General features: G+C 39.0%; 1 protein-coding gene across 2 annotated transcripts; it reads left to right on the top strand.

The window, feature by feature from the left end:
- Positions 1 to 946: 946 nt before the first annotated feature.
- Positions 947 to 96,798, top strand: SMAD2 (SMAD family member 2). 2 transcript variants are annotated; one of them, XM_061170345.1, is made up of 12 exons: positions 948 to 1,334; positions 1,606 to 1,689; positions 28,065 to 28,353; positions 59,880 to 59,969; positions 61,022 to 61,215; positions 62,016 to 62,150; positions 64,531 to 64,605; positions 88,288 to 88,341; positions 89,542 to 89,754; positions 92,519 to 92,656; positions 92,840 to 92,984; positions 96,232 to 96,798. In XM_061170345.1, exons 3-12 carry the CDS (start codon positions 28,118 to 28,120, stop codon positions 96,353 to 96,355), a joined length of 1,404 nt encoding a protein of 467 aa, XP_061026328.1. In that variant the 5' UTR covers positions 948 to 1,334; positions 1,606 to 1,689; positions 28,065 to 28,117; the 3' UTR covers positions 96,356 to 96,798. The 2 variants fall into 2 exon arrangements, with proteins under 2 accessions (XP_061026329.1, XP_061026328.1); XM_061170346.1 differs by lacking the exon at positions 59,880 to 59,969 and having other exon boundaries at positions 947 to 1,334.
- The last annotated feature ends 47,381 nt before the right edge of the window (positions 96,799 to 144,179 follow it).

A 144,179-nucleotide genomic window follows, 5' to 3' on the forward strand; every position in this document is an offset into this window, starting at 1 on the left:
ATGTGATTGGTTGGGTTCAATATTTCGGCAGAGGCTCGGGTGTCTGTAAGGTAAAAGTGACAAAGTTACCCGATTGAGGTTATGACTCCACCAGCTTTGGGAAGCCACCGGCTTAGCGGCTTGTCGTGCAGACGAGCGAGGATGGGGCCTAAGAACAGCGCCTGAACAGTGCAGAAATGCAGGGGAAGGGAAGATAACTCAGCGATTGAGGGGCATCGTGCCAGGCACTTATGTTCTAGATTTCACAAGACCATTTAGAGCATGCATTATTAGCACCATTTTTAACGAAGACAGAACGACGGTTCCGGTTAAAGAAAAATACCTGGCATCCCCTTTCCCTGGCCCTACATCCCAGAAAAGATCTCAGCCCTGGGCTTATTTACATCTCGGACCCCGCCCCCGTTTACCACCACGAGGGCCCCGCCCACTCATTCGCAGAAGGGCGCGCCCAGTGTGGGTCCGGTACCCGAGCTTCTGCAGAACCCTCTTCTGCCCGTGGCTCGTCCCGTCCTCTGGGCATCCCCGGGGATGAGCACGTATCCACTCCCGGCTTGACTACTGAAGGTGGGCCAGGCGGCCCCCGACAGGCCCCACCCAGTGGCGCTGGCGAGAGACCGGGAGGGAGATCAGGGCCATGGTAGTGAGGGACGGGTGGTCGCTAGCGCAGCAGGTTACGTGCCTTCCCCTCCCCTTCCCAGAGCCTCTCGTGGGACCGCGCAGGAGACGAAGCCAACCCAAACCGCGGGCATCACACCCTGCCTACTCCTTCACCGCCCCGCCGCCCGCCGGCCACGCCTCGCCTCACGTTCTACGGGGGAGGCGGGACCAATCAGCGAGCGACGTCTCCCTTCCGATTCGAGGCCCCCGACGCGCGGCTCACACCCCGAGCACCCCGTGCGCTGATTGGCTGCACGCGCCGCCGGTCCGGCCGGGAGGGCGGGGCGGCCGAAGGGAAAGGAGGTGGGGAGGTAGTGGCCCGCGACTCTCTGAGCTCCGCTCGTGCCCCGGCCTTTCCCGGGCGCTCGGCCTCCTTCTTTCCCTCCTCCGTTCTCCTCGTCTTCCGTACGCGCCGAGCGCTGCGCTCGGCCGGCGTGCCTCGCGCCCTAACGGGCGGCCGGGGGCGCCAATCAGCGGGCGGCAGGGTGCCAGCCCCGGGGCTGCGCCGGCGAATCGGCGGGGCTCGCGGCCCGGGGTGGGAGGCGGGTCTACCGCTCGGCCGCGGCGGCGGAGGAGCAGCTCCCAGCCAGCAGCCAGCGAGCGCCGAGCGAGCCGCCCGGAGGTGGGTGCGCCGCGCCGCTGCGGCCGGCAGCGGAGGGCGCAGGGCGGAAGCGGAGGTGGGCCGGCGGGCGCAGCGGGGGAGGGCTCGGCCGTCCAGGCCGCCCGGGGTGGGGGCGAGGCGGGCGCGCGCCCGAGGGGAGGAGGGGCGGTGGCGGGACGCGCGTCCCCACCCCCTCCTTCCCGCGGGCGGCGGCCGGGCCCGCGCCCCCTCCTCGCGCGCTGGGGTCGACTGCCGGGCTCCGGCTGGGGGGCGGGGCGGGTGGCCTGGCGGCCGCGAGAGTGTTTTCAGTTCCGCCTCCAATCGCCCATTCCCCTCTCCCCTCCCAGCCCCTCATCCCATTCGGAAGAGGAAGGAACAAAAGGTCCCGGACCCCCGGCTCTGACGGGGCGGGACCCGGAGCCTCGGTCCAGGTAACGCCGCGGCGCCCGGCGGGCCCACGGGGCTGGGGTGTGTCAATGTGGGGCTCGGGTCGGTGAGGCTCGCCGCGTCACCTGGCCTCGGGGGCCGGGGGCTGGGGTGTGGCGAGGTCGGGGCCGCGGGGCGCCGGGCCCTCGGGGTGCGGGAGCGCAGGGCGGGGCAGCCGGAGGGACGGGGTTGGCAGCCGGAGGGACGGGGTCGGCAGATGGAGGGAAGGGGTCGGCAGCTGGAGGGAAGGGGTTGGCGCCCGGAGCTGCTGCCAGCCCGCGGCCCGGGGCGGGGGCCGGCTGTGGCCCGTCCCCTGCACCGCGAATACACTCGGTAGTTTGTGGTTGTGATTTGCAAAGCCCGGAGAGACAGAGCTCTGGTTTCGGGAGTTGTTGAGAAGCCGAGTTAGGAGCGTGCGATACTTTGCTTCCACTTTTTTTTTTTTTTTTTTTTTTGGTGCTGTAACCTTTGTTAACCATTCTGGTCTCGGGGTTCAGAGTCGCTTGAGTGTGCTCTCACACAAACACGCACACGGCTGATACTCTGTCCAGATCCTTCTCTACTCGCTTGTGAAAGTTGCTCTGTGAGCGGAGCCTATTTGTTTTTATCACACGCCTTTAGAGAGCACGCTGATTGATTTCACGTATTTCAAACTTGGTTTTCAAATCTGCAACTTTGTTTTGTTCTCTCCTGGGGGATACTGCCCTTGGGTTGAGTACTTTTGTCTTTTACTTACTTAACCCTTTTGTGGTTATGGTTTCCTTTTGATCCTAAACAAAAGAAAGACAGTACTTAGGTTGGTTTTGTTATTTCTGCCTCCTGACCCTTTAAAAGCTAAATGCTACCGGTTTGTTGTCAACTAAACCTTTATTTAAAAAGAAAAAAATTACCAGGTAAAACGAAAATGAAGTAGCATTTTCCATCTAAGTCCTGGCATGTTTGTTACAGTTTGGAGTATCCTAAATTTTGGTGTTTTAAACTTTTAAAACGACGCAGGTAAAGTAATTGTCAATAAATAAGTGATCACGCAAACTCCATTTTTCCAAAAATGATCCCTGAAATTTGAATTAATTTCCAGAATTCTGAATGATTGTTCCTTTTCTTCTGATTTCATGTGAATTGAACCTTCACCACTGAGTGTAAGGGTGCTTTCCTTGAGACTAATAAGATAATACATTTTCTATTATTCTGAAAATACATTAGCTATTTTTCTAGTTTTGATCCCCTTTAAAAAAAAAGTTTTCGTCACATACATGTGTAAGGTAAATAGTTAAATTAAATTTGGGAAGTTCTGATGTGAATAAGTGAAGCAAATATACACAGAGATGGGAGAAATAATGTAAAATGGATTTCATAAATGTATCATGGTTGGAGGATTTTTTTTTCATTTGCCTTAAAAAAAACCATACGGGGTATTGATAGAATTTTCTCCACCAAAAGGTCATTTAGAAAACATTTATATTAAATTTAGGAAGTAACACTGATTTTATTTTTAAAGTTCCTTAGTTTGTTTTTTTTTTGCCATAAAATTAGCTGTGGTAGTAAGTAAGAGTCGTTCAAGTCTATGGGCATACTAAGGTGATTACCCACTTACACTCTTAATGTTAAAATTGAGTTTAAAGTAGTTCATTGGTCTGTTTTAATTAATGTAATGTGATTGGTAACATCCATTTCTGGACTTGTTTTAGTAAGAAATTGCTGTTAGAACTTGGTTTTTATACTTTGTAGTTATACCTTGTACAGTGATTTCACATTATAGGTGTTCAACAAAGTTTGGTTTTTCAAGGTTGTAAGTTAACCTGTGCCTAGTCATAAATGGTCAGATCTCTACACACACAATCTGTAAGGTTCATGAAATAAGAATCTTGTAAGAAACTGTGCAGAGTAATTTCCTGTTGTTTGTGGCTTGTCAGGCTTGGTGTGTGCTTTAACTCTTGAGTAGGAATTTGGGGATAGTTTTGTATATTTCAGCAGAAATTCTCTTTAGTAAGAACAAAGGTTGTTTCTACTTCAAGATGGCAAAAGGTCCCCTTTTCATTTTCATATTGTAAATATTACAAACATGTTGCTAAAATTTTGTTACCTCACATTGGGGGAAAATCCGTGAGTGAAAAATAGTTTAGTTATGTAACCTGCTGATCAAAGACCTATTGAATTTTTACATTTTGCAAATATTTTCAGCTTTGGCTTTTCTAAAGGTGTGAAAGCACTCCTTATTCTTGTTTGGTTTTGATTTTGTTGGTTTTGTACTTTAGGACTTCTAAGGCCTCGTTTTGTAGCAGCTTTTTTATACAGGTGTTTTTGTAATGCATATAAAAGTCGTATTTAGTGCAGTCTGGCAGATGGAGTCTCATTCTTATTCTTGGGACAAGAGTCATTTTTAGATGATGGTGAGGGGCATGTCTTTTGATGGGAGTAGAGGAGCCGTTTTTATCTGTAAGAGGAAAGATGTTTTCCACTAAGTATTGTAAAGGTATGTCAGAAAATGTGAAATAAAAAGATTTCAAAACCAGTTCAGGAGAGGTTATGCATTTATTCAACAACTAACTTGTATTTATTGAACAGGTAACATTTATTTATTAAACAGTAAAACAGCCTTTTGCTGTGTGTCAGGCCCTGAACTAGGCAGTGAAGTAACAGGGAACAAGTGTATCCCTGTTCCTTAATGGGATTAGAAAAGTGGAAAATCTTCATATCTCCTTGTCCTGTCCTCCAGTGTTTAGAGTAGGAAAATCATGTTAATGTACAAATTCAGGACTGAGCCAATTCCTAAAGTATGCTTGCACGGCTTTCTTTTGAGTGTAGAGGACAGCACTAGGGAAGGTGTCACGTGTTAACTCATATTGTCACCGGGAACAGGTAGTGTATTTTTGGGGGGTGGGGGATCTTGTCACCATTTTTGCACAATCTCTACAAATTGAAGATATGACTAGTCTTTCAGAAATATATTTGTTGCTGAGCAGGTGAACACTTGTAGAGCTAAGCCTAATTTGGCCTTAGTTTGATTATCCATTGCCTTTTATAGAAACTGGTCAGGGAAAGAAAGCAAACCTGAATCGGTCAGGTTCTAATGAAAGTATCAGAAATAAAGTATAAAAGCAATTAGCTAAACCGAGAAAAAGGATTGGGCTGCAATCTTGTGTAGTGGAAAGGCCCTGGGTTTTGGCGTCAGAGAGACCTAGGCGTACAGTCAGTTTCTCAGTCACTGTATTGGGCAAATTACTTAACTCCTGAGCCTTGGTTTTCTGATTGAAAATGGAGGTAATAACACCTACCTCTTAAGGTTATTACATACAAAGAGTAAATGATTGTGATGAAGGTACCTAAGAACAGTGCCTCAGACTAAGGGTCTTCTCAGAAGATCTTTGTTCTCTTCTGGTTGTAGCTTTCACTTGTTTTCTAATTCAGATGATTTTCCTACACTCTTCTCCTTGATCTATTATAAAATACATTTGAGAAACAGACACTTAGCGAAAAGGCCTAAGGTAGGCAAATTGTCCAAGTCCATACCTTTCAGTTCTAGTCATAGGAGAGCCATTGTGACCCTTAATTAGAACCTGTTGGCATTTATTTCAAATGTTTCTAACAAGCAAAGTTATCTTGCTTCTAAACCCACAGTAGATTAGAGACAAGTAGATTGTGGGTCATGTGGGAGGTTGAGGGGAGTCTAGTGGGGGGTGGGGTAGGAGGATGGGGAACTGTTAGCCTACTGTCTATTTTAAGGAAACACAGATAACAGTCTGGTGAGGATAATGGAGATAATCTACAAGACACAAAAACGAATACTCAGAGCCTAACTAGCATGTCTGGAACCATTCAGTGCAGGACCAGACCTGAAAACATAGTAATGAAAGTTCATCAATTAGATTAAATCATATTTGGGAAAATCTATTTAAAGAGAGCGGTAATCTCCATAAAATACTTTAGATTGTCATTCAGGATGATTAACAAATGTTCTTAAAGGGGTAGAGCATGGTTCTAATGACTTATTTTATGACAGATCCAAAGTACCTGCTCTGACCAAGGTGCTTTTCATTTGTTTTGCCATTCAGAGTGCCGTGATTCCAGACTGAAAAATCTTTCATGCTAGGCCAGTAGTAAAGAAAGGTGATCTAAATGGTGTCGCACCCCAGGCCACACCTTTTCTTCGGAGTAAGTCAGTTTTTTGTCAGTCTGCAGGGGTGTCGTGTACAACTTTTCACTCAGGTTTTAGGATAAAGTATGCTAGAGATTTCTAGGACTGAACAAGTGTGGACAGTTGGCTAGTCTGTCTGTTGAGGGCTTCGTGCTTCTTATATGTGACTTCTATCCAATATTAGCCTTGGTAATTTTTTTGGATCCTCCTCTTTCCTATCTCAGGGTTACTTTCTAAACCATCTACTCCATCAAATATTAATTGGTCACCTTGTAATTTATAGCCTTAACTATTTGGAAAAAAAAAAAAGGGACTTTTTTTTTTTTAAACCAGTAGTACAAAAGTTATCCATCCTTTTTTGTTTAAAAATGCACAGTTTGAGGCTTATTGCTTATCTCTGATCAATTTTTTAAATTTATTTATTTCATTTTATTTATTTTTGGCTGTGTTGGGTCTTCTTTGCTGCGCACGGGCTTTCTCACGGGTTTAGTTGCTCCGCAGCATGTGGGAACTTCCCAGACCAGGGCTTGAACTTCACCGTGTTCCCTGCATTGGCAGGTGGATTCTTAACCATTGCCCCACCAGGGAAGCCCTCTCTGATCAATTTTGATCATTACTCCAGGTTGATATAATTGTGATGTGTTCAATTAGGACATATTTCAATGCTGATTATAGGTAAACATCTCAAGGATAGCTCTGAGCTTCAATTTCAGTAATTTCATGTAGGGAGAATGTAATTTTGCCAAGCCAGATGGATTTAGACCCTGCCTCTGGTTTGGCTAGTTAGCCAAAAATATTAAGGTAGTTAAGGTAATTGTGGCTCACATATGTGCCTTACATTCTAGAGTGTGTACGCGTTCCTCTTAGATATGTGAGCCACACTGACAGGACAGATGCCTGGTAATTTAGATCTTTAAGTTTGTGCTTTTAAGAAAACAGAAATCCTGAAGTGATTCATTCTCATTAAAATTTGTGAGTTTACTGTCAACTTGTCACGAATTCTTCCAGATAGTTCTGTAATTTTCAAAATCTCAGAATTACTTTGGCCTCAAGACTAGAACAGTGGAAAGTGAGTGCAGACTTTAGTTTTGATCTGTTCAGTACACATGTCCAGTTTGCATCTGAAAACCTGTAGTGCCCTACTGTGACCTCCCTTCTCTTTTGGCGGGAGGGCATAGCTTCAGGTTTAATGTATTCAGCTTGTGAGGAAGAATAACTGGGAGGAGCCACTGGAAGTTCATCAGATTTATTACCTTGAGTCTTTCAGTTCAAAAACTCGATCTGAGGAAGTAGCATAGTAAATCTGTGATCTTGTAGTTTGCCCATTGAAGATAAAGTACATTTGCATATGCTGCTTCAGCTTTTCCAAAAATTCTATAAAGAGATAATGGTTATGGACTTGTAAATATTAAGGTAATGCTCCGTCTTAATCATCTTTCATTATAAAATGTGGGGCGGTGAATCTGGTTTTCAAAGTTCACAGAATAAACTCCTGATAAATGGTGCAACAGAAGCTGGGCCCATGGGCTTTCTTCCTTGATTTGAATGAACTATGAAACTTTTTTGTTGACTAGAGGCGCTCTATCTATGGCAGTGAATGCAAATTTTTCATGTTTAGACCAACCTTTTACTTTGTAGACAGGTGGTTAGGCTGTAGTTCATGTAAGCCGGCCAATTAAACTTTTCTTTATAAAATGTTTTAAGTATCAGGAGGGTTCCCCTTTGGCCTGAGGTTTGTGCATTGGCCATTTTTGCTCTACACCCGTTTTCAAACAATGCACACACATACCTGTATGCACACAGCAGCAGCCAGAGAGAAGGCTCCTACCAGCAACAGCAACAGCATTATGCAGAATCTCAAAATGTAAGGAAAGTGACAGTTGCTGAAGCCCTGCCTGCTCAGTTTTCCTCTCATTCTTTGGCCCCCAGGAAGCCTTTGAAGCTCTAGAGGAGTAATAGATCGTAGAGAAGAAACTTTCTGTAGACCCACACCATTCAATATAGTAGACACCAGCCACATGTGGCTATTTAGCACTTGAAATATGGCTTCTGTGACTGAGGAAATGAATGTTGAATTTAATTTTAATTAATTTTAATTTAATAGAAAGTTGTGTTGGGCAGTGCTACTCTAGCCTTTGCTGTAATTGCACTTTTACACACTGAGGACTTGTACCCAATTGATGGTGTAAGTTGTTGCTTTAGCAGAAGGTCAATACAGACTCTGGGAGTTTGAAGAGAAATTGGAGTACTGAATATTTGTGCTGATTTGAGTCTGGGCTTGTGTAGTCTCTTAATAGTTGGATCCTTTTTCACAGTCCAGGGATGATAAACTAGTATGTAATTTTATGTTTACAAGCTGAATATAGACTTATGGATTCCACACAACTCATTAAAGGTGAAAGGAATGTAACTCAAGTAAAGAACAGATAGACTCTCTTTATACAGCAGTCCCCATATAATGGGGACTTTCACTGAAGTAATGACCTGCTTTTAGGGTTAAATTCAAGCTCTAACATTACGTTTTAACAGTCCATAAAACTGAACACATGAATGTTTTCTCTTTGCTTTTAAAAGGGACATTACCCATCGCTCTCCATGGGGCCAACTTAGGTTTCCAATTGGCAGTCTTTCCTTACTAGCGTACAACTTTGGAAAAAAAGCATAGTTACAGTGAGAATTGAGAAATCTGGGTTTTTTTTGGTTGTTGTTCTTAAAACTAGTTTTTACTTTTTTTTTTTTTTTTTTTAATGCTTTCTATTGTCCGAGTTTCTTTGACTAAAACAATTGTAAAAATCCAGGTCATTAGTAAACGTGTGATACATGTTTGAATGTGGATTGCCAAAAATCTAATAGTGATTTTATACTATTTCAGCAGGAACTTAGGTGTTCTTTATGAGGCAGCACCATCACATTTCAAGTATTTTATGTTGAAATATCTAACTTGATTTTCTTTTGAAATAAATATTTATATAGGTATTTGGAGGATATTTTGTATTTGCAATTTGAAGATATTTGAAATTTACATTTACTTTCTATACTTAATGACTTCCTTTGTTCTAAACTTGAACCTTGTGAAGTGTTTTTTGCCACTCTTTTTCATATTCGCCTTCCTGCTGCCCTTTTAGAAGTCATCACTGAATTCTGAACTGCCAAGTTTAGCAGTCTTTTCTCCATTATCATACTACTTTCTTCAGTGTTTGAATCATTGACTATACTCTTTATCTAGATTTCTAAAAAATCACACAAAGAGACATAGATTAGGCCCATTCCTCCTGCTACAAATGTTGGATAAAATGTAAAACATTTTTGGTCATATATATATATATAGCTGATCTAGAGAGGGAGGGGTGGGAGGGAGAGAAAAGTCCCCAGGTACCAGAAACTTAGAAAATCAGTTAGTGTCAAGGAAAAGCTGGCCTTGGGGAATTTATTAGATAATTCAGTAGCTGGGGCTGGGGTTGTAATGCCATTTGGGGAAAGGAGATAAAATTCTGGGAACTGTATACTAAAATATATATATCTATATCTCTGTTCCGATATCATTGAAACTTCTGTGGCCTCTGAGAAAAACAAGCCTCAAGCTTCTCTATGGAAAAACTAGAAAAACACTAGTTTGTAGTGTTTTTGTAGAGGGACTTAAATATCACATGAAGGCCAAGCAGGGTAAATAAAAAGCAGACACTAGCTAGATGTAGAATAGTGGGTTTTTTAAATAGGTAATACATTATTGTATTCAAATTCAAAATTCAAAATTCAAAAGATACAAAAGGATGTACAGTGAAAAGTCTCTTTGCCAGCCTGTCCCTGCCACCCAGTTGCCTTTCCAAAGGCAAGTAGCATTACTAGGTTTTCTTGTATTGCTCCAGAGATTTTATGCATATGTGAGCAACTTTGTGCATATATTACCTTTTAGTACAAAAACTGGTCCTGTATTTTGCTTAATAATGCATCTTGTAGATTATTCCGTGTCAGTACATCATGAATACTTTTTAACTTTTTCTTTTGGTTGCACAGTATTCTTCTGTATGGGTGTCTATATTTCATCAGTCCTCTGTTGATGGACATTTATTTCCAGTCTTGTGGTATTAAAAATAGTGCTGTAATAAATAACTTTGTTTATACATCATTATACACATACATAGGATAGATTTCTAGAAGTAGGTCAGAGGATATCTACATTTGTATTATTTATTTTAGGGAATGTACTTTATTCATTTTTTGAATAGGTAGTAAGAGCACATGGCAAGATTCAAAAGGGACAAAATAGTAAATAATGAAAGTAACTCTCCCTCAGATCTCTTAACTCCTGCTACCCAGTTCCATATCCTTCTAGAGCTGCTCTGTTCAATAGATAGCCACTAGCCACATGTGGCTCTTGAACACTTGAGCTGTAGCTAGTCCAAATTGAGATGGGCTGCATTTGTAAAATACACACTAGATTTTTAATACTTAGTTAAAAAATAGAGTGTAAAATATTTCCATTTTTAATACTGATTACACATTGAAATAATATTTTAGAGATATAGTAGGGTATATTAATACAATTATTAAATTATTAAAATGATTACTTTTAACTATTTTTACTTTTTTAATGTAGCTAATAGAAAATTTACAATTACATGTGTGGTTTGCATTCTATTTCCATTGAATGGCTCTGGCTTAAAGAAATTCCATATATATATAAGCAAGTCTGAATGCATGAGAATTCCTATCAGGCCGGGTTTTTTTTCCTTTGCATTATAATCTGTAGCATCAGAAATCTCGAAGTTGGTTAAAACATACCAGGCGGTTCTTTCCTGTCACATTTACTCTCAACATTTACCATGATCATAGTGGGTCTCATCAGTGAAAGTCATGCTTCCATTGACTTTTACGATGTTTGTCTACTTTAGAGAGAAGGCTGATATTACTTTTTTTTTTTTAATTAATTAACTTATTTATCTTTGGCTGCGTTGGGTCTTCGTTGCTGTGCGTGGGCTTTCTCTAGTTGCGGCGAGCGGGGACTACTCTTTGCGGTGCGCGGACTTCTCTTGTTACGGAACACGGGCTCTAGGCGCGCGGGCTTCAGTAGTTGCAGCGTGTGGGCTCATTAGTTGTGGCTCGCAGGCTCTAGAGTGCAGGCTCAGTAGTTGTGGAGCACGGGCTTAGTTGCTCCGCGGCATGTGGGATCTTCCCGGAACAGGGATTGAACCCATGTCCCCTGCATTGGCAGGCAGATTCTTAACCACTGTGCCACCAGGGAAGTCCTCTGATATTACTTTTGCTACATGTTTTTGAACCTGCTCCAGTCTGCACTGGTTGCCTACACCTAGTACACAGCAGTTGTCCTCGGATCCCCCTTCACTGTCATTTTATGGGGTTCACTGTCATGGGGTTCACTGTCATTTTATGGGGTTCCTTAGCCTTTCTCCTTTGTTAGATCTCCTATTCTTTTGCTCTCCTTTCTTTTGATGAAACATATCCTTCAGGACTTCCTTTGAGAGAGAGTGTGTGTGGAAAATATTTGGAGATGTTACATGTCTGAAAATACCTTTATTCGATCCTGGGTGGGTAATAGAATTCTAGGTTAAAAATAATTGTTTTTCAGAATCATGAGGGCATTGCTCTGTTGACTTCAGTTAGTGTTACTGTTGCGAAAATCAAATCCATTCTGATTCTTTTCTGTATGACCTTTCAAAAACTTTATCCCTGGAGACTTTTGGCTCTTCTTAGCATTCAGAAGTTTCATAGCCACCAACCTTGATGTGAATGTGTTTCATCCATTGTCTTGGGGTCTTGATGGGCCTTTTCAATCTGGAAACTCCCATCGAAAGATTTTCTTGATTTATTTGATATATTTCTTGATTTCTTTGACTGATAACCCCCTCCCCCCCCAATCATCTCTGATGTCTTTCTGGAAGTTCTGTTTGGACATTGGACCTCCTGAACTGGTCTTCTAATTTTCTTCATTTTTCTCCACTATTTTTCATCTTTCTTCTTATTCTGCTTTCTGGGAGATTTCCTATACTGTATCTTCCCACACTTCTGTTGTCCCCCTGCCGCCCCCCCCCCTCCGTTTCTGCCATCAAGTCATCCAAGAGCTCTTCTTTTACACTTTGAATGTTCCCTTTGTAAAGTATGTTTCCTTTGTAAAACATGCTGCTCTTGCTTCAGGGTTGCTATATCCTCTCTTGTTTTTCTGGGTATAATGACGATTTTGACGATGTTTTCTTTCTCTGTATAGTCTCAAACTTCTTGAAAGTTGCATTTTTCTGTTTCTGCTTGCATTTTTCCTCACATAAAGCAAGTAATCGTCGATTAAGAAGGTGGGGTCTAAAAAGCCGATTGGAAACTAAGCATGTGGGTCTTCTTTCAGTTTCACTGTAGAGTGATCTGAGTGGACCGTTTGTTGGTAAACTCTCAATATTAGTATCTGTATGTTTTTCCTCCTGGGTTGGTCAGGTAACCTGGAGAGGAGTCTTGATCTGACTAAATGGGTAAAGGTCTGGCTGCTAGTATCTTGGGAGCCAGAACTCAGTGGAGGAAGGGGTTGGGGAGTGTCTGCTTTTGGCATGCTTATGTTCATTTACTCCCTCTCTTCTCCTAATGGGACCCAGGCCATCTCCTAGTACAGGCAGACTGTTTTACTCTCTGCCAAGAATAAACGTTTAGTCTTCTGGAGAGGGAGAGGAGCAGTTACCCAGTGGCATAGAGTGGGGAAGTGGAGCTAAGTATCTGATTGCTTCTCAAATATCCCTCACCCAGTCCTGCCTATTTTATCTCCTTCCTCCTTCTGGCCCTCAGTTCCTGCTATGACTGGTGGTGTCTGCTACTTAGCCTTTTGAGAATTCTGCTGTGTAGATCAGGATGTTTCTCCACAGGTAGCCTAGAGTTAGTAAGTAGTCTCTGATCTGTTCACAGTTATTACTCATCCATCCATTTTCCAGTTATCAAAATTTTGCTTGTTTTTGTCTTACTCTTCTCCCTATCTTCATGAAATTGTCTTTTCTTTTTTATTTTTAAATTCCTTTATTGTGTGTTGAGTTTGTTTTTGTTTGCTGTCTTCACCTGCAACCCACTAATTAAAGTTTTCCATTAAAAATTTTTAAGGATAACCCTCTGAAAGAATTGGATTAGAATGTATAACTCCAAATCAGTGGGGATGAGGTGGTGGAAATAAAGAATATGTGATCATTCAACTAGAAGGCAGGAAAGGAGAAAAAAGAAGCAAAGAAATTGCTTAGGAATTAGAAAACAAAATAAGATGATAGAAAATAAGCTTAAATGTCTCCATAAACCAATACATAATTTCAGATTAAGCTTGCTGGTTAATGGAGAATGAAAAATTAAAAATTAACTAAATGCTTTTTATTAGTAGATACACTTGAAACTATGATGACGCAGTTTTAAAGTAAAGGAAAAAGATGCAAAAAGATGCACTAGGCATAAACTCCATTTGGGCTGCTGTAACAGAATTCCATAGACCGGGTGCCTTATAAACAATAGAAATCTATTTCTCACAATTCTGGAGGCTGGGAATTCCAAGTTCAAGGTGCCAGTAGATTTGGTGTCTGGTGAGGGCTCACTTCCTACTTCATAGACAGCTGTCTTTGCTGTAACCTCATATGGCAGAAGGGGGCAAGGGAATTCCCTGGGGTCTCTTTTATAAGGGCATTAATCCCATTCATGAGGGCTCCACTCTCATGACCTAATCACTTCCCAAAGGCCCCACCCCCAGATATGATCACATTGGGAATTAGGTTTCAACATGTGAATTTGGGTGCAGGGCAGGGCAGGTGTGGTAGGGACAGTCTATAGCAGTCTATACAGTAACATTAGCAGAATTACAAGGATAAGTCAACAAATGTGTAATAATCATTGTAGGAGATTTTAACATACCTCACAGTAATTTAAGAAAAGATAGGTAAAAAATAAGGTTATACAGCACTGGAAATGTGCAATTAGCAAGCATGCAACAATTACAATTATACTCTTTTCCGGTACACATGGAATTATACAAAACTTGGTTATGTACTAGACCTCAGAGCAAATGTTGACAAATTCCTAAGAGTTTGTACCTTAAAAATCACGTCCTTGGACCCTAGTGCAGTTAAGTTAGAAACATAACAGGAGGATAGCAACAACAGCTCCCAAATCCATAGTTGTATGCTGAAAAAACATACTTCTAAATTTAAGAGCAACTCATAAAAATTAGAAAATGTTTAGGATGATGAAAATACTGTCAAAACTGGGATACAACAAAAGTTCATTTGTCTATCTGGGAAACTTACAACCTTAAATGTGTATTAAAGAATTAAGAATGTTTACTTAGTAAAGAAAAATAAGTTAACTATACAATGTAATGAGTTAGAAAAAGGAAGGAAATAAAGTTGAGAAATATTAATAGGGGAAAAATAGATGTAACTGGAACAACTAAACCTAAGGTGCTAAGTTGAAAAGACTAAGTTTGATAGAGGAGGAAAAGAAGGCACAAATGTGTTAGAAATGAAAAAGGGTTAGGACTGCGGCCAAATTGAGATTTCAAAACTAAGAACACTGAGCAGCTTTTTGCTTTCAGATTGGAAAACAGGTAGAATGGAAATTTCTAGCAAAGTAAATTACCAAAATTGGCTTAAGAATAAGAAACTTGATTAAACTTGATTAGATTATAATGTTAAAATTTAAATTCATAGTTAGATATTACACCAAAATGAAATTAAATAAAAATCCCCAAACAAAAAACCCAAACCCCAAGTGAAAATTCCAGATGGGCAAGTTCTATAAAACTTATGAAGAACCAGTAATTCCAGTGTTATACAAAATGTCATAGAAAAAATCATTTTGCTAGGCAACTGTAATCTTGATACCCTCCCAGCCATTGAGACAAGTGTAGTACCAGAAGGGAAACATGTAGGCTACATCTCACTAATGAACATGGCAATAAAATTTTAGGTAAAAATGTTAGTATTTGCTCAAAACAAAAAAAACGCTGTGACTATTTAGGGTTTGTCTCAGGAATGTAAAAATGATTAAACATTAGAAAACCTGTAAATGAAATTCATCACATTAACACATCAAAAGAGAAAAGCCGTATGATAATCTCAGTGGGTGAAGGAAAGCATATGATAAAATTCAGTACTTATTCTTGACAAAAATTCTTAGAAAATTAGGAATTAGGGAACTTGCCTAATTTGAGTAAATGGTGTTGGTTTAAAAAATAGAAGTGTACCTATGGCGTGATTCCAACTATATGAATTTCCAGAACAGGTAAAATTACTTTGATAGAAATCATGGGTGTGAAGGGTAGATTGACTCAAAAGGGACCCAAGGAATCTTTTTGAGATGATGAAAATATTCTGTATCTTGACTGGGATGGTGGTTATATGGAGGTTTATATTTACCAGGACTCACTGAATTATATGTTTAACATCTGTGCATTTTATTGTATGTAAGCTGTGCCTCAATAAAGTTGACTTTAAAAAGAATACAGTTGACTCTTGAACTGCATGGGTTTGAACTGTCTGTGCCAGTCCACTTCTATGTGGATTTTTTTTTTTCAATAACTATGTACTACACTATTCATGGTTGGTTGAATCTTCACGTGCAGAACTGATACAGAGGGCTAACTGTAAAGTTATATGCGAATTTTTGACTGCATGGGGGGGTCAGCACCTCGAACCTCCTCATTGTTCAAGGGTCAACTGTATATAAAAACCAGTGCATTACTATATGCCAGCAAGAAACAAAATCTAAATTTTAAAAAGCCACCCTTTAAAATGGCAACACAAACTACAAAATACCTAGGAAAAAATAAAAACACGTGGGACCTTAATGGAAAAAATTATAAGACCCATATAATATTCAATTATAAGAAGATATACTTGTGTTTATGAATAGAAGACAGTATCGTGTCAGTTTTCCTCCACTTATTTATAAATTGTGTCATTCCAATTAAAATCACAGGTGAAAGAGAATTCACTTTATCAGATTTCAAGACATATTGTATAGCTTTAATGGTTAAGACATGATGGTATTTGTCTCAGATATAGACTAATGGAAGGAAAGAAAAAAAGCCTAGAAACACAGATAGCATTTGTAATCACTAGGGAAAAGATTCCGTATATGGTGCTGGTGTACTTGATTATTTCTGTTGAGAAGGGGAAGATGCCTACCTCACACCATACACACAAAAAAATTACAAGTGTGAAAAGCAAAACTTTACACTTTGACTTTTAAAAGGTGACAGCATATGGAAGGATCTTTAAGAAGGTACAAATATATACATATGATTTAAAATACTGATAAATTTGAGCACATTAAAGTGAGCTACTTAAGTATAAAAAAGGCCATCAAAAGTCACTTGCTAGGTGAAGATACATGTGACATGTGTAATTAACAAAAGATGATTATCCAGAATATATAAATAATTCCTGTGAATTAAGAAAAAGATGGTGAATGTGAACAAATGATTCAAAGGAATAGGATCCTGAAAAGTCAGTAAATATGAAAATATTCTCAAACTTCTTAGTAGTTGGGGAAGTGCTAAACATCGACAGCCCTCTGTGTTGCACCCCATCCTTTTGACAAAAGTTTGAGGGACCAAATAATGTGTTAGTGATACTGGGTAAAATAGGAACTCATATTTCCGTGGTGGGAATGACAATTAGTGTAACCATGTTGATAGTATTTGGTAAAGTTGTATATGTGCATGTCCTACTATGCAGCATTCCAACTCCTTGGTATCCTAAGGCAGTGGTTTTCATATGTTTTTTTACAAACCTATGGTGGGAAATATGTTTTACATGAGACACAGACTGAATTAAAATTTTTGAAATAATTGAATATGCTCTGTTTTCTACTGTATTCTGTTTTCTATTTTTTTTTCTTTTCTGTTCTTCTAAAAAAGATATTTCTCAGGATCAACTAAGTTGATTCATATTCATTAATGGTTCTCAACCCTCAATTTAGAGAAATGGCAGAGGATAACATATGGTAAAATGTCTCTTTTAAGAGTGTATGTGTGTGTGTATGTGTGAGGTTGCAGTGTAAAATTGTATTTCTCGCTGTGGGGCTTCTTTTTTGATCAAGAAGTTCAGAAGTTTCTGTCCTTAAAGAGCTCTCATATACGAATGAGAAGATATATGCCAGACTACTCATGGCAGCTTGTGAGAGTGGAAAATTGGAAACTAAAAGGAGACTAGACAGTGAACTGTGATAGAGTCATATAATGGAGTGGTATATGACAGCTTAATGAATGCATTAGAGTTGAGGATTATATACTTATAATATATGCTGTATTATAACTATCAGCATGGATAGTTATAATACTGAGTGAAAACAAAGTTACATGAGCAGTGTTTAAAAGTTTGACACAAATTTATAAAATGTGCAAAACTTTATTGTATGGATACCATATGTATCAAAACCCTTTAATGACCATGGGGGAAAGTCAAGATAGTGACTCTCTCTGAGAAACAAGAGGGAGGAGAGGGGGATCATAAAGGTGTTCATAGGGGACTTCAGCTATATCCATCTATCATGTCTTATTTCTTATATCTGATCAAATACTGCAAAATGCTGAGAGTTGACAGAGCTGGATGGGAGATCCAAGGGTGTTTCAATATATTGATTTTTTTGTATGACTGAAATATTTATTTTTTTTTAAATAAACGTTCCAGCCACGATAAAACCCAAGATGGAGGAATAAGCAAATTTAATGAGATGTGCAGAAAATTAGACAACTTATTGATGGGTATTAAGTCCAAAATAAATGCAAATATCTCATTTTCATACATAGGAATACTCAATATCATAAATTAATATAAATTCATCGCACTTCCAAAGTGCTATAAGGTTTTGGTGGAATTTGACAAGCTCAGATTAAAATAACTAACATAAATTTGAAAAATGAGGGAGGGCTCACCTTGTAGGTATCAAAACTTGCTTGAAAGCAGTAGTAGTAATAATAGTGTAGATATGAACAAGCATACCAATGAACAGAATATAAAGTCCACAATCAGACATTTATTATAGGGATTTGGTATGTGACAGGAGTGGCATTTTGAATTAGTAAAGAAAAGATAAGCTGTTTAATAAATGGTGCTGATAAAATAGGCTGTCCTTACAGGAGATATTTAGATTGCCATCTCAACCCTTAAAAAGAAATTCCTGATAAGTTAGACACCTAAATGTGAAAGGCAAATCTAAAATATCTACAAGAATATCTAGAGGGGGCAATATCTTTATAAAATCAGGGTATTTCTTTGTGTCTCAGATTCCTTACTGGTAAATAATAGTACCTACTCCACTGGATTCTTATGAGAATTTAATAAGTTAATGCTTACCAGACTATTACACTAACATGTCATTGAGTAAGCACTCAATAAATATTTCCTACTGTATTTGGGTGCAGAAAGGGATTTTTTTAAAAAGAAGCAAAGTTGTGTCATAAAAGATTTTAGATTAAAATATAAATTTGTATATACTAAAAGACAGTGTAAGAAAATGAAAACATTCTAAGGATTTGGAGTTTTTTTTGTAATACATATTCAGTGATAGGGTTTATATCAGAATAAAAACAGTACGCAAAGAACAGCAAGTTGAAGACTCTGCAAAGAAAATGAACCGTAGTTTAATAAGACATGTAGAGAATGCTATTTGCAAAACTATTTTACAATTATTAATAACTTGAAGGTTTTATTTGCTAGTTCAGGATAATCAGGCCTCTTACTTAACTGAAACTTTCCGGTGAGTAATCTTGGAATCCCAATTTTACTAAGGTATCACTTGATAAGCTTTCTTACTTAGCTGTAAAGATAGTCTTCCTATTCTGTTGAAAGTTGCATTGTGTAAGTATCAGTTATAGCTGGAATTACGAACAGAGTTAGTATCTGAACTTATTTTTCAATTCTTGCAGATGTTGGGAAAACATTTCTAACTTTAGTAGAGAGCTTGCTGCCACACTATTGAAGGAAATCTGTATATTATGTAAATGACTCACATCTTGATAACTTGATCATAAATCTAATTTTCTTATTTTCTTACTCCATTTTGTCTTCAACTTGGAACATGGAGAAATTGATACCTTGTAAAAAACCTAAACTCAGTCTGTTTACATTTCAAAACTATTGGCTAAATATGATACCTTAGCTATTTAAAATGCTCAACTAATTAAAGTGTATTATCAGCATTACTGAAAAGTATTTTATTGCATAATTGAAAAATTCTCCAGGGATAATTAGCCAGGAGTCAGCCAGCCATGATTACTAAAACATGACAAGTTAAGGCTGGTAACTTTAAATGAACACATAGTTCCAAAGTGGTCATAACTGCTCTTCTAAGACATGGGACACTGAAATCATGTGGCAATACTAGGTCATGAGGTTATTCAGATGACCCAGAATAGGCGTAAACTTTTCATGTTTTCATTTCCATGAAGAAAAAAATTTTTAAGATTTTATAGAAAGTTTTCAGATCCCCAAGAATACATCTTAACTCACAAGAAACATTTCTCCTAACAGAAGTCTAACAGAGAACCTGTTTACTCAGATTCTTCCTAACACTGGGAATCCCTTTCATTTTTGCTGCATATATAAAAGTTTAATTTTTATTCATTTTCCTAGGCTGAATTCTCATGGGTGGATTAATTAAACTAAAGTTATAGGCACTTTTAGATAGAGTCTTGTTATATTTGCTTGTTTTGTCAGTTTTTCGTAAGGAACAGGGATCCCTCGTGTAACGCAGGAAGAGTTTTGTTTTAAGGATAAAATCGGTGTGGGGCTGAAACAGTGCCCGGTGGAGCCCTCAGAATCCAAGCCTTCTCCGCAGGACTAGCTCTGCCTTGCTTGGGCGTGCTCTCTTGCCCTGACTACCCTCTCTCCTGAGCCTCTGCTGTATTTTCTGCTGCACCCTGGTTATGTGATGAACACAGTTACTTACGTAAAGCCATGTATTAATAGTGACCCTGTAACCTTAGCCTTCAGATTTGCTTCTGTTTCTGTGTTCTGAATAGGGATTAGTGCATCATTCCACACTGCTTAGTTACATTGGTTAGTGGCTGTTATCCTCGAATCCTCCTTTTCCCTAAACTGTCCACATCCACTTGGCCAATAACATACGTGAATTGTTTCTGAAATCACTGAAGTAATACTAACATTAGCACTAACTTGTCTTCAGTTTTTTAAACTGGGCTGCCTCACTCTCCCCTCTCTCCTACCACGTTGCTTCCTTGTACTCTGAGTTCTTGTAATACCTACATTTTTTTTGATAACTCCTAAAACGTTTCCTGTCTCTTGAAAACCTGCTGAACTTTCTGCCTGGTATTCTCTCTCTCTCTCTCTCTCTATTCGCACTTCTGCTGTGTGTTGCTTTTGTGATACCTCTCCCTTCCAAAGGTTGAATTAATAAGCATGTTCTCTGTGCTTGGATAAGACTGTCACATGGTATTGAGGTTTATATAGCTGGCTCCACTAGAGCGTGCTTTGTGACACAGAGTAGGAATTCAGCAGAGGTCAAAGGTAGCCAAATACACCTTTTGCTGCCTGGTAGTTGCAAATGTCTACTTTGGTGGATTATTAGATGTGTTTGATGTAGTTTTGTGTGTTTGCTTTATTTTGTCAAGTTGTAGTTTCATATACTATAGTATTTTTAAATTATAGTATTCACTATAGTGTACTATAACATGTGGCATTTTTATATATACTTATTTATGTGTGTTATTGTAGCATCTCCCACTCTAGACAGCTTAATGGTGCTACCTACTGTCAAGTTCTCGTTGCTGTTCTTTACTTACCTTACAGTTCCTAACTGGGCAAACCTCACTTTCCCACCATTTCCGCTGTATTGCTAAAGAAAGTCACATAATCCTGCTTTTTGGCTCCTTTCAGATTTTTAGCATCTAAACCACAGTTGGGCTATCAGGGGTGCCAGGGCAGCATTGTTATGTGGAATTCCAGAGATGTCCCTATAAAAGGGTTACCGTGGCCAAATAAATTTGTGAAATTTGGCATGCTGTATTACCTCTTGTGGGAGACCCTTGGGACAGTCTCCTGAATTGAGGTTGGGACCTGTTAATTGTTTTTCCCTTTTGAGGGGAATGAATATGATTATTAATTAGGTTGTGACCATTATTTTCTAGCAAACTGTACCAAGGCCTAAGTATCTTCAGTTTGGAAGACCATTTTTGAGAATGGTCTTTTGAGAATTCAAAGTCCTTTTTTGAGAATTACACGAACTTTTTTTTTTTTATGTAAATGTATACCTCTATTGCAGCAACCTTGCCACGGCTGCCCCAGATAAGTTTGTGATTGGATGTCATTTGGGCTCTCACTGTTTGTTCTCAAATAATAAAAAAATCCCTCCCACATCCCCGGCCCTGTTCCCCAACATATACCTAGATGTGCTTGCAGAGGCTCACCTCCAAGTTGTGGGCAGACCCTTGTTGGCGTACTTAACATCTTTGGTCAATTGCCACCTCCTCCCTTCTGAAACTTACAGTATGCGTTGGCATATTGAAGGTCTGATAAGTTCTTAAATAAAGAAGTCCATTTAACTTTGCTTGTTTGAAACTTCTTAGTGTATTTGTTTAGATCCTTTTTAATTTTTTTGAATTGTAATTTACATTGATAAATGCCCAAACTTTAAATTTTCAGTTCTGTGAGTTTTGATAATTGTGTACTCACATGTAATTACTTCTCAAAATAAGATAGAAAACAGTCTTATCACCCCAGAAAGGTATTTGTGCCTTGGACCAAGCATTTCTCTGTGTGTCCCTCCCCTTTCCTGAGACAGTCATTTGACTTCTGTCACTGTATTAGTTTCCCCAGTTGTTGCAAGTCATAAGTGGAATCAGTATATATTTTGAGTGTCTTTTTCCCAGCATGATTTTTTTTTTTAACATCTTTATTGGAGTATAATTGCTTTACAATGGTGCGTTAGTTTCTGCTGTATAACAAAGTGAATCAGCCATACCTATACATATATCCCCATATCTCCTCCCTCTTGGCGTCTCCCTCCCTCCCACCCTCCCTATCCCACCCCTCTAGGTGGTCACAAAGCACCGACCAGCATGATACTTTTGAGATTCGTCCATGTTGTGAAGTGTATAAGTAGCTCACTCAGTTTTGTTCCTGAGCAGTATTCCATTGTATGAATATACCACAGTTGTTTGTTTTATTTTTTTCAGTTTTCCTGAGATTTGGGCTCTTTCCAGTTTGGGACCATTATGAGTATGGCTACTATGAACATTCTTGTATAAGTCTTTTTTTGTGAACTTAAGTTTTCATTTTTCTTGAATATGTCTAGGAGTGGAATTGTGATATAGGGTAGATGTATGTTTAACTTTTTAGGAACTTGCCTATTTTCCAAAGGCACTGTACCATTCATTTTACACTCACATCAACAGGGTATGAGCATTTCCAGTTGCTACATATGTCAGGCTGAATAATGGTCCCCAAAGACATCCAGGTCCTAGTCCCCAGAACCAGTGAATATTATTTATATGGCAAAAGGGACTTTCCAGATGTGGTTAAGGATCTTGAGATGGGGAGATTATTGTGTAATATCTGGGTGAGCCCAAAATGTAATCACAAGTGTCCTTATAAGAGGGCAGATAGAGGGAGGTTTGACCTGAGATGGAGAAGGCAGTATGACAATGCAAGCAGAGATTGGAGTGATGTGCTTTGAAGATGGAGGAATGGGGCATAAGCCAAGGAATATGGGAGGCCACTAAAAGCTGAAAAAGGCAAGGAAGCAAATTCTCCCATCAGACCCTCTGGAAGGAAACAGTCCTGAGTATACTTTGACTTTCTTTAATTCATTGAAACTCATTTTGGTAAATCTGTGGTGGTTTAAAGCACTGAGTTTGTGATAATTTGTTACAACAGCAATAGGAAACTAATATATTCTACATCTTCACCAACATTTGACAGTGTCAGAATATTTTTAAACCATTCTAGATGGTGTGAAATGCATTGTGGTTTTAATTTGCATTTTCCTGAAGATTGTTGATATTAAACACCTCCTAATGTGCTTATTGGCCATTCCTGTATCCTCTTTCATGCAATATCTGTAATTTGTCTTTTGCCTATTTTTTAAAAAATGGAGTTCACTTTTTTCTTTGACTTGCAGTTCTTTATGTATTCTATATAGTAGCCCTTTATCTCAAATATTTATAGCAAATATTTTTTCTCTAGTCTGTGACTTACTCGTTCTTTAATGGTGTCTTTTGGTAAGCAGGCATTTAAGTTTTGATGAGGTTTGTGTTATTTATATTTCTTTTGTGGTTAGTGCTTTTTATGTCTTAAGGACATAAAAGTATTTTGAGTTTTCCGCTAAGAGTTAAGATTTTGCTTTCCTATTGAGGATGGTATAAGATAGTGCTTGAGGCTTACTATTTTCCATATTTTTGAAAAGCTGTTGAAAAAATGTTGAAAATAGATTGACTTGGCACCTTGGTAGAAAATGAGTTGACTGTATATGTATGGGTCTATTTCTGGACACTTTTCTATTTCACTATCTTTATTTTTCTTATGCCCACTCTATACTCTTGATTACTAAGGCTTTTTCAGTTGAGTCTTGAAATAAGGTGGTATAAGTCCTCAAAAATCCTTTTTCTTTTTTCAAGATTGGTTTTATTATTCTAGATCTCTTTTGTTTCCATAGGAATTTTAGCATCAGCATATCAGTTTCTTTTTAAAAAATCCTGCTGGAATTTCAACAGGGATTACATTTATATATCAAACTGGGAAGAATGGACATTTAAATAATATTGAGTCTTCCAGTCTGTGAACATGGTCTCTCTTCATTTCAGTCTTCTTTCATTTACCCTAGCAGTATTTTGCAGTTCTTAGTATAGAGGTCTTGAGTATCTTTCTTTAGATTGACCTATAGGTTTTTTTGTTGTTGTTGCAGTTTTAACTGGTATTTCTTTAAATTTCATTTTCCATTTGTTCTTTGCTTGTATGTAGAGATACACTTAATTTTGTATGTTGACCTTCTATCATGAAACCTTGCGAAATTCACTTCCTAATTTTACTAGTGTTTTTGTAGGTTCTGTGCGGTTTCCAATGGAGACAGTCATACCACCAGAGAATATACTTCTTTCTTTCCAATCTTTATGCCTTTTATTTCTTTCTTGCCTTATTGTGCTGGCTGGAACATTCAGTGCGTTATTGAATAGAAGTGGTGACAGTGGACATCCTTGTCTTATCCTCACTTATAAGGGAAAGGGACTTAATGTTTCATCATTAGATATGTTGCTAGCTTTAGGTTTTTCATAGATGTCGTTTTCCAGAATGAAGAACTTTTTCCCCTTTTCTATTTCTAGTTTTCTGAGAGTTTTTAATCGTGGATAGATACTAAATTAACATTGTCAAATGCTTTTTTTTTTTCCTGCATCAGTTAAGAGAATCATAAGGATTTTCTCCTGTATACTGTAAATGAGGTGCTTGATTTTTTTTTTTTTTTTTTAACTGTTAAACCAGTTTTGCTCCTTGGGATAAACCCCACTTGGTGATGATGTATTATTTTTTCTATATATGTTACTGGGTGTGATTTGCTAATATTTTGTTAAGGATTTTTCCTTCTAGTAGTTAGCAGACCTTTGCTTTGTATTAGTGCAGAATCTTGGGCCAAAGACAGTTTCTTGCTCCTGGCCCATTGTCATATCGATAGCTTTGCTTTCTATTCATTCCTTAGCATCAGGGTATGTTTGTCTGCCACTGGTGGTGGCAGTGTTTCCTGCCTTCCTCTAGGGGTAGACTGTGGTTATGTTACATGGTGAAAGGCTTGTTTGTATGTGGGAGTGGGGCAAATAGGTTCTGCTCCCCCCACCCTCCCAAATAGTACACAACTTTTGCTTTACTCTTCCCTTTCAGGCAGGGAAACTTTCCTTGGGCCCTGGGTGTGGGAGGCTTTCCTGCATCTCCCCTCCTGGTTGAAGGCTTTTGCTTCATGTTAGGTGCCACTTAAAGGGGAGGAGCTCTCTCCCTTCTCTTGCCCCACGCCATTCTTTTTCAAGAGAACTCATTTGAGAGCCTTTGAAAAGAGCTTGTGAATGAGTGCAGATTCCCCTTTTGTCTGGGTTTTCCAGGGATTCTTAACTGCCATCCTAGCTGACACTCAGCCATTATCTTTATTTTTATCTTTAATATTCAGCAGATTGACTACTGTATGTTTCCTTTCCATCTGTGGGTTGATATCGGCCATCATTTTTGAAATGTTTTTGGCCATTATCTCTTCTTAAGCTTTTTCTGCCCCATTCTCTCTTTCATCTCCTTCTGGGACCCCAATTACACTCCACTTAAACCCCAATTGACATTTGGTCTTGGATGTTCTGGTATTTTTTCCACACTTTTTTTTTCCTCTTCATGTTTCAATCTGGGCATTTTAATTTGGCCTGTCTTCACATTCACAGCTTATTTCTGTCTGTTTTTAAATCCATCTAAAGAAACCTTTAATTTCTGATATTGTATTTTTCATTTTTAATGTTTCCCTGTGATCTTTTTTTTATAGCTTCAATGTCTGTGATTAAATTCTCCATTTCATTATTCATGTCGTCTTTCTTTTCCATCAGTTTTCATCATAGTTATTTTAAAGTATGTCTGATAATCCCCAAATCTAGGCCTTCTCTGATCTGATTATATTAATACTTTCATCTTTTGACTTTGGTTTGCTACTCTCTCTGTCTTGTAATTTTTGATTGAATGCTGAATGTTTGTGTAAAATCAGTACAGGTTGAAGTATATATTATCTACTTCCCCAAAATGGCCCATCATTTCTTGTGGGGCTAAGTCAACAAGATGTGTGCATAGTCAGCTAGTTCTGGGCTTATTTGCAACTTTATTTTGATTACTTCGAGTGTTTTGAGAGTAGGATTAAGACTTTACTTTCTGCAATATTTGTTGTCTTAGTGTAATTTCAGTTATCTCTTTATGCTTTGTATCTGAACCATCAGCTTTCTGAACCGTGGGTGATTTCTCTGCTTTACAGCCTAGCTGCTGGTTTCCTGGTCATTCTGGAGTTCTTTTTGCTCTCTAGTCTTACCCCAGGTTTTTGTGCCTAGTGAGGTCTCTCTGTACGAGTAATACCTTCCAGTGCTTTCTCTCAGCAATCCTTTCCTACCCCAGCCTTGGTAGTTCAATTTCCAGAGTATCTGCATGGAAGTTTCTGTCTCAGCTCTCTTGTCCCACCTCCGCCCTTGGCAGCTGAATGTCTGGAGTCTCTTGGATTGATTTCTCTCACATCTCACCACCCCCCCCCCTGCTCCCCCCAACCACCTCCTCAGGGCATTTGAGGAAGACCCTAAGCTTCTTAGGGTATCTCTTAGCTTTCCTGCCCTGTCTTCCAACCTTTGCCATATTTTGGCCAACTTGGTGCAGACCTGTGGGATTGAGTGGTTGAGTGGTGCAGACTTGCTCTGTGGAATCCTTGGAATTCTAATATGTCTTGTCAGCCTACATGTTACTGTTAAAATGTACTAAAATTTAGGCTGATTTCTCCTTACCTTCACTGTGGTGGGATTATTCTTCCTTAGCCACTCCACCAGGAAAGAGACCATCTGTGGGCTCCTCTTCTATCAAGACTCAACACTTTCTGGAATTTAGTTTCACTTAGGTTACTTTGCATCTTAAACTTTCTGATGGGTTCAGAAAAACCATGATTTTATAGCTTTTCTGTCTTGTTTTGTTAGGGTGAAAGTGATGGTCTATTGTGATTCTATACCTCCTGATTAGAAGTGGAACTCCTTCATGGAATACTTTCTGATATATAATCTGGCAAATACCTGATAAAGTTTGTTATTTCACTTCACCCTAGTTGATTTTCTACCATATTTCTCAGAGCTAGTTTTCGAAATGTTTTCCATTCTTCTCAAATCTGAACTCTCCAGTTCTGTCCTCAAGGGTAAATTATCTTATCTCTTACTTTGAGATTAAAGCCATTGACATTAAATTTTAATTGGGCTGGTGGAGGGTGTGGGAAGAATTTGTAGTAGGTGCTTAGAAAACTAGGCAAATGAAAAACTAACATAATTAGCTCTGGGGAAAGGAAAGAGTTGTATAAAAAGGGAAACATGATTATACAGTAGTTAACTACTAATCTCATCAGGTACAAAACTACCTGGGAGATAATTATTTTTAAGGTTGGAGGAAAGCAAGTGGTTGTGGTGTAAATCCTCATTTTCTGTAGAAAAATCGATAGGTATATCTAAACTTGCTATTTCAAGGGATACCATTACTGAGGTATAAATAGCAAGAAAATTAAAAGATTCTCTTGGTGTGAGAAGAGGAGCTATATTTGACTTTACTCTATGCATGTTGTTACTTAGATATAAATGAAAATATTTTTTAAAAGAGGTTTAATTAAAAGTCTTCTCAAGGGGTGGTAAAAGTGAACCAAATCTTTTTTTCACAGACTCTCTTTACCTTTATTTCTTTATTTTTATATTTTTTAACTTTTTTTTTTTCTTTGGCTGCGTTGGGTCTTTGTTGCTGCGCGTGGGCTTTCTCTAGTTGTGGCGAGTGGGGGCTACTCTTCGTTGCAGTGTACGGGCTTCTCAGTACGGTGGCTTCTCTTGTTGCGGAGCATGGGCTCTAGGTGCGCAAGCTTCAGTAGTTGTGGCGCACGGGTTTAGTTGCTCCGCGGCATGTGGGATCTTCCCGGACTCAGGGCTCGAACCCGTGTCCCCTGCATTTGCAGGCGGATTCTTAACCACCGCACCACCGGGGAAGTCCCTATGTCTTTATTCTTCTTGTTTACTTCACACTTCATGCCTTTTCCCTTGTTATAACTTTACATTGTACTTTATGATACTTGGTTATGAAAGTTTAAAACTTTGGGGATATTGAGCTTGTAAAGTTTTAAAAATATTTTTGTTACGTGTTTTGAGAATAGATTGAAATTCTAAAAAGTGAGGAAAACTTTCTTTTGGTGAAGATATTTTATTGATAACTATTAAAAGTTAAAAATAAAGTAGTATGGGTAGTGATAAACTTGTCCAGTGTTGATAAAGATAAAAGATTTTACTTGCAAAATTATTATATTTGTCTACTTATAACACTGTCTTGTTTTTAGAAGGATTTGTTTCCACAGTTCATTTAAATTAGTAAAGTCATTTTCAGGGGTGAAAAAGATAACTTCTGAATGTCTGTTGTGAAAGAAATAATTTGAATTTCTATTGCATTCTGTAATTTGCTTTTGATACTGTGTTGAAACAAGTAGTTGATTGTAAAGTTAGCCTCTAAATTATCCTTTCCATATCTTTTCTAGGTTAGATTAAGGAGGATATTTTCTTAGAGTGGATCGCTGCCTTTGGTAAGAACATGTCGTCCATCTTGCCATTCACTCCACCAGTTGTGAAGAGACTGCTGGGATGGAAAAAGTCAGCTGGTGGATCTGGAGGAGCAGGTGGTGGAGAGCAGAATGGACAGGAAGAAAAGTGGTGTGAGAAAGCAGTTAAAAGTTTGGTGAAGAAGCTAAAGAAAACAGGACGATTAGATGAGCTTGAGAAAGCCATCACCACTCAAAATTGTAATACTAAATGTGTTACCATACCAAGGTAAGTGTTGTTAGATCAGGAATTTGATGGCCATACTGTTGAAAATTGCTTAAAGGAATCTGAAGGGAAGTTATTGAAATTTTGTTACTTTCAAGTGACCTGTCAATAGTGATTTTTAAAATATGACAGCTATTTTTAACCTGTCATATTAATTTTGTTTGACTCGTTAAGACTTGTTTATTTTACAAAGCATTTTCTTGAACAGTGAGAAGGTTTAATCAAGCAAAATAAAATACTTAGATTGTATTTTTATCTTCACTGTCTTCATTTACCTTCATTGCCTAAATGCTTCATTGTATGTTATCCTAATTTCTGTGATTGAATGACATTTGAATAAAGATTCAAAGATTTTTCTATCACTAGTGCAGTAGTGACTGACAGTTTTCTCCTCCCTTGGTCAGAACTTCAGTAAGGAGTTAACAGAGGCTGCTAACATTGTGATGAATTTTATATAGTTTTTGCTTGAGTTGCAGCATTACTTCTAACAAAGAACAGTATGTGAGACAGCTTCCTAGGTGTCATAGGTGGTCAGAACCTGTCTTGAAGACCTACCTCTTGTATTAGAAGGACCTATTACTTAAGAGGTTGAAGTTTTATTAGTGTAAATTTAATCATTTACATATCAGTACCACTGTCAGAAATACTGTTTTTTAAAATAAAGTAGCAAGTGGTTTTTAAGTGTTGTAATGTGTACTACTATAGTTGTGCACATTACAGGGTTTGCAGGAGTGTCAGTTTATAGCATTTTCTAAAAATGATTGTTTTCGGTGTCATACATATAGGCTAGCATATGGCACGTATAAAACCATTCTACTTGACACGTTTCTAATGAGTTTTGGGAAATACACTCTGGATGCTTGTTGATAATAGATCCTAATAACACCAGCCTGTCTGCTTGCAAATACTAACAGTAGAATGTTTCCTCCCTTGTTTGGTAGGTTAATTATCCATTTCTTTTACCTCACTTGTTTCATGTATTTCTTAAATAAGGGTCACTTTTCCTGGTTTATTCTTTCGTTTTAGAAGTGTTTATGAATGCCTGCTGTGTACAAGGCACTGGTTTTAGGCACATGGGATAGATACAGTATGAACAAAACTCAAAGTTCCTGCCCTCCTCAGGGATAGATGTACACAGTAAACAAGTGGACAAATTAATTTGAGATGGTAATGAGTACAAAGAAAACGACGACTGAGGGGTAAAACTGCTTTGGATGGGATTGTGACACTTAAGCTGAGCTTTGAGAAGTAGCAGCTAGCTGAGGGAGGTCTTCTAGGCAGAGGAAGGAGTGAGTGTAAAGATGCCAAGTCAGGACATAGCTTATTGTATTGGAGGACTTACTGTATCGCAGTAGAGATGGAGTGATACAAAATGAGTACAAAACTTGGAAAGGGTCAGATCATAGAGGGCATCGTAGGGCAGTTTGAATTTTAGTGTCAGTGTAATAGAAAGCAAATAAAGATTTTTAAGTGGATTTTCAGATTTTAATCCATTTTTAAAGAATTTTTTACATTTATATTTTTACAAAGATCATTCTGGCTGCCAGACACACGTGGTTGGGGCTGGGGGTGGGTAGTGGTGTAGTGGTGTGTGTGTGCACGTGTGTGTGTAGTAGACTGGTATGGTATAGTGGTCTGCAAGCGGGGAAATCAGGAGGCTATTGAAGCAGTCCAAAATAGAGATGCCAGAGGTTGGGCTGGCATGGAGGCTGTGCTGCCACCGGAAGTGGATGGATTTGGTTGGAAGTTGAACTCAACAGGACTTGCTGACGAATTGGTTAAGAATAAGTCAAGTTTTTTGTGTTCATTTTTCATTGTATAGTGCCTGGTATTTCAGTTCAGTAAACATTTATAAACATACAGTCTTTGCTCTTGAGTTGCTTACTTCCTAGTAAGGGAGGTAAACTTTAAAAAATAAGAAAGATAATTTCATAATGTGCAGGAGGTGTTCTGAAAGATATATGCTTAGGGAGCTGTGTCCAAAGTGGGGACCCTTCCCTCCTCTGGGGCTTGTGGAAAATTTCCTCCTGGAGAAAGATTGGTGCCTGAGTTGGGTGGAGGTAAAGGAGGAATTTAGTCAGGAGAAGCTCCATTCATCCACAGTGACCCTGGGGTGTTGAGAGGACTGGTGATGGGGGTCCTGGGAGTGTCAGGTGGGAGGTGGGATATGGCAGGACTCAGAGGCTGTGTGGTAGTGAGGAAGCACCACATCGTGCGCTGGGGGGTTCACACTGAACATGAGTGTGATTGGGTGATGGGGGAGTTGTCAAAGAGTCTTAGGTAAAGAAGTGAGGAAAATGGTTGTGAGACTGTCAAGAGTGGAGGCAGGGAGACCAGTTACTATGTTGTCTCCTCATCCAAGGGAGCTGTGTGATCCAGGAAGACAGGGGGCCATGCTTTTGCACAGCTTCATCTAGGGCTCCGGTGCCAGTGCAGTGAGGTTGTTGGCAGAACAGAACTGAGAGGATAGTCATGCAGTCCTGTCTCTTAAGGAGATATAGTAGGAAGCAGCCTCATGATTGAAATGTATAGACCTTCTATTTAAACTGTGGAAGTCCCTTTAGTCGAATTTCTTTTCCTTATTTTCCAGTCTTCATTTTACAGTCTAGTTTTTAGAGATTTTTTTTTTTCATATTCTAGGGCTTTTTCATCATTTAAAGATTTTTTTCCCCGCACTTTTACCTGAGTAATGAAAGTGAAGTGGCGCTTGTCCAGTATCTTGTTTTTCACTCTTTAAAAGTTCCTTGAAGCTTAGGAACTTGCTTGTCTAATTTGGTGGTCTTTTTTTTCTAATATTTCAAGAAATGTAGATTTGTTAATATTGGCTGTTTATCAAAAAACTTAAGTTTCTTGCACTATATTCTGGAGCCATATATTTTATAAAGTTTGTTTTTAATAATAGAACAGTTATATTGTGTCAGATTATTAGTCGTCTCTTAACTACTAAATGTATTTAAACATTCAGTCAATTCTTAATTATATAGACTGTAAAAGGTGGGGAATGGGTGTGGAAAGGGTCCATTATGGAGGAATCCGAACCATAGCTTAAACAAAATTATTTAAAATGTAATACATGGTGGATTTACTGTAAGCTTATTAACTTAAAATTGCAAATAAGTTGTCAATAAAATACCTTAAGGTATTGATGTATTCATCATGTATTAATGAACATGAAACATAAATTACTTAACTTTTTAAAATGACAAATGTTTTCTGTTAAAAAAAACCTGTTTCATTGACTCTTCTTAACAGTTTCCTTTCCTCCAACCCCCATCTTCTAATGTTAGAGTGGGACTAAATTGCAGATAGAAACATAGTCCTGACTTTATGTCCCTCCCATCCCCCTCACATAATTAACTCTGCCTTCATCGCTTTGTCTCTGAAGGGATAGAAGCTACTACCCATATGTGTCACTGCTTCCTTCTTACTGTTTTATGTGGTGACACAAAGTGATTCATGGGTAGATCTTAACCTATTAAGCTACAATGAGCTGAATAGTATAAAGTTTCATGAAGCTTTTCCATCTCAATTTTTTGAGACTAACAAATGGAGGACAACTCAGTCATAAAATCAGAATGGCAATTGATATTGAGGTAATGAATCAGTCAGAAGAAGAAAAAATGACTTTCAGTGCATTTAATCTACAGTAAAGAAAAATCCAAACAGCAGTGGGGATGGAGAGCTTGTAAAGTTTAAAACAAGTGGCTGTGAGGTCTGAAATGCCAATTTGATCATATCCATTGTACATAAATGTGTAAGAATGAAGAATTTATTTTCATAAACATAAATTATAAGGGCTTTCCTAAGGTGGTACTTCGACCATATAATTACATTTTGATCTTTCATCCTAAGGAAATAATCAGGAATATAGTCCAAGATTTCTGGTGTTCATTTCAGCATTGTTTATATAGCAAAGAATTAGAGAAACCCAATCCTAACCCACAGTTTCCTTAACTCTAATAATAAAGGAAACTTACCCAACTCATTTTATACCAGAATTGAAAATGAATAGTAAAAGTAAAGTTTATATCAATCTTACTCATAAAAACAAATGCAAAAATTATAAATGAAAAAGCTTGAATTATAAAAACAAAACCACAAAATCATGACTAGGTAAGGTTTATTGCAGGAATGCTAGTATGATTCACCTACAGGAAATCCATTAATATAAGATACTCTGTATTTATATTTATGAACACTCTGATCTTGGTGGATCTAGAAAGAGCTTTCTATAAAATTCAGTATTCATGTTAACAAATTAGAAATAGGAATTTTCTTAACTTGATAAAGCAGTACTTCCAAAAATGTTAACACTTAATCTTGAAACTTTAGAGAAATACATCAAATTGTTAATAGTGATTATTTATGGATTACCTAAAAAAAGAAATGTCCTGTAATTTTTCCCTAATATTTATCTATGAAAGTATGTTTTACTTTTGCAGTCAGCATAATTAAATGTTTTTTTTTATGGTTTGTTTTACTTTATTATTTTTTTAATAATTTTTAAAAATTTATTTTTATTTATTTTTTGGCTGCGTTGGGTCTTTGTTGCTGCACGTGGGCTTTCTCTAGTTGTGGTGAGCCAGGGCTACTCTTCGTCGCGGTGTGTGGGCTTCTCATTGCGGTGGCTTCTCTTGTTGCGGGGCACGGGCTCTAGGCGTGTGGGCTTCAGTAGTTGTGGTTCACGGGCTTAGTTGCTCCGCGGCATGTGGAATCTTCCTGGACCAGGGCTCGAACCTGTGTCCCTTGCATTGGCAGGCAGATTCTTAACCACTGCACCAGCAGGGAAGCCCAATGAAATGTTTAAAAATAACTTTTGGGCAATACTTAGACTATTCTTGGCTTCGCTTTTTTTACCCTTTAAATTAAGTCAATTTTTCTGTTAAAGGGCAATTATATTTTCATTTTCTTAACATTCTAATAAATGTATTTATATTTTTTCCTTCAAAAAGTATGTTCCTTAAAACAAAGTAGTATGTGTACATGATTCCAAATTCAAACACAGATTATACAGTGGAAAAATGTGTCCCTCCCCCTCTAGTTGTCACCCGTCTCCTCACCCAGTTGTATTACTAGTGTCTTATATATCCTTACAGGATATGTTTCTTGTTAATGCTGTTGCTAACATTTGGATTTTGTTTTTCATCTTCTAAATTTTTAAATATCAGAGTAATTGAAATAAACTTTATGCAGATTTGTCAACTTTTATTTTTGATTTTGTATTACTACCCTTTTACTTCTCTGGATAACCCAGGAAGAATTAAAGAGAAGTCTTTTAAAACCAAACTATAGTATCCTTCAGTTCTTCTTAAATTAGTGCTTTTTTGTTATTTCAGAAGGGAATAATTCTCTCTCCCTCGTTCACACATAGATATAGACTGTGTGTGTGGGGGTGTATGTATATGAGATAATATATATGGAATACTATGACAGAAAGAACTCTGAAGTTTGATGACTTGTTTTTGAGTCAGCTTCTTCAGTACTGATGAATGTGAATCCTGAGGCATGTGATTATACTTTTGACTGTTTCTTCATCTGTGAAACGGGTGGTACTATTTGAGTTCTTTCACAGTACTATTTTTGGGTCCTTTGAAATAATGTTTAGTTTGTAAGCTATAAAGCACTACAGCCATGAGTATGATTTGTTTGAAATATTCACAGATATTCCATGTCTTCATTTTCCTTCCAGGTTTTCTAAAAGAACTCACATTAAATTGTATTGTCTATCTTTGCTTAGTAAACATTTCTGCCAGACAACTATCATAATTTAGTATAACATTTATTTATAAAATCAATTCATCAAAACAATGAAACATTTTATAAATGCAAACTAGAACTTTGAGATTATCAGCCTCAGCATCCAACTTATCATTTTCTTTCTATATGTTCTGTGTATAAGTTGTGAAGGCGCTTGTAATGAGCACTTCACTATGGTCCTGTGAAACACAATTTGAAAGACACTTTGCTAAGACCCTTAACCTTTATCTGGTGCCTACATTTACAGTTCTTTTTTATTGAGGGAGCTCATGCTCTAGGACCCTGGTATTCAGAGCCCTTTTGTGTATATGATATATTCTTCCGTAGGGGATTTTTATCATTTACCTGATCAGGGAAAGCATCCACCTGCCCTAGGACCTAGGTTCCTTTATAAAATTATAGGATTATTACCCAGATTAATTAATATCTATAATTTTAAATTTAACGCTCGATGCAACAAGCGTCATCCCCACTTTTCTTGTCCCATTCACGTAACGTATTGGCTGTAAAGAATTCATTTCTCAACTTAGAATCAACCTAGCTAAAATAATAAGCATTTAAAGAATTATAACCATCTTTTATTTTCTCAACATCTTTGGTCTCTTTCCAGTCTTATCTGGAACCATTCCAGCTTGCCCAGACTATGTGACTAACCACATTCTAGGAAGATCATTATTATTGGGGACAACATTGAACTATATTGTTTGCTCCTTCTCCTGCCTGTCGTGTAGTAGAGTGTTTCCAGGCCTATGTCGTCCCCGCTGGTGATACGAGTAAATGTACCACTACCATCTAAGGCAGGGGTCCCCAACCCCCGGGCCACGGACTGGTACCGGTCCATGGCCTGTTAGGAACCGGGCCGCACAGCAGGAGGTGAGTGGCGGGCGAGTGAGCGAAGCTTCATCTGTATTTACAGCTGCTCCCTGTCGCTCGTGTTACCGCCTGAGCTCCGCCTCCTGTCAGATCAGCGGCAGCATTAGATTTTCATAGGAGCGGGAACCCTACTGTGAACTGCGCCTGTAAGGTATGTAGGTTGTGTGCTCCTTATGAGAATCTAATGCCTGATGATCTGAGGTGGGGCTGAGGCGGTGCTGGGGAGCGGCTGCAAATACAAATTATCATTAGCAGAGAGGTTTGACTGCACAGAGACCATAATAAATTGCTTGCAGACTCATATCAAAACCCTATCAGTGAGTGTCAAGTGAAAACAAGCTCAGGGCTCCCACTGATTCTGCATTATGGTGAGTTGTATAATTATTTCATTTTATATTACAGTGTAACAATAATAGAAATAAAGTGCACAATAAACGTAATGCGCTTGAATCATCCTGAAAACACCTCCCCCACCCCCCCACCCCGGTCTGTGGGAAAATTGTCTTCCACACAGTGGTCCCTGGTGCCAAAAAGGTTGGGGACCACTGATCTAAGGGACCTGAAATTGACAGTACCACACATAGACTGTGAAGATGGAAACTAGTAGTAAAACACCAGTTTAGGATATTCTTCAATCTTGTGTTAAATCTTACCTGGTAATTGGACTGAAATGACTGGGTCCACATGTCTCTTATACTCTGTTCTTTACATTCTTTTTGTTTTTCCTCTTTCAGTTCGGATATTTTCTATTGACCTAAGTTTGAGATTACTGCTCCGATTTTCTGCTATGTTCAGTCTTCTGTTAAACATATTCAATAAGTTCTTAATTTAAAATACTATATTTTTCATTTTTAGTATGTTCCTTTGATATTATAGATTCTGAATCTCTATTGAAATTCTTCACCTGTTCTATTTTCCTGAATTTTCTTTAATATATTTATAGTAGTTATTTTATAGTCCCTGTCATCTCTAATATCTGGATCATCTTTAGGTCTGCTTCTGTTATTGTCTGTTCATTCTTTTGATTATCATCACATTTTCCTGCCTCTTCATGTGCTGTGTAATTTTGATTGTACGCCATATATTGCATACAAGAGAATTATAGATGCTGCAAATGATGCTTTTCCCTGTCAGGTAGATAGGCTGGATCACCTTAATCTTCTCAGGGATTGAGCTGGGTTGAGGCTTGGTTGCCATTTTAATTTGATTTAGTCTACACTGGCACGTACCTTTTCTGCAAATAAGATTCTCCTGGGATTTTGCTTAAAAGCCTGGCAGGTCTCTGTCATCCACTCCCTCAAACGCTGTGGGAGATTCACTTCTACTCTTCTTCCATAGTTTGAGTTTGGCTCTTGAGCCTCCTGATGCTTGCATTTTTAAAATCGGGCAGATGTCTTTGAGGAAGGAGAATCTTGTGATTGTCAAAAGTTTGACTGTGTTATTTTCTTCAGTAGAGTTTTTCTTCCCAGACCGAGCCTGATGCTCAGCCTGTACCTAGAATCTGCAGGTGACCCCAGGGAAGGAAATGACAGACAGTTGTCAGTTCACCAGAAAGTGTTCTCTCTTCTCGCAGTCTTTGTTCATTTGGATCTCATTACTTTAATAGCTCTCCATTGTCTTTGAATAAGTATTTTTTGTTATTTTTTTCCCCCTAGTTGTTGCAATAGGGAACATTAGCCTGCTATGACCTGCTTATGTCTTACCTGGAAGCAAAATTGTAACAGCTTTTGAAAGTAGGACTCTTCTGATATTTATTCAGAGACCCGAAATCTGAGAACAACTGATTGCAAGTAACCTACACTGAGAATTGAGGTGCTATACCATTCATGCAGGACTTGCAGAAAGGATTAGCTGAGACAAGTATTGCTACAGTTAACCCATCACTGACCTCTGAGCCATGTAAATAAAATACAAGAGTTTGTGGAAGGGATCCCATGTGAAAACTTGGGAGAGAGGAGGGTATTCTGTGGCATTTCCCCTTTCTTCATCCAAATTGAGCGGCTTCAGGGAGCTTCTCAGTTTGACATGAGGTTTGGGAGATAAATAGACTGGTACCTGACTGTCACCTGAAAAAGGCTAAAAAGTGAGAGAGCAGCTGGAGCTGCTCCCGCATCAGTAGAATGAAGGAAGGGCACTGTTGGAGTGGTCTGCACGTTCAGAGTGCAGTGCATCAAAGGTGCGAGAATTTTCCCATGGGCCAGGTGGAGTTTACTAAGGTAGTTGAAGTTGCCTTGTCTTGAAAAGATCAAGAGGCTCAACTTGGAAAGTCAGAGTGACCCAAGCCAAACAGCCAGAGAAATTCCTGCAACAGGAACTAACTACAGGGAGGAGGCTGCATTTGGGCTTCTGACCTTATAAGGCTGTTCCCTCTTCCCCTAAAACCCCCTCTTCTTGATGTTCCAGAACCTACAGGGCCTTTAAAAGTAACAGAGTCCCGGAAGAGGTGAAATTAGCAAAATTGAATGAGAGAATAAAGTTTTGATTTAGATCAGGGTAGTAAAATTTTAATTTCTGCCAAGAGGTTTATTGTGTTATATATATATATATATGTATATATATAATCTATTTGGGTGTGACTAGAACAGCCATGGGATCTTTTTGAAATTTAACGCAGAAAGGAGGAAAACAGTTTGACAGGAGCTTGCTTGAGGGTAATGATATGGGAAGACTCAACAAATCCAACTTTTTAAATAAGCTGTCTATATTCTCCTTTTGAAAACTTGGGAATCCAAATTTAGTGGTGCTGGGGACAGGTAGACTATATGGGGAGAATGGAGGACTGTTACATCTGCATGAAGTATGTAGCATTTTAACAGAACTTTTTTTCTAAACAGAAACTATCTGACCATGTACCTGTTAAATTATCCAATGATGCTTTATTTCCAAAGAGACAATTTTATTACAACTAGAGTCTTCTTCTATTACCATCACATTTTTTTCCCTTGAACTGTTTGTTTAATCTCTGTTCTCAAAATCCAACATTACTTTAGCTTTGCTTTTGGGTTATTATGGGAAGCACTGTGAAATGGTTGTCTTGAGACTCTTACGAAACTATGATCATGAATAGTGCTTAAATTAGAACTAAAGTATATAAGTTTTGATTAACTCCTGCATCCCAGACTTTTTTCTTTTATGAACTTTGCTTATCTTTATCGCTTTTTAACTTATGTAAGAAGAGGATATAGTTTTTCACTAACTTGGTTTACTCCATGTTTGCTAGGCCAGTGGGGGAGAGGAGGTTAAAGGGAGGCTATATTTGTGTTAAGGATGCTGTAAAAGTTCAGAGTCAGATACTGAACAAAAATTTATAATGAAAAGGAATTTAAGTAACTTAAAATAATTTTTCCCCGTAGTTATTATGTGATGGCTTATATAATTTGCATTAACTTTATAAAACATTTTAACTTCTTCATGTGAAAGCACATTGTCAACTTCAAAGTGCTATACAAATGTGAGTTAATTTTTATTTTGTAGGATGCTAATATTAAAATTGTCAGATTAAAAAACCTTTCCTTTATAAAGCAGAAACTAACACACCATTGTAAAGCAATTAGAGGCTTTACATCCAATAAAGCAATTTAACATCCAATAAAGATGTTAAAAAAAAAAACCTTTCTTTACAACCAACTACAACATCATAAAAATGTGTGATTAATAAGTTGAGTTTTTACAGAACTCTATTCTGTAGTGCAATCCTTGTTTTATGTTTTATGCATTTAATTTAAGAGATTGGAATGACCATGTACTTATATTTTCTCTTAGGATTTCTTTTGTCTTTTAGGATACTATTTAATTGTTAAAAACAGAGAATATATATTAAAATAAATTTAGAAAATCCATCAGCTATATTATTAAAATAAATGTTCCTGAGCCTATTTTGGTGTTAGCTTTTTTTTTTTTTCTTCTTAAGTAAAAGTTTCTGTTTTTTTGGAAGGACTTGAAATATTTTGAGCAACTGTTTTTAGAACTGATATTTAAATCTTTTCAATGATAGGGACTATTTTATTTGTGTGGGAGATATTTTGTTATTTTTCTAAGGCAGTAGAAACATCTAGCAAGATCTCAAAGTAGTGTTTTCAACATAACTTTAAAGGGAAAGGTAAAAATTTTTTCCAATCATCACTTGGTCCTTTCTTCTGCTTCTAGAAAGAGCTGTTCCAAACCAAAGAAGAAGAGTATCAGTTTTATCTTATTGGACTCCATGGAAATTTTATTGTCTCCCCCTATTTTAATTTGGGAGTGGCTCTACTAATTTCCTTGTCCAAAGAGGTTTTTTTCCTGAGAAATTATAACTCTTACAGTGAAATCTCTAGTTTTTATAATTAAGCACATTCTATAATGCTTTACTTATCAGAGATTCTATACCAAAGTTATTGTTTTAATTTTGTCTTGCTATGTTTTTATTTTTAGTAAACTATATGAGACAGAATAGTGTTGGTAATTAAGAATGCAGCCTCTCTCCCCGCCACTTGCTAGCTGTATGACCTTAGACATGTCACTTGATCTCTGTGCTTCCATTATCTCATTTGTCACATGGGGTAACTGCCTAAGTTGTGGGTTGTTGGAAGATTAAGTAATTCAATATGTGTACGGACTTAGTGCTATACTTGATATATAGTATGTGCTTAATCAGTGTGAACTATACGTGGGGTGGATCCCTCCCCAAGTTTGATTTTGATGTGAGACTGATGAAGCCAAACATATACTGAAAGGGCATGAAAAAGATTATTGCTCATATGATGAGGCTTTCTGGGGAAAGCAGGGCAGGCTCCCAAAGTGGTCCAAAAATTACTTGAGAAAGGAGTGACAGGAGACGTGGGGCTGGGGTGATAATTCCTGCACTCCTGTGTGTGCCCAAACTTGCCTGGTTTAAAATTCTCACCAGCCCCAAGGGCTTCCTTATCAGCTTGCTCAGATTTGAGGCAGAGGGGATGAGGACATGATGGGACTTGAAACTCTTAACAGTCATATATCAAGAATGGAGTCAGATTCCTCATTAAACTCAATAAGGATAAATGAAAAGTAAACCACACCTAGGTGCATCATAGTCAAATTCATGAAAGAGAACGTCTTGAAAGCAGCCAGTGAGCAATGACATGTTACATACCGGGGAATGATGATGTGAAGGACAGGTGACCTTTTGCAGAAGCGAGAGGGTCAGAAGATTATAAAATGATATCTCTGAGGAGCCATAACCATAAATGTGTATCTACTTAATAAAAAAAACTTCAGAATACATGAGTAAAACTGGATAGAATTAATGGGTCAAAATGACAAATTTGTGGTAATAGTTGGAGAGTTCAATTAGACCAAAAAAGTAAGTAAAGGCATAGAAGATCTAAATCTAAAATCAGTATAATAACATTATTTTCAAGTGCTCTTGGTAACATCACCAGGAAAGACTATTTGCAGGGCACAAGTCTCAATAAATTTTAAAGGATTGAAATCAACAGAGTATGTTCTCTGCCAACAGTAGAACAAAATTAGAAATTAATACCAGCAAGACATATTAAAAATGGAAATTATCATAATTCTTTGACCCGTGGGTCATTTAGAAGAGAACCATGAGCAGAATTAGAATATATATCCAACTGAATGATAATCAAGTTATACCATATCAAATAAGTGGGATGCAGCTAAAACAGTGCTTAAAGGGAAATTTATAGCTTTAAATAATTATACTAGAAAAGAAAAGTTATCTAAGACGTCACCTAGGGAACTAGGAAAAAAGGTCAAAGAAAATGGAAAGTAAGTAGAAGGAAGAAATAATAAGAGCAGAAAATCAATGATTAGAAAAGAGGCAACAGAGATGATAAATCCAAAAGCTGATTATTTAGAAAGGTCAATAAAATTGAATAAACTCCTATAATGCTGATGGAGAAAAAAAAGAGAGTGCCCATAACCATAAATTAGCTATGTATGAAATGAAAGAGATACTATCATGCTAGATCCTACAGGCATTAGAAGCATACTATGGATATATTTTAAACAACATTATGTCAATAATTTGTAATAGTCAAATTTCTTTAAAAACATGTTACCCTGGCTGGTGCAAGAGGAAGTGGAAGATTTGGATAGCCCTATAATCAATTTAAAAACTTGAATTCATAATCAAAATCTTTCCCACAAAAAAAAACTCCAGGTCCAGTTGGTTTTACTGGTAAATTCAAGCATTTGAGCAAGAAATAACATCATTCTCATAGAAACTCAGAAAAACAGAGTTATTTTATGAGGTCAATATAACCCTGATAGCAAAACCTGACAAAGATGGCACCAAAAGGAGAATATTTAGAGATTAATACTTGTCATGAACATAGGTTTAAAAAATTGTTAACAAAACATATACTCCAGCAATATACAAAGAGCACATCATGATCGAGTGAGATTTAGCTCAACAATGCAAGGTTAGTTTATAATATTCAAAAATTAATCAGTGTAATGCATAGCACTAACAAAGGAGAGAAACAATCTTGATCACTTTACTTGGTCAGAAGCATTTAACAAAAATTCATCCATTCATGACAAACACTCCCAGCTAATGAGAAATGTAAAGACGTTTCCTCAGTGTGATAAAGGACATTTAAGAAAAACTGACGGCTTAAGAATATACTTACTCGGGCTTCCCTGGTGGCGCAGTGGTTAAGAATCTGCCTGCCAATGCAGGGAACACGGGTTCGAGCCCTGGTCCGGGAAGATCCCACATGCCGCGGAGCAACTAAGCCTGTGAGCCACAGCTACTGAGCCTGCGCGTCTGGAGCCTGTGCTCCGGAACAGGAGAGGCCGCGACGGTAAGAGGCCCGTGCTCCGCGATGAAGAGTGGCCCCTGCTCGCTGCAACTGGAGAAAGCCCTCGCACAGAAACGAAGACCCAACACAGCCAAAAATAAATAAATAAATAAAGTTAAAAGAGACTGTCAAGCTGTTTCACAGAGTGGCTAAACCATTTAAAAAAAAAAAAAAAGAATGTACTTACAATATGTTTTCCCTAAGATCAGAAGTAGGACAAGCAAGGATGTCCATTCTTGTGTCTTCTTCAATTCATTATTTTACTAGAGGACCTAGCCAGTGCAGTGAGGCAGGAAAATGAAATATAAGAGGCATAAAGATCTGAAAGAATGGGTCAAAACTCTTGCTTTTTGTAGATGATATGATTATGTAAGAAACCTTAAGGAATCTACAAAAACAGTCACTAAAGCAAACAAGTAAATTTAGCAAGGCTTCATTTTACAAGATCAGTTGTATTTTCATAAATATTCATAAATATTAACAGCAGACAAATGGAAGTAATATTAAGAATTCTATGAATAGCACCAATAAAATTAAAATACCTAGGAATACATTTTTTTAAAGACATAAGAGCTGTACACTGAAATTTCAAAACCTTAATGAGAAAAATTAAAGAAGAGTAAACAAATGGGGAGAGAATTCTTCTCATATAGCCAGATATGCTTTTATCAGACTTAGACTCCCTCAGATAACAATTATAAACTCTGCACAAAATAAAAAGAAAAAAAATAAGGCACTAGAGAATGAACAAACAAAATAGACATTTTGAAGGAGATTTGACCCTTGGAAGAAACAAGTGACATGAGGTGAATTTTCTGTTGTTATAGCTTTTATCCATGCAGAATGTGCAGGGTAGCTACAATTTCAATATGAAACCCGCCTTTTCTGTCCTGAAGAACCAGAGATCAGAGTTTAGGACAACCACAGTTGCTGAAGAGTGAGAGGAGAATTCTGGCATGGAGAGAGCCACAGAAGGGGAGCCCCAGATTTTCCTTAAAAACTTTGCTGAAATCACTAGGCTGGTGAAAAACTAATTGGAATTGTTCAAAGACAGAGTTTGAGTGCGAACAAGTTAATTGCCTGCCAAAACAAGAACAGTTAACACTTAGAGGAATATAACAGAATCTAGCATCTCCATCATGTAATGTTCACAGTGTCCAGCATACAGACTTTAAGTTACTCAACGCATGAAGAGCAAAGAAAATGTGACCCTTTCTCAGGAGGAGACCAATGGAGACCAACCCTGAGACAACCTTCATGTTGGAACTACCATACAATAAATTGACAGACATACCATGTTTGTGAATTGGAGCACTCAGTAGTAGTAAGTTAGTTCTCTCCCAGTTTAATCTGAATCAAATCAATCTCCATCAAACCCTAAAAATATATATGTTTTTCATAGAATATACAAACTTATCCTAAAATTTAGGACCTAGAATGTCCAAAGCAATCTTGAAAAAGATCAACAAAGTTAGAAGACTTAAATTATCTGACTTCAAGACTTTCTGTGAAGCCACAGTAATCATACATTGTGTTTCTGGCATAAAAACAAACAAATAGATAAATGGGATAAAATAGAGTACCTTAAAATAGATACTTATATGGTTGTTTGATTTTTGACAGATTTGCCAAAGCAATCCAGTAGGGACAGGAAAGTCTTCAATAAATAATACTGGGAGAACTGGATTCTCCATCTGGAAGAATGAACCTTGGCCCCACCTTAAACCATTCAAAAAAATTAATTCCAAATGGATCATAGTTCTCATCTAAAAGTTAAAACTATCAAGCTTGTATAGGAGAAGACGTTTGTGACTTGGAGGTAGGCAAAGGGTTTTTAAAGGATATGGAAAGCAATAAGAGGAAGTTGTTAAGTTAGACTTCATCAATATTAAAAAGTATTTCATCAAAAACCATTAAGAAATGAATAAACAAGTCATGGAGTGGAAGAAAATATTTGCAAAATATATTTCTGACAAGAGGATTGTATCCACACTTTATAAAGAATTTCTGTAACTCAGTAATGAGAAGAGGAATAGCCTGATTTTAAAAATGGGCAAAAGATTGCCCATTTCCATCACGAAAGAAGATATAGAAAGGGCCACTGAGCAAATGGAAAGTGTGCAGTATTGTTAGTCATCAGGAAAATGCAAATTGTGAAGCAGTGAAATACCACTGCACAACCACCAGAATGTCCTATCATGGGAAAAAAAACCACATCAGTGATTGCCTTTGGGGGTGGGGGAGGGGATTACAGGGATTAACTGAGAAAGGGGTAGGAGGGAATTCTTGGCAGGACGGAGGGTTACCCAATTTATGTATTTGATAAAACTAGCAAAATGGTACCATTAAGATTTGTTTGACACTATGTAAATGTTACCTCAAAAAAAGAGTGAGCAGTGAGCTCTAGTTAACAATATATGCATTCTTTAAGGTCTAGATTTGAAGTATCTACGACTTAATTTTGAATGCATCAAAAAATAAGATGGATTGATAAATAGATATTGGGGCAAGGACAGCATGGCTCAGAGCCTTTATTGGAGTTTTCCAGGGAAGGAATGACAGTGCTGGGTAGATATGCTGAGTTAAGTTTAGGATTAGATAGTTTCAGTAATTTTGGCCAGTCTCTGGACTGTAGGGGTGGTTCCTAGTTGTCCAGTACCTAGCCCTAGGGTGATTTAGGGCAGGAAGAATATTGGCTTGGTGTGTGTCAGAGTTTGATTAAATAGCTAGGGGTGTGAGCTCTGGATCGGTTGGTTTGTGTTCAAAGGTGAGTTCTCAAGAGAGTCCCTTGCCATCTCTAGACCTGGGAGGGGTAGTCTCTCCAGGATCAAGGCTCCAAATGCCAGAGTATCAAGGATACAGAAAATAAGAAAACATAGTTAATACATGTTCCTATAAAAGTTTGAAACTACAGATTTTAAACCATCATTCTGCAGAAGTATACCTTGAAAAATTTAGGCTTTTAAGCCAGCCAGAAGTGGATGTAAATCCTGGCCGTTACCTCAATAGCTTTGTGACCTTTTGAGTTATTTAGCTGCCCATATTTATTTCTTTATATGAAAATAATGGTCATGTTAATTCACTTTGTAGGGTTGATATGAGTGTAAATTAGGTAATACTTATGAAGCACTTTGAATAGTGCCAGGTACATAGCAGATGCTTAAAATAAATGTTGGCAATTTGCTTACGTTTTCTGTAGCCAATGAAAATTTCTTAATTGTTCACTTGTATCCTTTGCTAATTCGTTAAGAACAAGGTTGTACCTAAAGCTCCTTTCTTGGTGATGGAGTGAAGGTTAAAAACTATCTGGAGGTAGGCATTTTCTTTTTTTCCATTGCCCATCCCTCAGCTGTATAATGGTGATGAAGTGAAGTATACAGACACACGTAGTACGTATACTTACAGAGACTTTATTTTTTTATTACAGCTATCAGCTCTTGATTCCTGAGGTGATATAAACTTTTAGTCTTGCTAGTCATATACAAAATGGAAGGACTGATCTGTTATAAGTAGAAATAATTTTGAATGGGTGGGGCTTTCCTGGTGGCGCAGTGGTTAAGAATCCGCCTGCCAATGCAGGGGATACGGGTTCGATCCCTGGCCCGGGAGGATCCCACATGCCGCGGAGCAGCTGGGCCTGTGGGCCACAACTACTGAGCCCGTGTGCCACAACTGCTGAGGCCCACGCGCCTGGAGCCCGTGCTCGGCAACACGAGAAGCCACCGCAGTGAGAAGCCTGCGCACCGCAACAAAGAGTAGTCCCCGCTCGCCGCAACTAGAGGAAGCCCGCGCGCAGCAACGAAGACCCAAAGCAGCCAAAAATAAATAAATAAATACATTTAAAAAAAATAAATAAAAACAGGAATGCTTAAAAAAAAAATTTTTTTTTGAATGGGTGGTTACAGATTATTCCGTAGAAGTCCGTATTTCATGAGTACATCAGTAATCGAGCTGGAGCCTCAAGTGAAGTTTCTTTTGTTGAACCCTTTCATTTTACTAAGTGTTCAGCATTGCTTATATGGGTTTCCCCAGTGACAGTCTAGATCCTACTCCTTTTGATTTGTAGAAGAAATATACTCTTTAGACAAGAAGTTCGTGAAAAATAATGAATTAGTAAAACATAGTGAGGCTTATTACTTTTGACACTGGTGGTTTAACTGCTGCAGTAAATTGTGCAAATACTATAGGGACAGTACAACTTGTTTAATGGTTTATATGCTTCTGTGGTATGAGCCTTCAAAGTCAGTGTTACTTTCTTGAGCTTAGTTCACATTACTTTTCTATCTCCTGATAACAAGTATACAAATGAATATACGTCCTTAATTCAAAAAGTATATTAATTAACAAACAACGTCTGTTTGAACCAAAGTTCAAAATGTTAATGTAGATGTGTGTATAAAATACCTATACATATATATGGTTGGTAAATTGTACACTAGATTTTAAATTTTAACTTTTTTCAAAGGTTTATTCTTAGATGAAAAAAAGCTTTAATGTTTTGGTTTTGCTGATAATTATTGTAAAAGTGATTATTAGGGCAATTCTATAAGGATTTCTTCCAGGTTTACTACAAAGTCATCTGGTTAGTCCAGTGGTCAATTAATATACTATATGCCATAGAGTGTTTTTTTTTTTGGCAGTTTAGTGTCCTGATGATTTTAATAGCTGTTCCAGCCTCTTTTTCCCAGATTTTTAAAATTCAGTCTATGTAAGCAAGAAAGTTTCACAGTTGATAATCTGCCTTTAAGAAATTGTGTTCCATACAAAGGATTGCAGGACTTTGCATGATATTCTAGCATGGACATGCTTGCTCATCTGTCTGTGAATTGATGCAGGGACAGCATCGTAGATGACTTATGGTCTATTACATCTTATTTCAACATAAATTTATAATATTCTATGTTAATTGCATTGGTGAACAATATCAAATTTTGATCAGGCAGGTAGAATTTATCTGAGACCAATTTTTGTTTTTAACCAATTAGCATGGTATTTTTTAAAACTAAAGAGTTTTTAGACTGTCCTGAAGTCAGATAGTCAAATTTAGGAGATGTTGAGCTAATGTGTATGGGATAGTGCTATCACTGTAGTTAATTTTGTAATTAATAAAGTGTAATACTTTCTTTAGGATATGTGGATTTCACCTAGCAGGTATTTTTATGAGTTTAATGTTTTCAGACCCATCCTTCTCTTCCTTACTACTTGTCAACAGCTTGGTGTTGTGCAGGTTGATATGTTTCACGTTCTAGTAATGTATAGACATTTCTTGTGGACTTCTCAATGTTGTTTAAATGCTTATAAATTTATTTATTTATTTATTTATTTATTTATTTTTGGTTGCATTGGGTCTTCGTTGCTGCTCACGGGCTTTCTCTAGTTGCGGCGAGCGGGGGCTACTCTTAGTTGCGTTGCGTGGGCTTCTCACTGCGGTGGCTTCTCTTGTTGCAGTAGGCACACGGGCTTCAGTAGTTGTGGCACGCAGGCTCAGTAGTTGTGGCTCGCGGGCTCTAAAGCGCAGGCTCATTAGTTGTGGCTCACGGGCTTAGTTGCTCCACAGCATGTGGGATCTTCCTGGACCAGGGCTTGAACCCGTGTCCCCTGCATTGGCAGGCGGATTCTTAACCACTGCGCCACCAGGGAAGCCCTGTTTAAATGTTTAGAAACATAATTTAGTGTAAACTTATGCTTATCAAAAGGTTGATTTATACTGAGATCTATAACCAAGAAAATTCTAACATCAAGTTAATGATTTGTTAATATTGATTTTCTGTTTCCATTGTGATTGTGCTGCTGAATGACTAAGGTTCTTTTGAGGCCAGCATACTACCATGTGCCCTGTGTTGCTAAATTCTCTACCTCTTTTCTCTAAGACTACTATGAAACATAATTTATTTAGCACATCCTGATATCATTTGGCCTTTTTGGAGTGATCTCATCATTTACATGTTAAGTCAATCTCTCTACTTACCTTTGGTGCTGAGGTGATTGTCAAACCCAGATCCAAACCCAGACACCAAGATGATGCAGCAGAACAAGACTAGTGCTTACCAGGTTATCCAGAATATGTGTTTAGAAGATTTATGTAAAGTTACTATTTACTCAGAATAAAAATGTAACTTAAAAAGTTATTGTAGGAACCAAACAGACCCTTGACACAAGTACTATATTTGAGGTGCCCAGGGATCCCCAGGTTTTAGTCACAGAAATGCTGATGTAGGTGGTGAGAAAGTAAAAGCTCAGAAAGCTCTTGGTGGAGTGGAAAGCATTGTTGGACAAGAGTGGGCTGGAATCCTGGCCCTGCCACTTGTTAGGAATCTGACCTTGGTGAGATTGTTTTACTATCCCTCTGAGGCTCGGTTTCCTCAAATTTAAAGTGAGATGATAATGCACAGCTTGCAGGTGATTATAAGGTCCATAATATATTTAAAGTCTTACATAGTACCTGACATGTAGTAGCTAACTTATGAAGGTAATTGCTATTACATATTTCATTGGTTTTAAGATGCACATTTTTTCACTTTGAGATGCATCATATAAATAAATTTGGAAGTTTTTCCTTTTAAGTTTAACACAAGATAATGTTGCATTTTAGATTTATTGAAATAAGGAATGTGCAAAAGACTTTTATAAAATAGTTGTTACAATCAGTGCTATTTCTCTAACATTTTTCCTGTGTTCGTTTCTTTTAATATCTTTTAGGAACTGTACATACTTGCAGTTGTAACTTGCCACTCCTTGTGAACAAACTGAAAACCTGAGAGATCATTTTCCCCACTGTTATTTAAAGTATTATGATTTAGTGTGCCTAGGAACTTTGTGGTCCAGTTTTTATGCTATAAAAATATTAATTTAGTCACCAGATACCTTGCTTGCTAGGTAGTAGGTATACAAAGACCTTTGGCAGCTCAAGGTCTTATGGGGATTATTTTCCCCATAAATAAAAACTTTGGTTAGTAAGAATCTTTAAGGAAGAGGGCATGATTAAAACCACCTGATTTAAATCCCCTAGACTACTAGGTCTTAAAAATTGACCTGGTTTGCTAGGCATACCTAAAAAAGAATTAGTAGTTAAGTCAAAAGGTGGCTAGGAAGGGGCCGTTGACATAAACGCATGTGGAAGAAAATGGGTACCAAAGGCCGATGTTATATAGAGAGGACATTTTGCTAGAAGCGAATAAACAGGGCTCAGTCTGGCATTTTATTATCTCCTTTAGTAATGCCCAAAGTGAGCTGAAATGACGCAGAATAGGAAATAACAATCTGTACTTCTCAGTTATCTAAGGTTAGAAGCATATCTTTTAATAGAAATGTCAAGACGACTTGACTTACATTTTATTCTGTGGCAGTATTCTTTTGTTTGATTTGTTTAATTTGGTAAAAGGCAATACATTCACGTGGTTTAAAAATCTGTATATATTTTATGTGTACATGCATACATAAAAACAGAACAAACAAACATCGAAAAATTTACCCTTCCCTCCCTCTCCCCACCTCAAGTAACTCCTGTTCATGGTGTGTGTGTGTGTATCTTTCCCATATGCATGTGCAAATACTTAAAGATAGTTTTAATTGTCCTTTTTTACACAGAGTAGCTTACTAAAATATTGTACACTTTTTTTCACTTAATTTATATTTTAGAGATCTTTCCTTATCAATTCTTAGGGAACTTTATTGTATACTAAATAAACATGAATTTTTTTTTGTTGCTACTTTCCATTTTGATTATTATTTCATTGTCTGAAGTTCTTCTTTTTCCTTGTTTGTATTTTTAGGTAAAATTTTCACATGGTAAAGTACACAAATCATAATGCTTAGTAGGATTAGATCTGGCAAATGCATATACAGTGTATCAAGATACAGAACATTTCAATCACCCAGAAAGTTCTTTCATCCTCTTTCCCCCTAGAGTCAACCACTGTTGCAATTTTTTTCACTTCCAATTTGTTTTGCCCCTTCTAGAACTTTATGTAAATGGAATCATTCAGTATGTAGTCTTTCATGTTCAGCTTCTCTTGGTCAACTAAATATTTCTGAGATTCATCCATGTTGTGTGTTCTTTTTCCAGATGTTTTGCTTTTCAAGATCTTTTGCATTTCCATATACGTATTAGATCAGCTTGTCAGTTGCTATAAAAATATCTTGCTGAAATCATGATTGCAATGGATTTGAAAAAAATAGAGCAAATATTATTGGGGAATTAGGGAAAATGGATATCTTAAGTCATTTAATCTAATATATTGTATTCCTTTATATACTTAGGTTTATTTAATATCTTTCAGCAAGATTTTTAGTTGTTAGTAAACAGGTCTTACACATCTTGCATTAAACCTTTTGTCTAAGCATTTTATGTTTTTGACACCATTGTAAATGGAATTTAAATTTTTAATTTTCAAATAGTTTATTGCTGTAATAGAAATATAATGGATTTTTATAAGTTGCCATTAAATCCTACAACATAGCTAAATTCACTAATGAGTTCTAGAAGTTGCTTCAGAGACTTTCTATGTAAACAATTATGTCATTGTTCAGAAAAAGGGTTTTTATTCCTGCTTTATTGAGATTATTGACCTATGAAAAATACAAGTTTAAGGTATACAATATGATGATTTGATACACATATATATTGCAGAATGATTACCACAATTAAGTTAGTTAACACGTCCATCCCCTCACATAATTACCTTTTTGTGTGTGTGTGGTGGTAACTTTTAAGATCTACTTTCTTAACTTTCATATATATGTTACAGTACAGCCATACCTTGGAGATATTGTGGGCTTGTTCCAGACCTCACAATAGGACAAATATCTCAATAAAGTGAATCACTAGAATTTTTTAGCTTTCCAGTCTATACAAAAAGTTACGTTTATGCTATGCCGTAGTCTGTTAAGTGTGCAATAGCATTATATCTTAAAAAGTAAAAACAGTGTACGTACCTTAATTTAAAAATACTTTATTGCTAAAAAAAAATGCTAGCCATCATCTGAGCCTTTAGTGAATGGTAGTCTTTTTGCTGATGGAGAGTCTTGCCTCGATGTTCATGGCTTCTGACTGATCAGAGTGGTGGTCCTGAAGCTTGGAGCAGCTGTGGCAATTTCTTAAAATAGGACAACACTGCAGTTTGCCACATCGATTGACTCTTCTTTTCACGAACAATTTCTCTGTAGCATGCAATGCTATTTAATAGCATTTCACACACAGTAGAACTTCTTTCAAAATTGGAGTCAGTCCTCTCAAACCCTGATGCTGCTTTATCAACTAAGTTTATGTCATATTCTAAATCCTTTGTTGTCATTTCAACAACCTTCACTGTATCTTCACCAGGAGTAGATTCCATCTCAGGAAACCACTTTTTTGCTCATCCATCAGAAGCAAATCCTTATCTGTGAAAGTCTTATGAGATGGCAACAATTCAGTCACGTCTTCAGGCTTCACTTCTGGCTGTTTCCACCACATCTGCAGTTACTTCCTCCACTGGAGTCTTGAACCCCTCAAAGTCATCCACGAGGGTTGGAATCAAATTCTTCCAAACTCCTGTGAATGTTCTTAATGGCAGCTAGAATGGTGAATTCTTTCCAGAAGGTTTTCAATGGACTTTGCTTAGATCATCAGAGGAATCACTGTCTATGGCAGCTACAGCCTTACGAAATGTATTTCGCAAATGATGAGACTTGAAAGTCAAAATTACCCTTTGATCCATGGGCTGCAGAATGGATGTTGTGTTAGCAGGCATGAAAACAACATTAATATCGTTGTACCTCTCCATCATTGCTCTTGGGTGACCAGGTGCATTGTCAGTGAGCAGTAAAAATTTGAAAGGAATCTTTTTTCTGAACAGTAGGTCTCAACAGTGGGCTTAAGTTATTCAGTAAACTATGTTGTAATCTAGGCTTTGTCATCCAGGCTTTGTTGTTCCATTTATAGAGCACAGGCAGAGTTGATTTAGCATAATTCTTAAGGACCCTAGGACCCTAGAATGGTAAATGAGCATTGGCTTTAACTTAAAGTCACCAACTGCATTAGTCCCTAATGAGAGAGTCATTAGGAGAGTCAGCCTATCCTTTAAAGCTTTGAAGCCAGGCATTGACTTCTCTCTAGCCTTGAAGTCCTAGATGGCATCTTTTTCCCATATAAGGCTGTTTTGTCTACATTGAAAGTCTGTTGTTTAGTGTAGCCACATTCATTAGTTACCTTAGCTAGATCTTCTAGATATCTTGGTGTCCCTTTTACAGCAGCACCTTCACCTTGCACTTTGATGTTACAGAGATGACTCATCTCTTTCCTTAAACCTCATGAACGAACCTCTGCTAGCTTCAAACTTTTCTTCTGCTATTTTCTCACCTCCTTTAGCCTTCACAGAGTTGAAGAAAGGGCCTTGTTTTGGATTAGGCTTTGGCTTAAGGGAGTGTTGTGGCTGGTGATTCGTATCAGCAGTAAGGCTGTTTTTGCTTTTTTTTTTTTAATCATTTTTGTGTTCACAAGAGTAGCACTTTTAGTTTCCTTCAAGAACTTTTCTTTTGCATCCACAATTTGGCTTACTATTTGGTGCAAGTAGCCTAGCTTTCGGCCTATCTGGGATTTCAACATAACATTCTTCATTAAGCTTAATCATTTCTAACTTTTGATTTAAAGTGAGAAATGTACGAATCTTCCTTTCACTAGAACACTTAGAGGCCATTATAGGGTTATTAATTAGCCTAATTTCAATATTGTTTTGTTTCGGGATAGGGAGGTGGTGGGGGCAGAGATGGCTGGTAGGTGGAGCAGTCAGAACACATACAGCATCTTAGATGGGTGTGATTCATGGTTCCCCCAAACAATTGCAATAGTAATATCAAAGATCACAGATCACCATAAAAAATATAATAATAATGAAAAAGTTTGAAATATTGTGAGAATTACCAAAATGTGACATAGAGGCATGAAGTGATCAAATTCTGTTGGAAAAATGGCACCACTAGATTTTGCTCGACTCAGGGCAAATCTTCAATTTGTAAAAAAAAAAAAAAAAAACCAAATACACAGTATCTGTGAAGCACAATAAAATGAGGTATGCCTGTATTGTTAATTATAGTCACCATGTTGTACGTTAGATCCCCAGAACTTTTAGTTCATCTTTTGACCTACATCTCCCCACTTCCCCCATACCCCTGGCAACCACCATTCTACTCTGTATTTCTTTGAGTTTGGCTGTAAAAAAGCAGTTTTATTTCTTCCCTTTCTAATATTCTTTCTTTTTCTCGCCACTGGCTACGACCTCCAGTACAGTGTTAATTAGAACTATATCATTGTTGACTAAAATTAAGTCATTAATTTAAAATATTTCTTCTTTCTAATATAAACATTTAAGCAATAAATTCTCCTTTAGCACCCTTTCCCCAATTTTTTATATTGTGGAGTCCTTATCATATAAAGTATTTTCTACTTTGTTTTGTCATTTCTTCTTTAACCCATGGGTTACTTAGATGTATGTTGTTAATTTCCAGATATTTGGGACTTTTCTAAGTATCTTTCAATCATTGATTTTTAATTTAATTCACTTATGGCCAAAGAACATAATCTATAGGATTTCAGAGTTTTAAAATTAACTGGCCTCAGCATGTGGTCTCTCTCGTATTTTTTTTAACCAAGGACATCACAATATGTAACTCAGAAGTAAACTCAGTTTAGATCTCTGTAGATTATTCATTCATTTGACGTTCAGTTGATACCTAATAATGCAAACCATTTCTCTGAAATAGTTCATTGATCTTAGATCATTGCCTGTTGACTCCAGATAATTATTGATCAGTTTCTCTTGGATCCCAGTGTTAAATAGAGGTGCCTCAGGCCTAAAGGGAAGGCAAAGGAAGTAGTACTCTTGTCTCACTCTTATTCTGTGCTTCTGTTTAATGCCTACAGTAAGCATAGAACCTTTCTACTTTTATCTGTTTTATATAAAGAAATTCCCCATAAAGTTCACTCATTTATCAAGTATTTTTTGAGACACTGTTATTGTGCTAGATCCTATCTTGTCCTTTGACTTTGTTCAAAAAACACTGACTATACCATAGGATCCATGGATGACTTCTCATTACATGCCATTATTTTTTAAATACATAATGATGAAAACTGATAGAGTTCCCTTGGGAGGTCTTGAACTACATGTCCCCATACACAAAGACTAGAAGGGAAGAGAAAATTGTCCTAAGTTTGGTCTGGTGTTTTGAGTGATGTAATTTGAAAGCCATTTCTGGGAAGAAATTAGCATTTCTAGAAAAATTTAGGCAGTTTTCTAGCCTCTTCTAAAGAACCAGGCACCCACCCACCCACCCACCAGCTGATTGTCAGGCACTGTTTTGCTCTCTTTTTTAAATATTCCATGTGCACTTGAAGAGGATTCTATAAATGTCAGTTAGAAGGTGGTTGATAGTATTGTGCAGCTCTTCTATGATACATAGATTTTTTTTTTTTTGGGTAGTGTGACTGTCCAAAGAGTTACTGAGATTACTCTGATGGCTGATCTGTTCATTTCTTCCTTTAGATCTGTCAATTTTTGCTTCATGTATTTTGAAACTGTATTTTTAAATGCTTACAGGATTGTTAATGTCTTCTGATGAATTGTCCCTCTTAATGTCTCTTTTTACTTTGGTAATATTCTTAGACTTGAAGTCTTATTATTTCTGGTACTATGCTTTATTAAACTTATTGCTTGTATGAACTATGTATTTCCGCTCTTGTATTTTCAGCCCATCCATATATTATATTTAAAGTACATCTTTTTTTGTAGACATTTTGCATCAACAGGTCTCCGGCTTATTGGAGTATGTGGTGTATTTATGTATAACGTTATCATTGATGGGTTGGACTTACTCTTTGTTTTACTCTTTACTGTGTTTTCGGTTATCTGTTTTTTGTTCTTTTCTCCTTTCTTTCCTTTGGGCTTATTTTTTAGTATTTCATTTTAGTTTTCTGTATGCTCTTTAGTTACATCTCTTTTGCCCTTTGTGTGTGTGGGGGGGAGTTGCTTTCACAGCGACAATATGCATCTTTAGCTTTGCAATAATGTAGTGGTTTTTAAACACCTCTTGTTGCTTCTGCTGCCATTGTCATAAATTACACTATATGCTTTTAGAGTTACAGTTTTTTTCCGTAGTTGGTCATCTCCTTTTTGTAGAAATTAAGAGACGAACAGAATATTGTCTTTTATATTTACTTACATACCTATACTTTCTAGTTTTTAAAAAAAATTTCCCCCTGATTTAGAGTTTCCATCTGTTGTCATTTCTCTTTATCCTGAAGAATTTTCCTTTAGGCATTTCTTTGTGCAAAGTCCGCTAGAAGTCTCTCAGTTTTTGTTTATCTGAACACATTTTTGTTTTGACTTCTTTTATGAAGGATATTTTTGTTGATTATAGATTTTAGGTTGAGGGGTTTTTTTTGTTTGTTTTTTCCTTGCAGCTCTTTAAAGCTGCTGTTCCATTATCTTCTGGCTTCCATTGTTTCTGATGAGAAATTGTTATTCACGTCTTTATGCCTTTACATGTATAAATTGCTCTGGTTTGGCTGCTGTCAAAGTTAAACAAAACTGCACATTGTTGGTTAAAAGTGGTAAAAACAGATTTTATTCAGTAACCATTCCAGTAGGGGTAAGATCTGAGCCCAATTCCAGTTTGCACAGAGGTGACTGGGAGAATGAGGGAGTAGCAAGGGGGTGATGAGTGGGGTCTGAAACAGAGTCAGGGAAGTGAAAAATTACCCAAAAAGTGGGTACGAGGTTTGGTCAGTGTCCGTGTGATTTAGGCCATCTGTGTCTGCTAAATGGCAGTTACCGGAAGTTAGACTTCTGCCTTCCCTCAGAGGGCAGACTGGAAGATGGAGACCCCATTTTTTCCTGGTGATTGGTTACATTTCAAAGGAATGGTTTTCAGGTCCTCCACTCCTGAGTTGTAGGAGTCATGTATACATTTCAAAGAGACAGGAAGGATTTACAATGGTAAGCTTTTTAAATAGATGCGCTAGGAAAAGGAGGTCAGGGGCCTGTGGACCAGTATTGGCTGGAGCAAATGGTAAATTCTTTTGGCAGCCTTGAGCTTTTCCAGGCAGGAACTCAGAAGGGTCTGGGTCACACCAGGGACGAGGCTTTAGGTTGCTAGAAACCATGTTAGAGTTTGGTCACGTCTCTAACTGCAGGGGTTTGGATGGAGTCCTTTGTGCCAAGAGTTTTTATGCTTCTCACCAGCTTAAAGATTTTCTTTTCATCTTTTGTTTTTAGGAGTTTGACAGTGATATGCCCAATATGTTTTTGGTTGTTTGTTTTGTATTTAAACTGCTTGGTATTCACTGAGTTTCTTGGAAGTTTAAGTTTAGTTTTTCACTGAAGTTGAAGATTTTTCAGCCATTATTATTTCAAAATTTTTTTCTTATTTGTTCTTGCTTCCTCTCTTTCTGGGACTGCACATGTTACTGAGACTGTTTATTTTGTTATTCAGTCTTTTATTTCAGTTCTGATTAGATAATTTCTATTGATGCATCTTCAAATTCACCAACTCTTCTGTCTTCTCCAACCATCAGGTTAATTTTTAGTTTCTGATTTTGTAATTTTCAGTTCTAGAGTTTTCATTTAATTTGTTTTTATAGTTTCCATTACTCAGCTGAGATTCCCATCTGTTCATTAAGTCCACGAACATATTCATAATAGTTACTTTAAAATTCTTGTCTGTTAATTCATCTTGGGGGTCTGTTTTTACTGGGGGTAACATTTTCTTATTTCTTCACATGTTTAGTATTTTGTGATTTTTATACTGGATATTTGGGACAAAATATTTTAGAGGCTAAATTCTCTTATCTTTCTCTGAAGAATGTTGATTTTTGTTCTAACAGATAGTTTTGGGTGACCTCAGAGTCCAAACCGCCTCTTAGAAAAGGAACAGCTGAAATCTCAGCTTAGTCCTTTCAGACTTTCAAACACTGGTTTTCAGCAGGCCTCCACAGTCTCTCCCACATGCATAGTTTAAGGGTCTGGGCAGAGTTCATACTCCTATTCAGATTTTTTTTTTCCCTTCGTGGCTTCCTTCATTATGGGATTTCCCTCTTCTCTTTCCAGCCTTTCCGGCAGCCCCAAATCCACCCTCTGATTCTGCAGGTCCTTAAAACTGCTGTTTTCTGCTTAAGGTCTAGTTGCCCTGGGTAGCTTACACTGTGGGGTGCCTTTGGATATAGAGCCACACAAATGCAGCTCTCATCCAGTGCAGTTCCCCCCTTACAAAGGCTGACTTCCCTTCAATTTGTATCTGTTTTTGGTCTCTCTCCACTGTTATCAAATAGTTGATTTTATTATATTTTCAAATAGTTAATTTTATTATATTTTGTTCAGAGGCTCTCATTTTTATCCAAAGGAAGATTTGCCTAATTGAGGCTACTCTACTGGCAGAACCTCTATTATGTTTTGTTTGTGTATTCTTTTGTTAATTGCATACTATTTCTATTACTGGGGATTTATAATGTGTTTCAGGATCTGGTAGGGCCAGTTTCTTCTTTGTCAGAGTTTTCCTGGTCATTCTTGTTTATTTTGATACATTATATTTCAGGCAGTTTTATCAGGGTCTTAAACAATTTTTTTTTAAATTTATTTTTATTTATTTATTTTTGGCTGTGTTGGGTCTTCGTTTCTGTGTGAGGGCTTTCTCTAGTTGCGGCAAGTGGGGGCCACTCTTCATCGCGGTACGCGGGCCTCTCACTGTAGTGGTCTCTCTTGTTGCGGAGCACAGGCTCCAGACGCGCATGCTCAGTAGTCGTGGCTCACGGGTCTAGTTGCTCCGCGGCATGTGGGATCTTCCCAGACCAGGGCTCGAACCCATGTCCCCTGCATTAGCAGGCAGATTCTCAACCACTGCGCCACCAGGGAAGCCCCTTAAACAATTTTTTAAAATTTTTATTGAGTGCATCAAATATATAAATTTGGCAGAACTGATATCGCTATTATGTTATCTTCCTGTCTAGGAAGATGTATGTTTTTCTCTTTGCTCAGTTGATTTTTGTGTTCTTTAGTAATAATTAAAATGTTTCTTGGTGTAGTTTTGACACATTTATAATTACATTTATTCTAGGTGCTTTGTATATTTTGTTATAAATTGATTCTTTAAAAAAATTTTCTTATATAAACAAGGAAAAATTTTACTTGATAGAAGCAAATTTATTATTTTTAAATCTTCCAATTTGTGAGAGAGAGATTATAACGATCAATAGAACTGAGGCTTAAATATACCCTGTGATGGCAATGGGAAAGTGGCCGAGTTAGAGTTGGGATTTAGGTCTTTCTGCCTCTAAATTGATTGCATGTTTTTAACAACTACTGCGTATTGTTCTCTGATATATTTCAAGGCTTGAATAAAGCACAACTTAAGCTCTTCATGCCCTATTACATTCTGGTTCTCATGTCAGTTCCAGAGTTACTTGAGTGAAATGTTCATTTTAGTCTCATAAGAGCAGAATAGCCTCATTATCTTCTCTTTTATCAATCATTTTCCTCAAATTATTTTCAAAGAGAGAAGAATAAGATGCATACTGTTCCTTCTGAGGTTTAAATACAGATTCATGAGACTCTAGAATTTAGTTGATTTTATTGTGTTTTAAACTACATGGTGCTGTATGTTTCCAGTAGATATTTGATAAATATCCGAATTAAAGAACCATTTATGTCATGGTTGTTTAGTCAGTACACCTTTGGGAAAAAAGGAAAGGTCTGAATTATCCTCCAGTTTGGTTTTTTCTGACTTTTGTAGTCTGAGAAGTAGAAGTTAGAAGCCTAAAAACCAAGAGAATCTGTAAAATGTCTCAGAAAGCTGCTGGAAAGTGTCTGAAAATGTATTTTTAAAAACCATCCAGTATTATACTTACTGTAGCCTCCAAAGTATGGCGTGAAATGTTTCTGCAGCCCAGTGACTGTGCAAAAGGCCCTGTAGCGGTGAAGCCCTGAAGCCCTGAAGCCCTGAAACCCTGAAGCCCGGCAGCCCACTTGATGTGTTGTCCAGCCACAGGAAGACAGCACTTTTCACCAGTGCCCTTTGAAATGCTGATTGAGTTAGCTCATTAGCAAAGTATACATCTGGAATTTAACCAGTTGTTTAATTTGATTTTCAGAAGTTGTTTTGAAATATTTCTTTTTCTTCCTTTAAATTTTGATGATTTTGTAATATGTAAGAAATGGAATAGAGTTTCAGAAATTATCTTTTGACTCTAATTTTAAAAGTATGACTTACAACTGAGACCCCTTTGGCTGTCATTAGTTCCATTCCAGACGGTTTTTAAGCTCCTGTTCTTTTCTCGTTTTCTTCTCTTCTCCCACAGATGAAGTGGTGGCAGGGAAAATAGGCAGACTTATCTCTGGGCTGCCCTTGTTCTGGAAAGAAATGTGGAAGAAAAATTTTGAGGTCTTTCTGGTGTATGCCTTTCAGGTGTATTAATGAGAAAAACTAGATATAGCAACTTTGTCATATTCATACTCTCTTTTATGAATTTTGTCCTTTCACGTATTTTTAGTCCTCATAGCAATTTCTTAAAACTTTTAAGGTAGTATGCTGCGCTAGAATGACTTCAAAATCCATTTCCTTGTCCTTTACAGTAATAAGAGAGCAATAATAATTTTCAGTAAAACTGAATATATATGTATCTCAAACAAATAACCTGGAAATCTTAACTGTGGGTATATGTCTATTTCAATTGGAATTTTACCTATATTAAAAATACTAGTTGACATCCATTTTTAGATAAGTTTTTTTAAAAAACTGGGTTATAAAATGAAGCACTGTTAGTAAGGCTAATGGCATAGGATCCTTTGTTGTGAGTAGAAGAAATTGGAAAAGGCATAGGTATGATTTCATTAAGCTAGAGAGCATTGGTGTTCACATTTTAAAAACATAATCATAACTTATCTGGAGTCACATGTTCCATTTTATTGGCTTCCTTCATATAGAAAATATAGAAACCAGCACTAAATGCCTGTGAAAAAGTGAAGCAATGTATATTTTCTGGGTGAAGGAAGTATTCTGTACATTTTCCATGTTTTACATCATGGTAATTTGAATAACCATGCTTCCATGTTCACATCAATTTTTTGTTTTTCAATTTATGCACAGCACTTGCTCTGAAATTTGGGGACTGAGTACACCAAATACGATAGATCAGTGGGATACAACAGGCCTTTACAGCTTCTCTGAACAAACCAGGTGAATATTCTGCCCTCTGTCGAATCCTAGAGATCTTGTGGGAGGGAGGGTGTTTTGGAAGACCTATAGTGGGTTGCTTAGTATAATTTTGCCTTGGATGTTTCCTTAATGTAAAATAAGGCATGGCATTTAAAATAACTGCTTGCCAGTATTAAAAATATATTAAATGTTTCAGCTGATGTTTTATCAATGAAATTCTAGTTTTGAATCTTTTTTAAATTATTGCATCCCCTAAAGAATAGAAACTTTGATAACTATATTCTCGTTTTAGTGTGAGGTTAGATTATAATCTGTTGTTGGCCTAATTTTTAAGTAGATACATAACCAGTTTTTGCTAAATTTCTTGCTATCATCTAAATCTCATCTGTATACTAATAAGTACATACTTATTTACTGAACCCCTTATATCACAATTAATGCCAGGCTAACTCGTTTTTATGTTTTTCTTTTTTTTTTTATCACCTTATTCTCTTTTTTGAGCATATTGGTATTGGTCCATTTCATCTCATCATATTCATCACCATCTGCATTTATGTGTGAGCTGTATAGAAATATACCTCAGTACTCAAAACAGTCACAACTGGGTAATGAGTTACATTAGTTTTAGTAAGTTACTTTTACATCATTGTTGGTATTTATCATTCTTCACACTAGTTCTTTTTTTTGATAATTCTGTCACCTACAGAAATAATGCCCTTAAAAGCCTCCCTAAATAAGAGTTTGATTCACTAAAGATGGAAGTTGTTGACAGAAGTTTTTCAAGTATAGCTATATGATACTTTTTTTAAAAAATCACTTTTTCCCTAAGCGGTTACCCGTTCATTGACATTTGAGTCATTTATGTAGCAAATTTATAAGAAACATACCCTAGTGTTGCTGCTTACTTTTATATGAGATCCATTAGATAACACATTTTTCTTCCTTGTACTCACTAAAACTAACTAAACGTCTGTCATTCCTTTCTTTATGCTCTTATTGTACTAATTTATCCCAATTGAGTACATTTATTTTTTTTAAAGTTCCCACCTTTCTTTTCCCTTGCTTCCCAATAGGTCTCTTGATGGTCGTCTTCAGGTATCTCATCGGAAAGGACTGCCGCATGTAATATATTGCCGATTATGGCGCTGGCCTGATCTTCACAGTCATCATGAACTCAAGGCAATTGAAAACTGCGAATATGCTTTTAATCTTAAAAAGGATGAAGTATGTGTAAACCCTTACCACTACCAGAGAGTTGAGACACCAGGTAGGAAAAGTAGATTTTTTCCCCTTGTTTTAATTAAATGCTTGAACTTAAGTTCAACTTAAGTGTATTAGGTACTCTTATACCTAATTGACCCAGGGAAATTTTGGTATAAAACTCGAATAAGTTACCTTAAATTCAGTATATTTTTTGGCAGTAATTAAAAATACTTTAAAGTTTTTTAACACATGTTATGGGAAAATATATCTTAGAGGGAGAGATATCTTAGTTTCTTGGAATAGCAAGCATTTCACATGAAAGTACGTATCTAGGAAATTCTAATCCCACAGATACACAGTCTGCTTAGAACTGAGTGATATGTCTTATTACTTGTCTGCTGCACTACCTGTTTTCAGTAATTTTGCTCTTTGTTTTTTTGATGTACTTTAATGACATCATTTGCATCTAAGCAGTTCGGTAAAACTCATAGCAGGACTTTCAATTTACTTAGCTGTATACTTGAAACTTTCTAAAAGAATACAGCTATATTTTCAAAAAATACCCCAAATCTGATTTTACAAATCTTTCTGCAACCTTCCCAATGAGGATTTATGAACTTCTATAGTAATATAATATTACCAGGATCACTTTGTCCCCAAAAGTACAAGATAAATTGGGACTTGGAGATTTAGATTGTGGACTACATGACAAGTTAAAATCATAATCAGGTTTGTCAATTTCTCAATAGCCAAATAATACCAAGTAGGTGGATCCTAAACTTCAAAAATTAATGAAAACTTTTAATACAGGTGTCACCCTCCCCTTTGCTCTGCCATTGACTTGGATTTCTTTTACTCTTTTAGTTTTGCCTCCGGTGTTAGTGCCACGGCATACTGAGATCTTAACAGAACTACCACCTCTGGATGATTATACCCACTCCATTCCAGAAAACACTAATTTCCCAGCGGGAATTGAGCCACAGAGTAATTATATCCCAGGTATTTTTGCCTCAGAATCTCCTAAAATTTGGGATAGATACAAATTTTGTTCATAAACGTTCAAGTATTAATAAATTATGGTTTGGCTTTTTAAAATTTTTAGTTCTACAGACATAGCAACACGTATGTTGTGCTGAAAATCAGAAGACCTCTATTTTAGTTCTTTTTCATCTGGGACTCAGTAATGCTGATAAATAAATGAACTGCATGGTTCTCACATTCTGCTCTATTATATTATATGTCCAGTAATATTCCATGATATGGAAACTACTCTTTTAGTTTTCACTGTTTGTTAGGAGGACAGCTAATAATTTCTTCCTTTTTTGTCTGTTTCCTTTTTTTTTGGTTTTTTTTTTCCTAGCACAAACTAAAGGTATAAGACGGAGCATTTAGCTATACATTGGATTTTTTTAGTGTCTTTTTTCTCCTTGTGTAATATTTATCTATTCCACTCTTATGTTTATTTTATACAACTGAAAATATGTAAGGAACTTGGAGTTTCAACTGCATTTAAAAAATTGCTTTGTCTCATCATGGAAATAATGCTTGTTCATTGGAGATAATTTTGAAAACATAAGGAAAAGGAAGGATTTTTAAAAATAGCTTATTTTAAGGTTAGAAAGTGTTTTCTGATTATTTTAATGCCTTTTTCTTTTATTACTGTTTTATTCCAAAAGAAGATTTAAAGCTGTTTTTTGGGTAGCTGGGAAACAAACATTTTGAGAAGTTAGGAGGACAGGGCAAAGACGTTGTTGTGGAGAATGGGGGCCAGGGTGAGGGGAAGGAGGATGAACAAAGGGCATTTTGTAGGGAGAAGAATTTGACTGGAGGTGGTTACGTGTGGGTAGTGTTTTGAGTGAGGGGGTACTTAAGTCTCTGATGTGGGAATTAGTATAATTCAACAATACTTAGGAAACTGAGGTATAAGCATACACTCTTGTAAGACACCTACCCAATAATTATATGGAGGATGTTAGAATGTTTAGTGGCTTTCACTTGTGGAGATGTTTGCGCTTATTTTCCCTGTTATCTTTACTTGTTTAGATTTGGGCATTTTACAGAGTAGAAAATCACAAGTGGATTACACCTATCTGCTTTTCTGGACAGTGGGGCTTTACCCAGCTCCAACTGACAGCAAAACCTTGGGATTCACTTTTTATTCCATTGCGAAAGAAATTTTAACATTTCCTCCAAAACACTAGTACCTTTGTTGTTTATTATTTTATAGATAACTAATAATGGAGAAAAATGAAAAAGGATAACATATTTATCAGTTCAGTATCTCTTCCTCTTTAGACCTTTGAGAGATGAGTGGTTAAACGGGCAAAGTTTAGCTCTTTTTTTTTATTTGCTTTAACTTTTACAGTAGCACGTAATGGCATGTATTATTCTTATTTTTGTATTCTTTGTTGTTTGAGTGTATGAAGGAATTTATTTTATTCTTATATTAAAAATTTGGGAGCACTGACACTTAAAATGAAAAGTTTGATACTTAAGTTAAAATTTATAGTTAGCTTATTGAAGAGAGATTGTAAAAAGTTTATGAAGGAAGCCTTTATTTAACCCACATCATTTAAACTTATTTTTTCCTCCTTGAAATTATAATTGGTAATATTGTATAAATGTTTTTATTTTACATGAAGCTTATTCAGATATTCAGATGCTTCCTGAATATAAACATTTTGTTCATAAACCATATTGGAAATGACACATTAGAATCTTAAGTATTTTCAGGAAGTAGTTTGCCTCAGTTTTGTGTAGTAGTCTGTATTTGAATTTAATTTTCTGCCTCAAGCATTCAGGATTTACTGGTTAGCAATCATGGAGCAATACACTTTTTAGGTAGAATTCAAGCTAGACCATTCCTGAACTATATTACCATATTTTGCCCTATAGAACCTAATGTAAGATGTAAGCCTGTATTATTTTGTAATCCAAAATCTTGTGTGCCTGTATTGTGTGTCCTTTAATCATCTCTAAGTACCCATCCATAATGGCCATTAGGTTAAAAAATAATAATAATTATGGGTACTACTTTCTTTGAAACATACCGATCAGAACGGAGGCATCTTTGAAGTTATATTTTTGGCTCTTGCCCCAGAAAATACACATATGACAATGAGCCAGATATGTAAATAATAGCTAAGAAAATATGCACAGAGAGCTCAATTATATTACAAGTAAGTTTTAAGGTTTCACCTATAAGGTTTGGATCAGAACCTGAATCATGAGCCCTCAGTATCCAATATTGCTTTTTATAGAGATGTTATATAACATTGATATGTTATTTGGAGTGACTTGTTGGTTATCTTTGGTAGCTGGGAGAAAAGGCGATGAGATTAAATTGAACCGGTCCGTGATTTGTTCTAAACTTTTTTAGAAACGCCACCTCCTGGATATATCAGTGAAGATGGAGAAACAAGTGATCAACAGTTGAACCAAAGTATGGATACAGGTAAAAATATTTTTCAAAATTCCTCAATAATTAGATACACATTTTTGCCTTGTTGGAAACTCACTAGAGTTATTCATAACCCTTACATTTAGAGAAGTTGGGACATATCAAAAAAAAGAATCATCGTGATTTAATCATATTTGAATCTTCAGAGAGAGGAGTCAGTGAAAGATTAACGTATGCTACTCTGCAGAATAATTGTTAGAATTTTCTCTTATTAGAGTAAACAAATAAAAATTGGAGAACACTCACTTTTCTTTTTAAAATACTGATATTCTGTGCTTCTGTTTAAAGTTTTAGGTACTCTATGAATAAATGTCTTTGTGATGAAAGATTCTAATTAATTAGCCCAATAACAGGCTTTCAGAGGAATTTGGAAGTAAGAGATGGGGATCAGCTTTTCAGTGCTCTTTTAACTTACTAGTGAGTTCTGAATTATAGTAGATTGTTTATACAAAATACCTTGTATATTGTACCTGACCTAATGCAATTAATTTCTGATATTTAGCTACCAACTTCAAACACAATGAAGAAAAAATTGACGTGTAATAGATATTACACACATCAAAGCTTTAAAACAGTTGTTATGTAATAAAATTTATATAACCCATCAGAACTAATAGGTTACCAGTGAAATAGCTGTGATGTCATTGTAATTGTATGTTTTGATCTATTCCACCCTGGTTATATCTTAAGGATTGGACACCTTAATATCACAACCTCCCAAATTATAGCATCCGCTTTTCTACACAGTTTATACTAAAGCATTCTGCAGTTATGATAATTTAAGTTATTTTTTACATGGGGGGGCTGGGGTGGTAGGCTTTTACAATAATTCTGTTGTTTAAATTCTTCCATTATTTAGACTCCCAAGTGAAGAATTTTCTTCTATAGCTAATCATACTTATAGCTTTTCGAAATAGTAGATAACCAAGAAAAGTAGATGATGATCATTGGAAATAACGTATCATATGTTTTTAAAAAAAATTTTTTTTTTGGCCGTGCAGCTTGTGGGATCTTAGTTCCCTGCCCTCAGCAGTGAAAGCGCAGAGTCCTAACCACTGGACCTCCAGGGAATTCCCCATATTATACATCTTAATGAAAATATCTTACTGCAAATGACGTTTGGATTTCCGAATATATCTTCCTAAGACATGCATGTGTGTCAAAGAACTGTATTCCTAAATCAGTCATGTTCCTTTTTGCCCCATGATGGACAGTTGCTACTGTGACACTTAGAAATGAATGCCAATAAAAATATGCCCTAATGACATCATTAATCATCAGGGAAATGCAAATCAAAACCATAATGACATATCACTTCACACCCTCTAGAACGGCTATAATCAAAAAAGGAGGAAGTCTCAATGAAGATCGGAGAAGTTGGAGTCTTCATATGTTGCTAATGGGAATGTAAAATGGTTCAGTTACCTTGGAAAGATTTGCTATTCCTCAAAGTTAAATATAGTATAACAATATGACCCAGCAATTTCACCCAAGAAAATTGAACACATGTCCACATTAAACTTGTAAACAAATGTTCATGTAAGCATTATTCATAGTAGCCCAAAATTGGAAACAACCCAAACTGTCTATCAAATGATTAATGGATAAATTAAATGAGTTATATCCATACGTTGGAATGTTATTCAACCATATAAAGGAATGAAGTACTGACGCATGCTACAACATTGATGAACCTTGAAAGCATTATATTAGGTGAAAGAAGCCAGGCGCAAAAGGCCATAAGGATTCCAATTAGTGCACAAATGCCTATTCTATAATATAGCTGAAACATGGGAAGAACAATAAGATGAATATAATCATTGGTTATGATAATGGTCAAAATCTGAAAGTGGATAATAAGCTGAATCAACTAAAATGAATTCAATGTTTTGGGGCTAGCTTTGAACGTAACCTAATATTTCTAATTCTGTTTCAGTGGGGGAAATGTTACTGTCTTTTTCAAAATGACACATTTAAAATTATTTACTGTAATGACAGTGACAGTGTGAATATTTGATTCATGAGATGCTAAAAGTTGGTTTAAATACCAGTCTTCTGCCTGCTATCTATTGTTCTCTCAGTGCCATGGGAAGAATTTTCTGACTGATGCAGGGTCCCAATTTAGAACAAAATTAACCTGTTTTTAAACTCTGGTCCATACCTTCCCTGAGGGAAGGACATAATTAAATTGATCTTTCAAGCTCTGCTTGAAATAGAAGGAGTTAATATTTTTTAAAAGGGTAACCAGAGGAGAATTCTCTGGCGGTCCAGTAGTTAGGACTCCGCTTCTACTGCAGGAGGCACGGGTTCAATCCCTGGTCGGGGAACTAAGATCCAGCTGCGTGACCCTCCCCCCCCAAATAAATAAATAAATAAGAATAAATATAAACAAACAAACAAACAACCATAGGACAAATAATGCAGAATACAGAACTGTATGAACAAGTACCTGTTATTTTTTGCTTTGCTTTTTCTCTTTTTAAAAATTTCTCTGGCCAAGCCTTCATTCTTTAAAGTTTGTGGACATTAAGGATCAGGCTGAACATCACAGGAAATATAAGTTTGATTTAGTTCTAATTTTTTTTTCTTGCAAGCCAGTCATTTTGTATACCCCTAGACAAGGTTCACATACCCCACTTAGGAGACAGCTTCTCTAACCAAATGCATGGCGGCAGGATAGTATGGTTGGACTCTGAACTAGACTACCTGAGTTTGAATTGTCCCTCTACTATATACTAGCTAGATGACCTAGGCACACAGTTTCCTTATCTGTAAATTAGGAATAATTATAGTACCAAACCCATAGGGTTGTTAATAGTTAATTTTTGTAAAGAAGTTAAATGTTCCTAACTTACAGTAAATACTATGTGAGTATATTTAAAGAAAATATAAAAGGATGAATTAACCATTAAGAAAAAGGAAGAAAGTTGATTGCATGAAAATTAGAAGTAAATTGAGGGACTGAGATCCAGAAGCAGAAGCAGTTTTATCTTCATGATTAGGATCTTCTAAATAAAATAGGAAAATAAGGTTATTTGTCAAGAACGGAGGGTCAGGTTTGAGAACTTTAAGGTAGTGGTCTTATTGGCTATGCCATCTGTGCAGTGTTTTACAGTTTTTAGCATAGATATATAGCATTTCTGTCATTAGATGCATTCTTCACTGTTTTAACCTGTTCGTGCTATTGTAAATGTTTATTTTTCAATTTTATTTTTAATTGTTTTTTCCTAGGATATAGAATAAAATTTGATTTTTGTATGTTGGTCTTTTTTCCTGAACTTTGCTAAAATCACTTTTTGTATCTAGTATTCTATAGATTCCTAAGATTTTCTATATACGCTACCTTGTCATCTCTTAAATAAAGACAGTTTTACTTCTTGCTTTCTAATCTTTATGCTTTCTTCTTTTTCTGTTCTGACCAAGACCTACAGTAAACTGTTGAATAGAAATACTAAGAATGGATATTTTTGCATTGTTCTTGATCATTGGGGGAATACATTTAATAATTCCCCCAGTAAGTAAGTTGTTAATTATAGATTTTTAATAGATTATCAGATTGAGGATTTTCCATTCTGTTCCTAGTGTTCTGAGTGTTTGTAATGAGTGGCTGTGGAATTTTGCCCATACTTTTTCTGCATCTATTGAGAGGATAATACAGTTTTACTCTTTTTGAGTGAATTCCACTAAATGATTTTTCTAATAACCAATTTTGACCTTATTTGGTTATGATAAATTATACTTTTAAAATATTTACGGATTTGATTTGCTAATGTTCTTAAAGGGATTTTCACATCTATGTCTATGAGAGATTTTGGTCTTTAGTTTTCTTGTAATGTTTTTCTGTAGTTTCAATATCATAATTATGCTGGAATCAAAATATATTGGATGAGGTTTCTAATATTTTCTGAAAGACTTTGCATAGGATTGGAATTAATTCTTCCTTAAACACTTGATAGCTTCTACCAGAGAAGCCATCTTTTATAGCGAAGAGTTTTTTAAATTGAGAGTTATTTAGATTTTCAATTTTTTGTGTTGGTGTGCTAACTCATGTCTTACAAGATATTTTGTTCATTTCATATGAATGGTAGATTTTATTGCTATAAAGTTATTTCTAATATTCTGTTATCCTCTTGTTGTCTGCAAGATCAAGTAAATCTTGATGACCCAGTTTTTACTTAAAATGTTGATAGTTTGACTTTTCTCTTTTATTCTTGATAAGTCTTGCAGGGGCTTTATCAGTTAATATTTTTAAAGAACCAGTTTTTGGCTTCTTAAACTTTTCTCTTGTGTTTGCCTTTTTACTGCTTGATTTATTTCTATTCTGCATTATTTTCTTCTACTTACGTCCCATTTAATGTGGTCGTATTAGACCCTTGTAGTTTAAATTTAGGTCATTGATTCTTTTGTATTTTTTTCCATTGATTCTTTTTTTTTTGTCTGAGAGTCTATACATTATTTATTTATTTTATTTTACTTATTTTTTTACACAGCACTGTCTTATGAGTTATCCATTTTATACATATTAGTGTATATATGTCAATCCCAATCTCCCAATTCATCACCCCCTCCCGCCCCCCCCCCCCACTTTCACCCCTTGGTGTCCATACGTTCTCTACATCTGTGTATCAATTTCTGCCCTGCAACCCGGTTCATCTGTACCATTTTTCTAGGTTCCACATATATGCATTAATATACGATATTTGTTTTTCTCTTTCTGACTGACTTCACTGTATATGACAGTCTCTAGATCCATCCACGTCTCTACAAATGACTCAATTTCGTTCCTTTTTATGTCTGAGTAATATTCCATTGTATATATGTATCACATCTTCTTTATCCATTCGTCTGTCAATGGGTATTTAGGTTGCTTCCATGTCCTGGCTATTGTAAGTAATGCAATGAACATTGGGGTGCATGTGTCTTTTTGAATTATGGTTTTCTCTGGGTATATGCCCAGTAGTGGGATTGCTGGGTCATATGGTAATTCTATTTTTAGTTTTTTAAGGAACCTCCATACTGTTCTCCATAGTGGCTGTATCAATTACATTCCTACCAACAGTGCAAGAGGGTTCCCTTTTCTCCACACCCTCGCCAGCATTTCTTGTTTGGAGATTTTCTGGTGATGCCCATTCTAACTGGTGTGAGGTGATACCTCATTGTAGTTTTGATTTGCATTTCTCTAATAATTAGTGATGCTGAGCAGCTTTTCATGTGCTTCTTGCCCATCTGTATGTCTTCTTTGGAGAATTCTCTATTTCGGGCTTCTGCCCATTTTTGGATGGGTTGTTTGTTTCTTTAATATTGAGCTGCATGAGCTGTTTACATATTTTGGAGATTAATCTTTGTTTGTTGATTCGTTTGCAAATATTTTCTCCCATTCTGAGGGTTTTCTTTTCGTCTTGTTTGTAGCTTCCTTTGCTGTGCAAAAGCTTTTAAGTTTCATTAGGTCCCATTTGTTTATTTTTGTTTTTATTTACATTACTCTAGGAGATGGATCAAAAAAGATCTTGCTGTGATTTATGTCAAAGAGTGTTCTTCCTATGTTTTCCTCTAAGAGTTTTATAGTGTCCGGTCTTAACATTTAGGTCTCAAACCCATTTTGAGTTTATTTTTGTGTATGTTGTTAGGGAGTGTTCGAATTTCATTCTTTTACATGTAGCTGTCCAGTTTTCCCAGGACCACTTATTGAAGACACTGTCTTTTCTCCGTTGTGTGTCCTTGCCTCCTTTGTCATAAATTAGTTGACCATAGGTGCGTGGGTTTATCTCTGGGCTTTCTATGCTGTTGCATTGATCTATATTTCTGTTTTTGTGCCAGTACCATATTGTCTTGATTACTGTAGTTTTGTAGTATAGTCTGAAGTCAGGGAGTCTGATTCCTCCAGCTCCGTTTTTTTCCCTGAAGACTGCTTTGGCTATTCGGGGTCCTTTGTGTCTCCATACAAATTTTAAGATTTTTTGTTCTAGTTCTGGAAAAATTCCATTGGTAATTTGATAGGGATTGCATTGAATCTGCAGATTACTTTGGGTAGTATAGTCATTTTCACAATATTGATTCTTCCAGTCCAAGAACATGGTATATCTCTCCATCTGTTGGTATCATCTTTCATTTCTTTAATCAGTGTCTTACAGTTTTCTGCATACAGGTCTTTTGTCTCCCTAGGTAGGTTTATTCCTAGGTATTTTATTCTTTTTGTTGCAGTGGTAAATGGGAGTCTTTCCTTAATTTCTCTTTCACATTTTTCATCATTAGTGTATAGGAATGCAAGAGATTTCTGTGCATTAATTTTGTATCCTGCAACTTTACCAAATTCATTGATTAGCTCTAGTAGTTTTCTGGTGGCATCTTTAGGATTCTCTATGTGTAGTATCATGTCATCTGCAAACAGTGTCAGTATTACTTCTTCTTTTCCAATTTGTATTCCTTTTATTTCTTTTTCTTCTCTGATTGCCGTGGCTAGGACTTCCAAAACTATGTTGAATAGTAGTGGTGAGAGTGGACATCCTTGTCTCGTTCCTGATCTTACAGGAAATGCTTCCAGTTTTTCACCATTGAGAATGATGTTTGCTGTGGGTTTGTCGTATATGGCCCTTATTATGTTGAGGAAAGTTCCCTCTATGCCCACTTTCTGGAGAGTTTTTATCATAAATGGGTGTTGAATTTTGTCAAAAGCTTTTTCTGCATCTATTGAGATGATCATGTGGTTTTTCTTCTTCAATTTGTTAATATGGTGTATCACATTGATTGATTTGCATATATTGAAGAATCCTTGCATCCCTGGGATAAATCCCACTTGATCATGGTGTATGATCCTTTTGATGTGTTGTTGGATTCTGTTTGCCAGTATTTTGTTGAGGATTTTTGCATCTGTATTCATCAGTGATATTGGTCTGTAATTTTCTTTTTTTGTAGTATCTTTGTCTGGTTTTGGTATCAGGGTGCTGGTGGCCTCATAGAATGAGTTTGGGAGTGTTCCTTCCTCTGCAATTTTTTGGAAGAGTTTGAGAAGGATGGGTGTTAGCTCTTCTCTAAATGTTTGATAGAATTCACCTGTGAAGCCATCTGGTCCTGGACTTTTGTTTGTTGAAAGATTTTAAATCACAGTTTCAATTTCATTACTTGTGATTGGTCTGTTCATATTTTCTGTTTCTTCCTGGTTCAGTCTTGGAAGGTTATACCTTTCTAAGAATTTGTCCATTTCTTCCAGATTGTCCATTTTACTGGCATAGAGTTGCTTGTAGTAGTCTCTTAGGATGTTTTGTATTTCTGCGGTGTCTATTGTAACTTCTCCTTTTTCATTTCTAATTTTATTGATTTGAGTCCTCTCCCTCTTTTTCTTGATGAGTCTGGCTAATGGCTTATCAATTTTGTTTATCTTCTCAAAGAACCAGCTTTTAGTTTTATTGATCTTTGCTATTGTTTTCTTTGTTTCTATTTCATTTATTTCCGCTCTGATCTTTATGATTTCGTTCCTTCTGCTAACTTTGGGTTTTGTTTGTTCTTCCTTCTTTAGTTCCTTTAGGTGTAAGGTTAGATTGTTTACTTGAGATGTTTCTTGTTTCTTTAGGTAGGCTTGTATAGCTATAAACTTCCCTCTTAGAACTGCTTTTGCTGCATCCCATAGGTTTTGGATCGTCGTGTGTTCATTGTCATTTGTCTCTAGGTATTTTGTGATTTCCTCTTTGATTTCTTCAGTGATCTCTTGGTTATTTAGTAACGTATTGTTTAGCCTCCATGTGTTTGTGTTTTTTACGTTTTTTTCCCTGTGATTGATTTCTAATCTCATAGCGTTGTGGTCAGAAAAGATGCGTGATATGATTTCAATTTTCTTAAATTTACTGAGGCTTGATTTGTGACCCAAGATGTGATCTATCCTGGAGAATGTTCCGTGCGCACTTGAGAAGAAAGTGTAATCTGCTGTTTTTGGATGGAATGTCCTATAAATATCAATTAAATCTATCTGGTCTATTGTGTCATTTAAAGCTTCTGTTTCCTTATTTATTTTCATTTTGGATGATCTGTCCATTGGTGTGAGTGAGGTGTTAAAGTCCCCCACTATTATTGTGTTACTGTCGATTTCCTCTTTTATAGCTGTCAGCAGTTGCCTTATGTATTGAGGTGCTCCTATGTTGGGTGCATATATATTTATAATTGTTATATCTTCTTCTTGGATTGATCCCTTGATCGTTATGTCGTGTCCTTCTTTGTCTCTTGTAACATTCTTTATTTTGAAGTCTATTTTATCTGTTATGCGTATAGCTACTCCAGCTTTCTTTTGATTTCCATTTGCATGGAATATCTTTTTCCATCCCCTCACTTTCAGTCTGTATGTGTCCATAGGTCTGAAGTGGATCTCTTGTAGACAGCATATATATGGGTTTTGTCTTTGTATTCATTCAGCAAGCCTGTGTCTTTTGGTTGGAGCATTTAATCCATTCACATTTAAGGTAATTATCGATACGTATGTTCCTATGACCATTTTCTTAATTGTTTTGGGTTTGTTTTTGTAGGTCCTTTTCTTCTCTTGTGTTTCCCACTTAGAGAAGTTCCTTTAGCATTTGTTGTAGAGCTGGTTTGGTGGTGCTGAATTCTCTTAGCTTTTGCTTGTCTGTAAAGCTTTTGATTTCTCCATCAAATCTGAATGAGATCCTTGCCGGGTAGAGTAATCTTTGTTGTAGGTTCTTCCCTTTCATCACTTTAAATATGTTATGCCACTTCCTTCTGGCTTGTAGAGTTTCTGCTGAGAAATCAGCTGTTAACCTTATGGGAGCTCCCTTGTATGTTATTTGTCGTTTTTCCCTTGCTGCTTTCAATAATTTTTCTTTGTCTTTAATTTTTGCCAATTTGATTACTATGTGTCTCAGCGTGTTTCTCCTTGGGTTTATCCTGTATGGGACTCGCTGCGCTTCCTGGACTTGGGTGGCTATTTCCTTTCCCATGTTAGGGAAGTTTTCGATTATAATCTCTTCAAATATTTTCTCTGGTCCTTTCTCTCTCTCTTCTCCTTCTGGGACCCCTATAATGCGTATGTTGTTGAGTTTAATGTTGTCCCAGAGATCTCTTAGGTTGTCTTCATTTCTTTTCATTCTTTTTTCTTTATTCTGTTCTGCAGCAGTGAATTCCACCTTTCTGTCTTCCTGGTCAATTATCCGTTCTTCTGCCTCAGTTATTCTGCTATTGATTTCTTGTAGTGTGTTTGTCATTTCAGTTATTGTATTGTTCACCTCTGTTTGTTTGTTCTTTAATTCTAGGTCTTTATTAAACATTTCTTGCATCTTCTCGATCTTTGCCTCCTTTCTTTTTCCGAGGTCCTGGATCATCTTCACTATCATTATTCTGAATTCTTTTTCTTGAAGCTGGCCTATCTCCACTTCATTTAGTTGTTTTTCTGGGGTTTTATCTTGTTCCTTCATCTGGTACATAGCCCTCTTCCTTTTCATCTTGTCTACCTTTCTGTGAATGTGGTTTTTGTTCCACAGGCTGCAGGATTGTAGTTTTTCTTGCTTCTGCTGTCTGCCCTCTGGTGGATGAGGCTATCTAAGAGGCTTGTGCAAGTTTCCTGATGGGAGTGACTGGTCATTAATTCTTTTCTAATGTAAGCATTTAAAACTAAATTTCCCTCTAAGCCTTACTTTAGCTTCATACCAAAAGTTTTAATAAGTTATTTTTCATTATTATTATTATTATTCAACATCTTTATTGGAGTATAATTGCTTCATAATGGTGTGTTAGTTTCTGCTGTATAACAAAGTGAATCAGCTATACATATACATATATCCGCATATGTCCTCTCTCTTGTGTCTCCCTCTCACCCTCCCTATCCCACCCCTCCAGGTGGGCAAAGAGCAACGAGCTGATCTCCCTGTGCTATGTGGCTGCTTCCCAATAGCTATCTATTTTACATTTGGTAGTGTATATGTGTCCATGCCACTGTCTCACTTCCTCCCACCCTACCCTTCCCATGTCCTCAAGTCCATTCTCTATGTCTGCGTCTTTATTCCTGTCTAGGTTCTTCCTTAGGTTCTTCAGAACCTTTTTTTTTTTTTTTAAGATTAAATATATGTGTGTTAGCATACGGTATTTGTTTTTCTCTTTCTGACTTACTTCACTCTGTATGAGTCCATCCACCGCGGTAAAAATAACTCAATTTTGTTTCTTCTTATGGCTGAGTAATATTCCATTGTATATGTGCGCCACATCTTCTTAATCCATTCATCTTAGGTTGACCCTAAGATGGACACTTCGGTTGCTTCCACGTCTTGCCTATTGTAAATAAAGCTGCAGTGAACATTGTGGTACATGACTCGTTTTGAGTTATGGTTTTCTCAGGGTATATGCCCAGTAGGGGGATTGCTCTGTCGTATGGTATTCCTATTTTTAGTTTTTTGAGGAACCTCCATACTGTTCTCCGTAGTTGCTGTATCAGTTTACATTCCCACCAACAGTGCAATTGGGTTCTCTTTTCTCCACACCCTCTCCAGCATTTATTGTTTGTAGATTTTTTTTTTAATTTATTTATTTATTTTTGGCTGTGTTGGGTCTTCGTTTCTGTGTGAGGGCTTTCTCTAGTTGTGGCAAGCGGGGGCCACTCTTCATCGCGGTGCGCGGGCCTCTCACTGTCGCGGCCTCTCCCGTTGCGGAGCACAGGCTCCAGACACGCAGGCTCAGTAGTTGTGGCTCACGGGCTTAGTTGCTCCGCGGCATGTGGGATCCTCCCAGACCAGGGCTCGAACCCGCGTCCCCTGAACTGGCAGGCAGACTCCCAACCACTGCGCCGCCAGGGAAGCCCTATTGTTTGTACATTTTTTTGATGATGGCCATTCTGACCAGTGTGAGGTGATAACTCATTGTAGTTTTGATTTGCATTTCTCTAATAATTCGTGATGTTGAGAATCCTTTCATGTGTTTGTTGGCAATCTGTATATCTTCTTTGGAGAAATTTCTATTTAGGTCTTCTGCCCATTTTTGGATTGGGTTGTTTGTTTTTTTGATATTGAGCTGCATGTGCTGCCTATATATTTTGGAGATTAATCCTTTGTCAGTTGCTTTGTTTGCAAATATTTTCTCCCATTCTGAGGTTTGTCTTTTCATCTTGTTTATGGTTTCCTTTGCTGTGCAAAAGCTTTTAAATTTCATTATGTCCCATTTGTTTATTTTTGTTTTTATTTCCATTTCTCTAGGAGGTGGGTCAAAAAGGACCTTGCTTTGATTTATGTCATAGAGTGTCCTGCCTATGTTTTCCTCTAAGAGTTTTACAGTGTCTGGCCTAACATCTAGGTCTTTAATCCATTTTGAGTTTATTTTTGTGTATGGTATTAGGGAGCGTTCTAATTTCATTCTTTTCCATGTAGCTGTCCAGTTTTCGCAGCACCACTTATTGAAGAGGATGTCTTTTCTCCATTGTATATTCTTAACCTCCTTTATCAAAGATAAGGTGACCATATGTGCATGGGTTTATCTTATATTCTTACCTCCTTTATCAAAGATAAGGTGACCATATGTGCATGGGTTTATCTCTGGGCTTTCTATCCTGTTCCATTGCTCTATATTTCTATTTTTGTGCCAGTACCATACTGTCTTGATTATTGTACCTTTTTAGTATAGTCTGAAGTTAGGGATCCTGATTCCTCCAGCTCCGTTTTTCTTTCTCAAGATTGCTTTGGCTAATCTGGGTCGTTGGTGTTTCCATACAAATTGTGAAATTTTTTTATTGTATTTCTGTGGAAAATGCTATTGGTAGTTTGATAGGGATTGCATTGAATCTCTAGATTGCTTTGGGTAGTATAGTCATTTTCACAATGTTGATTCTTCCAATCCAAGAACATGGTATATCTCTCCATCTGTTTGTATCATCTTTCATTTCCTTCATCAGTGTCTTATAGTTTTCTGCATACAGGTCTTCTGTCTCCTTAGGTAGGTTTATTCCTAGGTATTTTATTCTTTTTGTTGCAATGATAAATGGGAGTGTTTCCTTAATTTCTCTTTCAGGTTTCTCATCATTAGTGTATAGGAATGCAAGAAACTTCTGTGCATTAATTTTGTATCCTGCTACTTTACGAAATTCATTGATTAGCCTAGTAGTTTTCTAGTGGCATCTTTAGGATTCTCTATGTATAGTATCATGTCATCTGCAAACAGTGACAGCTTTAATTCTTCTTTTCCGATTTGGATTTCTTTTATTTCTCTTTCTTCTTTGGTTGCTGTGGCTAAAAATTCCAAAACTATGTTGAATAATAGTGGCCAGAGTGGACATCCTTGTCTTGTTCCCGATCTTAGAGGAAATGGTTTCAGTTTGTCACCGTTCAGAACAATGTTGGCTGTGGGTCTGTCATATATGCCCTTTATTATATTGAGGTAAGTTCCCTCTGTGCCTACTTTCTGGAGGGTTTTTATGATAAATGGGTGTTGAATTTTGTCAAAAGCTTTTTCTGCATCTATTGAGATGATCATATGGTTTTTCTCCTTCAATTTGTTACTGTGGTTTAACACACTGATTGATTTGCATATATTGAAGAATGCTTGCACTCCTGGGATAAACCCCACTTGATCATGGTGTATGATCCTTTTAATGTGCTGTTGGATTCTGTTTGCTAGTATTTTGTTGAGGATTTTTGCATCTATGTTCATCAGTGATGTTGGCCTGTAGTTTTCTTTTCTTGTGGCATGTTTGTCTGGTTTTGGTATCAGGGTGATGGTGGCCTCGTAGAATGAGTTTGGGAGTGTTCCTTCCTCTGCTGTGTTTTTGAAGAGTTTGAGAAGGATGGGTGTTAGCTCTTCTCTAAATGTTTGATAGAATTTGCCTGTGAAGCTGTTTGGTCCTGGGGTTTTGTTCGTTTGAAAATTTTTAATCACAGCCTCAGTTTCAGTGCTTGTGATTAGTCTGTTGATATTTTCTATTTCTTCCTGGTTCAGTCTTGGAAGTTTGTGCTTTTCTAAGAGTTTGTCCAGTTCTTCCAGGTTCTCCATTTTATTGGCATATAGTTGCTTGTAGTAATCTCTCATGATCCTTTGTATTTCTGCAGTGTCAGTTTACTTCTCCTTTTTCGTTTCTAATTGTATTGATTTGAGTCTTCTCCCTTTTTTTCTTGATGAGTCTGGCTAATGGTTTATCAATTTTGTTTATCTTCTCAAAGAACCAGCTTTTAGTTTTATTGATCTTTGCTATCATTTCCTTCATTTCTTTTTCATTTATTTCTGATCTGATCTGTATGATTTCTTTCCTTCTGCTAACTTTGGGGTTTTTTTGTTCTTTTTTCTCTAATTGCTTTAGGTGTAAGGATAGGTTGTTTATTTGAGATTTTTCTTGTTTCTTGAGGTAGAATTGTATTACTATAAACTTCCCTCTTAGAACTGCTTTTGCTGCATCCCATAGGTTTTGGGTCATTGTGTTTTCATTGTCATTTGTTTCTCGGTATTTTTTGATTTCCTCTTTGATTTCTTCAGTGATCTCTTGGTTATTTAGTAGTGTATTGTTTAGCCTCCATGTGTTTGTATTTATTACACATTTTTTCCTGTAATTGATATCTAGTCTCATAGCTGAATTCTTTTAGGTTTTGCTTATCTGTAAGGCTTTTAATTTCTCCATCGAATCTGCATGAGATCCTTGCTGGGTAGAGTAATCTTGGTTGTAGGTTTTTCTCTTTCATCACTTTAAATATGTCCTGCCACTCCCTTCTGGCTTGCAGAGTTTCTGCTGAAAGATCAACTGGCAACCTTATGGGGATTCCCTTGTATGTTAATTGTTTCTTTTCCCTTGCTGCTTTTAATATTTTTTCTTTGTATTTAATTTTTGATAGTTTGATTAATATGTGTCTTGGCGTGTTTCTCCTTGGATTTATCCTGTATGGGACTCTCTGTGCTTCCTGAACTTGATTGACTATTTTCTTTCCCATATTAGGGAAGTTTTCAACTATAATCTCTTCAAATATTTTCTCAGTCCCTTTTTTTATCTCTTCTTCTGGGACCCCGGTAAGTCGAATGTTGGTGTGTTTAATGTTGTCCCAGAGGTCTCTGAGATTGTCCTCAATTCTTTTCATTCTTTTTCCTTTATTCTGCTCTGCAGTAGTTATTTCCACTATTTTATCTTCCAGGTCACTTACCCGTTCTTCTGCCTCAGTTATTCTGCTACTGATTCCTTCTAGAGAATGTTTAATTTCATTTTTTGTGTTGTTCATCATTGTTTGTGTGTTCTTTAGTTCTTCTAGGTCCTTTTTAAATATTTCTTGTATTTTCTCCATTCTGTTTCCAAGATTTTGGATTATCTTTACTATCATTACTTTGAATTCTTTTTCAGGTAGACTGCCTGTTTCCTCTTCATTTGTTTGGTCTGGTGGGTTTTTCCCTTGCTCCTTCATCTGCTGTGTATTTCTCTGTCTTCTCATTTTGCTTAACTTACTGTGTTTGGGGTCTCCGTTTCGCAGGCTGCAGGTTCGTAGTTCCCGTTGTTTTTGGTGTCTGCTCCCAGTGAGTAAGGTTGGTTCAGTGGGTTGTGTAGGCTTCCTGATAGAGGGGACTGGTGCCCATGTTCTGGTGGATGAGGCTGGATCTTGTCTTTCTGGTGGGCAGGACCACATCCAGTGGTGTGTTTTGGGGTGTTTGTGAACTTATGATTTTAGGCAGCCTCTCTGCTAATTGTTGGGTTTGTGTTCCTGTCTTGCTGGTTGTTTGGCATAGGGTGTTCAACACTGTAGCTTGCTCGTTGTTGAGTGCAGCTGGGTCTTAGCGTTGAGTTGGAGATCTCTGGGTAAGCTTTCCCTGTTTGATATTGCGTGGGGCCGGGTGGACCAATGTCCTGAACTTGGCTCTCCCAGCTCACAGGCTCAGGCCTGACACCCGGCCAGCGCACCAAGACCCTGTCAGCCACACGGCTCAGAAGAAAAGGGAGAGAAGAAAAAATAAGAAAGAAAGAAAATAAATAAATAAAATAAAATAAAGTTATAAAAATAGAAAAAAATTATTAAAAATAAAAAAATTAGGAAGTAAAAAAAAAAAAGAGAAAAAGAAAGCAGAGAGCAACCAAACCAAAAAACAAATCCTCCAATGATAAAAAGCGCTAAAAAGTATATTAAAAAAAAAAAAAAATGACAGTCAGAACCCTAGGACAAATGGCAAAAGCAAAGCTCTACAGACAAAACCACACAAAGAAGCTTACACATACTCACAAAATGAGAAAAAGGAAAATACATATATATTAAAAAAAAATTTAAAAAGGAAGAGAGCAACCAAATCAGTGAACAAATCTACCAATGATAATAAGCTCTAAATACTAAACTAAGAATAACGTAAAACCAGAAACAAATTAGATGCAGAAAGCAAACCCCAAGTCTGTAGTTGCTTCCAAAGTCCATCGCCTCAATTTTGGGATTATTTGTTGTCTATTCAGGTAATCCAGAGATGAAGGATACATCAAGTTGATTGTGGAGATTTAATCCGCTGCTCCTGAGGCTGCTGGGAGAGATTCCCCTTTCTCTTCTATGTTCGCACAGCTCCTGGGGTTCAGCTTTGGACTTGGCCCCGCCTCTGCGTGTAGGTTGCCTGAGGGCGTCTGTTCCCCGCCCAGACAGGACAGGGTTAAAGGAGCGGCTGATTAGGGGGCTCTTTCTCACTCAGGCTGGGGGGAGGAAGGGGTACAGAATGAGGGGCGAGCCTGTGGTGGCAGAGGCCAGCGTGACGTTGCACCAGCCTGAGGCACACCATGTGTTCTCCCGGGGAAGTTGTCCCTGGATCATGGGACCCTGGGCCTGGTGGGCTGCACAGGCTTCTGGTGGGGAGGTGTGGATAGTGACCTGTGCTTGCACACAGGCTTCTTGGTGGCTGCAGCAGCAGCCTTAGCGTTTCATGCCCGTCTCTGGTGTCCGCACTGATAGCCGCGGCTCGGGCCCGTCTCTGGAGCTCGTTTAGGCGTTTCTCTGAATCCCCTCTCCTCGCGCACCCTGAAACAGTGGTCTCTTGCCTCTTAGGCAGTTCCAGACTTATTCCCGGACTCCCTCCCGGCTAGCTGTGGTGCACTAGCCCCCTTCAGGCTGTGTTCACGCAGCCAACCCCAGTCCTCTCCCTGGGATCTGACCTCCGAAGCCCGAGCCTCAGCTCCCAGCCCTCACCCGCCCCGGCAGCTGAACAGAGAAGCCTGTCAGGCTGGTGAGTGCTGGTCGGCACCCATCCTCTGTGCGGGAATCTCTCCGCTTTGCCCTCTGCACCCCTGTTGCTGTGCTCTCCTCCGTGGCTCCGAAGCTTCCCCACCGCTACCCCCCGTCTCCGCCATTGAAGGGGCTTCCTAGTGTGTGGAAACTTTTCCTCCTCCACAGCTCCCTCCCAGAGGTACAGGTCCCATCCCTATTCTTTTGTCTCTGTTTTTTCTTTTTTCTTTTGCCCTACCCAGGTATGTGGGGAGTTTCTTGCTTTTTGGGAAGTCTGAGGTCTTTTGCCAGCGTTCAGTAGGTGTTCTGTAGGAGCTGTTCCACATGTAGATGTAGTTTTGATGTATTTGTGGGGAGGAAGGTGATCTCCATGTTTTACTCCTCCCCCATCTTGAAGACGCCCCCCTTTCATTGTTATTTAATTATTATTATCATTTAGGTATTTTTGAATTCCTCTTGCGATTTCTTCTTTGATCCATGATTATTTAGAAGTTTGGTCTTTTAGAAGTATGGGGGTTTTCTAGATAGTTCATTGATTTCTCACTTAATTCCATTATGATTCAAATACACTATGTATGATTTCAGTCCTTTGAAATTTACTAAAAATTATTTTATGCCACAACATGGCTTATTTATCTTGATGAGAGTTCCATTTATAGTTTAAAAAATGTTGTTCAATTGTAGTGTTACTCTAAGTGTCACTTAGGATCATTGATGGTATTGTTTAAATCTTGACTCTGTCTGATTTGTTTCTACTTGTTATACCACTCACAGAGAGGAGTGTTAAAGTGGCTTTAACACTTTAACTGTGGCTTTGGATTTGTCTGTTTTTCCTTTTTGTCCTGTCAGTTTTTGCTTCATGTATTTTGAATCTCTGTTATTAAGTGGTGCACATTTAAATTGTCCTTCTGATGAAGTGACCCTTGTTATAAAATGTGTCTCATATAAACATCACCATATATTCTTATTTCACAGGTGGCATGGTATATTTACTTTTACCATCCTTTTACTTTTGGTCTACCTGCATCTTTATATTTAAAATGTGTCTCTTGCGGATACCTTTTTATGTCTTACTTAATCTAACAATCATTGTCTTTTAATTGGAGTATTTAGTTCCTTTATAACTAATGTAGTTCTTGATAATCATTGGGTTTGGGTTACCATTTTGCTATTTCTTTTTTGTCTGTGCCATCTGGTTTTTGTTCCTCTGTTCCTGATTTCCTGACTTCCTTAGATTAATCAAATATATTTATATTTGAATCCACTCTGTTTACTCTCTTGAATTTGTAGCAGTATCACTTAGTATTATTTTCTCAGTGAGTGTTCTAGTGATTACAGTGTATATCCCCTATCACCACCTTCTACTTAGAATGTTACTTAAATTGTAATATTTTACAACTTCATATGAAATACAGGAACTTTACAACACTATAATTCCATTCACCTACCTGTCGTTTGTGCTACTGTTTTCATATATTTTATTTATAAATATGTATAAACCCCCAAATGTTATTTTTTGCTTTAGACTTTGAGGTTTTTAAAAAAATTATTTTAAAGAATTGAAAAGTAATGTTTTTTATTTACCTACCTTTTTTTCCATTTCTGCTCTTCTTTTCCTGTAGAAATTTGTCCAGTTGTTTTAGCACCGTTAGTTGAAGATACTTTTCTTTCTTCATTGATTTACCTTGGTTTCTTTGTTGAAAATCAAGTGATAAGGTATATGTGTGTCTAACTTTTGGTCTTCTCTAAGCCAGTTCAGTGACTTCATTTCAGATAATCTGTTTTTCAGTTTCATAACTTCCATTTTAAACTCTTTATCTGATAAGTCCAGTATCTGGTTTATATGTAGCTTTGCTTGTGTTAACTTTAAAGTCTTGATTATGGGTCAGTTTTTCCTAGTTCTTTGCATGTCTCATGTTTTTTTAGTTGGCTGCTGGATATTGTATATAAAATAATACTAGAGTGTAATATAGATAATATTTTCCTTATGAAAGACTCACCCTTTTCTTTCTCTGATTGCTAAGTTGGGGATCTAATCTCTTCCATATATTAGGAGTTGAGTTGAATAGGTGATGATTTAATCCTTAACATCAAATCACCTCAGGTTTGAAGGAGGGGCAGTCCCCTACCTCAGCAGGTCTTTCAGATATGAGTATGGTGAGCCTGTAGGATCTCTCACTGCTTTGCAGCCTTTGCCTGAAACTTCCTGTGCTACCATGTACTACTCAGCTAAAGACATGAGGGTTAGAATTGGCTAATGAAGAAGACTGTATCTGTGGTTGGGCTTCTCAGATTCCAGTTGCCAGTGTGTGGCCATTAAAATTTCAGCCAGTTTCTCCTTTGGCAAGTACAATCCTACATGTGTCTGTGTCCTAACTTGGCAGATACTCCCAGCAATGAAAATGGTTACCACTCTCTACTTAAATAGGAAGAGCTCATCCTTCTCTAAACTACTTCACTTAGACTTAAATGGATCTACAGTTTTTGGGTCACTTTTTGGTAAAAAATATAATTTCTTTTAGTGTTTCTGATATTTTCTTATTGTAGGAGCAAGGTTTTTTCCAACAGTCTTCTACATTCTAACCATAGGGGAACCCTATAGAAGGTACTAATAAAAACAAAAGAAGAGCAACTCTATTCTCATTATGAACATAATTCATGCTTGTAGAAAATTTGGAAATACATAGAACATAATAAAGAAACATGAAGGAAGTATGTATTTTTAAACTGGAATTGACATAGTACCTATTTCTTTTATTTTTGCTTAATCTCATATTTTTACCATTCTATGTCAAATAAAAGTTAAACAGTATTTTACAGGTTAAAATTATATTGCAACATTTTGAATTATGCAACAAGTGGATGTTCATTATAAAAAATTAAACAGGTAAAACAAGAAACTTTAAACATTATATATAATTCATAAAAAACAGTACTGCAATGAACATCATAGAAAGATAGGTAGAAAGTGACAGGAATTTGCACCTAGGATCTCAGATTCTAGAAATTCTGTTCTTAACTACTGCACTAGACTTCCTCTGGCTCGTTTCAGATGACATGGGGAGAAATGCCTGCTTTTGCAATATATTGCTGAGGTAAGACTTGTTTGGTGATTAAGTAGGGATATGGTTGAAGGAATAATCCATCATGATTCTCAGTTTTTTGAAGGGTTTGTGAATGTGATTGGTCTGTGTATTCAGTAAATGAGATTTTTTTAAAGCATATGTTTAAGCCTTTTTTGGTATAAAAACAAAATCGTAGATAATTTTAGTTCTTTGGGATTATCTCTGTAATATGAATGCAAAGATAAAACTAAATGATTTTAAGGCCTTTAACTTTCCTGTCCTTCCATATATGCCTTTTGAAAGAATAAGTCTATTTTTATTTTCTTATTTGAATGATAATAACTTATGGTTAGTTAACACACTGAAACTTATAAAAGTAAAATATACATTTCTTTGCCATTAATTTTGCTCAAGAAATTCAAAGTAATTTTAATATTTCTCAAAAAGTTATAAAATAGATACTAAACATGTAACATCTCATACCAAAATGAATTCCATTTGGAGAAAACGCTTAAATTAAAAAATGAGACTCTAATTTCTAGGACATGCATTGAAGAATTTTTTAAATAATCTGAGCAAGAACTATGCAACATATAAAACCATAGAAGAAAAGGTTGATAAATTTGAATATATAAAATTGAAAATGTTACCACTGCACACCTGTTAGAATGTTCAAAATATGAATTCTAGCAAGGATGTGGAGCAGCAAGATCATTGCTGATGGGAATGCAAAATGAATGGTACAGCCACTTTGGAAGACAGATTGGCAGACTCTTACGAAGCTAAACATACTCTTACCATGCGATCAGCAGTCATCCTCCTTAGTATTCACCTAAAATAGTTGAAAATTTATGTACACACAGAAACTTGCACATGGATGTTTATAGTGGCTTTATTCATAATTGCCAAAATTTGGACGCAACCAAGATGTCCTTCAGTAAGTGAATGAATAAATAAACTGTGGCATATCCAGACAATGGAATGTTATTCAGTGCTAAAATGAAAACTGCTAAATAAAGGCATGAAAATACATGGAACCTTAAATGCATATTACAAGTCAAAGAAGCCAGTCTGAGAAGGCTACATACTTTATGATTTCAGCTATGTGATGTTCCAGAAAAGGCACAAACAACTATAGAGACAGTAAAAAGATCAGTGATTGCTAGGGGCTAGAGGGCAGGGAGGGATGAACAGGTAAGCACAGAAGATTTTTAGGGAAGTGTAACTATTTGGTATGATACTACAATGGTGAATACATGTCATTATACATTTGTCAAAATTTGTAGAATGTACAGCACCAAGGATGAACCCTAATGTAAATTATGGGCTTCGAGTGATAATGATGTCTATGTAGGTTCCTCAGTTACAATAAATGTACGTTGTGGCACGCGACACTGATGGCAGGCGAGGTTATACATGTATGTGTACATGGGTATATGGGAACTCTTGTACATTATGCTCAATTTTGCTGTGAACCAAAAACTCTAAAAAATAATGTTATACAAAATTTTTTTACCTTGAAAGACCTACCAAAACAAACCAAAAAAACTTGGGGAAGTATTTGTAAATGTATGACAAGCCTAATAACTGATTTCTAAATTTAAAACCTACAAATAAAGAGGAAAAAGACAGTAGTTAACAGAAAAGGAACATAAAGAACATGAGTGCACTATTTATAACAAAATAAAAATAAGTAAAATTTTAAAAAATCAGAGTTGCCCCATTTAAACCTTTCAAATTGTTATATGTCAGAAGGTAGTGACATGGCATGAAGAAACACTAGCTCATAAATTGTTGGGTCTAAACATTTTGGGAAGGTACTTTGGTACTTATAAAGGTTTAACCTCACGTTCCTTTTGATCTAACATTTCCTTGTTGAAAAAAATGTATCCTGCAAATATCTGCGAACTTGTATGCAAGGTTACGTGCCCAAGGATTTCTCTAGGTGCTTTAGCTGCAAGTAATAGAAACTAGCTTTAAATAGTGAGATTATTACTTCTCATAACTGGAAGTTCCAGACTTCAGTAGAAGCATGTATATACGAATAACTAATAGGTTAATCCTCATTTAACCTGGCTCTGTTTAAGAAATAAGTTTCTAGAAAGTTCTGTTAGCTAATAAATTTTTAGCTTAATTTAAGTTCTAAAAATTTTATATATGATTATAATCAACTTTTCTTTTCATAATATATAGTTGTAACTTTTATCACATCTGACTGGACTCCTCTTAGTCTAAACTAATGAACTGTGACTCTACTGGTCACGTCTTATAAGTATTTAATAGAGGGAGTAAACAGTTAAAAGATATGAAAAATTGGGCAGTTTCCTCCATTTCTAATAGTGGCTTTGTTTATTTTATCTCAGCTTCAGGAAACAGCAGTGAGTTTTAGTTCATTGTTCTAAATATATTTTGACCTTTCATAGCTGTACCTGTTGTGACTTGCCAACTGATTTTTCAAACTGAGGAATAAAAAAAGAACATAAGAACTTTGTTATGGAAGGCTGTTCTGTCTTCTCAAAAATCATTATCACCTGTTCTTTATTTTTGATTCATTTGTTTATGTGGGAATTGCTGTTTCACCTGTGTTGCCTGGTATTTTAGGTCATGGTTATAGTGTGGAGAGGGGAGAGGTCTACAGGGGGCATCTGACCTTATTCTACATCTATGCCATTGCTATATTTTTAAAGCTTGGGAGCTGTAAGTCATGCTTTTTTGGGTAACATTCTCAAAATATGTAGAGAATAATGATAAGAAAACAAAATTTATCCTACAATTATAATATGATTACTTAACAACAGTTTACAACAAATATGTTTTAAAATTTAGTTGCATGAAATTGAGTGAAGTAATCTCTCAGTCACTGTTTTTCTTGTGTCTGTGGTTCTTCCTTCTTTTTCTTATTTTATGTGTTTGTGCCCCCTCCTCCCTTATTTTCTTGATTAGATTTAGCCAGTTTACCTAAAAGTGGAAGAAATGAATACTTTTCTAAGAAAATATAATTTACTGAAACTGACTCCAGGAAATAGAGCTGTCTGAACAGTCAACCTTCATAGAAGAAATAGAGAAGTGTCTTAGAATAAACCCTAGAAAATTTTTAACTGCAAAGAATTTCACACGGGAATTCTACTGAAATATTAAAGAATATGTTATTCCAATGCTAAGTAGTTTAAATAAACTGTTACAGAGCATAGAAAAGACTTAAATCTTCTAGCTTGTCTTTATGAGACAGCGTAACATTTGTGCTTGCAACATAAATCTACAGACCAGTATTGCTTACGATTATTGATGCAGAATTCCTAAATAAAGAATTTTCTCTCTCTCATCCTCACAGCCAGCATCATACTTAATGGGCAAATACTAGAAGTAGTTCCTTAAAGTTAAGAGTAAGCCAAGAATTTCTGCTATCACCACTGTTTTATCAAAATGTGACATACCCCAAAATGATTGATAAATTATATCACATAAAAGTTTTTTTTAACACTGCTTAATCAAAATTGGGATGAAGAATCATAAGCCAGATGACCAAATATTTGCATCCCATACCATGAAAGGACTAATATCACTAAAACATAAAGAGCCTTCTGTAAATCAGTGAGAAAAGTGATCAACACCACAATAGAAAATTGAGCAAAAGAAAAGAACAGACTATTCACAGGAAGGAAATAAAATATAAACAAGTATACAACTGCTCAGTGTCATTTATAAGAGAAATACAAATTAAAACTATACTTGTTAAGACCTTGTTCTTACTTATCAACAATAGCACATGAGCCTCCCCTATTTATGTTGTTACTGGGAATGTAAACTGGTACAACCTCTATAGATGACAATTTTGGCAAAATTTATCAAGTTACAGATGGACAATCCTTTGATTTGGCAGTTTCTCTTTTAGAGCCTACCCTTCAGATACAATTGAGAATATGCATACTTGTGAGATTAGTTATTAGAATCTTGGTTCTTAAAGCAAAAGATTGAAGATAACCTGAATATCCATCAGTATGGGATCATAATATTCCATAATGTAATGTTATGCAGCTAATAGATGAATGGATAGATGGATGGATAAATAGATCGTAAGTAAAAGGGAAACATGTCAACATCTCTGATAGAATGAGTAATATAAAAGCAAAGTTCAGAACTGTGTTACCATTTGTACATAAAAATCAGGAGGCACAGAACACAATATATTTGCTTATATGGTTTGAAGAATATTTCTGGAAAGGTACACAAAGAACTGGCAACATTGGATGCCTTTGGAAGAGGGTAGCTTGAAGCCAGGACTTTTTTGTATCTTTTGTGTATTGAAGCTTCCAAAATTAAACTTCCATTAAGCAGTTGTATATTTTGAATTCCTGGTATGTAAATTATCTGTATTATCTGTGACCATTACAACCAGATACAATCAATTTTATTATTTGGTCAGAACTTATGGAAGTACTTTTACAGCTGTTTTAAAATTGAATCTTTTGTTTCAGGATCTCCAGCAGAACTGTCTCCTACTACTCTTTCCCCTGTTAATCATAGTTTGGGTAAGTTGCAAATACTTTTCCCCTACTGTTTTTATACCTTTTTAATTAAATGTCCTTTCTGGTAATTATTTTCCGTACATATGAGAAAGAGATCCCAGTGAATAATCAAATGATTGTTCAAATTAGTGCTTTCTAAAAATGATACTGATAATGTGCCTCAATATTACTAAAACTCTTTTCTCCTGGCACATATAAGAAGTTAATAATCTTTTTATTCATGGAAATCATATTCATTATTCATGAAAAATTTTCTTATATGACTAGATTTTTATGTATATATTTAGTTTCTGATGTATTTTATAATAGCAATTATTCATATGAGGTGTGTATAAATATATATAGACATATATCACTCACATATGTACATGTAGTATGAGAGATTATATATATATATATATGTGATAGCTAATACATACATATATACGTGTATATACGGTCTGTAGTTTATTCTTGGTCTTCATTTTACCTATTTCACGATTTCTTTTCAGTTTCTACACATTGGAATTTATTCTACAAAATTGTCATTCTTTCCCCATGATATTGCTTATGATGCATTTTAATCAAAATTACAGCACTTTAATACATGTGATCCTCGTTTTCCCATGAAATATGTAGATTCTTTTGATTTATATTCTGTTTCCACTTGCATACTGTATGTTTTCTTTTTTTTTTTGTATGTTTTATTACTTCTGTTTCTTGTGTATATTTGGGTTTTCTATTTTTGTAACTAGGGTAACTCAGTGAGAATCTCATGTTAAAATAGACAAATGTCAAAAATATGTCATATTTTGTATCCTATCATGACATTTTTTTTTTCCCCTGTGGCTTTTGACTCATTAATCCTTGCTTCAGCTTTGTTCTACTCTGTCCTACCCAAAATTAACTTTATAATGCAAATTGACTGTGGCACAAGCAGGGTAAAACTACTGTTAGAATAAATGATTCACCATAAAGTCTAAGAAAGCTTTTTGAAGATTAGAATAACTTAATGAGATAGGGGAAATTTGAGAAATTGAAAATCCGAAGTGATCTTTGGAATCTGGAGTTCGTGATGTAGATGGTAAGTCTGTTTCCTGGGCTGTTGCCGGTGTAAGCTGGCATAGAACATGTAAAGGTGATGATATTCAGTCTATTCTTGGCTTGAGGTGGCTTGAATTATTCACACACATTTCTTTTATGTGTTTGTTTTTTCTGCCCCAGATTTGCAGCCTGTTACTTACTCAGAACCTGCATTTTGGTGTTCAATAGCGTATTATGAATTAAACCAGAGGGTTGGAGAGACCTTCCATGCATCACAGCCCTCACTCACCGTAGACGGCTTCACAGATCCATCAAATTCAGAGAGGTTCTGCCTAGGTTTACTCTCTAATGTCAACAGAAATGCTACAGTAGAAATGACAAGAAGACATATAGGTATGTTTTTTTTCCTTATGTGAAAAACCAATGCCATATACTCATAATGTGAGCATTATGTGGTTTACCACATCAAGAGATTGTGTGCAAAAAAGCCTGCCTTCTCTCTCTCACCTTAAGGGCAGTCACGTTTAAGTGCACAGCTTCACAGCTGTTAGTAGATCCTGGTGATCCTTCCATCTGCGAACTTTTATCTTGAGCTTCTGTTAATTTGGCACCCTCAATACTGGGAAGTCCTTCAATAAATACGTGTTAAAATAACTTTACTCTGCTGAGCCTCTACCAGTCGTAAAATTGTCATGCTCAGATTTTAGGGATGTAATTTTAACAAATCATGAATTTTTTTTTCAGTTTGTTTACGTCTCCTAGTTTTTTCCCCCTTTCAGTGAATTCATACATCAGATCTGCACACTATTAATCTGAAGCAGGATATCTAAAACAAGAACTACCATTTAATTTGTTCAAAAATAATTCATAGAATCTGAAAATGTGGTAATCCCAGGCACCCTTTTAGCAAGTTGGTGAGGTGAAAACAATTTTCACAGTGGTACTAAGATGCTGTTTGCCATTTTCACTCTCGTTCTCTCTTGACTGTACAGTGAAGTATTCCAGAGGCTTACAAGGCTTATGATTTTGCAAGGAATTAAACGTAGACTCTTATGAGAATTCTACTGTCTTCTCTTAAGCCAGACATTAAGGATATTTGCAAAAATATAAAACATTGCTACTCTTCTCACTAATTTTTTCTTTGGTTTGCAAAATAGTTATTTTTCATAAACTTGTTTATGTTAATATGTAGTGGGTTTATTATTTTGATTTTCAAATGAATTAATAAATTTTTTTGAATCTCAGTTTTCACACATAGTATGGTAAGTTTGCATAGATGTAATCCACATAAACAACAACTCTTTGGGTCGTCAGTATTTTTTTGACAATGACATAAAAAATAGTTTGAGCGCCACAAAAATAACTGAACATAGTTCTCATCACCTTAAAGTAACTTCTTTTAATAATAATTAGCTTCTGTTCATTTAACTAACCATCACTCGTATGAGAAATAATGCTGATCACTAAAGAGCCAGTGTAATATTGCAAAGTGCTAGTGACTTCAGAGGTCTGTTAGTTGGCTCCATGTGGAATTTCTCAAATCTTGCTTGATGTATAAATTTTATATAATCTTCCTAAGGTACTCAGGTATCTTATAGGTGAGGAAGACCTCTGAATATCTGCCCTCTTTTAAAACAGTTCTGAATTTTCCATGTTCTAATTAGGGCTCTGCATAAAAATTTAACAAAACGTTTACCCTACCTTATTTACTTCTGTACAAAATTTTAGATTGCTGTAATTATTGGATCATCTTTTTTTACTTTTGATTTCTAGTTTATTGGGTGCTTTTGATCAGAAACTATAGCCTGAAAAATCTCTACTTTTTGGACTTAATGTTTTCCTAATGGTCAAGTGAACAACTTTATTTTTTATATAAGTATTCTGTAGTCATTAAGAGAACAGGGCACCAGGTTCCATATTTATGTAGTAAATCTGGCTTGTTGGTTTATATTAATTTTCTTTTGCTGCATAACATATTACCACACATTTACCAGCCTAAAACCACACAAATTTACTGTGTCACAGTTTTTGTGGGTTAGGAGTCTCCTCAGGGTCTCACAAAGGGAAATCAAAGGGTCAGCTGGGCTGTGTTCTCATCTGAAGCTTGAGGTCCTTTTCCAAGCTCACAGGTGATGATTGCAGAGTTCACTTCCTTGAAGTTGTGGCACTGAGATCCTCATTTCCTGCAGATTGTAAGCTAGAGGCTGCTATCAGCAACTAGAGGCCACCTGCGTGGCCCCCTCCATCTTCACAGTCAGCAGTGAAGACTCTCTTGTGTTGAATTCCTGTTGCTCACACTTTGAGTCACTTTCACCAGGGCCAGCCCAGTCCCTTTTAAGGGCTGTCACCTGATTAAGTCAGGCCCACCAAAGGTAGTCTTAGTTTCTTATGGTCAGTTGATTTGAGAACTTAATTACATCCGAGAAATCCCTTTAAGCAGTATGTAGATTAGTGTTTGATTGAATAATTGAGAAGATAAATACACCAGGGTGAGAATCTTAAGTGCTATCTTAGAATTCTGCTTTTCACAATTTTTTCTTTAATCTTTGTATTGCTAATATTTTATGTATATTTGATCTGCTAATATTTTATGTATATTTGATCTGTCAAATTCTGAAAGAGGTATATTAAAATCTCCCAATATAATTTTTTCTTATCTAATTCTGCTTATATAAATAGGGACCTGGTTGCCCCCATAATATATATAGTTTTAAAAGGGGCAGATGACTCTAACCTCTTGATAATTTTTATTACCTTTTTTCTTAACCATAGTGGGCTCTTTAAATAAATACTGTTTGTAATAATGAAGGCATATTAATCCAGACATTAGTTAATTCCTTCAAATGAATTCTTTTATTTATTTAGAAATAACTATAATTTGTATGAAATTCTTTATTTTGCTATCCATTCACTTTTCTGCATTGCTTAAGTATTTTTGATAAGCACGTATTATCTTTACAAGTCAATAAAATCATTTTTAAAAAATACTTGGAAAAATGTACAGTGGTATGTTTCAAAGTTAGATTTCAGAAAAGCATAGCTATGGAAAAAGTCATCAAAATACTTTGTCATTTTACTATCCTCTGAGAAGACTCTTTGAAAGTCATGCTGAAATAGTAAATGTTGTAAAACTAATTCCATATATATTTTGTTTTAGGAAGAGGAGTGCGCTTATATTACATAGGCGGGGAAGTTTTTGCTGAGTGCCTGAGTGATAGTGCAATCTTTGTGCAGAGCCCCAATTGTAATCAGAGATACGGCTGGCACCCTGCAACAGTGTGTAAAATTCCACCAGGTATGGATACAACAATGTAAATAAACCTATTGTATCAACTTGCTGAGTTTTTCTTTGCTATTACTTTTAGGAATCAGGAGATGATTTGCATGCTCATATTCTAATATCTGTAGCCCTTTTAAAATGATTTTCTAATAGTAATATTCTTTTTACATAATTTTTTAATCTTTTTCTCAATCGTAGGCTGTAACCTGAAGATCTTCAACAACCAGGAATTTGCTGCTCTTCTGGCTCAGTCCGTTAATCAGGGTTTTGAAGCCGTGTATCAGCTAACTAGAATGTGCACCATAAGAATGAGTTTTGTGAAAGGGTGGGGAGCAGAATACCGGTATGAAATACATATTCGGTTCTTAAATTTCCACAACGTAATTCTTTTTTCTTTCATTCTTTGTATCTTCTGAAGTTCATGTGTATTTATTTTCCTTGAGGTTTATAGAGTTAGCAGATCTTTATGTAAAATAACAAAAGAAAGTTGGAGGCCTCTGGATTCAAAACTATTGCAAATTCCTGTGCTGGCATTATGGAACAAAGAATTAAAACGTGTATGGACGGGTACTGTAACAGAATGCAGAGTGTTAAGTGCCATAAATGGCATATTGGAAGGCTTATGTCAGTTCATGGAAAGAGAGATGTTTCGGTGGGGCTGGGGGAGGTAGTGATGACACAGGGTCTGGGTTCTGAAAGATGCCTAGGGTTTCAGTAGTCACAGGTTTGTGGGGTGGAAAGTGATGATCCTGGCAGTAGAGTACAGTTCAGTTTGACTGGAGTATAGAAAGTAAAGAAGAATAAGGCTGGACAAATAAGTTGAGACAACTTCAGTATAAGGTTAAAAGGTGGAACTTCATTCAGTAATAGAAGGGAGTACTTGTTAGGTGCCAGGCACTGTGCTGTGTTTTAGGTGCAGTATCTCACGCCTTTCAACATGGCTAAGAATTACTGTTGCTGTTTTTATCCTTTCTTTATAAGGTTGCAATCTTTCTGAGGTAAAAAATGGTCCTAACTAATGTTTATTTGGAAATAGGCTTAGAAAAGATTTGGTAGTTTGCCCAAGGACACATTCTAAGTGGTAGAGATGGGACTTGAGGAAAGCTCTCCTTGACTCTTAACCTCTTCTCTAAGGATAGTAAGTAGCAGTTACGTAATTGAGTTTTACCAAAGCTAATCTGTCATCAAGGGATAAGATAGATTACGCTATTGATAAATTAAACAATTGATTGGATTCCACAGCAAAGATAGGGAATACTTCATCAGCATATTAAAGAATGAAAGTATAAGTAAAATACTTAGTCTTTCTTCAGTTCACATTACTTACTGTCTGAATGTCTGCTTAAGAAGATATTCATATAGAATAGTAATAGTACTCCTGTTTCATTCAGCGGTTTGGGCCCTTCTTCAGAATTTATTTCATTGCATTTGAACTTGATTCCCTGTCTTAAGTTTTGTGAGGTGTATGACTTTTGTGATGGTGAGATTTGAGATCTACTGGTTTGAATACTTTTATAAAAATATATTATGTGTTATATATGTATATCCTAGAATGAAGACTTGTCACTATTTTGTCCAAGTTATGTTAGTAGAAGAATTCACTTTTTGACTTTGCTGTAGCTCTCTTTTGTTTTAATCATTTCCCCTTTGAGATGTGATAACTTTAAAGAATGCTGAGCTTCATTTTCCCTTTGGACTTGGATTGAGTTGATATTAAAATTAGATTCAGATAGTACCATCTGATACCAGTTTATTAGGTCAGACATTTTTTTTTCTCTTCAAAAGATCATAATGTTGAAGAACGTGGTAGAAATTCAGTGGAATTAAATATGAATTGCATAGGTCAGGGAGAATTCCATGTGTATCTGTGGGTCTCCTGTTAAGACCAGTTTTGATTGGTAGAGAGAGATACTGCCCTTCATTCACTGTGGACTGTGCTGTTCTTTAACCCAGAGCTAATTTAAAATCTATATGAGAAGCAGTAATATACAGTATGTTTTCATGGATAATGGAGTCAGGTACATCTACTTTGGATAATAAAGTAGTTTCCTTTAACATTTACAGATCAAAATAAATCAAATACCCATATATCTGTGAACTGTGGAACCTTTTATCCTTAATGACACTGGTGCTAAGGAGATAGATCTAATGGTTGGATTTCTAAAACTTATTTTTTAGTTTCTTTAGTGCCAGCTTGATTGCTTAGCATAAAAATCAGGACATGTAGTAAGCAGGGAATATAGATGTGTAGAGAATTCATAGTTAATTGAGAAATATGTCTCAGTTAAGTGAATTAGTACTGAAGTGAATTAACAGGTGGGGGACACATAATGTGTGTCTCAGACCCTGAGACAAGGGTTTGCATGCAAGAAGTTTATTCAGGAAATGGAGGGAACACTGGTCAGGAAGGAGGAAGTAGGGAAAAGAGGGAGGGAGGAAAGGCAGCCAGTACCATTCTTAACCCATCTACTCTAGTGAGTGGGTCACTAGAGCTATTCCCTTAGGAAAACTTTGGAAAACAGTAAAGAACACACAGAATTATCCCACCTAGAGAGAAGGGAAACTGGACGTTTAAATGCCAATTCCTGTGTCATTGCTTGAGGTCTGTTCCTGGGGATGTTAATTTCCTGGCACTTCTGATCTGCTATGTATGTGGACAGAGCAGAGAAGTTCTCAGGCACAGAAATGCAGATGCCTACAATTGGAAATTGGCTAGAGAACACTGAAAATCTGAAGGGTATAGTGGGGCACTGACACCATCTGCTACAGAAAACCACATCCTTTGAAATACAGTTTTAAATTATATTGAGCATGTGTCACACGGAGGTGAAGAGTTGATAATGGCCTTTTCTCATGTTTGAAGGGCTGTCATGTTGAAGAAGCAAGCAGACTTACTGACTTATTGTATATAATAAATAAGAACTAAAATCAGTATGTGGAAGTGACAGGATGTCATTGAACAATTTGCGATTCCCAGAGGGTAGCTCATTTTGTTTGAAGTACTAAAGGTGTTTCTTATTAAAAAGCCTGCATGATTTTGCTAAAAGGGATGTTGGTTGTTGGCTTTGTCAGGGAAAGTTGAACCCCAACTCTTAACATTCTGTGATAAGCTTGGGTCAGAATTCTCTTTTGTTTTGATATACTTTAAATTTGGATCCTGTTCCATTTGGACTTCATTTGCTATTTGAGTATCTTCTATTCTGTGGATGATTAATAAGTAGGGTGACTTTATATATTCTGGTTTGCTTGGGACAGTGCTGGTTTATGTCTCTTGCCCTGGCAGTGATTATTTATAGTGACTACATTCTCTCTTAAAGGTGTCCCATTTTGGACGGTAAATATAAGGTTACTCTACTAATTTTAATTTGAGGGGAAAACAGTGTTTTTTTTCTCTTTAAAAGAAAAAAAGTCACATAAGTACTTTGAGGATTAAACAGTTTTCAAAATAGTAGATATGCAAACTTGATACTCATTCAGAAAAGAATCTAGGTTTTAGTATATATTGATACAACCTTTTGATGTATCTAAATTCTTCCATAGCCATGTTATTCTTTTAATTTCATAATTATTTTCTTGCATTCTTTTAACAGAAGGCAGACGGTAACAAGCACTCCTTGCTGGATTGAACTTCATCTGAATGGACCTCTACAGTGGTTGGACAAAGTATTAACTCAGATGGGATCCCCTTCAGTGCGTTGCTCAAGCATGTCATAAAGCTTTGTCACCAGTCAAGTCCCATCAAAAGACTTAATGTACCAACTCTTCTGTCATAGTATTTGTGTGTGGTCCCCGTGGACTGTTTACTATCCAAAAATTCAAGAGAAAACAGCACTTGAGGTCTCATCAATTAAAGCACCTTGTGGAATCGGTTTCCTATGTTTGAATATTAGATGGGAAAATTAGTGTCTAGAAATACCCTCCCATAAAGGAGGAAGAGAAGATTTTAAAGACTTACTGATGTCTTGTTGGGCATAAAACTGAGTGTCCCAAAGGTTTATTAATAACAGTAGTAGTTATGTGTACAGGTAATGTATCATGATCCAGTATCACAGTATTGTGCTGTTTATATACATTTTTAGTTTGCATAAATTAGGTGTGTGTGTGCTGCTTCTTGATTTAGGCAATCCTTTATAAAGTTACAGTACCTAATCTGTTATTCCCACTCCTTTGTTATTTTTGTGTGTCTTTTTTAATATATAATATATATCAAGATTTTCAAATTATCATTTAGAAGCAGATTTCCCTTGTAGAAAAACTAATTTTTCTGCCTTTTACCAAAAATAAACTCTTGGGGGAAGAAAAGTGGATTAACTTTTGAAATCCTTGACCTTAATGTGTTCAGTGGGTCTTAAATATTCATTCTTTTTGTGTTTGTTTACTTACTGCTAAAACCTTATGGAAATCTTTCCAAACCTCTCCTCCATTTCCACTTTTGTCCTGATACCAAAACAGTGTAGCGTGACATCCATCACCAATAATGGTTGCACTGATACCGCCAGCACCAGTTAATTCTGGGGTACGGTAACAAATCATATGGAGTAAGTCCCTTTGTCTTGTACCAAATTTCAGTTTCAGCAGATGATAATAGACTTGTGTAACCTAGCAGTCTTTTGATTTATCTTTACACCTCATAAAAAATGCACAGGTGGCAGTATAATTATTTTCAGGGATATGCTACAATTATTTCAATATATTTATCCTTTTTAAAAATTCAATCTATAGATATAAACACTCTTTAAAAAGGTATTTTAAAATATTTCAATAGCAAACCTAGTGCTCTTTGAGTTGAGTTTCATTTGATTTAGTTACCAGATTGTATTATTAAATGGACCTTTTGTAAATGTAATTGCTTCAGCAAAATACCTAGAAAAGTAATGCTGAGGTATGATCAGAAGGTAAAGGCCATCTGTTTTTAAGGTATGTTGTATTAAATTTATACGATCTATGTTATTTTACATAATTATGAATTCTGAATTTTAAAATTTGGGGGAGAAGCAGTTTAGCAAGTTTTTTAGCTTATAATTACCTACAGTCTGAGCTGCTCTTAACTAATCCTGAATATGTGGTGACTATTAGAACCAACCATGCTTTATGCTCTACAATGACAGGAGATGTCAGAAACTCTGTTGGAAGTACACCCTGCAGCAGATAATCCTTATGTTTATTGTTAACTCATTGCAGTTTAAACATTTCTTGTTTGCATCTCAGTAGAAATGGAAAGTAACCACTCCTGGTCCCCTTCTAGTAAGTTTTCATATTTTTAAAGACAGATTATCTTTGGTACTTGTTTTTTGAAACCATATTCACCTTTATCTATAGGTGTTATTTTCAATACTTTCAACATTGGTTGTTTTTTATTAGATATTCCCCATTTTTCTATATTTGTGTATGCATGTATGTGTTCATGTAAACTTGGTATAGTAATTTTTTATTCATTCAACAAATATTTATTGTTCACCTGTTACGTGTGCCAGGAACTTTCTTAGCCTTTGGGTAAAGGTGAACAAGACAGATAAGGCCCTTGCCTTTGCTGAGATAGCAGTTTCTATAATGCTTAATTAGCTTATTTGTCTATGAAGGAGATAAAACAGGGTACTGTGATAAAGCATAGCAGGGGGAATGCTTCTGTAAGGTAGTGATGCTTGAGCTAACACTTCGGTGAGAAAGGAGCAAGCCATGTGGAGAGAAAAATAGGCATTCTTGGCAAAGAAAATGGCATCAAATGCAAAGGCTTATTTTAAAGGAAACTCATAATTTACTAGGTGTTTATGCTTTATACAAAAACCTCTACGCAGGTCCAAACTTGAGGATCAGATTAGTTCTACAGTTTATAATAGTTGAAGGTGGCCTTACTTTGTGATAGATTGCTTCATGTGTCATTCTCACTAATATTTCCTCTTCCTCAAGTCCTTACTGTAAAAAGTTTACACCAGGTCAGTACCATTTAATTGAACAACACTTTCTTCAGTTCTGCCTTGGGCAGATTTTCACCATTGTAGTGACTGGCTGCTTGCTTCCAGATGTCCTGCTGCCCGATAATTATTACTTCTACAGCCCATCCTGTGGATAGAGTAAATGTCCCAGGTATTACCGCCGTCAGACCTGTTGGAAATGTGGAGGCTCTGCCCTTTGGAAGTGTTTACTTACTAGAGGACTTGTAGTGATGTTAGGGAACACTGTTCTTTGTCTGGGGGTAAAGAACAACTTTGAAAGTGGTAGAACATCCTGGCAGTTACCCTTGCATTGATATGTTAAGCAAAGCAGTGCCATCTGTAACATTTCAGTAGTGGATCACATCTCTACAGTTACGGTGGGATTCTTCTGTACAGTATGAAACTGGGACTCACCTCTTTGGAAGCACCCATGTATTCAGCGGTTAGACCTGTCAAGCAGTTGACTTTGTGGTTGCGGTGGTCACATTTGTATGAGTGTGTTCAATGGTCTTAGTTGCTTTTTAATGCGATGCTGGTTTTGCATTCTATTTTGGCCACTGTGGCCTAATTTTTGCTGATTGTTTTTTCCCTTTATAGGGTTTGTTTTCATTCTTCTAAGTGATAAGATCTCCTCTCTGTAGAATTTTGTCTTTATTTAGATTAGCAACATCATTTAGAATTTCTTCTACACAGTGCTGGTAATTTCCTCAGTTTAACAACATGAGAACTGAATGATCATGCTTTCTATCACATTTCTAAGATAAATGGTGGTTTTCATAGTGGATTACATACACCTTAGGGCTGGTTTAGGGAATTGGAGGCTGGTGACATTCCCACTGACTTTGGCCTGGCCAGTGGCAGCTTCATTTTTATTCTGTGTTGGAGTTCCACGTAGGAACTCAAATAGAATGATTTCTTTCTTAAAAAATTTTTACTGCTTAAAAAAAAGTTTGACTTTCCTGACTAGATTTGAACTATACCAGTTAGTGTGCTAATTGTACATTATGATATACATCATTCAATAAACATTTATTGATGCCTGTTCTTTACCTACCCAGTGTGATAGATGTTGAGTAAAAAAAAGATAACTGGGATTTGGTACTGACTCTCAAGCCATCTTAGTCGTGTGGGGTTACTTTCTCTCTCAGGACCTGTCACTTTGCCAGAAGAAAATCTGCCTAATTTTTCTTGAAAGCTATATATTCTTACTCTGTACTCTTATTCTGTATTCTAAGTATATATTTGCAAATTGTTAATATCTGGGGTTTTTTTAAACCTCACATCATATCTAGTTTTGCTTGGTTCATCTGTCCTTTAAACATTGCCAGATATTCTCCTTTGTTGAAATTATTTTATTGATAATTTCACTTTATTTGTGCCTTTATTGTCAGTTTCATCAAGACTAAGATTTTGAACTTGAAAAACAATCCGTCTAGTCTCTTGCTAGTTGAAATCAAATAAAAGAGTATATATACCCAGTTGGTTTCTCTACCTCTTCCAAAAATTGTCCAAATATACCTTTAACATCTTTCTTTTTTTAAAATAACTAAATACTTTGAGCATTTACTCAATAATCAGTGCCCTCCTGGTCTGGTTGATGGTGGGATGTAATGTAACGCAAGACAATCCTCACTGTACTTAACATCTGTCTTTATGTACAGTCTTTACTTTCATAGCTAAACATTCCAGCTTCACAGTTTGCCACCCCTCCACCATTCCCCAGTATCTCTTTAGATAACTAAGTAGACTGTGGACATAAGCAACCCGTGATCTTGTCTCTTACTCTGGTGCAACACGTTGAGGTTTAGACATAACACATTATTGCCCATTTTCTTTCCTTCGTGAACTTTATTTTGCTAAGTCCTTTATATTCATCAACTGAATTTTATTCTTCCTTCCCTTCTCTTGACAACATGTATCCCTAGTGGTTTTGCTAGTTGCCCTCTTCCTTGCCAACCATGTTGTATCTGCATACATCAGAATGTTTCTCCTTTGAACTTTACTAAAGACCAAAAAGGGCGGTGCTGTTCAATCCCAGGGTCCTAATTTCTTCACCACGAAGGTTGACGTTGTTCAGATTGGTCAGTCACTTAAATCTTAACAAATGGCTCAGAAATTCTATCCAGTTAAATGTTTTTGTGACGATAGCATACATTGTCAGATTCTGTTGTAAATTATGTTCAGGATTATGAACTTTTCCGGTAGTTAGTTGCAGCCAATGATTTCCTCATAATACTAGCCCTGTTTCCACCTTGGGGCATATTGGGTGGTTGTATTTAGTACAATCAAGAGTAATAATGATAGTGTGTGGTGTCTAGAGGTTGTCAGAGTCCTACTGAATTCCTTTTATATCTTCCTTTTCAAGTTTTCATAAATATTTTGTCTGTTCAGACTACCTTTTGTGTGGGGATTGAGGGACAAATTATCTCTTGTAGTGGAATTCCTATGTTTGAAGCCTCAACCAGGAAATGTGAGCTATACTAGATATAGATAGCCTCATGATAGCTTTTATGATGAGAACTTGTCTAATGTGTTCACATAACTTCTTGAGTAGGAACTGTTTTATCTTGGATATTATAGCTAACTTTATATATAGCATAACTGCCTTAAATCTTTTTAGTAGGAAATAAATTATAGAATGTGTATGTATGGATTTATATATACATATACACTCACAGAAAAATCTTAACAGTAGGGGTCATTTGCATACATTTTAACGGTGTTCAATGATTCTATTGTTTAAATCTCATATCAGTAAAAAATTCTTAAGTTTCTTGCAGACATTTTCCTTTCATGGACAGACCATCAGTGTAAATTTTTTATTCTGCCAGGGTCCTAATTTGGCGGTTCAGTTAGTATGCCATTTTTAGGCAGCTTGACAATTAAGAATCATAACTGGAACATCAAAAAAAAAAAGCTCTGAGTGGTCTCTGGAAGGTACTTGCTTAAGGTTACCTTTTTTTTTTTTTAAATAATGTTAGATTGTGTGTCCGCCACACCTGCTCTTTCCCCCCCGGCATAAGACTGCTGCTTAAGATACCCTGGGAAGCACCACTACCAAGTCAAGTTTTCCTGTATTGAAGGGTAGCCTCAAGATGACTTTCTTAGCTGTGCTCAACAGAAATGGATTTTCCAAAGTTCTTTGGGCCATTTCTGATTCACAGAGTATCTGACCAGAGTATATTAGCCTGAGTTAACTTCAGTGTTAATTGGTTTGCTGCCATGAGATCCATAATAGACCCAAAATTTCACCATTGATTGAGATGTAAGGGCCCTTTGAAAGAGTAGTACCACTGATGTTAGGATTCATTAACTCCACACAAAGGACTTTTAGATTTTTCTCCAACCAAATTTCCCCCCAAATTATATTCTTCTATCCTCTTTTAAAAAAAACAAAACAAAACAAAACAAAAAAAAAGCTCTTACTTTCTATAGAATTTCCAGTTTGCTCTTTTGGGTGGGGAGTAGGGATTTACTTTCTCTTTCTAATTAAAGATGCTAATTTATTGAACCATGAAATCCATAATATATTGATTTAAGGACAAAAGTGAAGTTTTAGAATTGTAAAAGTACTTAACTATTACATATTTTTCATTTCACACTTGACTGTTCTTTCTCCCTATGGCTTTAAAGCTTTTGGCTGTTTTACAGCGTTAGTCACTAGGTAACTTGCCATATTTCTGGTTCTGTTAGTCCTACCGATTACAATGCTGAGGCATAAAGTTAGTTCTCAACATTTGTCTGTAGGAATAGAAGTCTTACTAAAGTCTTTTTCTTCCAAAGAGATTTTCCTTTCTCAGTAAGTTCCTAAGAAAATACTTGTTTGTCACTCTCTTTATTCACGTTCTTGGATTGTTCAAACAGCAAAAAAAAATGTTGGTGAAAACGATTAGGGTCCTTTTCTGATGAATGTATGTACCTGCATTAAGAATGTAGTCATTTATTGGTTTTATGTAACTAATATACACACAGATTAATTTTAATCAGGAGAAAGAATTATCACATACATAGCAAGTAGGTAACATGCATGGCTTTTACATTTTTAAAAAATACCCTATTTTTTGGCAAAATGTAGAACCCAAAATGGTCATTTCTTAGACCAACTTTACCTCAGGCTTCATTTTTGCTGTTTTGACCCTGGCCTTTAAGGCATAAATATTTATATCTTTTTATTAGTGATAGTGAAACTGTGACACTAACCATTTCTATACAAGACAGCAAAACAAGAAAAACTATAAAGATTAAGATGAAAGCAGTTGTGTGGTTGTTGAGCTAGATCACAGCATTTGTAGGCAAAATAAAAACATTCATATCTGAGAATTTTTTTTTTTTTGCCATTTTTTCCCAAGGCCAGACCTTCTGGTAGAGCACAGTTAAAAGTAACATAATTCTGGGCCTTTGTAATCTGAGGGAAATAGCCCCAGTTGGCAGTCTTCATGTTAATGTATGAAACAAGAATGTAGGAAATAGTTGGCGTGTTTTCACCTAAAAAGAAAAGAATATGAAAAGATATAAAACTATTATTTAGCTCACAAAATCTCAAAAAGAGACAGTAAAATGCTATATAACTGGACAAAACCAGAAGAACCTATAGAGGATTTGTGGGAAAACAGGTTTCAAGGATGAACTTTTATACACTGCTCACCAATTTGCTTACGTTTTACCAACTATTCTTAAAATTGACACTATTAAATAAGATACAGACTTCTAGGAACTAACGATCAGCAAATGTCCTAAAAATATTTTTGAGCCAATTCCCTCATAAGTTGCCCTATATACTCTTGAAAATTCTTACCCTTTCTCTAGCGATACTAAGGGAGGAGTGAGTAAGTAGTGTTCTTAGGGTGACCAACTGCCCTGGTGTGCCTGGGACTGAGGCAGTCCCCTGGATGCAGGACTTTGAGTGCTAAACCCAGGAAAGCCCCAGGCACACCAAGGAGGAGCTGATAGCCTTAAGTGTTCTTGTGACTTACCCTCAGCTTAAACACTGTAATAGTTGCAATTAAATTCAGCTGCCCTATAGCATATGTGTCCTCCAATCACTTACTATTGTGTATGGAATGTGAGATGTATACCAATAATAGCTAATGGCACCAACGTGGTAGTGAGACTAACACAGTCATCCAGGGAAGATAACTGGTGGTTTAATGAAACAGAAGAGGCAACTAGATAGCAAAGTTCTTCAGAACCTGTGTGTATATGTAAGTACAGATCATGTCTTTATGGGGTTAAATTTAATCTGAAATTTAAATTTTCACAGTAAAAGAAAACTGAGTAATGCTGTGGATTTCTTCTCTCTTGAGGGAAAATATGGCCTTTGATGCTCTATCCTCTACTACATTCCCCAGACTATCCTGCTCAAGAAGCCAGAATGTGGCATTATTATGTTTATTCTCAGTGAATGTTGTATTGAGATTACTAAATGCATCAGCCAGTGGCAGGTGAAGGAGTCGGGTGTCCTGATCCAGACTGAGCAGCACCCTCAGTTCTGATGGCCTCCTACCCCTCAGGTGCTTACCAGCTGCAACACCGACTGTGGGAGGTGAGATTTTTCTAAGACGGCATTAATTTTGTAATGCAATATGATGGATGCAGAGTCTGTTATTGTTTCCCTGTGGTAGTCCTCAGGCTGCATCCTCTGTGCACTGTGATGTAGATGGTAGATGTGTTCTTTGTAAGCTTTAATCCTATGATTGTCAAAATACGATGTGTTTCCTTTTTTTTTTTAATTAAACAATGAGCTGAGGCTTTATTTCAGCTGGTTTTCAAGTTAAAATTGTGAAATACTGATTTCCTTCCCACCACCCACACCAAATATTTTAGTCTATTTAAAGTACAAAAAAAAAAGTTAAGAAAACGTTGCTTAAATGTCCTGTGATTTCTGGTCAAATTTTATATATATTTGTGTGTGTCTGTGTATGTGCTTTCACTTTTTACCTTGTTGGCGCTCTACCTGTGTTAATAGTACTGTCACCATTGAAAGGTGAACATTTTTCCTAGCATTAAAAAAAAAGCGATTTGAGTTGTTTACCATGTTATTACGGGACTAATTTTTAATCGTTTTCATTGATTTTGATTTAGACTGATCTTTTTTTAGAGGGGATTCTATTTTGCTGACCACACTCTAAATTGTACAGAAACAAAAAAAATTTGTTGTGTGTATTTTCACATAATGGAATTATGCTATTGAGTGCATCTTTTTATTTTTTAAGTTTGGTGTTACATAAAAAGATTATCCCACTCCCCTGGCAGACAGATATGCACTGCTTAGTATACATACACAAAACACACCTCATAGTGCTAGTAGGTTAGGCATTTTAGTTTACTTCAGAGCTTGCCTGTACCAAATAATGATCTAATACACATGATCTGTGCTGTAAACGGACTAGAAAGTGAAATTCACATTTACCCTCAAAATGTACTCTTAGCAAAAACAGCAAATGGTATTCTTTTAAAGATTTCATTGAAAAATAATACATAAGACGTACTCATAATTAATATCATCATGAAATAATTGAAAAACAAACTTTTTAGATCAACCAGACTTTCTTCGTGCCTTGCAGGAACTCAGTTCCTAGGATGAATCAATACTTCTCTCGTTAGCAGACTGCTTTCATTAGACCATTTAAGACACCTACTTTAGGATGCAACAAAAGGGACCTCAAAATCTAAAATACACTCTGCTACTTGGCATTGAACAGCCCAGGGACTAGCTTGATTTCGTTTTGTGTTGGTAGGAAACCTACTTAACAAATCCTACTTAAATCGCTACACCATACAACTCTATAAACAATCTAAAAGGAGCCTTCCAGCATTGAACTGCAACATCACTTCAGTTGACAGATGACTAGAAGAGATCCTTTTCCATCGTCACTTCACCCTGGGAACTTTCCTGCTTGTTACCCTGCTGTTAGTGACACTGGTTATCTGCGCCGGAAGATTTTTATAGCAACCCCAGTGTCCATAATTGTGCATATTCAAGGGGCTGAAGGGTAGGAGAGAAGTATTATTTGTATGTTTGGGCTTTCTCACCAGTTGGCAAATTCTTTTTTCCCACTTGCTTCAAAAATAATTTGAAAGCCCTAGTGTGGGAACCATGCCTATTAATATCAAACAGATGTACTCCAGTGCCCTCATTCTCAGCATGAGGTGTGCCCAAGAACTAGGGTGAAGATCATGTTCATCCGCTGCTCAAGAATATATTTGCACCATGCAGTTATCCAGCTTCTTTTTAACAGACTCTCATCCTTTTCATCAAAATAATACAAGATGAGCCCAACCTAAAAATTAAAAGTTTGCAAATGTAGGAATCCAAAAGAAAAAGTCAAAGGCATACATAAAAGCTGTTTTCTGCTGCAATGAATATGAAAATACTTGTAGAATTGATCTGATGCTAGTTTGCACGTAGACTTAATTACATTCTTAAAGCGGACCACATTAACTGAGGGCAAGAACATTGAATCAGACTTACGGGTAGCAAGTTCTGGGATAAGCCAACACGATCTTTAGGAAGCTATGAGAGAATAGAGTGTGTTACTGTGCTCCAGTCCAAGCTACATGACCTTATTTGAGATAGGGATTTGCCATAGTTTTTATAATCTTCGATTTTTTTGTACCTACTTTAATGCTGTGCAGCAATAAGTTTGTTTAAAAAGTTTAGAAAGTAGTTCAGGAAAGAGATAAGATCACAGAGGAAGGAGAAGTTGCTTCTGAACAGTGTGGTGCAGGACGAGGAAGGACAAGATAACGATTTAAGCACAGTGTTCAAGGATGCATTGAATTTGGATAGATGGAGAGGAGTTTTGGGGCCAAAATGAGGTCTTGGAACAGAACTTGTGGATCTGAATGTGCATGAAAGCTGGACAACTTTACTGAGCTGCTATGTATGGTGAGCAGAAAACTGACAACCACAAGCTAGGTAGGTGCTACTGTGAAGCCCACATCTAATAATGGAACCTAGATAGCCAGGAGATAAAAGCCATACATAACTCTACACTTTGGGTCTTGTAATCTACACAGAGACTGTGCTACTGAGCTGGCTGGCTGGGGCAGAGGACATGAGAACACCAGCCATAACCCCAGCCGAGGATGGACTGCTTGTTTGGGGCGGGGGGAGTTTAAACATGTACATATACGTGTGTGTGTATTAAGTGAAATTTAACTTTCTGCTCACAGCTGGAGATGATTAATCTAGAGAACCCTCTGAAATTTTATGCAGAATTTTGTGTACTTGTAGACTTTTACGGTGAGAAGTAGCAATCATCAGAGAGGCCTTAACCACTGCCCAGCAGTGATTCCATTGAGACCACCCATCTTGAACTTAAGCTAGAATTAACTCTGATTTTCGATCTTGTTAAGGTTTTTTCCATGAGAGATCTTATCTCTAAGCTATTTTAACTTGTTATTGGCAGTATTTGATCACACTATTTTAAATATAAATGCCATGTAAATAAGATTTTAATATAACTGATGACCCACTTTTAAATGGTTGCAGTTTTTAAGTATGTTTGGGCTGTAGTGGGAAAAAATGAAGATTTACACAAGCCTAGCCTAACATCTGGAATAAAAGTATTCTAGGTTGCCTTTTTATATTGAAAATATTTTTATATTGAAAAAACAGATTAATGTCTTTGTTTTACCCAAGAACCACAAGTTACTTCGTTCCAACTTTTAAATCAAAATCTTGAATAATAGCATGTGGTGTCACCACATTTTAAAAACGTACTTAGTCAATCATAAACACATTTTCTAAGGAATTGAATTTTATAGAGATAATTGAATGCTTTCATCTGTAACAGAATTAGTGGCCTGCAAACCACTGTGGTTTCTTGCTTTGCTCTGAAGTTGTTAAAGGGGGAATTTTCTGCTCCAAGTTACATGCATAAAGGAAGTAAGATGCAAAGTAAAATTCAGTTTTTAAATTCTAAAGCAACAGCCACTGACGAAATGTTATCCTCTAAAAGTTTAACTACTTTTTAACTAAACAGTTGTATTCCTCTCTTTTATCATTCCAGTATCTAGGTGCTTAAATTAACATAAGTATAAAATCAAATATGTTAATAAAATCAAGCTAGACTTGGTAAACTAAATTTGGAGTAAAGTTTCTAGCAGTGTCTATATAACACCTCATATGGTGTGATTTTCATTCACCAAAATGTTACTTAATTCTGTATGTTCTGCTTCCCCCTATTTCCATCCTACCCCTATAACCTCCTGCAATTAACCCTTAGAAAACTGCCTTATCTTAGAATATTTAATTGATTTGTTTCTATGTTTTTTAAGAGCCAAAATCACAAAAGGGAGAGATGGCTAAGAATCTGGCTTGTTATTACATCCTCCAGAAAATCACCTTTTAAATGGGTGCATATTTTGTATATCCTCTCTTAATTTCTATTTTTGTGGGTGTACTTTTATTCTATTGAGTATTGCCACCAAGGAACAACTAATCTTCAAATTTACAATTTACATAATTAGTGATTGGCTGAAAAGGGGTATTGAACATAAAATCTAGGATAAAACTGAGAAATGGGGGAAGATTTATATAATTTAGTCTCTTGGTTGTTTGGCTGTTTCTCAACTGGGAATAGCAATGTCTTAAAGGACATTTAAGCAACAAAAAATGCTAAGGGTGGAATGCTTGAAGAAAAGAGCCCTGTAATGGTCAACTACTTCAGTTATCTTGGATAATGGAATAAAACTCAGTTGCCTTTTTAAAACAAACTTTTTCTGTCTTTAATGACTTTGGACAGAATCACATTCTGCTAGTTTTAAGCCTTGGTTATCATTTCTGATGTAATGGAAAATACAGCTGAACTCAGAATCAGAGGTCTTCCGTTTGGACCCTGATTCTGCCAATTTATGGTTACTTTAGATAGATAATTTCAACAGTCTGCTTCAAGTTCCTCATTTCCTCCAATTCCCCAAAATGAGGAAGTTGCTTTTCAGGGTGGTTATGAGGATTAAATGAGAACACTTTACACAGAGTACAAGCTCAGCGCTGGAGGACTGAATCCACAGTCGAGGGAGTGTCAGGAGGTGGTGGCAGCAAAGAAGGTCTTTGCTACCAAACCTGCCTCAGAAAAGCGGCAAGAGATACCACACTGGGAGATGTCAAGTAAATGAAAACCTATGGGAGCAGTTATCCATTGCCACAGAAGTAATGCGTAACAACCATAAAAGCCCAGTGGCGTGCAATTGTAAACATTCATTTAGTTTACGAGTTAGGTCAGTGATTTAGATGGGGCGTCTCTGGGTAGTTCTAGTTTTGCCTGGCTCGCTGGGGAGGTGGCCTTGACTCAGCCCTTTTCTGTGTCTCATCCTCCTGCAGCTACCCCAGGCATGTTTCCATGAGGTGGCAGGAGGGAACAGCAACCGAACCCAGTCCCACAAGCCCCTTTCAAGTCTGCACCCTCCCTGCCGACCGATCGGCATTCCCCAGAAGCAAGCCCCAAGCAAAGCTCAGAGTGGAAAGGCACCACACAGTGAAATGGCAAAGGAGGAGGGTACCAGGAGGGTGAAGAATTGGGGCCCTAACAGCAATCAATCCACCATGCCCACACTTTGTTCTTACTGTTGTACTTGTTTGCCAGTGAAGAGTGGGAAATGTGGGGAAGCTGAGGAGATCCCAAGCTGGGATCTATTTGGTTCAAGTGTTTTCAATCCATGGAGCATTAAGTAGAAGCCTCTTCTAACACACACCATGAAGGTGAGTTAAAACCAAAGCAATGTATTTTCTGTCTACTCTAGGTTCTTCCTTGTGGTTGCCCCTGGCCATTATCATATGACCGGAATTAGCACCCTCTAGACTTTGAGCCTGGCTTGTACAGAACTAGGAGAGTCCACCTCACAAATGAGGTAAAAAGAAGCCTTTGATTCAGAGAAACCTTTTCTCTTAATGATGAACTTTACATTCATTAATGCCACTTCCAAAACCTTTCTGGGACTTCGTAGGTGCAAAGAAGCTGTATGCCTGCTGGATCTTTCTGGAGGCCTGAAGTGCTTTAGGAAAGATTCACCAATAATAATGATGGATCACGGTATGTTGTAACTCTGACACATTTTAAAAAAGGAAACACCACAATTATCTGTGTCCTGTTTATTACAAGTATCAAAATTGTCTGGAGGGGGCTTCCCTGGTGGTGCAGTGGTTGAGAATCTGCCTGCCAATGCAGGGGGACACGGGTTCGACCCCTGGTCTGGGAAGATCCCACATGCCGCGGAGCAACTAGGCCCGTGAGCCACAACTACTGAGCCTGCGTGTCTGGAGCCTGTGCTCCGCAGCAAGAGAGGCCGCGATAGTGAGAGGCCAGCGCACCGCGATGAAGAGTAGCCCCCACTTGGCCGCAACTAGAGAAAGCTCTCGCACAGAAACGAAGACCCAACAGCCAAAAATAAATAAATTAATTAATTAATTAAAAAAAAAAGGTTAAGCTCCAAGTCCCCCTTTGATGATATTTAGAAGAAAAAAAAAAATTGTCTGGAGGGTCTGAGTCTCTGCTGTGGAAGTTGGGAAGCGAGCGTTTGTTTTTTTTTTTAATCATTTATTTATTTATTTATTATTTTTGGCTGTGTTGGGTCTTCGTTTCTGTGCGAGGGCTTTCTCTAGTTGCGGCGAGTTGGGGCCACTCTTCATCATGGTGCGCGGGCCTCTCACTGTCGCGGCCTCTCCCATTGCGGATCACAGGCTCCAGACGCGCAGGCTCAGTAGTTGCGGCTCACGTATCTAGTTGCTCCGCGGCATGTGGGATCTTCCCAGACCAGGGCTCGAACCCGTGTCCCCTGCATTGGCAGGCAGATTCTCAACCACTGCGCCACCAGGGAAGCCCAGCGAGCATTTCTTTGGTGACATGGCTAGGCTTGGTAGCCCTGGAAAGTGGAATTGACTTCAGCCTTCAACTTTTAGGTGTCCAATGTTTCCTTACCACATTTTTCAGAGAACTGAGTATATTTCTCCTCGAATATATGTTTAAATGAGCTCCCCTTCCCCATATTCCTCTTTAATGGTCACACAACTCCTTTTGTTTATCACATTCATGGAAATACACAAAAATATTCTGTGGTCTTTTACGTGCGGCACAGTGGATGAAACTTTTTATATTTAACTTTATAATATACCCATTATTTTTGTAAAATACAAAAGCACCAGCAAAAAAATCATCCAGATTACAACAACCAGAGAAAACCACTGTTTGGTGGTGTAATTTTTTCTTCTCCTTGCTTTGGATGTGTATGTATTTTTAACGGGAAATGTTTGAAGCATCTCCAACAGCACATTGAGTTAGAGAAAGCTATTACAAATCATAAGAAAAATCTCTAAAATGCATTAAGCCATTCAGCAAGCCATAATGGACATTTTTTTTTTAACTTGCTTTGAGCAACACACAAATTTGGTGTTTGAAATTAAATATAAACATTTTAGACATTCTTTTCATGCATGATTTTTTTATGTCCCTTAAATTGACTATATACTTTCATTAGTGTATTTGAAACTAAACGTTTCTTTGTCATGTCTGTTGCAAGTGTCCTAAAATAAAAGTGTGCAGTGGAACCAAAGAATTTTATTGATCAGCTAGCATTGTGTTTGGATATAATGAGCATAGAAAATGTATTGGACATACATAGTATTAAACATGCCAAGCTAATCAATTAGTAATATTACATTAAACCATTCGTGATTACTTCCTTGTTCATGTTTTGGTAAATTGTTTAGGCAGTTATTAGGTGAAGTTCTATCTTTTCTTATTTTCCAACTTATAAATGTATTATCCAGAAGTATTATGCATTTTACATACAATCCAAAAATGTCATAGTGCGCTTTGGTATTTTTTTAAAAAGCTGCATGGTTATATAAGAACATTTTTTTCATGAAAACCAAAACTTCTGAACAATACATAGATATAGTTAAAAAAAAAAAAGAATTTCCTTCCATTCCAATCCACTTCCACAGCCCTCCCTGAGGAAAGCCTTTGGGTATTTTTGTCTTTGCTAAATGTGGTCTGGGAGCTAAAATTCGCAAGGAAAGTTGATCTTATCTCCAGGTTCTAAGAGGCCCCGCGGTGAGATGTATCTTTATCGTCCCTTAGGTGACCCCCCCTGCTAGTCCCACGGTGACTCTCCAGAACTTTCGTTCTGCTCACCACCAGTGCCTCTTTCTCCCCTCCTCAGCCCAGTGGCAGAGAAATAGTTGTCTTGTGTCAGGACTAAGCCATGGTCTCTGAGCCCAGCTGGTTCTGCGTGGCTTCTCTAGAAGGTTTCCAATCAGTTATTCCTTCTCAGATTTTCAGTTCTCAGTGGCCACTTGCCCTTTCCTACAGCCTATACATCCTCAGTAACTCCCACTTTAAAAGACAACAGGAAAATGAAGACAAACTTCCTTGCAACCCCGTAACGACTTTCTGTCCTGCTGTTCAGAGCCAAGCATGTTGAGACCAGTTTGTACCAGCCATCTCGATTTTCTGTCCTACCACCTTACTGGCTGAAGTCACTTCTCCAATTACTGCACTTGCCATTGGGTGCTGCACTTGTTTTTTCCCTCAGACTGGGACGAAGTGACGTCCCGTCCAAGGCTAATTCTTGTACCAGTGCTTAGATAACTGGTTTCCAAAATGGAGTCACAGGGAGAGCTTTTAAAATGCAGCGTCGCTGGGCTCCCCTGAGGGATTCTGACTTAGCAGGTCTGGAAAGGAGCAGTGGTAGCTGCATTTTCAGAAAGCCCAAAGTGACTGTCAGCCAGCAAACCCCTGCTTTAGACCGCATTTCCCTGTGAGCTTTCAGACCTTGCCCCGCCAATGCTATTCCATTTTCCCACCTCCCGCACATTGCAACTTAGACCATGCAAAAGAAAGTTGCACTTTCTTTATTTCATATCATTAATTTAAAATTCCTCGTCCGCCCCATCTGGCTTTATTTAGGAGGGTGTGGGAAGAGGTAGATGACCCTAAACTTGCCAGTCAAAGATAACTCATTCTCTTATTCCAACAGTTTATCTTGGGCTTCAAATTGCCTGTCTGGAATAAATGCTCAGCTTTTCAAAGTGTCTTCCAATCTTCCTCCCCGAGATGGCTCTAGTGGATGGGGGAGTAGAAGTCACCTCTGGGTGACAGGGGAAGCGGTTCTCCAGTGAGTGTGCTCAGGTCCTTGGGCCGTCTGGCTCCTGCTGTTCCATCCTGCTGTCTCTGTTCAGTGGCTGCTGTCCTTACTGAATCTGCTGGTGCATGTGAGTGACTCCTTGGCTTTTGTTCACATGTTGGCATGTCCCGCTGCTGACCACAACTCTGCCATTGCCCGTGGTTTCAAGGGCTCCCCTTTCAACAGCCTTAATTTTCCAACTTTAAGACTCTTTATCTGCTGACTCTTGGAAAAGGAGGAGGTTGGAACGTTGGGATGTCCTGAGCATCTTGCTCAAGCTTTGGGAAGCCAACAGAGTCTTCTCAGACTAGCTGTTCAGCTCCCTCTACCAATCATGAGCTAGTGCCCCTAAGCCATATTGCATATGCCTCTGAGTCACAAGAAGGACTTCTCTGAGTGGCTCGCAATCTTCCCCAGGCTATGCCTAGGAAAGTGGTCCATTTACCCATCATGCAATTTCTGTCTCACCCTCCATCCCCATCCTGCCCCCTACACACACACACACACACACACACGAGTATTGACCCTGAGAGGAAGGAAAGTGAAGTCATGGGTGTTCTTACTTCTTTACAACCTACTCTTCCTTTCTGAATCCTTCTCTCTCCCTACCCTAGGAGTCTTTCTACTTTCTCCCTAATGAAACGACTCTCCTTACCTCATATCCCAAGTTCCCTGTATCTATGGCTAAGAGTAAATCTCCACGTTCAGTTGTCCAAGTTTGCTTTTGGTATGTGAATGGAGTTCTTAGAATTTAGAACTCCCTTTTCATTCTCAACAAAACCCAACTTTCAAGACTCCTTACTTCATCCTAGAGGTGTCAAAAAATAATAAAATAATAAAATAAAGACTCTAAATGTCACAGCTGAGTAGTTACGATGCTATTACTCTAGTACATAGCCTTTTCTGTCCTGCCATTATTAAGCATCATGGCCTTGCTTTATTGGAAAGACTGCAGGAGGAAAACTGATGAGGAAGATGGAATCCTTAATATTATCAAAGTATTGGCTCTACATAGACATTCTTACCCCAGACTTGCTCTTTCTGGCTTCAGTGTTTGCCTGTTCTGGTCCTAGTACCTTGAATGTCCTTCTCTCTTCAGCCTGATACAACGTTAGTCATCCGTCAAAGCCCAGTTCAGATATCACCCCCACCAAGGACCTCTCTTTATTCTCTCCAAACTTCTTTGTCCCTTCTGAGCATTTCCTTTGTCATTTGTTTATACTGGTGGGAGGGCATTTATCATGTTATAATTAGGCCTATATACACTTAACTTCCTTGCTAAATCATGAGCTCCTTTCTGCCTTGGAAAGCTCTCCAGCTTTCACTCTGCACTTCCAAATTTATCCATTCTTCTTGTCCCAGTTTAAATTTGATCTCCTCTGCAAAGTCTTCCCTAACCACCGCTATTGAAAATTCCCTCCCCCCATAGCAATAACTGGCAGCAGCACTTGGAAGCTCGTGAGAGGTATATACACAAAATCTCATATGGAAGCCCTGGGAGAGAGCGACACGGGCACTCCTGAAAGAAACCTCGACAGCCAGTTTGTAAGTATCGGGGCCTTCAGGAAGAGTGGTTTAGATTTAATGAACGCCACTTCGATTATAAGCTCCTTGACGTCAGAGGCTAAAATCAGTTTTTCCCAAACATTTCTTTTTTATATACGCTACATCTTTGTATCCACTTCACATTTCCAGCAGTGCCTTATGCATAGCGGGCATGCAGTAAATGTTTCTTGATCAACTGACAGGTGCTCAGAAAAACTTCCCTGATTGATCCTCTTGTGATGTCTTCCTTTTCTGACAGCTCATTAATTTTTAAGTTGTTTTCCTTGAAATGCTTGGTATGCTTCTTTCCTCCCTCCACCTTTTTTTTTTTTTGCCTTCCATGGGGTCCCATCTTGATCAGCTGCTCTCATTTTCTCTTTTGTGATCACAGGTTTTGGCAAGCCCTGAAATGAGTGTGAGCTTGAGGTGGGAGCAGGGGGAGAGTTGGGATTGGGGACCAACCCAATCCAGCTCATAGAAGTAAATGGTACCTGGAGGTGCTAAAGCACTTCTCTGAGTTTCAGGGGTAGCTTTTTTCAAAACACTGGAGGCCATGAGCCTTGTGGTTCTCATCCTGCCCCTGGAAGCCAAGTGGACTTGGCTTAGTCCTTACCTTCCATGCGGGGCTGGGGGCTATGAGTTAGACTGGTCTCAGTTGAAGCTGTAGATACTGCAGTGTGGTCCTAATGAACACCCCATGGCACTCCAATTCTTGGGGGACGGTGGTGCTCATTCCAACAGAAAAACCTCTAAGTCAATAACTATGTCTTTAGAGAACTAGACAGGCACAGAAGTTGTTTTGACATGAGCAAACCAGGATTGGCACCCCCCAAATCAAGGGAATGAAGAAGATGCTGAATCTGGAAGACGGTGCAACAGTGTGAAGGTTCAGCCATGGCTGCGCCTGAGGATGCATGGGGCTATTTTATTTACATTTCTAAATCAAATATGTTGGTAGATCAACCAGTCTTTTTTTGTGCCTCGCACTGTGGGTGCTGTAGGAGAAACACCACCTATCTGGGAGAACCTTGATGTGCTGTCATGGATGTAACCAATTCTGATTATAAAGCAGAATGGAATCAGATCCAAAGCACAGTCTGTGGCATAAAGTGCTGCAGGGTCCCAGAGGGAGCAATGAGGGTGGGCCAAGATGGCGAGGCGAGGGTGGGTAGCATTTGACTTTGAGAACATAGCCTGAGCAGAGGCATAGTGGGGATGGTGAGCGTGGAGGAAGGGAGGTGCAGGGGACGAGCGGTAGAGGAGTGGGCAAAGGGAAAGTTCAGGAGGGTCTAGAACAGGGAAATGACTTGATTGGTGGCCATTTAGTTTATTTTCATGTGTGTACAATTTGGAATTTGCTTGGTTCCTAGAATTCCTGGGTCAGGTTACTCCTTCCTAGGATGAGAAGCCATTCCACGGGCCCCGCGTACCTGGCTGTGGCTCCTCAGTGACCGCACTCAGATGAGCTGTCTAGGCAGCCAGGATGGTAGGAGCCCTCTGACTTCATGTCTGCAAGGGTACGTATTTCCACCATATAATTACCAGCATGTAACAGACTTTTATCAGCCCTCTTTAGGATAGCTTTTGGCAAATGGGGTAGAAATCTATCATGCATTTAAATTATCAGACTCACAGACATAGAGAACAGACTTGTGGTTATCAAGGGGGAGGCGCAGTGGGGGAGGGATGGACTGGGAGTTTGGGGTTAGTAGATGCAAACTATTACATATAGGATGGATACACAACAAGATCCTACTGTATAGCACAGGGAACAATATTCAATATCCTGGGATAAACCATAATGGAAAAGAATATAAAAAAGAATGTGTATATGTGTATAACTGAGTCACTTTGCTGTACAGCAGAAATTAACACAACATTATAAATCAACTATACTTAAGTAAAAAAAATTATACCCAGTCTCCTCTTTAAAAGGTTTTCTGTATCAACTCCACTCCACTCCGTATCCAAGTACGTCTCAGACCAGGAAGCAAAAGGAAGTAGGGAGTTTGTTCTTTTGGGTTGAGAATTAAGAAGAAATCTCCAACCAAATAACAGGTATGTGGTGGGAAAAAGATGACATCTCCCTCACTACTTAATCATCAGGTAAGGAGAGGCGCAGAGGAGTGCTTGGTATGGGGAAACCTCAGAAGATTTAAAGAGAGTTACAGACAGACAAGGCTGAACGTTGGATGTCACCCAACAAAGCTCTTAAAAGATTGGAGTCACTGCCCCATTTTTGAGCTCTGACCTAGACCTGGAGGTCTGGGAGACCCGGCACAGACTCAAGAGTGCTTAATTATCTCTCTGGTTCTGGGTCCTCTTTAGCCCCCTAGGAAGGGGGACCAGGTGTGGGCCATTCTTCATAAGAGCACATATCTAGACTGGCTAGTCTACTTTAAAATCCCCTGTGGGTTTCTTAACCTCTTCCTGGTTCAGTTTCCAGATTGAAGTGTGTCCCTCCCATCCCCCACCCCCCGACACTGCCTGCTTCTGGCCTGGAAAACTGACATCCCTTTACACCAACTGACATCTGCCGTATGCTTTAGGGAACTGAATAAAAGGAAGGGGCGGGTGTGTGTGGGGGTGACTAGAGAAGCTTCAGGCCTGACCTGCAGTGTAGAGACTGCCTGTTTCCATGACAGCACAGAGCTTCTCCCTCCCACTGACCACCAACTCCCACAAAGATGCCGGAGGACAGACTTGTTCCTGTGATGCTATTGTTGAGAACTTTACTGAGAATTCTTCCTTGAGCTCTGCCTGCGACACCTTTAGTAGTTCTTTACTATGGTGAGGTCAGTGGGCAAATTGTTGGAAGCAACCCAGATTATTCAGTTGATTATCAGGTAAGGGGCTGTTGAGCAATAAAGGTGGAACAGAAGCAATGGGAGTGCTTTTCTCTGCTGTTTGTAAATTAACTCTGATATCAATTCTTAAAGCCCAGAAGTATTTCCAGCAAAGCAAGGCACACGGAAATCCTTACAACCCTCCTAGTAACATCCCCATTTCACAGATGGCAAAACTGAAGCACACACAGGTCAGTGTCTTGCCCAGGCCACTCAGCCGGTGAGTGGTTGGGTGGGATTTGAGTCCAGGCCTCTGGGGGCAGAGCCTGAGCTCTTAACTGAGATGCCAAGTTGCCTCTCTCTACTTTAAAGGGCATCTCTCATCGGAACATAACAGATCCACTGATTTAAGAATATTTACGTTACAGTGGTCCTCGCTTTTCTGCAGTTTTGCTTACTATGGTTTCAATTAACTGTGTCAACCGTGGTCCGAAAATATTAAATGGAATAGTCCGGAAATAAGCAATTCATAAGTTTTAAATTGCACCTGTTCTGAGTAGCTTGATGAAATCTTGCACTGTCCAGCTCCATCCTACCGGGCATATTCAGTGTATCCCATTGTTTAGTCACTTAGTAGCGGGTTAGATTATCAGATCAACTGTTGCAGTACGGCAGGGCTTGTGTTTAAGTAACACTTATTTTACTTAATGGCCCCAAAGCACAAGAGTAGTGATGCTAGCAATTCTCTTACTGTACCTAATTCATAAATTAAACTTTATCATGGGTATGTTTGTATAGGAAAAAATTTAGTGTATATGGGGTTCGGTACTATATGCTGTTCCAAGCATCCACTGGGGTTCTTGGAATGTATCCCCTGCAGATAAGGGGGGACTACTGTATTTTATAGTCACATTTCCAGCGCTCCATGAGGGCAGGGGCTCTGTCTTCTAATTTGCGTCTCTACAGAGCTGTGCACTCAAATGTAAAGGGTGATTGTAGCACACAAGGTTGTCCTTGTTTTCCCAGTGAGGAAACAGAAGCTCAGCCCAGCTAACTCACCTGAGGTCACTTACTTTTAGACCTGGGATTTGAACCAGAAGCTGCCTGGCTCTGCTTACCCTCTTCAACACCATTGTGCTAGTTTGATTCCTGTTTGCCATGGGAAAGAAGGAGGGTCAGAATCTGAGTTTTCCGAGCCTCCTGTAGCAGCCCCTTCCCCCGTCTCTTTAGTTATGTCCACTGCTCCGCTGAGCCTTCTCCTGCTCTGTGGTTCCATCTCCCTTGAGGAGGAGGGGTAGGTGGTGATCAGAGCAGACTCCAGGTTCGGGGTGGAGGGGACATGATTTTGCACAGAGGAAGAAGAAGCAATGGCTTCTAGTCTTTTTGGACACAAGGGCCCTTTGGGGTCTTTGATGCTCTTTGATGTTTTCAGGGCACTGTCTCTGTGACTCTTAGGTTCTCTTCCGGGGCTGTAACTGACAGGAGAGGAACGCTGTGGGTAACAAACAATGATTGCAAAAGTGCTTCACAAACTAGAGAGGGGCCATAAAGTTTTAAAATGTAGATAATGTTATTCATTCATTCATTTGTTCATTCATTCATTTATTTTTCCCGATTGAGCCCTCTTGAGATTACCGCTTCTGAGTGTGCTATAGGCACAGATTTATTCAGTGAAAGCCAGAGAAAGGTGTGTGAGACGATGTATCCCAGACTCATCCTGAGGGCTGGATGGAAATGTCGCATTAGTGCACCGGGTTGGTTGTGATTTTGCACAGCACATTGAACCATGCCTTGAGAATGATAGGCACATTAAACATATCAGGGAATGGCACTGAGCACAGTGTGTGTTGAATTATCAGTAAAGCATTTATGATGTACAGTTGCCTGTGTCACTTTGTGGGCACACTGTGTAAAGCTCTGAACAGGGGAAGCTGGCATTAGCACCCAGAGCCAGGTCCCTGGGAGCACACGGGAGTTATTTCCACTTTGAGGTCTGTGGCTTCCTACTTGCCTACACTGAAGCCTGTGCACTCTATTTTCTTTGTAGTTGATGTGTGGTTTCATGGAGCCAAAGTGTTGACCGTACATGAACAACACAGGGTCTGTACAGGAAGGCTTCCAGAGGACAAAGCCAGAGACCCCCTAAAGCCCAGCAGCGTTCCAGGAAAAGAATGGAGAGATGTTGTGTCTGGTCTCTTTGGAATTAGGTGAAGGCCTATCCCAGAAAAATACACCAGTCTGCCTGCCAAGTGGCTGTCATTCCCATGTTTAGTTGTTCTCGTTAGTGGCTCCCAGAGTCCCTGGCTCACATGCAGATGTTTATGAACCAGTGCAGGATTAATCCATTGACTTCTCAGTTTGAATGTTAGAATAAGAAGGAGTAGAATGGGGAGCATAAAGCCAGCACAGGATTTAGGGGCCTGGGTCCCGTCCTGGGCACACGGAGGGGTCGTGGTGGTGTGGTAGGGAACACCCTAGCCCTGTGCTCAGTGGATCCGAACGGAAGCAGCCTGAAATGCCTGCCCCTTAGGCCTCTCACCCAGGGCAGTGGTGAAAGAAACACACTGTTACCAATGGCAGGTAGAATTGTTATTAATTAGATCAGTTAGAAAAAGGATTCAAAGGGGCGGGAACATAGGACCGGCAAGTTTTGAGCCTGATGGGTGGGAGAGGATGCCGGTGGGTGTATGCGAGAGAAGCCAGAGGTCTGAAGGGTCGTCCTGGGGTGGGAACTGCAGTGGTGGTCCTTGAAACAGCTTAGCCCCACGAGTGTGCACGTGTGTGTGTAGTGGGGGTCTCAGGGAGAGTAGGAGGGTGAGGATAACTGAGTTCCAAGGCAGAGGTGGCATCAAGCAAGAAGGAAGCCTAAGGAGAGAAAAGACCCTAGAAGCCACAGAACCTGTGCTGCTGCCACCTGTGGGTTCACAGGTGGGGAACGGAAAAGGTGGTGGCTTGAGAGCGGGGCAGGAGGCAGGTGGGGTTTGGTTTCAAGACTCTAGTAATTAGAACTGAGTCAGCACTGGGTGGGGACTCAAAAGACCTAAGATCTCATATCTACTCACCACCACCTAGTTATGTGGTCTGGGCAAGGCCCTTCTCTTCTCTGGGCCTGACGAGGGGATTTTACCAGGAAGGTTTCTTCTTCAGAAAAATCCTCTGAGAGAAAGTAACACACAGAGGTTCTGGAAAAGAAGGGGCTTCAATGGTCTGGAAGATGTGCTAGCTCCCCCACCGCCACCTGAGCTCAGGCACCACCAGTTCTCTGTGAAGGACCACACAGCCCCCCACCCCCCAACTGGTCTCTCAGTTTCTACTCTTTTCCAGTAGAAGCCAGAATGGTCTTCTTATTTTCATTTTCTTTTTGAATAGGAAATAGATTGATATAGTATAAAATTGAAAAAGTCTAACAGGGTGGACGTTGAAGTTTCTCTCTTCTTCCTAAGAGGTAGTCAATATTACCAGCTTCTTTTATATCCTCCTAAGGTATAGTTCATGATCACCTATAGTTGCCATTTTAAATGTAAATATACTAGATCCACTGCTCTGTAAATTAATCTTGTCACTTATTATTTCTTCGAAATTATTCCATATTAGCAAAGAACAGTCTCATTTCTTTTTTAACAACTGCATAATATTCCACTGTATGGATACACTGTAATATATTTAATTCCCGCTGGTAGGCATTTAGATTGTTGCCAGTGTTTTACACTATGTTGCAGTGAGTAACATTGTACTTATGTCATTTTACACAAATACAATATATCTGTAGGATAAATTCTCAGTGGTAGACTTGCTGAATCTAATTCCATTTGCAATTTTGATTTATTGCAGTTACCTTCTATAACATTTTTATCAGTGTACACTACCACTAGGTATGAATGAGAACGTGCCTTTTGCCACATACCCTCATCAACCCAATGTATTAATCAAACTTCTTCAACCTTTTCCATCTGGAAGGTGAAAAATAGTAAGAGGATTTGATCTTTTAAAAAGGTAAATCAGATTATGTCACTCCTGTGCTCAAGACCATCACTGTTTTCTCATCATTCTTTGAATCCCAACTCTTGGAGCATGGCCCAGTAGGTACTCCAGATCTGGCCCTGCTACCTCTTCGACTTTATCTCCCACTTCTCTCCTCCGATTCACTCTGCTCTAGTCTTCCAGGCCCTCTGGTTCTTTCTCAAATGCACCAGGCTTGGCCCATCCCCATAATCTGTGTATAAACTCTTCTTGAATCCTTGCTTAACTCCTTCACTAGGCATGTGGGGGTCAAAATTCCAAGGTGCCCAGAGGAAAAAAGCGACTGGAAGGCTGATAGAACTGAGCAGAGGTTGCAGCTTCCCACTGCATCTCCAGTGCTTCCAACGTACAGGGGCTTGTGTCAGCCTTCCCACTGAAACTCCAGAAAGCCCACACTCCAGAAGTAAAGACACATCCCGGGACTCAGGGACTCACCCTACAACTAAGGACAAAACTGAAAGAGACTCACCATAACAGAACCTAAAATTAAGCCATCTCAGGATTTAGATGATCTGTCAGTTATTTAACAGTTTGTCAGAGCAACACACAATACCCTTCAGAGGAAGATAACAGAATCTAGAGTCTCTATAAGAAATCATCTATAATATCCTATATACAGTCCAGACTTACAAAAAAAATTCAAAGAAACAGGAAGATGTGGACCATAGTCAAAGAAAAATCAGTCAACAGAAGCAGACACAGATAACACAGATGTTTCAATCAGCAGAAAAGAACTCTAAAATAAATTTGATAAGGTCTTTTAAAGAATCAATAGGAATGATGGATTAATTGGTAAAAAGATAGGACAGTTCAGGAGAAATATGGAAACTCTAAAAAAGAACTAAATGGGAACCCTAGAACTGGAGGATACAGTATATAAAAAAATTCAGAGGATTGGTTACAACCAAAGACTGCATCAGTGAGCCTGAAGACAAGTCATCATCCAAATGAAGCACCCAGAGGAAAAGATATTGGGAAAAAATGGATAGAGCCTCAATGACCTGTATCAGAAAGTGTGGCCTGCATGTAACTGGAATTCCAGAAGGAAAAGAGAGAGAATGGGAGAGAAAAATATCTGAAGAAATATTAGCCAAAAATTTCCAAGTTTCCTCAAAAACAGCAACCCACAGGTCCAGGGATATCAGTGAATCCTAAGCAGGATAAATACAAAGAAATCCAGTACTAATTACACATAGTTAAACTGCTAAACCAACATACCAAAGATAAAGAAAAAATATTTAAAAATATTAAAAGCAGCAAGAGGAAAAAGACATACATATAGAGGCAAAACAGTGAGAATGATGGCCGACTCCTCAGAAAAATAAAAATTAATAGACAATAAGTAAATCTTTGAAGTGCTGAAAGAAAAAAGATGTCAACATAGAATTCTATATCCTGCAAAAATATATATCAAAACCAAATGTGAAATAAAGACATTTTCAGATAAACAAAAGCCTAGTGAATTTGTTTCCAGCAGACTCACACAAGAAAAGATGCTCAAGGAAGTTCTTCAGGCTGAAAGGAAATGATACCAGGTAGAAAGGGATGAAGAACATTGGAACTGGTAAGTGTGAGGGTGTCTTAGTCGACTTGGGCTGCTGTAACAAAATGCCATAATCTTGATGGCTTAAACAACAGAAATTTATTTTGCACAGATCTGGAGGCTGGAAAGTCCAAGACCAAGATGCCAGAAGGATTAGGTTCTAGTGAGAGCTCTCTCCCTGGCTTGCAGATGGCCACCTTCTTGTTCTATCCTCAAAAGGTAAAGTGAGAGAGGGCTCTGGTCTCTTCCTCTTCTTATAAGGGCACTAATCCCATCTTGAGGGCTCCACCCTCATGACCTAATCACCTCCCAAAGGTCCCACCTCTAGATACCATCACATTGGGGATTAGGGCTTCAACATGTGGATTTGGGGGGAACATCAATCCATAGCAGTGAGTAAATATAAAGTCATGGGATGAGATCTCCAAGGAAGTGGTTATGGACAGAGACAGAATTGCTTCTGAGTACTCCTATATCAAGAGGTTAGGAAAGTGAGGAGGAGCCAACAAAGGAGACTGAGGGGGAACAGCCAGCGAGGAAGAAGGAAAACCAGGTGAGTGTGGTGTTTTGGGGAAGGGCCAGACTGTCACATACTGCTGATGCTGATAGGCCAAGTTGGAGGAGGACTGAGAAGTCATTGCTGGGTTTGGCATCCTGGAGTTCATTGATAATGGCGACAGGAGCTGATTTAGTGAAGCAATGGGGGTGAAAGGCTAATCAGAGTGAGTTTAAGAGAAGCTTAACAATGGAAAAAAAGAGGGATAGATGTTAGGCGATAACCAGCATTCTATGGCAGCCCCCCTTCTAGGTAAAATGCATGTAGCATGCTTGGCTCATAACAATGGCACGTTACTACTGGGTTCTTCCTCCATCTCTCTCCAGGGGAGGCTGGCACTGACCTGGTCCCTACAATAGAATAGGCAGGGCTGAGGGGCCTGCTCTTAGATGTTCAGGGGAAAGTACCAGAGTTCTATTGTGACCTTTTCCCTCTCTCTGAGCTCCTTACCCAGGGACCCAGAGGCATGGGTGACCATAGGTTTTGTGGTGCACTGCCAGCTTGGTGGTATATTCTGAGGCACTGTCCCACCACATTAGATGTAAACCTGGGGGAGAGGCCCAGGAAGCTGGATCAAAAGGGGCAGCTCCCTGACCCCATGCTGCTGTGGAAGGACGGCTGGCAGGAGTTTCCTACTGGGGCCTGTGCACTCTTGCTCCCAGCCAATTAGCCTGAAAGGCAATGATTCATTTAGGATACTCTTGGCTGAAAAGAACAGAAACTCAATTGAAAATAGCCTAAATAGTGAAGAAGCTTAATGTCTCACAAAATACATGTCTAAAATAGTGTTTTCCCTGTGTTGCAAGGGAGTGAGTTACTTCCTGCCTCTGTGCTCTGCTATCTCCCCCTTTAGTTCAGTCACACATTCATTCATTCAGCAAATATTTATTGGGTGCCTGCTTCATGCCAGGCACTGCTCTAGGGGCTGGAGCTACATCAATGAACAAAACAAATAAAATCGCTTCTCTTGGTATTTACATTCTATTTTGGAGAGAGAGACAAAAAAGGGCACATGATGATAAATAATACGAAAATAAATCAAGCTGGACAAGGGAATGTAAAGTGTCAGAAATTGGATCCTATTTTATATAGAAGGTCAGGGAAGACCTCTCTGATAAATGACATTTGAGCAGAGACCCGTGGAAGCAAACCATGTGGGTCTCTGGGAGAAGAACATTCCAGATGGAGGGAAGAGCGAGTACAAAGGCCTGATGTGAAAGTTGCCTGGTGAGTTTGGGGACGCAGGCATGGAGGGAGATGAGGACATAGAGGTAGCAGCAGTGGGCTGGGTCACATAGGCCTTCGTAGGTCATGGTGAGCACACTGGATTTTACTCTGCAATGGAAGCTTTTGGAGGATTTTGAGAAGAGGAGTGCCTTGATTTAACTTAGTCTTAAAGAATCACTCCATCCTGGAAGAGGGTAGGGGCAGAAGCAGAGAGCCCAGTTAGAGGGCTCTGGCAATAATCGTCCAGGTGAGAGAGGATGGTTGTCTTGGATCGGGGTGGTAGCAGAAATGATGAGAGATTTTCAGATTCTGTGTGTATGTTGAAGGTGGGGGGAACAGGGTTTGCTGATGAATTGGGTGTGGAGTCAAGGCATATTCAAGGTTTTTGACTTGAATGACTCGAAGAATGCAGTTGCCAATAACTGGGACGGGAGACTGGGGGTCAGGGGTAGTAGGTTTGGGGGTTAAAATCAAGAGTTTAGTTTTGGACACCTTTTACTTGTGCAAGTGGAGCTGTTGATTTGGCAGCTGAATGTACAAATCTGAAATTTAGGGGCAATGATTGGGCAAAGATGTAAGTGGAGACATTGGGACACAGGTGGTGCTCAATGCTGTGTGCCTGATGAGCCCACTGAGGAAGTGGGTGTGGGCAGGAAGGAGGTATCAGGATTAATCCCCAGATCCTCCAAAGTTTAAGCGTTGGAAAGATGAGTTGAAAGTAATAAGGAGATTGACAGGAAATGACCAGTGAAGTAGGAGGAGAACAAAGGAAAAGTGTTGTCCCTGAGAGCAAATTTCAGGGAGGACAGAGTGATTGTCTGTGTCACGTGCTGCTGGCAATCAGAGCCACACTGACTTGCAGTGAACCTCCTCTCTGTTGGCCTTGGAGTGGTGCCCCTGAGACCTGGGGTTGTTTGTTACTGCAGCATAACCTATGCTGACTGATACAGCATGCTTTTCTCCAACTATATTCCCTTTCCTGAGTTCAGGTCCAGAGAGGATGGACTCTTGGTTTAACAAGCATTGGAGTTTTGCTAGAGAGGCATGACAGAAGGAGCAAGGGACAGGACATTGAGGGTGTGTTTAATGAAGCCTGAGCTGGACAAGGAAGGAGGTAAGGGAGATGCTAGATTCATCCTGAGGGTCCTCCCCTGAGAGTTATGAGAGGGTGGCCAGAGGCAGTCAGGATAAAATGCTTCCTCTCAGATCCCTGGGGAGAACGTACCCCAGTGTCCAGGTGGAGCTTCTGACAACAATGAGAGCCACTGAGTTTTCCTTCTACAAGGGCTCATTTTAATTTTTCTTTCCAGCAGAGCCTCTGCCACAGCTATTCTAGGTACCTGCTTTTGTTTTGTCCTTTTCAGAGTGAAGCTGACTAGAGGGAGAGAGAGAGAGAATAAGAACACAAGTTCCCTCCCCATTTTGCCCTTTGGGAGAGTAGGCTTTCTGCTTCTTACAGATTCTCCATGTGCTTGGGTGAGGATGGTCCTATGTGGTCTGCCCACACCCTCCAGGTCCTGATCACTGGCTGTCTATTCCAGACAGGGACAGGGTTCCAATCACACATTTTGGAAGCTGGGCAGGCTGGAACCTGGTCCTTCGACTCTAAGCCCACCTCTCCCTGTACCTTACTGCAAGGGGCTAGAAGGCTCCCCATTCCCACAACCTCCTTTTCCTGATTAGAGAAGCCAAGTGGGCCTGCACAGCCATGGGCTCTGCCCCCAGAGACGATCTGCAAGTTCTGGCCCCAGCCTGCGGGCCCCCTGCCCGGCCGAGCTCAGGAAGGGAGCAACAGTTACGACTGGATGCCTCTCCCAGCTGCCCCCCTCCAGCCCAAGACGCTGGCCAAGAGCCCACACGCTCTTTGCTCCTCAGCCTCCGCTCAGGCACTGGCACTTAAAAGAGGCTACATGACAAAGGGCAGGAGTGTCCAGACAGGCCCCGTTTCCCAAGCTTGCAGGGTGCACAGCTTGGCTGGGCCGAGCCACGCCCCTGGCCGGGCACTTCTTCCACAGGACTCTGGCCTCCCTCCAGGTGGGCTCTGTGGGCCTTCCTGGCACCCCCATCCACCCTCAGCAAAGCGCCCCCTGAAGGAAGGGGCATGGAGATGCCCCCACGTGACAAGTGAGGATGTGTTTCACAGAGGGAGCCCGCTCTCAAGGTCACATGGCCCATGACACCACGGCCATGGTTCTGTTTTAGATCTCCCTCCCTCCCAGGGGGAGGACTACTAGGCCTTCAGTCTGGTGTTAGCTAGGCCACCTGAGCCTCCCCTGTGACACCTACTAGGCCAGCTGGTAAACCTTGCTGAAGGCTCCGGGGTGGGCTCGCTCAAGGAGCGCGGGGGGCAGGGGTAGGCGGTGCCCTGGACGGAGGCTGGGGAGGAGAGGAGAGCAGGAGAGTCAGGGCACGGGGGAGGGCCGGCCCCGGCCAGGCTTCTGTAGGCTTTCCCAGGCTCTCCTAAAGGAAGGGCCCGACTTTTGTATTGTATAGGAGGCAAGTGTGTTATTTGCTCAATGACCAAAATTTAACCTCAGGTCCCTCTGAACAAGCTCTGGGCTCTTGGGTGAATCACTGGTCCTTGTCTCGGTTTCCCCCTGGGTTTTGGATTCAGTGCTCAAGCACAGTGACTCTGAGAGGCCAGGACACAGGCCTGTTAACAGGGGCCCTATCCTGCCACAGGGGTGGAGCACATTGTGGGCTGCCTGGCTGGGTGGGGAGGGTCAGTGGTGGGCGGTGGCGACAGTGCCTACCAGAGAGGCATTGACTCACCGCCCTGGGGCTCTGGGCAAGTAGGGCAAGCCAGCCTCAGTTTTCCTGGGTATAAAATGGGTGTCGGGCAATTTGCTTCCATGGGAGGGCCTGGAGGGCTGTAACCACGCGGGGGTGTGTAAAACCCTGGGAGCCTGAGGATGGGGCGGACTGAGGATGCTGGCAGGACAGCCAAGGGTTTTAACTGGCTGAGGAATTAAGAAATTCCTTTAGAAGAAAGAACAGTGGGGGAGGGTGAAATGGCGACCCAGGGAGAAATTGGTGCCCTTGGGAAGCCATCTTAGCGCCCAGCAAAGCCCCCTCACACAAGGCAATCAAGTTGTTGCTTCTGTTCATACCAAAAGGGCCTTTTTAAAATACAATTAGGCTCTGTTTTATTATGTGTGACAGACGAGGCCATTAACCATTCCAGCTATTAAATCAGACTTCATTAAAAAAAAAATGGAAGTAACTGTAAATTGCCTTGGGTCACGATCATTTAGAGCCGAGACACTGCAAAGGAAAACATTAGGGAGCTCACTACCATGAGGAAGTTAATCAATTTGACACCCCTGGTGGGCTGCGCCCGCGGGGGAAGAGCTAGCTGCACGCTTGCCTCTCCCGGTGGTGGGCTCCCGGTGGGTGTGGAGTCGCCACCTCTCCCTCCCCAGAGCAGAGCCAGGAAGGCAGGAAAATAACTTGGAAGTTTGGGGGAAATGGGGATTTCTTTTCCCCGAGAGGTTTTGCTAGTTTTCTTTTCTGAAAAATTACCTAAATATATCAAACGTGATACCAAGTCATACATAATACATTTTTTATGTTTTTGCACCAAAAAGTGACTTTAGAGCTATAAGGAGCAGTGCTGTGTAAGTATGATGTGTCTCCCCTACCCCCAGGCAGGGTGGGTGGCATCTCTGGACGTGCTGATCTTCAGAGTTTGTCTCCCTCCTCAAGGCCTGGCGTGGGCTTGCTGGTGGGTCCTGAGGGGGCCCCTATGTGGGGTGCATCTTGCCCTCCTCCCCTGTGTGTGGGTGGGAAGGAGGGGTGGAGAGGGCAATGGAGCCCAGGGGGCCCACGAAAGACAGAAGCAGGGAGGAGACCCAGCCCCGGCACCCCTTACCCCCAGGCCCCCTTATCCCAGAGAGACCCAAGGCCCGAGCCTCCTCCAAGGGTGGGACGTGGGATGGGGATGCAGGGGGGAGGGGGAGGGGTTTGCAGGGGTGCAGGGTGGAGCCAAGGAGGTCCAGAGCAGGGTGAGGGGCTGAGAGGTGTCTGGGGCGAGTCCCCGGCCTCAGGCTGGCACCAGGCGACGAGGGTGGGCAGAGGACACTCAAGGCCACCCCAGGCAGGGGATGGGGGCTGTTGGGAGACTTGGCCTTGTCCACGTAAGCGTTTCCTGGCTGGATAATTAGCCTAAGTCCACCCAGACTGTTTGGACGAACGTGTTGGTATTCACGGAGGGGGGGGGGAGGCAGAGGTGGGAGGAGTGGGTGCTGTCAGCCGCTGAGAGCTGGCCCTGGCACCCTGCCCTCTCTTCCCCCTTCCTGCCACCCTGGTGTGGCCTCCAGAGCCCTGCTTAGGGCTCACCTCCTCCATGAAGCCTCCCAGGCCCCACCCAGGCTGCATTTGGGGACCCTCTGGCCCCCCGGAACTTGCCTCCCTGCTCTGCTGGCACAGTTTGAAAGCTGCTAAGTCAAGTAGTCTGTGGCCGTCAAGCCGTCCTCCATTTCTCCCGGCTCCAGCACACCCTGCCCTTCCTTGTCCTCTGTTTAACTACTCTGGACCATTCCCTACAGCCCAAGGTCAAGGCCCTGACCCCTTTGCGGCCTCAAGGCCCTTCAGGAGTTGTCCCCAACTACCTCTCTGGCCTCCCCTCCTTCCAGCCTCCTTAACTCTGTAGGTGCCACTCCCTTTGCCTGGTTGCCTGGGCCTCTCTTTTCGACCTGGGGAAAATCCTACTGTAAGTCCTGGCCACCTCCACCTGGAAGCCCTCTCAGATCTGTCACGTTTGGTGAGTCACAGCAGTTTCCCTCCCTCCTTCCTTTCCTTCTCTCGGCAAATATTTACTTCACAGCGTCTGTGCCAAGCCCTGTATAGGAGCTGAGAACTCCAAAGAGAGCAGGACAAGGTCTCTGCCTCCATGAAATTGACATTCTGGGCAAGACAATCCATACATGTGAGATCAGGAGGAGGTAAGCGCCTTGAAGAAACATAAAGCTGGGTCAGGGGACAGGGAGGGATTGGGGTGTGGCCAGGGAAGGCCTCCAGGACAGAGGAATTTGATCAGAGGCCTGAATGAAGTGAGGGAGCAGATATTCTGGCAGAGTGGCCTGGAGGCCAGGGGTGGGAGATGCTCCGTGTGTTCCCACAGCACAGCTCTGTGGCCTGTTTTGCATTGTGTTGCCACAAGTATAGTTACTCAAGGCAAGGACTGTCTCATTACTCTCTGAATCTACCCAGGAGCCCAGCTCTGTATTGGGCACAAGAGGGCCATTGGCACATGCCTGCAGGACGGCAGATGAATGAATGCGTGAACCAAGGGAGAAATGAGTGAATTCCTGGACCTGTGCTGGGCACTGTAGAGAGTCTGTCCCCACCTGCCCCAGTAAATGTGGACAGAGCCTTAAGTTCCAGCCACAGAGCTCTGCGGCCCAAGAGCTCCATCCCTGGACTCCCATCCCTCAAGCCGGAAACTGACCACCTGGAAGCCTCTAGGGAGCCCGCCCTGCTGGCACCGTTGTTCTTCTTTCCTGGCTGTGCCAACAGCGAGAGGCAAAACGTGCGTTTAGGTAACATTTTGAGGGTCTGGGACAGGTTTGGTGGGCTCTGGCAGTAAGAGAGCATGGGTTTGCCTGATCTCATTGTTTCCTTGTTTGCATCATTACGTTGTGTTATTTGCAGCAAAGATGGCGTTTCATACAGAGGAGAATCAGGCCTCAGCCTTTTCTCTTGGTAAGAAGTCCAAAATGACAGTCCTTAAAAATGTTAGCCTGGGGCAGGCAAAATCTAACGATTCTCTCCACAGTACCACACCTGTGGATGTGATAGGTAAAATACTCCTGGCCTGTGGTGGTCGATGGTCCACGAGCTTGTGCTTGTAGCAGCAGACAGGGCCCTTTGGGTCCGGCTCTGTCCTTGTCCAGCCATGGCTGGGAAGCTGGCTCCCCAGTGCAGCCGAGCCTGCGCCCCTTCCCTCACTGTCCTTCCTGCACACCACTCACCAGATGCCCCCGGACCCTGGGGAGCAGCACTGTTGCCAACCGTGATGATTTCAATGGTGTTTTTCCTTCCTGGAGACCAGGACCTGCCTGAAGTCCGTCAATACAGAGCTCCTCCCGTGCGCTCCTGGGCTGTTTCCTCCAAGGCCTCACCCTGGGGAGGAGTGAGTCACTAGAGCCATCTGCAGAGGGGCTGGGGGCAGGGGGCTGGCTTCTAGGGGTGGGGGTTCCCTAATTGTTTTCTTTGGCCCTTTGCTCATGGCTCAGTAAAAGCCAAGTTCTGTTCTGGCCTGGAGCCATCTAAGCAGAGGCCCGAGCTTGGCAGGCCTCTAGTTTTCTCTGGCATCAGAGGTGCTTTCCGCAGTTTTCTGCCCTGAGAGGGCTGCTGTCTTTGGAGAAGACATCCTGTTCATACACCGGACACCAGGAGAGGGCGCCCAAGGAGTCGCCTGTGTGCCCTGGAGACAGCTCTTGTCCTGGTGTCCTGTCCGTCACCACCAGAGTCCCCAGCCTCTTATCCCTTGGACCCCAATACTGGGAGCCAGAGATGATGGGCTCTAGTTGAAACTCTGCCTTTAACAAGCTGGGTAGTCTTTGCAAATCACATCTCCTCCAGGACCCCCAGCTTCTTTGTCTGTTAAATGGGAATTAAAAGGAAAAAAAATTGAAAACCACCACTCTGTCTTGCCAACCTCACGGAGCAGGAGCCTGTATGAAGCTCCAGTTAGGCAGACTGAAGACATGGCTTAGAAAGGGCAGGGCAGATACACGGCAGATACTCTGCAGATCAAGCTGGTGGCTATTTTTATTGTTAACATTGTAGCCCTGTGCTTCTCTGGGCAATGCTAGCCTGGGGACAGACAGCCAGTGAGGGGTTGAGAAACCTTTAAAAGGAGAGGTAATGAAAAACATTTAAGTTAAGGTTAATTTTCTTAAGCAATAAAGAAAAATCGGGAGATAAGTACTAGTAGTTAACCAAAAAATATCAGCCACCTTTTTTTCTTCTGCCAATATTATATAAATACTCACTTGACGGAAAAAGAGAATATAGTAAAAATGTTTATTTGTGAAATTAACAGAAAGCAAATCATTGAACTGTTGAATCAAGCCTATCATCATTGGTACTTTACTGTTCAATGTCTTCTCTGCAGAATGAAGGCATTTTCACACAGGAACATTAGTCACTCCTGGGTCCTTGTCTCGGGTCCTTCTGACCCTGACTCTTATTCAGAGATGGCCTCCAGCTCTGAGGGAGATGGGTCCCCTCTCTTCAGTGTCTCAGGGACTTCCAACTTGAGTGCAGGGATGCCTTACTTCATGGCTTCCTCATCTGGAGCTCTCCTGCAACATCAAAGAACAGTCAGGACTGCAGAGTTGAAAATAGTATTAGAACATGTGTTCACGAAGTGGTGACGGGGAGGTGACAGTCTTTAACAAGCTCACCCTCCCATTCCCCACGACTCTTTCAAGCCAGCTTCAGTCTCCTCAACTTTCCTACATGACCTCTCCTCCTGGGCATCTGATGACCAAGTGTCCTGCCCCAAGAAGAGGGAGGATCAGCCATCAGATGGGCACTGGCCTCCAAGCCTTCCAGCCTCATCTGCACCAGCTTCCCCCCTCCCTCCTGTGACAGTGGATGGTGGGTTGCTAGGAGCCTCATTCCAGGGGTTCACGGCCCTGCCCTTGCACTTCTCTCTCTCTCTCTGTCTCTCTCTCTCTCTCTCGGATCTAAATGCGCTGTCTCTCCCTTTGTGGAAGAAAACCCTCCCTCAGCTCTTTGCCCTTCTGCTCTCATTCACAGTCAAGCTTGTCAAAAGAGGAGTCCACACACCCTTCCGCGCTCCCTCAGTTCACTCCGGGCAGATTTCTTTTTTTTTTCATAAATTTATTTATTTATTTATTTATTTATGGCCGTGTTGGGTCTTTGTTTCTGTGCGAGGGCTTTCTCTAGTTGTGGCAAGCGGGGGCCACTCTTCATCGCGGTGCGCGGGCCTCTCACTGTCGCGGCCTCTCTTGTTGCGGAGCACAGGCTCCAGACGCGCAGGCTCAGTAGTTGTGGCTCACGGGCCCAGCTGCTCGGCGGCATGTGGGATCTTCCCAGACCAGGGCTCGAACCCGTGTCCCCTGCATTGGCAGGCAGAGTCTCAACCACTGCGCCACCAGGGAAGCCCCGGGCAGATTTCTGACACTGAACCTGCTCCCTCAGCACTGCCTTGTGGAGATCTCCAAGGACCTCCACGTTGCCAGATCCATTGGGTGCAATTAAACATTCATTGGCCTTGCCCTTTGAGTCCCTAACAGGCCAATTACCATCTCACTCCTTCGTCAGCCCCTCTCTCTTGTTCAGAGACCCTGATCTGCTGGTCATCCTCTTTCGCTGCCCCTCTGGCCACTTCTGTTTCCCTTGCAGGTTTTCCTACCTCCTCCATCTGACCACTGAAGGCTAGAGGTCTTCTGGGCTCTCTGTTAACGTCCTTGTTTTCCTTTAAATCCTTTTAGTATAGAACATTTCAAACATACATTAAAAATAGAAAGAATAGTCTAATGAACCCCTATGATCTCACCCATTTTCAACACTTACCAAATTATGGCCTAAATATTCATAACATTCGTAAATATTCACTCCTCTCCCCTGGTTTATTTTTAGGCAAATTCCACACTTCATATTATTTTATATGTAAACGTTTCAGTATATTTAAAAGACAAGGACCCCTTTAAAAACATAGCCTTGATATCATTAGCACACTTAAAGGCTGTGTAACTATAACTGGTTAGTCCTTTTTGGTTCTCTCTTTAGAAATCTCATTGACACCATGGGCTTAAATAGCCTCCATAGGCCAAAGACTCCCAGGCTTAAATCTTTAATCTAGACCTCTCTTTCAGCTCTAAAATCCCATTTCTAATTCTCTGCTTGACATTTCCACATGCTGGGCTCAGAAGCATCTCAGATTTAACGTGTCCAAAACAGAACTCATGATTTCTACCCTAACCCAGCTCCTGCTCTGGGAGACCCTATCTTGGTAAATGGCATCAGTGTCTGCCCAGATGCCCTCATTGTTCCTCACATCTCCTTCACCCTCACGCCCTCCTCCAATCCAACACCAGGTCCTGTGACTTCTTCCACCCAAATATACTTAAAATATGCTGACAGTCCACTTCTTTCTATCTCCACAGCCAAACCAAGCCACCACCTGCTCTTGCCTGTGCTGCAAGAGCCTCGTAACAGGTTTGTGTCTCTCACTTGCACCTCTGCTGACACTCAGCTGCACAAGAGCAAGTCTGCGCTGGACAGTAAAATATCAGAATACTTTCCTGCCAGTTAGTAAATAATCACTCTTCTTGGCCACTCCCCACACCAGGGTTCCACCCCCCCCTCACCCTACGCCCTCCCTCTGTCCATCCAGTAAACCAAGCCTGGCCAAGCAAGGGGCCTCAGAGACCTTGCTATAATTTGGGTCTATGTGCTCAAATACTTAAAAATTCACATGGTATTGTGATGACCTAAGACTTCAGGTAACTTCCCTCATGAGAGTCAAGGGAAAAATCCAGAGAACTTCTGCTCTCATACTCTTCAACAGCCAAGATAATATATTTAAAAAAAAAAAAATGTGAACTTGCCTTTGAGGTGGGGGAGTAGTGACTGGGAGGGGAGATGAGAGGAACTTTTGGGGTGTTGGTAATATTCTGCTCTAGATCTGGGTGGTGGTTACATAAATATGTTCACTTTGTGAAAATTCAGCTGGGCTGGGTTCTTACATTTTGTGTACTTTTCTATCTATCTGTTATATTTCGATAGAGTTTACTTAAAATATGTCAGACAGAATTTTCCTGTGGTTTTGGCCCAAGAGGGCAGTTGTCTCTTGGTCTTACCTTTTCTCTTGCTCACATCCTCTCCAGAGGCTTCTGCAGGGAAGAGGGCTCCTGCCATCCAGGACCAGCTTTGCAGCAGTCATGCCACAGGTCACCACCAGGGGTGCTGTGCCAGCCTCCAGTTGTTTGGTGGATGGATAGGGTAGAACAGGCCTCTTCCCCCCTGTTACTCTCTCCCTTCAGCCTCCACAAGATCAACCCCTCCAGTCTATTCAGGCAACAGTGAATTTCTTACCCAGGAGTTAGGAGAGCTTCTGGAATTAATGAGCTCCAGGACTAAGATCTGAGTTCTGGCTATTCTGCACTTCCCCTTGAATCTCACTGCGGGAGACACCTAAAGACTCAGGCCCATAAAATAAAGCCATGAAAAGATGCTCAGTCTCACTGCTAATAAAGGAAAATGCAAATTAAAATCTCAGAGAGACACCATTTCGTTTTGCTTGGCAAAAACTTAAAGGCTGATAATACCAAGTGTAGGCAACTATGTGGAGAGTTCAAAGTTCTACAGGTGGGAGTATAAATCGGTAGAACCAGTTTGGAAAGAAGTTTGGCAACAGTCTGAAGAACTGAAGATGCTCCTGCCCCATGACTCAGGCATCCCACTTCCAAGTCTAGTACTGCAGAGGAGTGTGGGAGCCTCGCTGGTACAAGAATCTTCTTACAAGGTCATTTCTAATGTTAAAAAATACAAAACAACCAGAAAATAAAATTTTTAAATTGTGGCCTATTTATATAGAAGTTAAAACAAATGAACAGCAGTTCACATGTATCAACATAGATACAAACAAAGGCAAAATGTTGAGTGGAAAAAACAAGTGCACGAGGAATGTCCAGTGTGATTCCACTGGGACAAAGTTTTAGGACATGCAAATCAGTACTGTAAGATGTGTATGGATGCAGACATGTGTATTAAAAGTATCAAAATGCTCATGGGAATGATAACACCAGTTTCATGAGAGTGGTTTCTTCTGGGGAAAGGGGAATGGTATGCAGGAAACTTCAGCTCATCTGTTGTTCCATTTCTTAAAAGTGAAAATCTGGAGGAAAGATGGCTCAGCATTGAATTTGATAAAGCCAGGTAGTAGGTACATTTTTCTTTTCTACCCTTGTCTGTATGTTTGGTATGTTTTCCAATAGAATCAATCAATTAATGAAAAAAGCTACTTAGGCCTCCCCGGGGGAAGAGGGCATGAAGCCTCCCTCCCACTCCAAATGGTTCACCTGTCCCACAGTTGAGCCTTTGCTCCCAGCACTGTCCTCCCTTCTTCAAGGCACTTAGGTGGAAAACTCTAAAGCACAACGTGGAAAATTCTACCCTTCCCCCAGGCCAAGCTTCTCTCCCAGAGTCCTGTCCTCAACACTGCATCATACATCCGAGCCTTTGGTCTGGGTAGTGGCCCAACTTCAGCCTGACGTAAGGAAACGCGGTGTTTAGGAGCCAGACTACCTGGGTCTGAGGGCTGCCTCTGCCACTTGACTGAGGGACCTTGGATGAGTTACTCCGATTCTTTGTGCTGTAGGATGGAGAGAGCACGGGTGGAGGAGAGGGTGACCAGGCGGCTGGCCAGGTGAGCAGGGGCAGCACAGGGGGCTGGCGACCCTCATCCTATGTGGAAATAGGCTACTTCCCACAGGGTGACCAGATCTTATTTATATGTGGCAACAGGAAATGGCAACCCTCTGTCCACCCACCCCAAACCACGGGGGAGATTGAATTATTTTAGCATCAGTTCTTTCTATTTCAAGTCTAACATGCAAGTAATGGAGTGGGGGTGAGGCACCGAAAGAGTGCCACTTAAGGCAAATTTGCTGTAGATGGCAGCAGACCCTTGGATGGAGCAGGAAAGAAACCACCGTTTCCTCAGCCAGTCACAGACCAACCAAGAGGTCCTGCCTCTATGAAAACCCTTTCCTGGGCTTGCGTTTTTATACCAAGCATTTTACGGAAACATGGGTAACCGGCCACCCAGGCCGTCTGCCAGACTCTCCGGAACAGCCACGAACCCCTTGCACCTCCAGGTTCCTGCTTCTTGTGTTATAGCCACATCTCAGAGGCCCCATGTCCTGAAGAAACCACACAGCCTCAGTTGATTTCCAGTACCTCAGAAGGTGACCTTCTTTAGAAATGGGGTCACTGCTGATGTAATGAGTTAAGTTGAGGTCATTAGGGGGGCCCTCATCCAATATGATGGATGGCCTTATAAAAAAAGGAAATTGGAGACAGATTGACACACGCGCGCGTGCGCGCGCGCACACACACACACACAGAGAATGTCATGTGAAGAGGAAGGCAGAGATCAGGGGGATGCATTTACAAGGCAAGAAACATCAAAAATTGCCAACAAACCACCAGAAGCTAGGACAGAGGCAGGGAACAGAAATTGTCTCACAGCCCTTAAAATGAACCAACTCTCTCGATACCTTGATCTTGGACTTCCAGCCTCCAGAACTGAGAGAGAATACACTTCTGTTGTTTAAGTCCCCCGTCTGTGGTACTTTGTCTCGGCAGTCGTAGCAAACCAACACAGGGACTAATCTTACCACGTTATGACTGAGACACTGAGGACCCCTAAGAGCCAGCTCAAGGTCACACAGCTACTAAGAAAACTGGGCTGACATTTAGCTTCTCTGACGGTGTCACAGGCTGGTTTGACGCTTTATCTGAGAGTGTCAGTGATTTCATCAGGGGCTGGGAATAAAAACATTGCAGTTTATTCTCCTATTAAGCGTGACAGGTTACAACTACTTTCTGGGTGGTCTGTTACTGAGTTAGATCTAGATGGTGTTTGCGGAAAACAATACTTTCACTTATCACCCTTACAAGATCATCTAAAAGCCAGCTGAATGTCCTGGGACCCGTCATAAAGACTGCAGGCTTCAGACACACCGTCAACTTGCTGGGTAATTATAACGAGTCTGGCGTGTTTGGCTGCTTTGTTTATGGCACCCATGGCATTTTGGCATAGGCTTGGCTTTCTGATCCAGGCGTCCTTGCTACTTTATATACTTGGGTGTGGATGATTCTCCCTTCTTTAGGAGCAACCCCGCTCTTCCCTGTGACTCTGCTAAGCGGGTTCCCACACTGTGCTGTCAGGCTGTTGGTTGGAGTTTGGGGGTTGAGCAATTGGGAGGGTGTAGAAGTGGGAAGCACGGTGGCCACCAGTCAGGAGGTCTGTGACTCGTCTCTGCATCCATAGCTGTGTGACCTTGGCTGAGCCATTTCCCCTCCTGGGCTTTAGTTTTCCCACCAGTAAATTGAGGAGATCGGATGGGAAGTTTAGCTCTTTCCACCTTGGGAGGAGCCCGGAGACCAGCAAAGTTGCCAAAAGATGCTAAGAGTGGGGCTGGCTTACCAGGTTTTTCTGGTGTTTTTCAACCTCCCGTCCAAGGTGATGGGTTTTTCTCCAGGCTGAGCCTGAGTGGGAGGCAAATGTCCGGCATCTGGCAGCTCAGCTTGGTCCTGTTGTTTTGCTCATGTTCATCAGGCCCTCTGACCAGCAGATATGTGTCTTAGGTGAAAAACACAGGAAACGTGAATTAATTCTTAATTTGTACAATTTAATTGTCAAGAACTCTTAAAACAGAAGTCTATTGGGCTGATACTTTTTAAAAGGTGTGTTTGATTTTGAAAATGTGGAGACCTACTGGGCCAGGGGGTCTCCAGATTGCCTCTTGCTCTAAACGCCAATGATCCCAGCCCTACCCTGGAGTGGTGCCCCCAGTCTCAGTGGTCCAAGTGGGTGGTAATCCCAGCATCTGTGACCCATCTCTGAGGTTGTCAGTGGCAGTGCCCCATAACTTCCCTCCTTCCCCTGGTCATGTCACATCTTCCCTCTTCAGAATATAATTCAAGGTCATTTGATGTAAGATGGTTTCCACTTCCAACTTGCTGGTAGCTGCCAAGACCATCCTTGGCAATTTTTGTGTACGTTTTCATGTTGTGAATGACTTTTGTGTGTGTCTTTGTGTTGGATGTGGTGTACCTTTCCTATAAGATGTGAAACTCCTCAAACTTCAAGACAGAGTTATCAGAGCCCATAACTCAATCTGGGGCCATGGATTCTTCCATCCCATGGCCGGGACCTCTGCCTTTGGCACGGTGGTGTCAGGTTCAATGAGGAAGGGTCTCTGAGAGTGAACCAGTGATGGCCAGCACAGCTGAAGAGGGGCAGAGTTGGAAAGCCCACCCAGGTCTGATGCCTCCCCAAGCAATGCTCCCTCCTCTATAGCAGTGCTTTGCCACTCCACAGTCCACTTAGCACGGGGGGCCTGTAAGAGATGGACTCAGGGGGCAGGGCAGGTTTAAGGGGCCTAATAACAAGATGTAACCTTAGTAGGGAGAGAGAAGTGCTTTCCTTAGCTCAGAAGGTGTGCAGAGGAGCTGCAAGGTCAAGGCCAACTTCAGAGGCAGGTGGAAAGGTCAGCTCAAGGCCTGGGCTTGGAATGACTTAGGTGGTTCACCTAAGGTGAATATTGGAAGAAGATGGGTGGGGCATGGAGAATTGTAAAATCACAGCGATTGCTATTGTCTATCCATTTTCCTCTAATAACAGAATCCCCCCTTCCTTTTTTTAAGCTAGGCACTTGGCTGCCCAACATAAAAACTACATTTCCCTGTCTCCCTGGCTATGTGAATAAGTTTTAGCCAAGGAGATGCAAGCCAAAGTGGAGAAGTGTTCTCAAAGAGAAAAGGTATTCCTTTTTCTTCCTTTTTTCTTCTTTTTGTTCCCTGGAGAGCAGCAGTGATGGCTGGTGTTGGAGCAGCAATCTTGGGCTTTGAAGTGACCATGTAAGCTGTACTAATGGGACCACAAGATAGGTGCCTCCTCACAGCACTGTGGGGTGTCATACCAGCCAGTCCTCCTACCTGTGGACTTTTGTGTGAGATAGAAATAGTTTCTACTTTGTTTAAGCCACGGTTCCTGTGGGGTTTCTGTCACCGAATCCCAAAATTACAAAGAAGACTACTTTTTTCAGTTTTTTGGTAATTCTTCTGCTTGCCTTTTGGTGCTGGTCTGTCATGGATAGCTTTCCAACCTTCGCTAAATTTTCCCTGTTTTAGCAAAGAGAGAACAGAACTCACTCAGGCTCAGGCCCTTGGCAGGCACCAGCATCTAAATGTAATCTATTGACATTGTTTTGTTTCTATGGTATTTATTTTTAGGTTACCATTTAATTAAGGTAAAGGACACTGCTTTTCCATTTACAATAGTGACATGAGGTCACTTTCCTTTTTAAATAATTTACTTAAGCAAAAACAATTGAGTCGATTTAAAAGGTATTAAGTGACTAAGAGCACAGGTTACATCAGCCATGGCAGAAATCAAGGAGGTAGCTGGAGGATGACTAAAGCTTGGAAGACAAGGGTATAGATTTTGCTGCTTCAGAAAGAATTATATAAACATTTCCTCCTCCAGTATTTTTTGGTTCTCATTTTGGATGATTCAAAGTATTCTTGTAATGGGGTTTCCTAATTCCTCAAGACAATAATTTAGTAAACACTCCCACAGACCGTGCATAGTAGGTAAAGGGTCTGAGTGCTGAAGTCACACTCCCTGGGTTCAGTTCTTGGCTCCTGCAATTACCAGCTGTGTGACCTTGGGCAAATTACTGTAATTCTCTGTGTTCAACATCTCACCTGTAAAATGGAGTTGATGATGTTATTGGGAGGATTAAATGACACATTGTATGCAAAATCCTGAGCTGAGTATCTGGCCTACATTAAGATGCAATAAATGGCTGCTGTTATTATTACTGTTATGTCTGACTTGAACACATCAAGAAATCAGTGCTGAAAGCTTTATATTAAGCCCTTGGGAGTTGAATAACTCTGTCCCGATGCTCAAGAAGGTTTACATTTTAAAGGGAAGGTTTATCTCAGTGTTTCTATTGATATCCTTTTTCTGTTCTAGGATTCAATTCAAGACACCACGTTGCCTTAATCTTCACATTTACCTTAGTTACCTCCAATCTGTGATAGCTCCCTACTCTTTCCTTGCCTTTCATAACCTTGACACTTTTTAGGAGTACTGGTCTGATATTTTGCAGAATATCCTGCAATTTGGACTAGTTTAATGCTTTCTCACAATTAAAGTGATGATCTTGGGGAGGAATACTACCGAGGTGACTTGTCCTCATTGCATCATATCAGAGGGTACATGGTGTCAATGTGTCTTACTACTGGTGATGTTAACCTTGAGCAATTGGTTCAGGAGTGCCTGCCAGGTGTCTCCACTATACAGTTAGTATTTTTCTCTTTTTATACTCTATTTGTTAGATGAAGGTCTACATCCAGCCCACACTCACAGAGAGAAAGATTAAAGTCTCCTTCCTGGAGGGAGAATTGTCTGAGAATTTGTGAACATATTCCACCACAGGAATTAATAAATATTTGAGGAAGATATTTTGAAACTACTCTGTTTTGTCTTAGACCTTCACCCACAACTTTTAGCATTCATTGGTGAATCTTGCCTGCAACCATTGTTACTGTGATGTTCTCATGGTGGTTTTCTATTTCCTTCTTTTGTTCTACATTGATTAGTTGGAATTCTTATGAAGGAGGAGTTGTCTCATCCCCCACCCCATTTACTTATTTAGTCAACAATTAATTTATATCAGTATGGAACAATCAATATTTATTATATTATTTGGGATATAATTCAACACTAATGTATTAGGAGCCCTTTCACAGTGGCTTGTGTCCTTTGGTAAGCCCCCATAATTTTTTTTGAGCACTTCCTTACTCTTTGATACCACAAGATGCTCAAAATTCATCTTTTATTTCCTCTGCCCTAGGCCTGGGATCAACCATTTCTCCAAGGACCCCTGTTCCTTTCATTAGAGAATGGTATTTAGAAACCAAGATCTGGGCACTAGGTGCACTCATTGCTATGGGAGTGTCATTGTTTCTAAATCCTCTCAGTGAACAGAGTTAGGAATATATGTATGTACACTAACTCATATGAACCCATCTATTTCTCTCTCCCTCTCTCTCTCTCTTTCTCATCATCACAATAAATGAGTTTCTACTGATCTCCAGCACTAATCCAATGCAACGGGGGTTCATTCTAGCCTTCCTCTTTTGCTTATTTGTAACTTCTTTCTCCAATAGTGAAAAGCCTGACTCTCGGGATTAATATCAAAAGAGGATGACAGGAAAAAAAATCAGTGGATGTAAAGGTACATCAATAGAAATTATCCAATCTGAAGAAAAAGAGAAAAAAAGATTTAAAAAAATGAACAAAGCCTCTAGCACCTGTAGGACAATATCAAAAGTTCTCATATAAATATAATTGAAGTCTCAGAGGAAGAGGAAAGAAAGAATGGATCAGAAAAAATATTCGAAGAAATAATGACTGATATTTTTCTAAATTTAGTGAAAGACATAAATATGTATAGATTCAAGAAACCTAGAGTATAAAAAGTAAGACAAAGGCAAAGAAAATCACATTTAGGTTCATTATAGTCAAAACACTGTAAACTAGACATAAAGAGAATATTTGAAAGCAGCCAGAGAAAAACAGCACATGACATACTGGACAACAATAATTTTAACATTGACCAAGTTCTTAAGAGAAAACATAGAGGCTAGAAAATAGTGGAACAACATCTTTAAAGGGTCAAGAGAAAGAGTTATCAGTTTAGATTTCTATATCCAGTAAATATATTCTTCAAAAAAGAAGGCAAAGCAAATATTCTTTTACATTACCTGCAGAACTTCACTGGAAGAAAGGCAAAACAATTTCTTCAGGCTGAAAGGAAGTTATACCAGAGGGAAATTTGAACCGCCTGGAAGGAATAAAGAACATTAGCAATGGTAAATATCTGGGTAATATATAAAACTATTTTTTTCCTCTCAATTTCTTTAAAATACATACGACTATTTAAAAAAGAAATTATAATATTTCTTGCAGATATAGATGTAATACACATGGCAATTACAGCATAAAGAGTACTGTGAGTAGAGTAGTATTAGGGATAAATGGGACAATACAACTGTAGATTTTCTATATTTTATATGAAATGGTACAATATTAACTTTGTGAAAAATCAAGGGTGTGTAGTATAATCCCTAGTGTAACCTTTAAAAAATGATGCAAATAGTGCTAGTTAAAAGGCCAATATGTACATTAAAGAATTCTAAAATATATTTAAATAGTCTAAATTAGGAAGGAGAGGGGAACAGAGGAACAAAAAAACAAGAAACAGATAACAAATAATAAAATGGTAGACTTAATTCCAATCGTATCATTAATTTAAATGTTAACGAACTAAGCACTCATAATAGTAATTCTCATTAACATCATTATGACTTAGACTGCAGAAAAGTGGAGTCATTCTTTGATTTGACTCATCTTTCAGATTATCATTCAACCCTTGAGCATCCAGGGTTTGGCTTTGAATTATCTGCTGCTTTTGGAAAAACCTTCCTTGTCTCCCTAGCAGGCAGGATGCCCTAAGGAGAGCATCTCTATGCTCTTTCTGTCTCCCCTGAGTTCCTAGGCCTGAGCTCACCTTGGATGCTTAGAGCACGGTCCTAACCACATGTGGGGCAGCGCAGAATCAGCCCCTGGGAGGGTATAATGATTACTGAATCCATCCTGACAAATGCCTCAGTTTTCCTTAATAGAAATCTCTTATCTGAGATTAGTTTTTAAACAGATTTTAAATATATATATATTTAAATACTGTGCAGAAAGATTTACAGTGAGAAGTCAGCCTCCCTCCTATCCTGGATCCTTGAATCCATCAGCATGAAGTTTTTATGTGTTCAGCCTGAACCGCCTCTTGAGGGACTGGTGGAGGTTGTGGGTACTGACAGAGACACCAGCAGTAGGAGTAGTTGGATTTTACATTCTTCTCTGTTCAAGCAGATGTCTGCCTCATGTTCTTTTTTTAGCATTTGAAACCAACTTCCTGGAATCTATGTCCTCACCATGGGCAAGGAACAGTGTTCCAGAAAGCTTGTTTTTATGGAGGAAAATCCAGCTAAGCATGGTGTTCTGGTCCTGCCAGCTTTATAAAATACAGAATTTGAGGAAAATACGGATTAAGAGGAAAGTCCTTCATAACTGAGAGTTGAAGGGGTGGGGGAGGGGAAGTATACTTAGAAATAATCTCTGCTGGTTAAATTTAGGAATTTGGAAAACATAAAAGCCATCAGGAAAACCATATTTGATATTCAGATGGCTTGGGATTGTTTCTCTTCATAGGACAGGAAGTAGAGTGGAAAAGTGAAAAAGTTGTGGGCTGTGGAATCTGATAGAATTTGTTTCACTCTCATTCTGCCACTAATAGCTTTGGCAAGTCCCTAAACCTCTCTAAGTTTCAATTTTGCCAAATGATCCTGGTACATGGTAAATGTTCAATAAATACAGTTTTCCTACCCAGCCCTCCCCTCTCCCTGTGTTTTGGTGTTTTCTAGTTATCTAACACTGCATAACAAACCATCCCAAGGCTTAGTGGATTAAAATAACAAGACATTAATTTTGCTCAGTGTGAAAGCCTTTTCTGATATGGCTCCTGGTATTCTCTCCCCTGTGTAATCCTCTCCCCTTATGTGGCTGGTCCTAGTGACTTGCTTCTAATAAACAGAATATGGCAAGAGTGATGGGCGGTCGCTTGTGTGATTAGGTGGTAAGACGGTGATTTCCATCTTGCTCTGTTTTCACTCGGTTGCCTTCTTGGCCTGAGTGAAGTAAGCCACCATGTGATGTGAGGCCCACATGACAAGGAACTGAAGGCGATAATTCAACGGGCTTTAAGGAACCGAGTCTTGCCAGCAACCCTGTGAATGAGGTTGGATGTAGAGACTCCCCAGTGGCACCTTGAGATGATTAAAGTCTCAGCTGACACCTTGATTACAGCTCTTGAAAGACTGACACAGAGAACCCAGCCAAGCCATGCCCAAATTCCTGATCTACAGACGGTGTGGGAAAATAAATGTTTCAAGCCACAAAGTT

This window comes from Eubalaena glacialis, chromosome 15 (genome assembly GCF_028564815.1).
Source record: "Eubalaena glacialis isolate mEubGla1 chromosome 15, mEubGla1.1.hap2.+ XY, whole genome shotgun sequence".
NCBI lineage: Eukaryota > Metazoa > Chordata > Mammalia > Artiodactyla > Balaenidae > Eubalaena > Eubalaena glacialis.

Excerpts from the sequence above, each read along its gene's own strand:
- SMAD2 (XM_061170345.1), top strand. The coding sequence starts at position 28,118 with ATGTCGTCCATCTTGCCATTCACTCCACCAGTTGTGAAGAGACTGCTG. Across the intron at positions 59,970-61,021 it reads AGCTTCTCTGAACAAACCAG|GTCTCTTGATGGTCGTCTTC; the intron begins GTGAATATTCTG and ends GCTTCCCAATAG. Across the intron at positions 62,151-64,530 it reads ACAGAGTAATTATATCCCAG|AAACGCCACCTCCTGGATAT; the intron begins GTATTTTTGCCT and ends AAACTTTTTTAG.